The sequence below is a fragment of the Staurois parvus genome, unplaced genomic scaffold, assembly GCF_062004578.1.
Source record: "Staurois parvus isolate SC_StPar_1 unplaced genomic scaffold, SC_StPar_1.0 ptg000099l, whole genome shotgun sequence".
NCBI classification, from domain to species: Eukaryota; Metazoa; Chordata; class Amphibia; order Anura; family Ranidae; genus Staurois; species Staurois parvus.
The window spans coordinates 6,254,710-6,376,605 of NW_028317895.1; the positions used below are offsets into that span (position 1 = coordinate 6,254,710).

Sequence of the window (121,896 nt, forward strand, 5' to 3'; positions counted from 1 at the left end):
GTGACATCCATGCCGATATGTCACTTAGTTGGTTAGTAATGCGAGAGGAGACTGAAGGGGTGAGGTGAGGGGTAGGAAGATAGATTTGTGTCATCAGCATAGAGATGGTACTTAAAGCCATGGGAGTTTATCAAGTGACCAAGGGAGGAGGTGTAGATGGAGAAGAGAAGGGGTCCAAGGACAGAACTTTGAGGGACCCCTACGGAAAGAGAGAGTGAAGAGGAGGAGGCAGCGTTATAGGTAACGCTGAAGGAGCGCTGCGAAATGTAGGAGGAGAACCAGGAGAGGGCAGTCTCTGAGGCCAAGAGTGGAGTTTTTTGAGGAGGAGGGGATGGTCAACCGTATTAAAAGCCGCAGAGAGGTCAAGTAGTAAGAGTACGGAGTAGTGGCCATTGGTTTTAGCTGTTAGTAGATCATTAGTGAGTTTTAGTAGGGCTGTTTCACTGCAGTGTAGTGAACGAAAGCCAGACTGTAAAGGGTCAAGAAAGTTGTTGTCGGTGGGAGCTCACGCGATTGTAGACTAAGTGTTCTAGGAGTTTCGAGGTAAATGGCAGCAGGGAGATGGGTCTTAAGTTGTTCAGGTTGGTGGGGTCCAGGTAGGGCTTTTTAAGTATGGGAGTGATGTGCACATGCTTTAGAGGGAAGGGGAAGGCACCAGTAGAGAGGGAAAGATTAAAGATGTGAGTGAGGGAGCATAGGATGGAAGAAAAGGTTGACCGTAGTAGTTGTGAGGGGACAGGATCCAGGGGGAAGGTGGTGAGACGGGCTTCTGAGAAAACCTTAGTGACCTCTTCGGTAGTGGCAAGGTCAAAAGAGGAAAGTGTTGAGGGAGGTTTAGTATAAGGTATGCCAAGTGGGATGGATGTCTGTGCAGTGGCGATGCCCCTACGAATTGCGTCAATCTTGTTTTTGAAATGATTTGCAATCTTGTGAGCAGTGAGTGAGGTACTGGGTGGGGGTGGAGGTGGAGAAAGTAGAGAGTTAAAAGTAGAGAAGAGACGACGAGGACTGGATGACAAGGTATTAATAAGAGTGACAAAGCAGGCTTGTTTGGCAGCATGAAGGGAGGACTTGTATGTTAAGAGAGCAGATTTATAGAGGGTGAATGCTTGTTGAGATTTGGTTTTACGCCACAATCGTTCCAGCGCATGACTGTCGTTTTAAGATTTTTGATGTCATCAGTCTGCCAAGGTTGTAACGGTCGGGGCCTGATGTTTCGTGTTGTTAGAGGAGCAAGTGAGTCTAATGTGGATGAACGCAAACTGTTGTAGACAGTAGTGGCCAGGTCAGGGCAGGACAGGGGAGAGATTCTGTCAGAGTTGGTCAGTTGCAGTGTGCAAAGGAGCAGGGTTCAAGTTGTGAAGGTTTCTGCTGGTAATTGTTTGCCGTTTTGAGGGATAGGTGTTTTGAAGACGAGGAGACTGTAAAGGTGATGAGATTGTGATCAGAGAAAGGAAAGTGGGTGTTTGTGAGGTTGTAGGGAGTGCAAAGACGGGAGAAAACCAGGACTAATGTATTCCCATCAGAGTGAGTGGAGGACTGAGTACATTGTGCTAATGTAAAAGATGAGGTTATGTTGAAGAGTTGGGATGTAGCCGGGTTGTTGACATTAATAGGGATGTTAAAATCTCAGAGAATGATAGTGGGTAGTTCAGAGGAGAGAAAGTAGGGTAGCCAGGTTGAGAAATTATCAAGAAAGCGGGACACCATTCCAGGAGGCCAATAGATCACTGCATTCCTCAGAGAAATGGGGAAAAAACTGCTGGATGCAGTGAGTCTCGAAAGAGAGGGAGGGTTAGGGAGGACTTGAAAGGTGCTGAGTGGGGATAGAAGCAAACAAACTCCGCCTCCTTTCCGACTGCTGGATCTGGGTGAGTGGGTCCAGAGAAGGCCTCCATAAGAAAGTGCTGCGGGAGAAGCGGAATCTGCTGCTTGAAGCCAGGTTTCTGTAATTGCTAGTAGGTCAAGAGAGCGGGAGACAAAAAGGTCATGGACATAGGTGAGCTTATTACAGACAGAGCGGGCATTCCAGAGCACACATGAAAAAGGCAGGGTGGTTTTTGGGAGCACGGGAACCGATATTAAATTGAGGGGATTGCTGCTATTCCTGGAAGAAAGAGGATGCCTGGTGTGGGGGTGAGATGGTAGAGGACCAGGGTTTGGGGAGATATCCCCAGAGGTTAGAAGGGTGAGGAAGGTAACATTATTATATTATTATTATTATACAGTATTTATATAGCGCCACAAAGTTTGCTCAGCACTGTACAATATAGTGGGGGACAGTACATGAGACATTACAGTTACAAAACAATACACGAGGGGATCGAGGGCCCTGCTCTTTCGAACTTACAATCTAGGAGGGAGGGGATAGTGGTACAGGAGGAAGTGGTTGTGGGGGGATGGAATGGTAGGAGGAGTGGAGGAGATCGGCTGTTAGGTGAGGGTGGGGTAGGCTTCCCTGAAGAGATGGGTTTTCAGGGTGCGTCTAAAGGTGAGGAGGGTAGGTGACAGTCTGATCGATTGGGGTAGTGGGTTCCAGAGGAGGGGGAAAGTCCTGGAGAAGTCCTGTAGTCGGGCATGGGAGGAGGAGACCAGGGAGCTAGAAAGTAGGAGGTCTTGTGAGGAGCAAAGAGTATGGGTTGGGTGGTATTTGGGTATCAGGTCGGTGAGGTAGTTTGGGGCAGTGTTATGAATAGCTTTGTACGTCAATGTTAGAAGTTTGAATTTTATGCATTGGGCAATGCGGAGCAGTTGGTAAGGTGGATGAGTCTGGCTGCTGAGTTCAGGATAGACTGAAGCGGGGATAGTCTGTGATGAGGTAGGCCGGTGAGGAGGGAGTTGCAGTAGTCGAGTCGTGAGATAATAAGGGAGTGAAAGAGTTGTTTAGTTGTGTCTGGGGTTAGGAACGTACGTATTTTGGAGATGTTGCGGAGATGGCGCCTGCATGAGTTTGCCAACGATTAGACATGGGGTTGGAAGGACAGATTTGAGTCTAGAGTGACACCTAGGACTTTGGCCTGCGGGGTTTGACTGATGGTGGCGTTATTGGTCGTGATGGAGAGGGTGGGGGGCGCGGGCTGGGAGGAAAACTAGGAGCTCAGTTTTGGAAAGGTTTAATTTGAGGAAGTGGAGTGACATCCAGTCTGATATGTTGTTCAGTAGGCAGGTGATTCGGGCGGAGACTGAAGGGGTGAGGCGACGGGTAGAGAGGTAGATTTGCTTGTCATCGGCATAGAGGTGGTAGTTGAAGCCGTGGGAGTGTATCAGTTGGCCGAAGCAGGAGGTGTAGATGGAGAAGAGAAGGGGCCCAAGGACAGAGCCTTGGGGGACCCCAACAGAGAGGGGGAGGTGGCAGTGTTATAGGTAACACTGAAGGAGCGCTGGGATAGATAGGAAGAGAGCCAGGAGAGAGCGGAGTCTCTGATGCCAAGGGAGTATAGTTTGAGGAGGGGGTGATAAACTGTGTCGAAGGCTGCGGAGAGGTCGAGGAGTAGGAGGAATGAGTAGTGGCCATTAGCTTTGGCGGTTAGCAGGTCGTTGGTGATTTTGAGTAGGTCGGTTTCAGTGGAGTGTAGGGGACGGAAGCCAGACTGTAGGGGATCAAGGAGGATGTTGTCATTGAGGTGGGAGCTTAGGCAATTATAGACTAAGCGCTCGAGGAGTTTGGATGTAAATGGCAGCAGGGAGATGGGTCTAAAGTTGTTCAGGTCGGTGGGGTCCAGGGAGGGTTTTTGACTATGGGAGTGATGTGCGCATGCTTTAGGGGGGAGGGGAATGTGCCAGTAGCGGGATGTACATGAGTGCACATGCCTTCCAGTCCTGGTGTTTGGGTCAGCAGGAGAGTGAAGTATCAGCAGAAGGTGATGAGCAGTAGTAGGGAGATGGTAGCAGTGAGGGTGAGATGTACAAGTTTTGGGGTAGAGCAGAGGGGTAAAGAAGTGAGATTTTGGGAATGCAGGAAAGAAATATGAAAAGGAGGAGTAGAGGGGACATATTAAAAGGTACACTGAGTGGGACTCAGACTTATAAGAGATGTTTCCCAGGGTGTTTTCTTGCAGTCTGTTCAGCATGCAGTAGCGTTTCTTGTTGTATCTTCCTGCTGCTTGAGTTATCCTGCTTTAGTTCAACAGCTGTGTTTAACTGCCTCTTAGCACTCCAATGCAGCACTCACGCAAAAGCAGCACCCCATCTGTGACTGTCCCCCCCGATCTGTAATTTCCCCCCATGAGCTGATCTAAATTTATAGAGAGATGGTCAAATGAGCACTCATCTCCACCCCAATTAGAAACTGATAAGGATCACATGAATAGGGGGGAATGTTTCTCAAACACAGACCAGACACAGGCTACAGTCATAAAAAAAGGGTACAACTAGAGGTGAGAACTAATCAACAGACAAAAATTTATATACACTATTTGTTCTGAAATTAACAGGAGTCTATGCATTGTTGTAGTTAAGAGTGGAGAGGAGATAGCAGCATTACCTGTGAAAAGCAGAGAAGGCATGAATTAGATTGCTGTGTTTAACTGCGTCTTAGCACTCCATCAACGCAGCACTCACACAAAAGCAGCACCCCATCTGTGACTGTCCCCCCGATCTGTGACCTAGAATTGTTGCATGAAAGAGTTTGATGAGCACCCTGTTTAATAATACATCAATACAAATGCTTCAATGACCAAACATCAGCTGATATGAAAGTGTTTTCCAAAGCATTTTTGTTTAGATCTAAACAAGCTCTTTGTACCATTCTAACTGCAAAGCATCTAAGAATTACTCTAACACATCATGCACAGAATTGTTTCAAAAGACCACTGAATAACAAATATTTTCCAATTTCATAAATAATTGAATATATTTTCATGTATTAATGTACAAAAAAGCTTAATTTTTATAGAGTAAAGCAACTCTGTCACTACCAAAAAAGCGGAAAAAAATAGATATATATTTATATCTCCTCCGTAGGAAATGCTTATACACTCCTATTTTGCTATCTGTTCCTTGGATCTGCACTGTTCAAAAGCTCAGGCCTCCAGCAGAACCTTCTGCTCTGACATTAATGCTATTGCGGGATACTTGCATTTTTCACTGCAACTTCCAGTTCCATCCACCAACTTCTAAGTCACTGTTATGTCCTGGTGTAACATAGGGACATGGGCAGCACAGTACAGTAACAAAGTGGTTAGCACTCCCACCTAACAGCACTACGATCATTTGTTTGAATCCCAACCACGGTACTACCTGCTTGGAGTTTACCTGTTCTCCCTTTTGGCTGTGTGGGTTTCCTTTTGGTACTCCAGTTTCCTCCCCACACTCTAAAGACATGCTGGCAGGTTAACTGGCTCGTGTCTAAATTGGCCCAAGTAAATGTATGAATGTGAGTTAGATTGTACACTCCTTGGGGGCAGGGACTGATGTGAATGTACAATATATATGTAAAGCGCTGTGTAAATTGATGGTGCTATAGAAGTACCTGAAATAAAATAAATAGTGACGAAAAGTATCCAGCCAGGTATCCAACACACCTACGTCTTTACACTCTGTTTCATTTCAGTTACTGGGTAAGCAATCTGTTAATATGAACCAACGAGCCTAGTACTGCCAGGCGGAAGTGCTAACCATTTATTCACTGTGCTGCCGATCTGTTTTTTGTTGGTTTTGTTTTTTTAAACCCAGTGTGCATGAACCCTGAAAGATGCTTAAACAATATGCTTATCTCAACTTCAAAGGTCCTGTAAGAATTTTATTCCTGCCCATGAATTTATCTTTCCATATGCCACTTACCTTTTTTTTTTTTTTAGTGTTTTTTTTTTTTTTTTTCTTTTCCTATATGCAGGATAAACATACACATCCAGAATCCTTCCTTGTCCTTTTCTGCACACCCTTCTTCTACTACATGTCACAATTGTGAAAATAGGGGAGTTGTGGGAAGCAGACCACAGGAACTTGTTTTGAGTGAAGGTCTACTTTAAGGGACTCTGTCGTAATCCCAGATATTTTTTTTTAAAACTGCCTGAAAAAAAAATCCTTACTTCTCCAGTAGGTACTTACTCACTAAGGCTTGGTTCACACCTATATGTTTTTGGTGCTTTTTTGCAGAAACGCACTACAGTCCATTTAACACGGTTTCCAATGGGATACATTCACATCTATGCTTTTTTCAGCCGCTGCATTTTTGGAAAGGGTCATGAACTTTTTTAAATGCAAAACAGTGTGCTTCTGGTTCAATAGACTTCAATGTAGACGCTGTAGAAAAAGCATGTAGTGTGCTTTTGACTTGTTTTTAATCTGCCCAACAACAAATTTGCCAAATAAAGCATAAAAAAGGTGAGATAAATGCATGTGCAAAAACAACGTACCGCAAAAAGCATTGCAGAAACAGATTAAAAGCAAACTGCATAGGTGTGAACCAGACCTTAGATTTTGGCTCTATTTCGGAGCTTCAACCACCCAAAGAATTTTCACATCCAAACTTTTTGGGAATGTCAGATGTCTGCTATTCTTCTGCAACTGTGGTTTCATCTGCTAACCCCTACATCACTATGTCTTGAAGTAATGTAAGGGCCTCAGAGCACAGCAACAAACACAAGCATTATACAAAGGTTGCAATTAGTTTTTATGGGTTGGCAGGAGACATACACAACACCAAGAGATAAAGCAGCTTCACTGCTACATGCCATTTTTCTGAGCAGGTTTCTTGATAGTGACAACCCTAAAACAAACCTGTACAATGTGTCAGCATGGTTATGTTAGTCTTTGTTGAGCGAGAATGTGACAAGGTGACTATGCAGAAAGTTTGGTAAACAGTAATAGAGCATTGTTTAACAGGAAATTATGGCAGAGACACCAGATATTGATGAAAGCTACAGATTTAAAAAGACTTTTAATATATTTAAAATTGCATTAATATGTTAAACCTTATGAGAGTTAATGTATGTAAAGCCACATCTTTTTAGATTTGGATAGTGCAGGAATGGTGGTTAGAACCTGTCATATTTGTTTATCTGTAATCCTGCATCCTTAAATAGGTAGAGGTCTACCTGACCAACCTGGGAGAACTCAAAGATCACCAGACACAATGTTACCTCCTCACACCTGATTTAGACCTCTACTGTGTTACAATCACATGCATTGCAGGGCAGTTGTGGGTTTAAATCAGGTGATGAGGCAAAATAGTGCCTCCTAAATGAGCCCTTAGCTGCATTTGGCAGTGGCACCCTTTGGACTCATTCACACGTAAAGGTGTGTGTGCGTTTAAAACCCTGAGCTTGAGTTGCAATTTTACCACCCCAATCCCTATCCCCCCTAGCTACTGAAGTAGCAACCAAGTGTGTAAACCTCCCACAGTAAGAATTAACCCCCCTGTTGCTTTTGCTGGGTGCTACCATCTGCCCATCATGACCTAGTCAAGTAAATGGTGTCAATCTGCAATTGCCCTGCAACTCTATGGAGTTCTGTGGTGCTTTCGTAAAGTGGGCCAAACTCACTGGATATAATAGAAGTCTATGGCTAAGCTCTGGAAAGCTGCAGGTAAACTGCACTGTACCCGCGGTGTATGTAAATCCCAGCACATTAGTGTGAAAAAAAGACTTTTATACTATTATGCCTAGTGTATTGCTTCACACTGGCCTGAAGGTCTCTTCATTCCTGCTGCTGGTGTAAGCTGTGTACCGGGGTGGGCTCCCCAGGATACAGTGAAGTCATGAACGAGGAAAGCAACCCCAACACCAGCTTTTGCCACAACAGAATTTTACTTAGATGTGGCAAATGAACACAACCACAAATGCTGAGAACATACAATAAATTTACATACACCCAGCCCAAAGGCTGAGACCCTTGTACTGCACAGCACGGTGCCTCCTGATGGATGAAGGTAGAAAGTGAAGTAATTTACCTACTGGCGGGCACAACTAAACTGCCACACCTTACCTGTTATTACCCTAAAAGAGCAGGAATCAGTGTATGGGTTTATGGTATGGGCTAGCCTGCGGTGCAGCACAACAGCTTACACAAATCTACACTATTCCCTCTCCCATAACTGGTCCTGTAGCACGTGCCTGAGTATTCCTTCTGAGCAAAACGCCAGTCTGGCTTGAGTTTGCAGGATTTTATCAGCTCTCCAATGTGAAATGTCACTTTAAGTTGTGGAGTCCTTCCAATAATCAGTAACACTTGTGGCCTGACACAAACAGAGACACTAACTATAGGCCTGGACTCAGTCTCAAGGCGCCAACACTGAAATGAGGTGCGTGCACGATCTTACCGACCTGGGTCTGTTTTGTATCCGCTGGTGACTCTGAACAGAACAAATGTCTCTCCAACAAGCATGCGGTCTTGCCGTATATGTTGCTTAGTTCCTCTGCTCTCATCAGCCTTCCTGCCAGCAATCTCATCCGCATTCTTTGCAGCAATCTCTGGTTACTGAGGGACGCTTTCACACCTGTATGTCATCAGATTCTCAGCTCACTCGGCCCCTTATTCACCATGCTCCAAAACATGGCTTCTCTCTCTCCTTCCTGTTCTCTCCAACTCTGAGTGCAAAACCCACCTCTTCATGAATATACAAATATCTATGCAGTCTGAGGCTGTGTTAGAAAAACAGTGACATCTTGTGGCTAAACAGCAGAATGTCAGTCAAAACATTAATTTACTTCCACACAAATAGTGTTCAAACAATGAGAGCTGTTTCCCCATCTCACACTGGCACCACGCTGGAGACCGCTAGCCAGGATCACAGTTGGAATGCAATTTGTATCACCCCGCATGGGACAGGAGCCAGCAATACAGAGGAGTTATCGGCTTATGCAACTCATGTTCCCCATTACAGCTCCAACATTACAAGTAGTCCTTGCTATGGAAGATGGACCACTCATGTAAAAAGCGTCAAAAACATCTTTCTCAGTGCAAGGGGCTATCTCACCTATCACAAGTACAAGCTTCACACCAGGCTGCTTGTTAGAACTCCATTACTCTTGGTAATGACTTTGCTGACTACATACCCCAATGTGCCTTAACTGACCCATGCTATAGACCGGGGGTCAGCAACCAGTAGATTGTGGCCAGGTGTTTGGTAGATTGTGATCTGGGCTTGCTGACCTGGCATCCCAGGGCATCAAACCGAGTGCAATTCAGAGGGACCACTTGTAAAGTTGGAGCTGTAGTAGGGAGCAAGAGCTGCATAGGCCAATGGCTCCTCTGCAGTGCTGGTTCCTTCCCCATGCGGAGTGATACCAACTGCATTCCACCTCTTATCCTGACTAGCCATCTTCCGAGAGGTGCCCGCAATAAGAAAGAAGAGATCTTCATGTCAGTGTGAAGCAAAACACTAGGCATAATAGTATAAGCCTACAGTTTAGTTTACCCGCAGTTTTCCTGCAGGTAAACTAAACTTTACTTGAATAGGGCATGATTGGCAGGCATTAGCACCCACCAAAAACAGTGGGTTTAATTCCTACTGCAGCATGTGTACACCTTTTGCAATGCTGCTTCAGCAGCTAAAGGGGGTAGAGATTGGGGTGGTACAACTGCGACTCAACCACAGGGTTTTCCCACCAAACTTTGTGTGAATGAGTCCTAAGGGTGCTGCTCCCGCAGCTAAGGGCTTGTTCACAAGGAGGCAATATGTTGCCTCCCTATCACCCGATTTAAACCCATGAGTGCTGTGCACATGATTGTGACACCGTAGAGGTCTAAATCAAGTGTGAGGAGGCAACACTATGGCTGGGGATCTTTAACTTCTTCCATGTTGTTCAGGTAGATCTCTACCTCTTTAAGGTTGCCTACCTCTGCATTACAGGTTGTGAGGGTAGCAGAGATACAGTGACCAGGTGCACTGGGCATAGGCTTAGAATGTCCCTCCTAAATGCAACAGTCTACATTGAAGGTGTGCATTGACACAGGGACAAGAGAGTAAACTGGACAACGGTTTATTTTTCAACTGTGCACAGTGTAGGGCAGCTTTTCTCACCCTTTTCAACACAGAGGACCCCTAAAAATAACTTTCTGGTTTTAGGGAACCCATGCTAAAAATTACTATATCTACAACTCTTGATATGTTAGTGTGATGGTGATTGAAAATAATTACCCCCTTACAGATAGCTCAAAATATCAATGATGTCAGTGGACCCATATCTGAGAGGCAGAACTTGCTCAAGGAACCCCTAGCAACCTGTGGTGGAATCCTGGATGAGAAACCTTGGTGTAGGGCCATCTCTAAGGTCAGAGGTTCAGCTTAAGGTTGAGTATTCCCTGAAAACGGCCTCAAGCTTGTCGCGGGGCATTGATGGATGTGGCACAAATAAAGGTACCGCATGTGCGCCTAGCATAGCTTATAAGAACCTGAGGGGGTAGACCTCCTGGCATCAGTCCCTATCATGGCACGGTGCTACATCATGTGTCAATATCTCTTATCCCTGTCCACTATAAGCGGTCATGGACACCGCTACAACAGATGTATTTTACGGTGTATGGCCTATGTCCCAGTTCACATATATACTTATGGGATGCACTTTGAACCACATCTGATTTGCATGACGTGAACCAAAAGGCTTTTCTATGGGGCGAGTTCCTATACACTATAGTGCCAAAAGTATTGGGACGTCTGCCTTTACATGCACATGAACTTTAATGGCATCCCAAGCTTAGTCCGTAGGGTTTAAGTGTAGGTTCACACCTATGTATTTTCCACTGCGTTTTGTAGAAACTCACTACAGTCCATTTAACATGATTTTCAATGGGACAGGTTCACATGTCCAAGTTTTAACCCAGTGTGTTTTTTGGAAAGGGTCAGAGACTTTTTTTTTAAATGCAAAATGTTGCGTTTTTGGTTCTATAGACTTAAATGGAGATGCTGCAGAAAGGCATATAGTGTGTTTTTAATCTATCTAGCAACAAGGAAAAAAAGCATCAAATGTGTCAAACGCATATGCAAAATGCACTGCACAAACGGATCAAACACAAACTGCATAGGTGTGAACCTAGCCTAATATTGAATTAGCCCACCCTTTGCAGCTATAACAGCTTCAGCTCTTCTAGGAAAGCTGTCCACAAGCTTTAGGAATGTGTCTATGGAAATGTTTGACCATGCTTCCATAAGCGCATTTGTGAGGTCAGGCACTGATGTCAGACAAGAAGGCCTGGCTCACAGTCTCTGCTCTAATTCATAACAAAGAAGTTCTATCGGGTTGAGGTCAGGCCAGTCAAGTTCCTCCATCCCAAACTCGCTCATCCATGTCTTTATGGACCTTGCTTTGTGCACTGGTGTGCAGTCATGTTGGTTGGAACAGGAAGAGGCCATCCCCAAACTGTTCCCACAAAAGTTGCGACTATGAAATTGTCCAAAATATCTTGGTATGCTGACACCTTAAGAGTTTCCTTCACTGGAACTAAGGGGCCAAGCACAACCCCTGAAAAACAACCCCACACCATAATCTCTCAAACGTTACACTTGGCACAATGCAGTCAGTCAAGTACTGTTCTGGTAACCGCAAAACACGTCCATTGGATTGCCAGACAGAGAAGCACGACTCGTCACTCCAGAGAACATGTCTCCACTGCTCTAGAGTCCAGTGGTGGTGTGCGTTAGACCACTGCATCTGATGCTTTACATAGCACTTGGTGATGTACGGCTTGGATGCAGCTGCTCGCCCATGGAAACCCATTCCATGAAGCTCTCTATGCACTGTTGTGCTAATCTGAGGCCACACGAAGTTTGGAGGTCTTTAGCTACTGACTCTGCAGACAGTTGGCAACTTCAGTGCACTGTGTGCTTCAGCATGCGCTGACTTTGCTCTGTCTTTTTATGTGGCCTACCACTTTCCTGGCTGAGTTGCTGTTGTTCCTAGTTCATGGATGGACTTATTGCACAGGTGACAACCTATCATGGTACCATGCTTGAATTCACTGAGCTCCTGAGAGTGACCCATTCTTTCACAAATATTTGTAGAAGCAGTCTGCATGCCTAGGGTGCTTGATTTTATACACCTGTGGCCATGGAAGTGAATGGAACACCTGAATCCAATGATTTTTCAGGGTGTCCCAATACTTTTGGCAATATAGTGTATGTGTGGACTGGGCACAATGCAATTTCAAAGAGACCACTGCAATTTTCAGCTTGGTTCAGGTGTGATATCCAGTGTCATACACTTTAACAATTCTCACCGGAACTGTTGAACGAAGTCACACCGAGCAGAGCTTGAAATTGCCCTGCAAACAGGCCCCACGCCTATGTGAACACAGGCTATAGGACGGTTGTGTGTAGGAGCCCTCAGGGAATGAAGGGATGGATGGCAAAAAAACTAAAAGGGGCTTAAACCATACTCTATTGACTCTAGTCAGTTACTGGCAGCTAGACCTCAATTGCCCAACGGATAAAATTCAAAACACTAACAATAACGTATAAAGCCATTTATAACTCTGCCCCAAATTACATCACCAAACTTGTCTGCAAATATCACCCAAAACGTACTCTCCGCTCTTCACACAACCTACTACTCTCTAGCTCCCTTGTCTCCTCCTCCCATGCTCATCTCCAGGACTTTTCCAGAGCTTGCCCCATCCTCTGGAACTCTCTACCCCAATTTATCAGACTATCGCCTACTCTGCTCACTTTTAGGCGATCTCTGAAAACCTATCTCTTCAGGGAAGACTATCCTGCCCTCAGCTAATAATGGAATCTTCTACTCTTCCAACCAGTCCATCCCCCACAGTTACTACCTTTTGTACCACTAGCCCCTCCCTCCTAGATTGTAAACTCCAAGGAGCAGGGCCCTCCTATCCCTCTTGTATTGAACTGTATTGTTGCTGTATTGTCTCCCGTTATATTGTAAAGCGCTGAGCAAACTGTTGGCGCAATATAAATCCTGTATAATAATTTTTTTTTTTATTCTAGCAGTGGACTGTTGCTATCAGAGTAAGTAGAAACCTCCAATTCTAGGATCCACTTGTGGAGACAAAGGACACCTTAGGCTACCCCCATCTCTCTGTATAACCCAGGGGCGGACTGACAACTCATGGGGCCCCCAGGTAATAGGGGATCATGGGGCCCGTGTCCTTGCCCAAACTCAAAAAAGCCTATGAAAAAGGTACCAGGGGCATTGCATGGGGCCCCCTACTGACCCCGGGCCCTTGAGCAATGCCCGAGTTTCCAAATGGTCAGTCCGCCCCTGTAACCTGTTCACTACACAGGCTCTGTCCACAGTACAAGCAGCTCTGTCACTCTTCTCCCTGGACTAGAGCTTTTGAAATTTGAAAGAATTCCTCATTCCCGCCTAAAATCTGTTACCATCTGGAATGACGTCTGTCCGTCTGGCCACGCCTTTCTATTTCCAGTAGCGAATCAGGGGCCGCCCCCCGGAGTCTCCGCCCGTTTCAGGAAGCTCCACGGAAACCGAGGGCTCGGCTGTGCTGTACCGACACACCGACCGGGGTAGACGGGACCGGAACCTGGCTGGCCGGGGGATGAGAGCGGAACGGCGGGCTGTGAGGTGTCATAGAACGGGACGGCGGCTCGGGCACGGCTGGAGCGGGGGTGTGAGCGGTGGGCGTATCCTGGGCGGGGCTGTGAGGCTGCTCGGTGTCAGTTACATGTATTGTGTAGGGAAATAATAGTTCCTCCGCGGGCTGACACACAGCGGGCGGCCCCTCAGCCTCATCTCCAGTGACAGCTCGGATCCCCCTGGAGAGCACACAGCTCGTCACTGACATCACGGGCCCATGGAGCAGCTGCCCACCAACCTCCAAGTCCTGCTGCAGGCAGCCGAGTACGTGGAGAGGAGAGAGAGGGGTAAGCAGCAGCAGCCACAGCAGGGTTCCTGCACCCGGATCAGGCAATGGGCCTTCAGTGGGAGAGGCTGCCGTGGCCAATCAGGTTCTCCTTTTCATGCTCTGCTATGATAAAAGCAAGAACCCGATAGGTGGGAAAGCATTGCACAGGCCTGATGGCCTTATATGCACAGACAGTGCAGCCAGATCCCGAGCATTGATTGTTTATCCAATCAGGGCATCCTTTTCAAGCTCTTCAATCTCAAAAGCAAGAATCTGTTTGGTTGCAATGAATAGAGTAGGCCTGATGTGCACAAGCAGAGCATCCAGTATGGGCCTTGCTTGTTTCTATTGGCAGCAGTGAGCCATAGCAGAGCCCCAGACATTCTCCTGATTATTGTACTGCTGATCAGGAATTCTTCTTGCTCCATAGTAAAGGAAACCTCCTTATATAGCCTGGCCCTCATCATTCCCCCTAAGAGATCTGTGTGTCTACACTAAGATGCAGATTTTGTGTGGCACATATAAAGGGGACTTTTTTTTTTTTTTTTATCTGTGGAGAAAAGGAGTGATCAGCATTGGTGACAATGTCATAAAATGTAGGAAAATCTGTAGAGGGCTGATGAGCACTTGACAGGCTGCTATTTGTTTTACTGGCCTAGTGTGATCATCTGATTGTATTTCCTGTGCACAATCTATAGCACAGCGTTCCCCTGCATAACATATCCTTGTTTACGTCTGTTTTGGAGACCATCCCGTCACTCCTCCCTCTGACTTGTGGGACACCCTCCTCCGTCAGATTTCTTTGTGTGTTCTCTATCCGCCCTCCCTTTCATATACTCATCTCGTTCTCTTCTTCTGCGGTTGGTACTGCTAAGACACTGTGCATTATTTTTACCATTCCTGTCTGTCTTACTGCTAAGTCCCTTTATTGCTTAGAAGGTAAGTAAATGACATGGTAAGGAAATATATTCTGATTTTTAGTAGCCAACAAACTGTTGAATTTTCTTAAAGAAGAAATCCAGGCAAATGTTTTATTTTTCCATGCAGTGGAACTGTGCCCCACTCAGCGCAAGACCAGTGCCCTCATGCTAGCGGTCTTGTGAATGGGCTGTTTCTGACGTCATCACGCCCATAGACCAGCTCCAGACTTGAGGGCAGCAGGAACAGTCCATTGCTGGATGTGGGGGAGCACAGTTTTCCGGAAGATTGGAGGAATAGGTAAGTATAGCTTTACCCTGAGCCCCTAGGCAAAACAAGCACTTAGCCCATGCAATACGGGCACAGCCCCACTGCGTGGGAAAATAAATTTTTAATTGAAGATCTGCTTTAAAGTGGTTGTAAAGGTTAATTGTTTTTAAATCTAAAATAAACATTATATTTACCTGCTCAGTTAATGGTTTTGCACAGAGAATCCCCAATTCTCCTTTTTTTGGGTCCCCCGCTGGCGCTTGTGGCCACTCCCTCTTGCCAAGCTGCTTGTGCTAGGGGCACTCCTGCGTGCTCGCTCCCGAGCCAGCTCTGTGTGTCTATAGTACACACAGAGTGTGGCTCAGTCCTGCCCCTGCTCCTTTCTCATTTGCTCCCACTGCTGTGTCCCAACCAATGAGGAGAGAGAGACTCAGGAGGGCTGAGGCTCCTGTGCACATTGCTGGATCAAGATCGGGCTCAAGTGAATATTAGGGGGGCTGCACACAGTTTTTTTACCTTCATGCATAGAATACATGAACGTAATAAACCTTTACTCTTTACAACCACTTACTGGTATCATGTTGCTGCGGCTCAGGGCCCATTCACATCATATGCACTGGGCAGCCCTAACACATAGACAAGGCAAATTGCCTTATGTTCTATTGTGCTGTGTTGGTGCATCCTGAAAAAAAAAAGTAGGATCTACTGCATTTTTGCACTAGATTTCAATGCATTCATAAAGTTCTATGAAATGTAATTTTGTGACATTTTAATAATTAACAAAAAAAAACCCAACATCGTAGCATTGCTCCTACATAGTGCAGACCAATAGGATTGCCTTTTAAAGTGCATATTGTGCTGTGTGAATGGTCCCTGATATCACAGTTCTTAATGTGGACATTTTCCTAAATTTCACATCAACATGCATGTCTGCACGCTGATATGAAATCGCACTACATTTTCCTGTTAAATTTTATTTTGTTTTTTTCTTTTGCTTATCCACTGGTTCCCCTGAAGGCAGTGATGACATGGCCGCTGACTACATAGATGCCCCTGGAAAGGGAGCATCATTATTGCCTTCGATGAAGTGTGTGATATCATGCTCTTTATCTCTTGCATGCACTGTATCACAGACATTTTCATAATGATAGCGTGGGAACAGGGACTGAGGCAGGACAACAATGGGTAAATATGGGGAAAAAAAGTCACAAGGATATAGGTATGTAACATTGATTACTCCCCCCCCCCCCCCCCCTATTCATTTTCAACAGGCTTATAGAATAGGGGAAGGGAAGTGGGGTCAGTGGGCAAAAGGCTACAAGGAAAGTCACATGTAGTTTTTTGGAAAACTGGCTTGCATTTACATGGCATTCACTGTGGCTTGTTCATAGATCTGTAGTCTGGGCATTTGTCCCTGAATACATAGGGCCCTAAACATGGGTACCACTCGGTTTGGTGTTCAGCCCCATCCAACTGCAGCCTGCAACAGACTTTGACAGTATGCACTGGAGCTGGATGCTGCACCTGCCCCTCCTGGGCACATTAAAACACTGGGAGGGATGCACAGCAGCAAGGGTCCTAAAACCAAAATTCAGGCTATACACACAGATAAACTGCATATTTGAGGGTAGTCCTGAGATTTATACAGCTTTGCCACACTGACCATCCCTGTCTGGCAGGGCAGATCGTCCCTCCCCCAGGTTGTGATTGGGCAGTGAAAGGAAACAGACTGATGAGATCCTCTCTTATCTCTTTATTCTGCTCTCTTCTATCAGCATGTCTCCTGTTAGCAGGTGAGCACACTGCAGCAACAGATTGATGCCTTGGGTTGTTTCTTCTTCTCGCAGTCTGAGCTCTGTTTGTACAGGGACTGCTGGAGGCTGATGCCAGGTAAAATTCAGATACATACCCTGCTTGCATTAAAAGAATACATTTAGGGCCTGTTCATGCCACTGGCTGTGCTGGAATGCAGCCGCAATAGTAGAGCCAATGTGCTCATCTCAGCACATCACACTGTATCATTTTTTTGTTTTTTTAAAGCAAATTTTATTGAAATGTAACAAGTGAGTATTAAACCAAATATGTAATATATCGCAGCTTCCCAATCGATAGATGTGGTGACTGCATTCGGAAGGCCTAAAAAATAAAACTAATGCAGCCATCACATCTAAAATTTGGTAAGCTGCAATGTAATAAATATTTCCTTATGGATTTAATACCATTTCAAGTTGTATTGGCTGCAGCGGTGGATTGTGGTACAAAAAAAATACTGCATGCCAAACTGGTAGGAGACAAAGCATTCTGCCCAGCGCAGTGCCAGCACACCTGGTATGAATGGGCCCATAGTGATGTATAAAGTGGAACTAAAGTCTGCAGGTACTCACGTCTTATTGGCGTTTTCCAGGTGAAGGTCTTTGGCCATCCTCATTGACCATCAGGGGTCAAGACCAGCTCCTTTGCATGTACTCTGGAGTAATTTACCCCAGCAAACATGCACCGTTCTGGAAATGTACACTAAGCTAAGCAGGCACGGTTCAGTGTACATTCAATCGAAGATTGCAGACAGACACATTAGTTTATTTTATTGCAGAACGGACATAGCGGGGTTTATTTACTAAAGCTGGAGAGTCCAAAATCAGACTCCCTTCTGCATAGAAACCAATCAGCTTCTAACCTCAACTTGTTCAATGAAGCTTTGGCAATGAAACCTGGAAGCTGATTGGTTTCTATGCAGAAGGGAGTCTGATTTTGGACTCTCCAGCTTTAGTAAATAAACCCCAGCATGTCTGATCATAATGTTTTTAAATGTAAGTTTAGTTCCACTTTAAAGGATACGTTCACCCATAGTAATATGTTACACCCATATTCAGGATGTAACATGTTACTAAAGCAGCAGCCTCACAAGCCCCCCATTCCCCCATTATGACAGTGGGCAGGGGATCCTCTCCCCGCACCCGCTGGCACAATTTAAAAATAGCACAGCTATGTGAGGCTCCACTCACACAGCCACATCATTTATTCACAGCAATCTGTGAATGAATTACTGTAAGTATCGTCTGCCATCGTGGCAGATGGCTTGTATTTCTCAATGAACTATGCGCGTGCTGGTGAACACTCTCGTAGTTCATTGGACTTCAGTAGCTGTCTCTATGAACAAGAGGTATGGGCAGAGAGCTGTACGAAGATTCTACAGAAGCCTGACATTGCACCTAAGATCTGCTGATAAGGTGAACTTATCCTTTAATGGTTACAAAGCTGCATTCATTGTGTTGTTCTGCCTGGAGCTCAGATTGAAAGTGATCAGCTGCTAGGGAAAAAAAAGGTTTAATATGCCCAGTCTGTATAGGAAAGGACGTATACCTATTGCTTTCTACACTGAGTTTATCACTGTGTTGCAGAGATAAACCTGCTGCAGTATGGTTCCATCTACTGTCCCTATGTCATTACAGGACACAGTATTGATGAAGGGACAACCCCACAAGTGTGTCGGATGCTGATTTTTCAGCCACTTTGGCTTTGCAGCAGACCTAATATTGGTAACAGAACAAGTCTTTTCATGACTGGGCTTTTTTTTAAGCTTTTGTAGTTCTAGCAACAGAGATAAGCTGGGTATACGCCATGTAGAATTGTGTTTTTTTTGTTTTGTTTTTTTACCAGGTGGTTGAACGAATAAAACTCACAGATCCATGCAAGCAATGTGGATGCAAGGATCTGACCTGCTGCACTATTGTATTCTGACATCAATGAAGGGGAGTATAGGTGGTTGACGGGTTGTTCTTACAAGTGAACCTGTCACTTGCTCTGAATAGGCAAAGTAACAGATTCTCTTGAATAATTTTCTTTTGCCAAAAAAGGAAAAAAATCTATTCTGTACTGTCAACACAAGATGGTACTACTGTCATGGACTTGATTACTGGAAACAATTTTGCTCTAGTCGCGTTTCTTTTTTTATGTATTCTAGTATACCGTAAAATGTTCCTTTTTAGTCAGATTTTGAGCATCGGAGACTTTTATTTTTAAACACTTGCTGTACATGATGCCTAGTTTCCACAACACTTGAAAACTATATATTTAATTTATCCCTGATTATGTAAAAATGACTGTAACAAGGCTTTCTTTTTCTTGCAGAAGCTGAACATGGATATGCCTCCATATTGCCTTGCAATACTGCCACTCCTGGGAGAAGAAAACGACAGAGAACAAACAGCAATCCAGACAGCATTAGGTGAGCATCCCCAGAAATGGCACGTTGTGCAGCTTGTATAATCAGGCACTGAGTGATAGAGCACCACAGGCTCTCGTATTCTAAATTTCTATGTCTGTCCTGAGCCAGTAGTAAATAGGGAAAATTTAGGATGCAGTCCTTCATTTTGCAGCACAAGGCAAAAGCCTCTGTAGATGTTTGTGTACTAATTTAGTGTTAGTGACCATTTCCAGTTTCTCCATTTTGTATCGTCGATTAAAGGATAAATCACCTTTCGTTACATGGTACACCCATATTCAGGGTGTAACATGTTTTGATCAGACCATCCCCCGATCCCTGCTTTGACAGCTAGCGGGGGATCTTCTTCCCCCTTGCTAGCTGTCAAATTAAAAAAAAGTGGATGTGTGGGACTGCCCCCACACAGCCGCGTCACTCATTCACAGTTATCTGTGAATGAGAGACTAGGTCTCAACAGCCTTAGTGGCTGTCAGCTTGTAGTCCTTAATGAACTACCATGGCGCTGTGGTAGTTCATTCATTCTTCCTGTCCGTATATTTGCTTGCTCGTACATCCCGTACAAGCAAGCAGATATTTATTTCAGGTACTTATATAGCACCATCAATTTACGCAGCGCTTTATATATTTTTATTTATATATATATATATATATATATTTGTGTGTGTGTGTGTGTGTGTATATATATATATATATATATATATATGTATATGTGTGTGTGTGTGTGTGTATGTGTATATATATATATATATATATGTGTGTGTGTATATATGTGTGTGTGTATATATATATGTGTGTGTATATATATATATATATATATATATATATGTTGTACATTCACATCAGTCCCTAACCCTCAAGGGGCGCACAATCTAAGGTCCCTAACTCACATTCATACATACACATATTAGGGCCAATTTAGACAGGATCCAATTAACCTACCAGCATGTCTTTGGAGTGTGGGAGGAAACCGGAGGACCCGTAGGAAACCCATGCAGGCACAGGGAGAACATACAAACTCCAGGCAGGTGATACCATGGTTGGATATACTGATAGATCTGCAGGAGACCTGCATGGCTTTAGCAATCTGCTGATCGTTGGTGGAATGAGTTAAAGGCTCCTGCAGACAAAAATAAATGCACCTTTTTTTTTTTTTACCTTCAAAAAAAAAGTGCATTTATTTTTTACTAAAAGGTGAGCTTATCCTTTAAAGGACAAAGGAATTCATAAAGTTTGTTTATGCTGCCACCATTAGGAGGATTAGATAGTAGATAACAGAAAAGTTTTAAGCCAGCCCCAGTATAACCCCTCCTTTACCCAGCATGCTCAGTTTTTTCTAGTGTCCAGGAAGATAATGTCTGTTGCCTGCTCTGCTGAGAAAAGTTTTTTTTGTTTTTTTTCAATCATGTTTCCTCTACAACCTGTTTGAGCTGGTTTACATATGCAGTTATTTGATTTAGCAATTGCTCAACCATAGCTTTAGAATCTGTACCCAGACCCTGCTGGATTGGTTGACTGTAGGGTTTGGCTGCACTAGGGCACTAGGTTCTGCATTGTTGCCCCTTCCAGTGCCGCAGGGCACTTTCTGGGTCCAAAGATATGGCACAATCTCTGAAGACTCACTTTGGACATTGAGTCTATCCAGAAATGTAACCTTTGGGCGCAGGGCTCTGCTTTGCGAGCTTTTGCAGATTTTTGTGTACTGTGTAGGTTAGCTGCAGGACACTTTTTGGGTCTTGAGCTGTTACACAGGCCTATGTGTGACCCTGTCTCTGAAGACTCGCTTAGCTTGACAAGAATTACTCACTGAAGCGTCAGAAGCTACCTCGCTGTTTACATCCATGAGCACCTTTTTAAATCCCCATTGCCACAGATTTTACCTTGGTAAGAGTTAAGGTTGAAGGATAGATCACTAATGTTATCTGCTGGCTGGAGTGCTGCACCCTCCATGCTCCTTTTTTTTTTTTTTTTTTTTTTCCCCACATTAATCCTAGAGGAAGCACCACCTTGATGCTGCTCCTGAAGCACCACATGGATCTCCAGTATGATTCCACTGGCATCTACATTGACTTGGTCACTTCTGGTTGCCTGAAAATCAGCACCAGTTCCCTTTTATTTGTGAGTACTTGAGGCCTTGCCCCATCTTTGACCTAGTTTCTTATGGCCATGTGGCACAACATGTATTCTCCGAGACTAACAGAAGAAAGTCCTGCTTTCATGGATGACCTCAGACTAAGGGTGTGGCTCTGGGGGCATTTACCCTGTTTACCTAGATGGAACCCGAGACCCCTGTTATAAGGCTGTCATCTGTAGCATCTACTTCAGCTCTGTTGGGCGGAGCTGAGACTTCCCCTATGCTTTCAGGGACCCTTTATATCTATTATGGACGACTTCATGCTCTCTGGTGCTATTACCTACACAGTCTCTCTGTCCCTCCAGACCCCATAAATAATTTCAGACCTGCAGTTCCTGTTATCGTCTCTGATACCGCCTATATTGGGAGAGGCTGTTTTGGGGTTCACAGCAGTCTCCTGCTGTTTACTCATAGGGCTGCTTCTGACTTTAATAATGCAGTGCATATCGCTGTTGTATCTGAGATGTCAACCTGTTGTTTCAGACCTTGGGTCTTTTATAGCTCCAAAGACTTTAAGGCATTACTTTATGTGAAGTGTAAATGCCCTGAAGGGTCCTCGGCCCCACCTGGGAATGGGCCAGAACAGTTCTCCTTTAAGAAGGGATTTACAAGTTGGTGGTCGGTGCATTCAGGTGATGCACTAGTGAGATACCATTAAAGGGTCAAAGGTATACTCTCCTTTCTGGACTTAACTGACAGGAAATTGAATTTCCTTCTTGGATCCCAGCTTGAATTAACTGGTTTGGCCCTCCGTCCTGTGTTGACAGTAACTTTGATTGGTAGAACCAAATCAGAATGGTTAGAAATCCTTAGAGGGGATCCCTCCACCACTGGGTAGGCCTATGTTATGTAAAGCAGTTGGAGTGTCTGGAGCCTTGTGCTTTAGTTGTAAGCCTCTGAACTTCTGTCTCGCATAGAACTGATGTCTGTGCAAATGCACAGGGCACTCTGGCTATGTATGTGGGACACTGATCACTGCCATCTAAAGAACAACTCGGTTAACCCTTTGTCAAGAGCAGGTCCTAAGAGGCAACATCTTCCTCACTGTCATTAGCAATGCCATGGTGGTGCTCAAATGTACTTTTACCTGAGCACAGGAGATCTGCGAAGGGTTCAGAGGAAGCCCAGCCTTGTCCCTCCTCTGCTTTAGCAGTAAGTACTCGGACCTTCTGAGCTACGCTCAGGCTATAGGGTCTGATGCCAGATGTAAACTAAGGCTAATTTCACACTAGCTTTGTTAGCAGGTGTTAGACAGTCATTTGGGAACGCTCCTCAAACGCCTATGAAAATTCTACACATGGCAGCACACAGTGCCATTCACACTGAAGCGTTAGCATCGCATCGTGGCAAAATTGATGCCTCATGTCGAGTCGGGAGGAGTTGAGCCTCCCATTCAAGACTATGGTGACGCTCCTCAAACGCCTGGAAGGCTTAATTCTTCTGTTAAGCCTTCTACATTAGAGTGCGCCCCCACTTCTACTAGTGGGAGGTTGTTTGTACATCTGGATGCGTCCATGATGTATTTGGTTGCTCAAGATACCCCTTTTAGTGCACACGCTAACTTTTTGGATACAGCATCTTATTCAGCTCCACCTCACCATGTCTCTTATGCTGCTGCACATGACTGTATCTACCCAGGTTTCCTTGGGTTGCTGGGATCCCTCGTTCCTGTTCTAGTGGGTACTTTCCCTAAGGAGTTATCCCCTACAAAGACTCTCATTTCCCTGTTGACAAGAATTCTGCATTCTTGGATAATGTTGATCCACTCATAGTACTGTGCACAGCTCAGCATTTCTCTCACCCAGAGAGGGAACATCCAAATCACAGAGTCAGCCTGTACCAGTTTAGTGCTTTTTCTTGGTATCCCCACTACAGACCTTATGTATGTAGTCTTCCTTGTGGAGGGTTCGCTTTTTGGAATCTTGCAGCCAGAATTATTTTGAAGAAAACTTTGACCAGATTGGAGCCTTACAGTTGCCTAGTGTCGCTGACAAAGGCTACATCTTGTAGGTCATTGGATGTTTCTTTAACTAATTGGCAAATTTCCTCTTTCCAGTTTGGGGGTGTGTTGGGTACTGAAAGTTTGCCCTCCCAACATTGTTTGTTTGTCCTGCTCTTGACTCTTTGTCTTTACCTTTGGAATTTTCACTGTGACAGGGCAAGTGACCTGGTTCCTATGCTGTTCTTAACCTCATGGGCTTCCTTAGAGACACTATATTGCTTTCTGGCTTTTTTTAGCTTGAAGTTTTTACATTTTGGAGAAAGAGGTTTGTGCATCTAGGTGCACCCCATGTTTTACATGGCCTTATGTTCCCCTGGATTGTCAGCAGACAGCTTATGCTGGAAACCGGTTGGGATAGTGCACTCTTTGAAGCTTTTATAAGAGCTGATCATCTGCAGTTGGGCCCATTTACTGTGGCTGATCCACAGTCTTTAGTGGAATCCTCTAAAGATCCCTTTCTCAGTCCTGCTCATCATCAGGTAAATGTTTAGCTGTTTGGATAAGGTTTCTGCACCTCGTTCCACGGCTGTGGGCACTTTATTGGATTGAGGTGGGTCATATAAGTCATAGTTCCATGTTCTGGATCAGGTAGGTGGGTTCTTCAGGGATTTCCTGTCAGGCAGAGTGACACTACCAACTGTTTTAGTAGATGGGTTGCCCATCTTCCTTGTCTCCAATCAAGACCCATTGTTGGGGTTCCTCCTTGAACCCTATCTTCCCTTATTCAGTCTAGCTTACTTCAGGAGCGGTACTTTTTGCAGTTGTCTCCAATTTCTAGGATTCTTTGGTTATCCCCATGAGATATTATACTGGATGTTGTCTACTTTATATATTGCCTAGGGCAGTGGTCGGCAAGCCGCGGCTCGCGAGCCACATGCGGCTCTTTACAAACTTAAATGCGGCTCTTCTGTGTGCCGGGCGCCCGCTCCCCTCCCCTCCCTCCTCTCGGGCGGCTGCCCTAAAAGTCAGGACTCTGCAGCTGTCAGGATGTAGGCGGGGCAGCCAGGATGTAGGCGGGGCAGCGTGACTAACTCCTCTCCTCTCACAGTCCGCTCTGAAGACCAGAACGGCGCGGGAACACAGCGAGAGGAACGCGCGGAGCAAAGGTAAGTGAATTGATACAATATGGGGGATGTATTACTATATGGGGGATGTATTACTATGGGGGATTAATTACTATGTGGGGGATGAATTACTATGTGGGGGATGAATTACTATGTGGGGGATGAATTACTATGTGGGGGATGAATTACTATGTGGGGGATGAATTACTATGGGGGATGAATTACTATGGGGGATGAATTACTATGGGGGATGAATTACTATATGGGGGATGAATTACTATATGGGGGATGAACTACTATATGGGGGATGAATTACTATATGGAGGATGAATTACTATAGGGGGGATGAATTACTATAGGGGGGATGTATTACTATAGGGGGGATGTATTACTATAGGGGGGATGTATTACTATAGGGGGGATGTATTACTATAGGGGGGATGAATTACTATGGGGGATGAATTACTATATGGGGGATGAATTACTATATGGGGGATGAATTACTATATGGGGGATGAATTACTATATGGGGGATGTATTTTCAGTTTTAAAAATGTGGCTCTCAAAATAAATTTCAATCGTGGTTTTGGCGAGATTTGGCTCAGTTGAAAAAAAAAGGTTGCCCACCACTGGCTAGGGAGATTGGGTGTCTGGTCAGCCATCTTTATTCCTTCTGTAAACTTTCCTTCTTTGGATTCTGGGGTCAGAAGGCTTGGACCTTCTTTCACTCATAGATCAGCTGGTCTTACTTGTGGACCTGTGTTTTTGTCCAGCATCCCCTGTAAGGATCTGATTTTGATGCAGGAAAATTTTCTAGAGTTATAGTTTTATGATCTTATGATGCTCCACTTGGTGGTTGTTTTTGAACACATCTGTTGCTAGTGCAGGCTTAGTGTCACCTTCAGTGTAGTCATTCCCTTTTGGTTGTGATCCTCCCTTCCAGCTCTGAACATCAGGCTGATCCTCCGTGATCTTCCCTTGACCTTTGGAAAATCTTTTTCTCCTGGAGAATTCACCCCTTCTGGTTCAGATTCAAGCATTGGTACTTCGGCTTGTCCTCTGTTGCAGACCGTTTCTGATTCCATGTTGGATACATCCGTGTATAAAACAAAAACAATAGTGAAGTGCTCCTAATTACAAATACTAAGATGCAGTGTTCAGTGATCAATCAAAAAAATAAAAAATTTCCAGAAAAACAATTTCTTCAGTGCATAATGCATGTAATAAAATTCAACGCGTATTTATTTCAGGTACTTTTATAGCGCCGTCAATTTACGCAGCGCTTTACATACATATATTGTACATTCACATCAGTCCCTAACCCTCAAGGAGTGTATAATCTAAGGTCCCTAACTCACATTCATACATACACATACTAGGGCCAATTTAGACAGGAGCCAATTAACCTACCATATTATAGAAATCCTCACTGCATGTGTCAAAGCCAGTATTTTAAATACAAAAAAATATATATCTAAAAGTCTGTCAATTAAAATTGATATGTACAGAGTTTCAGAAAAAATCCCACAATGTGTATATAAAACACCTTCGCCATGCCTCACAATCTTCTTAGAAATAAACTCCATCACTGTGTGTAAATGGCTATACTCGCACCTTAAGAGTGGGACCTTTCTGCATTACACAGAGGCCAAAACTGTATTTGGGTTATATCCCACCTCCCTTCCTGAGTGTTCTATTAAGGCTTTAAGGGCATCGAAGTCCTCGCGTGTAGGTCGTTTTTCTTGTAGACTCAAAAGCTCATAATAGACGAAAAAAAAACCTCAATATTGAAGAAGAAATCTTTTAACTTTATTATGCTAAAAAAATGTGTACACCCACAGCATATCTCTTTAAAAACAGCTCTCACAGAAGTACACATGGATTAGCAAACCAGTAATCCATAATGGCATCAGAGCTCTGTCTACCATGATGGCATCATAAGCTCCTCCCCTACCAGACTTTAATTCATGTATTTTTTTTCTCTGCAGGTCTGTTCACAATGAGCTAGAGAAACATAGGTGAGTAACTACGTAATACTAAGCTTCTATAAACTCACGTTATCAAAGGGCTTTGTAGACCTGTGTCTATAGGTGCTACCTTTTGAGGTGCTAGCTCAAGGAGCCCCTTCTCCCAGTTTTAAAGAGAATAAGCATTGTTTTTTTTGGGTGCAGGCTTTATGGCTGTCATCCCAATCCCTGCTTCAGTATCAATTATGTCTTTGACCTAGAATAGGGCACCACTGGTAAAATGGTTGTGCCAGGTCAGTGAGGATGAAAGCTGTGGAGCCTGCACTTCTACAATGCCAAACAGCAAAGGCCGCTTTATTTTCAGGTTTACTTTTAATTCTCTTTTCTAAGCTGACCCTAGTAGCTTTAAGGCTTTCTTAAAGGACGGCTGTATATTTGTCCTTAACCACTTCCCCACCGCCCTATAGGAGATAAACTGCAGCAGGGATGTGCAAAATCACGTATATATACGCGATTTTGCATTTCCGGGTAGGGAGTGCACATGAACTACCCGTGGCTGTCAATCACCGGGTCGCGGCCGGTGATTACCTGCCGGCGCCCGGTGATTACCAAGGATCTCCGACGGGGAGGAGGGCTGCTTTGTTTACCAACAGTCCTCCTCCCTGTCGGCTCAGGCACACTGCTCTGGATGGCTGTGCACATCAGTCATCCAGAGCAGTGTCCGTGCAGTGAAGCACCAACACACCGCCCCCCAGTAAAACACGGTTAACCCTTTGATTATCCCTCATGTTAACCCATTCTTGCCCAGTGCTATTAGTACATTGTCAGTGCTTTTTATTAGCACTGATCACTGTATTGGTGTTATTGGGGATGTCAGTGACACCAAGTCCGTTCCCCCCAGTGTCAGAATGCCTGCCTCAGTCCTGCTATAAGTCGCTGATCGCCACCATTATTACTAAAAAAAAAAAAAAATTCCAGTATCTATACCGCCATTTGTAAATGCTATAACTTTCACGTAAACCAATTTAATTTACACTTATTGAGATTTTTTTTTTTTTTTTTTTAGTAAAGACCTGTAGCAGAATACATTTTGGCCTAAATTTATGATGAAATTTATGTTTTTAAATGTTATTACTTGACATTTAATAGCAAAAAGTCAAAAATATTGTTTTTTTCTCAAAATTGGTGGTCTTTTTTTGTGCGCTATAAGAGAAAAAAAAAAAACGCACAGGCGATCAAATACCACTGAAAGAAAACTCAATTTGTGGGAAAAAAAGGACGTAAATTTTGTCCGGGTGCAGCGTTGCATGACTGCGCAATTGTCAGTTAAAGTAACAAAGCGCCATAACGTAAAAAACTGGCCTGGTCAGGAAGGGGGGTAAATCCTCAGGAGGGCAAGTGGTTACATAAATTCCCACATGTCTTCCCCTCCCCCTTTCCCAGTACATCCCACTATGGAAAATCTGTACTCAAAGCAACTGCTGGAGGCTGCCATGAGTACAGTTTTCTCATAAGAATGAATGCAGCTATGGTACATGTGTGCAGTACAAAGTGGCTGTTTTTGGGAGAAAGGCCATGCAGCTCTGGGTGGGGCCCACAGTGAAGATCAGGGAAGTATTTTCCTTAGTGAGATGCACTTAGGGGGTGGGGTAAATTTATTTAAGGGCAATTGTACAAAATACAGTTTTACTATAAGGTATACTCCATATACTGCACACTCCGTGCAGCCATTCAGAATTCTTGGTGTGTGTCTATGTCCGTCCTGAAAATGTCAGATTTAGCTACAGCATGATTGTGACACATCTTTATCCTCTTATGGTTTTCTGATTGCAGGAGAGCACAGCTACGGAGATGCTTGGAACAACTGAAGCAACAAGTTCCTCTGAGTGTGGACACATCACGACACACAACACTCAGCCTCTTGCACAGAGCCAGACAGCACATCAAAGTGAGTCCATGCAACAGTGGTTTTCTGTGCCCAAGTAACATTAACAGATATCTGTACAAAGGTCACAGTGAATTAAGAGAACTAAACCCGAGAATACAGATTTATTATACTGCAGCTTTCCAATTTTTAGATGTGACTGCTGCATTAGTCTTCATTTTTTAAGCTAAGAACATTTATGGCTTGTACAGAAAACTAGAGCTCTTGCCAGAAATACAATTTTGTTGTCACTTCCTGTGAGCTAAACTGAACCAAAAGAAAAAAAATATCTGATCCTTCTTCTGTAAACTAGTGTTCTCCCTTTCCCCCATGTCATGGAGATGGTCAAAGGCAGGCATATATAGCAACCATGGCTTCTTCTATAGATACAGTGGAGAAGTGATTGTAGCCACCAGGGATGGGAAATGTGTTACTTGCAGGATTACCAGCTGAACATAAGGAATAAAAGGACTGAAAACTAATTTCATCCACCACAACTAAAGGCTGATAAGTTGCAAAATTTCAAAATTTTACATTTATATTTTTTTGTTTAGATACAAATTCAAGGTGCAATCATACATCATAATTTAAAGGTGTTCCAAAGGTGTTCCAATATGGCCCCCACGCCAGAAGTGACGTCACCGCGCACCCGGAACTACCTCCTCGTGTACCGACGCGTTGTGTCACGTGACTTCCTCAGGGTCCTCGTATTGGAACACCTTTGGATACCCATGGAGTACACCTCTAACATGAGGTGATACGAAGCTGTATACAAGAAGGAATTACATCTTTCTTTGTCTATCTATGATCCGGGGAGAGTATTACTGTACTGCATGGAGGCTTGGAATGAGGAGCGTTCATTTCCTTGAGGGGAGCCTGTGAGGAATCTGCCCTTATCAGGATTGGTATGATCCTTTGAGCGAGCTGACCCTGTAGGGTCGAGTTAATGAGGTGAGGGGCCACTCAGGTCACTGGAGGATTGATCACGGATTATACACAGTCACTTGCATGACAATTGAATGGAAGCACTTTCATCAGATTATATATAGTGTATATATATGCACTGTGTGTGGACTGCTTTTGAGGTTTATATTATTTTTGAGAGTCACTGTTGCATTTTTTGTGAATCACTGTTGGAGTATTTATCACTTGCACTTGCTATATTCCTTTAGTGGGAAGTCACGTGTTGCACAATTTTTGTGTGTTATCCCCTTCTTTGAGTGTTTTTTTAAGGGGATTGAGTGTGTCACTACACTGTTTATTATTTTTATATATATTGTATATTTATTTAGCGCTACACTTTTTTGTATTAATTTAGTCACTTCACCTAATAGGTAATAAGGTTAGTGTCAGCGGCTTCTAGGGTCAGGGCTCTATTTCAAGCGCAGGAGGATTTTTCTTTATTTCTTGGTGTATTAGACTTTGAGTCTGTTTTCATGTGCCTACCTCCTGCTCTGATCTGGTCCACTAAAAAAAAAATGGATGAGGATCTGTCCTCTTCCGTTTAGGCTGATTGAAAGGTACATGCATTCCTATGGACAGGTGGGTGTAAACAGACTTGTGTCTGTTTACACCCGCCTACTTCTGGGTCCGATGTGGTCTGTTAAAAACAATGGACGGGAACCGTCCTCTTCCATTTAGGCGGATCAGCTCGGAGGGTAGTCGGATGTAAATGGACAGTAGAGTCTGTTTACACCTTGCTGCCCATTGAGCAAGGTGGGCTTTGTCCATGTCCACTCTGCATAAACTGAACGGACATGGATGTGTCATCCACTCACTCTGCTCTGATCAACAGGTGATCTGATCCCCTGCTAATTGGAACGGAATCCATTCTGTGTGAAAGAGGCCTAAATGAGATTCACATGTTCGCTCCTAATAAATAAATATATTTATATTTAATTGTAACCAATTTAAATACTAAATGAAGAATGTTAAAGACCACTCCACCTCTGGGAAAAGAAAATCCTCCCTTGCAGTGGGGGCTGCCCCTGCATTTCAAGAGTCTAAATGCTTGTTTACATCTTGGGGCAGGGAAAAGCACTTTTCCATACCTGATCCTCTGCTCCTGCAGCAGCTGGAGCTCTGCTATGCTCCACCAGTGAACTGTTCCTTGGCACCCTCATGTCCAGTGCAGGACTAATGGGCCCTGCATCCGTTTTTATGAGATGTAGCAGATAGTGTGGAGACCGATTTTGTAGCATGGAACATCGGGTAAGTTTAAAATGCTTTTCTTGTCCTAGACCTAAACAAGCATTTGACTTGTGCAACGTGGGAGGGCAGCCCCACTGCAAGGGAAGATTTTTACTTTCCTGGAGTTCAGCTGTAAAGAAAAGAAATTACTTTATTTGTAATTCAATATCATGTCCTGGGTAATTTTGTTGATTTTTTTTTATTGCTGACTGGGAGAAATGGCAGCAAGTACAGCATTTGTGCCTTTTTTTTTTTTTTTAAGAACTGGGTGGTAGTTCTCCAACCGTCTGGGTTCTACCCCCACATTGCCAGTAGATCCCCAGTCCTTTTACTGAGGTTTTACTGATGTGAGATACTATCAGGCCCAGTTCCCAGCTGAGATTTTTTTATTTAGGTTTAGGTATACTTTTCATATTTGGTTTATGGAGATGTGAGACTTCAATTCTGTCATTTTGTTTTAAGAATTCCACAGTTTTTATTTGAAATGGTAAATGCAAAAATTCATAATTCTTGAATATTATTTTTACATGTTCTTCTGTGCATTTTGATTACAGGAATCTGAATGTTTGCATTTATTACTATAAATCCACCTTTCTCAACCAGGGTGCCTTGAAGTTTCTTCAGGGGCGCCTTGGCAAAATGTCTAAAAATTGCCAAAACTTGTATACAAGCCAGCGGGTGCCTTCTAGTTACACAAAGCCACAGGTTTTCATTGCATACCATTACGACCTTCTAGCCGCCGGCATCCTGACAACCAATGACATCAATTGATAAGGAGGATATCAGCTGCCTGCACAGCATCCTTGTTTGACCCTCCCCTGCCCCTCTCCATCAGCGCCGGGGTCACATTAGCTGAGTGATGGAGGAAAACTGAGGGAGAAGAGAAACATTGGAATATTAGTCAGTACCAGGGTGTAAAAGTGTATTTGCTTTGGAAGAATAAATCACCTCTAATGTTGGGTGTCTTATGTGTGTGGATGTTGCTGCGTTATACAAAACTATTAGAATAGTTGTTCACATTTTAGAATGGGGTGCCTTATGACTTTCCATAATTTTAAAGGGTGCCCTGGGCATGCCCATAATTTTAAAGGGTGCCTTGACTGAAAAAAGTTTGAGAAACCCTGCTGTAAATAATGCTGATAGCCGATAGATCCGGTGCATTGCCATACATTGTGACAATGCACAAGCGTGAATCAGTTTCAGCTTCCAAAAAAAACAACTTTTTAACAAAGTAGTTAATCAATTGGTGTTTTGCTTACTTGTTTGATACTCTTTTGCTGCCTTCTAATAATAGGTAACTTCCTTTGTCCATAGCTAAACATGCTGAATGGAGAGTTGAGAAGGTGGAATACAGTTCCAGACAGGAAATGTTATTCTGATAAATAGTTTTTATTAGTTTACAGTGATAACAGTGAACAGCTATACACTTTTACTGGGTTCATATAAGCACTCAGCACACATAATATAAAGGATTGTTCACATCGATCACAGATGAATGTAACCTCTAACCATTATCTAGTTTCCTATAACATAGAGTGCCCATAGGTTCTGTACGGACAAAGACATGTTCCATAATAGCTAACCCAATTGTTCACAATGAAACACAGTAAAAGAGAGAAAAGAGGAAGAAGAAAGAGAAAAATAAAAAAGGAAGAAAACCTGTTCTGTCAAAAGGTGAACCCGTCTGCTTCGTCCTCCCACAAGATCCTTTAGAAGAACTATTTATTGTTCACCAGAGATGTACTGTAACCAGGGGTGACATGTTTTTTCAAATAAACACATCTTTAATTATCAGCCATTTTATGACTGATAATTGGAACTTTTGTTCTTGATCATGAATGTGACCAAAGGGAAGCATGGTTATATTAACCAATCGGAGAAACATTCTGGTCACAAATCTGTATGGAAACAGCTGCAAGAAGAAATGGTGGTTATGCCCTCCTAACTAGGGAGACCTAACTAGAGGGCATGAACAATTGCAAGGTCAGGAGGGTATTAAGCAGTGCTGCATCATTATTTGTGTAGTGAGATTCCCAAGTATTGTAAGGATTACCATTATAAACAAAAATCCCTTTTTTATTGCATCATTTTTCTTTTGTAGAAGTTGGAGGATCAGGAGCTAAAAGCAAAGCATCTTAAGGAAAAACTGAGATCAGAACAGCAGAGGCTCCGCCAGAGATTAAAACAACTTCTACCCTCCAATGGCACTGAACGAATCCGAGCTGATAGCCTAGACTCCTCTGCCTTATCATCTGAGAGATCAGATTCTGATCAAGGTAAGTACTGACAAAAAAGGGTAGGGATGGTCCAACTCTGTGGTGTACCACACAAGTAACTTACAGCATTCTTCTTTTTTTGTTTGCAGAGGATTTGGAGGTTGATGTGGAAGGAATAATCCTGAATGGTAATGAAGGAGACCTCTTTGTGTCTTTCAGTGCTGGCATGGAGCACAGTTACTCCACTCCTGCTCATGCCTGGTTATGACAGCAGCAAGCATGCAAAGACTTCTACAGCAGTAACAAGTTTTAGCTAGCAATCTCGGTAGCAGAAACACTTGTATTTTCTCTCCAAGAAGTGAGGGTGCAATGGTTGCATTAACTACCCTATTGTACAGGGGAACCCAGTGTTTTCATAGCAGCTATTTTTAAATCGTGGACTTCTGCTACTGTCTTTATATGTTTATTTTAGACTCTTGGTAAGTACTTTTAAATGGTGGGGTATACGCCAGTAATGCTATGGTCACTGGATACTTTCTGTTCAGCTACACCATTTAGTTACATGGATAAGTTTCAGGTCATTAGTTAAAGTATATATTACGAGCTGTGGGGCTGGACAGCTTTCTTAGAGAAAGATGTTTAGATACATGACCCTGACTGGACTATCTGGCCCAGAAGACTTGCGGTCAATGCTGGAAGATGACCTTGAGCATTAAGTAACCAGCAACTGGTGCTACTGTGATTACCTAACTTATTGTACAAAATCAGTGCTAGGAAATCTTTTTCCACCTCTCTGTGCACTGGTTGCACTCCTGGATGCGTGTAAAGAAGCACTTAATTATGTGTGCACTTGAAGAAGCACTATTAAAACATCTTTATTTTTGATCCTCAATCTGATCACTTGGATGATGCAGGACACCTGAAGATTTTGTCAATGCCATTCTTGCATTCTCACACCAAATAAACTTGCATAACCCTCTGCAAAAAAAAAAAGATAAAACTTTATAAATCATCAATTTTTGCATTGTATTTTTAAGCCTGTGGGAGGGGTTTCGGTGTTTACAGAATGGATTTTAAATTGCGAAACCTTTTCAATGTTACCTGTGCTTGCTGAAGAAAGCAAGCATCTTGCTCAGGCCTGGACTAGCTGTTTTATTAAGACACTTGGAGGATAATGAACTGTCCTCATTCCTAACAGGGACTGAACAATCTTTATACCAGGTGCAGCCTACTTACATTCCGGAGCTCAGCTGACATTTTTAATATACAAGTGTCGGCACTGAGCAAAGAGATCTGCTTCTCTAAATAAGCTTTTTATATTGTAACCTCTATTTTAGTAAATGTGTTTTGTTCTGTAAAATTGCTTTTGTCTTATTTCTATACACTGGGTGTTATGTCGTATTTTTCATGTTCATCTAGTCTTGACCTTCCTAATATTCCAGTGGGCCAAAGTAACTGCATTGTAGCTAATGGAAAAAAAAAAAAAAAAGCAGAAGCTCTGACATGGACATAAGCCTGTTTATGGGCCAGTTCACACCACTTACAGTCCAGTGTATTGTTTTTTTGTTTTTGTTTTTTTCTACATCAAAAACATATTGACAGTAGGTTACATGGTTTCCAATGGCATAGTTCACATCAGTGCAGTCAGTTCCACTGAACTGTACTGTACTGGAACCAGGGCTGTGGATAAGGGGGTATCACCAGTCCTGCTGTACGGGCCCAGGCCAGCAGGGGGTCCCAGGCAGCTCGGCGAATCAGATGTGCACAGGGAGGGTGAATGGCAAGATGGGGGGCAGTTGCTGGAGCCGATCACCTGTATGGCTTTCTCTACAGCAGCTGAAAGCTGGCTTCCTCTCTTCTCCCTCTTGCTGGCTTTAAGCTGCTGCAGCGAGAGCCGTACAGGATCAGTTCCAGTAATTGCCCCCCCCCCCTCCCCCCAGCATACCCATCACCCTCCCTGTGCACCATACATTTCCCCCTGCTTCCCAGGCCCCTCCTGTGTGCCCCAAATCCCCAGAGTGCTGTTGGCTTCCCTCTCTTTTCCACTGGCAGCTGCAAGCACACAATATGTCACATTTACCAGCCCCTTCCTTTCCTGAATGAATACAGTGAGTGATACATATCGGTCACTCGCTGTGTTCATTCCCAACTCCAGCATAATAAACTGTGCATCAAAAACGCGACAAACGCATCCGGACTGCATTTCTATGGTGTGAACTGGCCTTAAAAATCCTAAAATGTTCTGTTCTGCACCCTCTGGAATCACTGGATGATTTTCTCTTACACGGAGGCAGTTATCACACCACCCATCTAGACTATTATCTGTACACAGTATATTAATACACTGCTCAAAAAACTTATAAAGGAACACTTTGAAACACATCAGATCTCAATGGGGAAAAATCTCATGCTGGATATCTATACTGATATGGACTGGGTAATGTGTTAGGAATGTAAAGATGCCCCATCCTTTGATGGAAATGAAAAATGATCAACTTACAGAGGACTGAATTCAAAGATACCTTGAAAATCAAAGTGAAAAAAATTATGCAGCAGGCGAGTCAATTTTACTGAACTTTCATTGCAGCAACTCAAAATAGTACTCAGTAGTTTGTATAGCCCCCACGTGCTAGTATGCATGTCTGACAACATGCTCCTAATGAGACGACGGAGGGTGTCCTGGGGTATTTCCTTCCAGATCTGGACCAAGGCATCACTAAGCAGTCTGAGGTGCAACCTGGTGGCAGCAGATGGACCGAAACATGATATCCCAGAGGTGTTCTATTGGATTTAGGTCAGGCGAGCGTGGGGGCCATTCAATGGTATCAATATCTTCATCCACCAGGAACGGCCTGCATACTCTCGCCACATGAGGCCGGGCATTGTCGTGCACCAGGAGAAACCCAGGACCCACTGCACTAGCGTAGGGTCTGACAATGGGTCCCAATACCTAATGGCAGTCAGGGTGCTATTGTCTCTCCTGTAGAGGTCTGTTCATCCCTCCATGGATATGCCTCCCCAGACCATCACTGGCCCACCATCAAAACAGTCACGCTGAACGATGTTACAGGCAGCATAATGTTTTCCACGGATTCTCCAGACCCTGTCACATGTGCTCAGGGTAAACCTGTTCTCATCTGTGAAAAGGGGAAACGAACTCTCCTGCGCTCTGAGACCCAGGTGGGTGGCGAATGGATGGAACCAGAACTGGAAAGTTTGACCACCAGTGCATATAGGGTTGTGCAGCTCCAAACAAGGCTGGGGAAGCCCGAAGCGCACCAACCTTGCACATTACCTCAGTAACCAAAATTTATTAAACACAAAATGATACAAACGGCGAAATAAGTCAGCCATGTAAGTCCTCAGAGGAACTTGAAAGGTAGGAAGCCTGCGCGAGTCCCATCATAGAGGTAGACACTCAGCGTACAGCTGACGCGCTTCAAAGGGCATCCCTTCTTCATCAGAGCTAACTGAACTAGGAGTGCTCACTCCCATATATACCCAAGAACTGAAGTTTGGCCCTCCCCTCTGGGTTGGGCAGTCTCAGGCTGGGAGGAGGGGCCAAGGTGTCATCAGAATAAATAAACAATATATTTGTGATGCCATCATAGAAGTATAATACATTATAAAATTCAATTTAGATTAAAATACATTAAATTACACGTTAAAAATAATAATGAATACATTGCATGAGAAAGAAAAACAGAAATTTGAAATAATTAAATTATTAATGAACGGTGTTTAAAATGGGCAATTCATCTGGAGAGCTAGGTATAATTTAATAAATGATATATATACAGTTGCAAGAAAAAGTATGTGAACCCCTTGGGATTACGTGGAGTTTTGCATGAATTGGGCATAAAATGTGCTCTGAACGTCATTTAAGTCACAACAATAGAAGAACACAGTCTGCTGAACATAATACTACACAAACATTAGATGTTGCCATGGTTTAATTGCACATAACATGTAAACATTCACAGTGCAGGGAGGAAAAAGTATGTGAGGCCCTAGCTTAATGACTTCTCCAGGAGCTAATTGGAGCCAGGAGTGAGCCAACCTTGACTCCAATCAGTGTGATGATATTGGATGTGTTGCTGACAGCTGTCCTGCCCTTAAAAAACACACACCTGTTTTGGGTTTACTGGTTTCAAGAAGCACTGTCTGATGTGAACCATGCCTCGCAGAAACGAGCTCTCAGAAGACCTACGATCAAGAATTGTTGACATGCATGAAGCTGGAAAGGGTTACAAAAGTATCTCCAAAAGCCTTGATATTCATGTGTCCATGGTAAGACAGACTGTCTACAAATGGAGAAAGTTTAGCACTGTTGCTACTCTCCCTAGGCGTGGTCATCCTGTAAAAATGACTGCAAGAGCACAGCGCAGAATGCTGCATGAGGTAAAGAAGAATCCCAGAGTGTCAGCTAAAGACCTACAGAAATCTCTGGCACATGCTAACATTTTTGTTGACACATCTACAATAAGGAAAACATTAAACAAGAATGGAGTACATGGGAGGACACCACGGAGGAAGCCATTGCTGTCCAAAAAGAATATTGCAGCACGTTTGAAGTTTGCAAAAGAGCACCTGGATGTTCTACAGCACTACTGGCAAAATATACTGTGGACAGATGAAACCAAGATTGAGTTGTTTGGGGAGAACACACAACACTATGTGTGGAGAAAAAAAGGCACAGCACACCAACATCAAAACCTCATCCCCACTGTAAAACATGGCATAGGGAACATCATGGTTTGGGGCTGCTTTGCTGCCACAGGGCCTGGACAGATTGTTGTCATTGATGGGAAAATGAATTCCAGAGTTTATCAAGACATTGTGCAGGAAAACGTACAACCATCTGTCCGCCAACTGAAGCTCCGCAGAGGATGGGTGATGCAACAGGACAATGACCCAAAGCATACAAGTAATTCAACAAAACAATGGCTGTAACAGCACAGAATACGCCTTCTGGAGTGGCCCAGTCAGAGTCCTGACCTCAACCCGATTGAAATGCTGTGGCATGACCATAAAAGAGCGATTCACACCAGACATCCCAAGAATATTGCTACACTGAAACAGTTTTGTGAAGAGGAGTGGTCCAAAATTACTCCAGATCGTTGTGCAGGTCTGATCTGCAACTACAGGAAACGTTTGGTTGAGGTTATTGCTGCCAAAGGAGGGTCAACCAGTTATTAAGTCCAGAGGTTCACATACTTTTTCCTCCCTGCACTGTGAATGTTTACATGTTATGTGCAATTAAACCATGGCAACATCTAATGTTTGTGTAGTATTATGTTCAGCAGACTGTGTTCTTCTATTGTGACTTAGATGACGTTCAGAGCACATTTTATGCCCAATTCATGCAAAACTCCACGTAATCCCAAGGGGTTCACATACTTTTTCTTGCAACTGTATATATAGGTCAATGAATAAATATAATCGTCAATGAATAAATATAATTAAATATATACTCTCAGAGTAAACTTGTTTTGATCCAAATGGTGAAGGCAACTACAAGATTTGTCTAGTTTTTCGCTACCTGTCCTTTGCTCACCTTCTGTACACTTTATCCCTTGCGTAGATGCCCTGCTCCATCGTGAGCCTTCTGCCTCATGACCAAGGTCTCTGTATGCTCATGTAGGGGCTACCAGATGGCTCTCACTTAAGAAAGTCCGAAAGGTTGCCGGTTTAGTATGGCAGACCAGTAGAGGACAGTGACACATCCAGTCCAAGTAAGTCCCACTTGATACCACAGGAGCTCTTGCAAATGTAAGAGTTCACCTCTCCCGAGCGTTCACAGTGTGAAGTAGGGTGTGGACCTCATGCCAGAACAGCTTGTCTGCAAGATTTATTTCTGAGGCCTCTACAGGGACAGGAACTTTGATAGCCAGCAGATCTCAAACTTATTCAGAAAAGCAGTATGGGACTTACTGGCAGAATTCAGTAGCCATTTTAGGTAGTCCAAAGCGGGATGCAGTGATCAAGACACAGCCCTCCCAGCAACAACAAGGCAGCAAGATCAGTTCTCCCTAACTAGGGAGTTTCCTGGCACATCTCAGTCACATAACGCTGCACCCAGCCTCGCCAGAGTCAGAAAGGAGCCAATCATTCTCTGCGCCAGAGCAAAAGTAATGTTGCTTTGAGTTCAGCATGGTCCAACCGTTTATTAAGGCCTTGGAGTGGGAAGACCCATAACCTCCTCCCAAGAAATGTAAACTTACAGTATTTTCCTTTTATTAAACACAGCCAGCCTTCTTTTTCCTGAAAGGAACGATTAGACATCTGTTCCAAGTGGGATGGCAAAGGGTGGACCTGAAGTCTTCCGCACCTAATCGTTTACAGAAGTTGTTTCCTTTGGCAGAGGAGGATTCTGCCAATCTGCCAGCTGTGGATATGGTGGTAACCAGGCTAGCCAGAAATGTCACCCTTCCAAAGGCAGATTCTGCCTCATTCTGCAATTTTTTTAAGTAAGCTTATAGACGTGGGTCTACATAAGTCCTATCTGGTAGTAGGGGGTGCCTGTAAACCAGAAACCTCAGTGGCAAGCGTTATGAGGGTCTGGACTGAGAATCTAGAAGCTGCCATCAATTAAGATCTGCCAAAAATAGTTTGAGTTCTATTGATGTCATCAGATGTTCTTTCAACGCTATCCTTTCACTTCCTGCTGAGTCTACTAGACAGGAAGTGAAGGGAAATCTTCCCAATGAGACACAGGAGATAAAATTAAAATTACAGCAGCTCCCTACTTAACTAGTTGCCGACCGCAGATAGCCGAATGACGGCTTCACTGCGGCCGGCCAGTTCTGGGTGGACGTCATATGACGTCCCTCCAGAACGCGCTCTCCTGCGCGCCCCAGGGGGCGCGCACCCGGCGATCTCCGTGATCGCTGTGTCCTACGGACACAGCTGATCACGAGATGTGGTAAAAGGCCGATCATACCGGCCTTTTACCACGTGATCAGCGGTGTCCAATGACACGCTGATCACAGGGAAATGCAAGTGCCAGTTCTCGGCTGCACTTTCCTCACACTGTCAGATCGTGAGGAAAGTACTGCCGAGAACCGGCAGTTGTCAGAGCGAGGATCGGCACCGATCATCAGGCCACTGATGATCAGTGCCCTGATGATCGGTGCCCAGCAGTGCCACCCACAAGTTCCGCCCACCTGTTCCCAGCAGTGCGCCCACTAGCTCCGCCCACCTGTGCCCAGCAGTGCACCCACCTGTGCCCAGCAGTGCACCCACCTGTTCCCAGCAGTGCGCCCACTAGCTCCGCCCACCTGTGCCCAGCAGTGCACCCACCTGTGCCACTCTGCCGTGTCACACACCTGTGCCCAGAAGTGCCACCTACCTGTGCCCAGCAGTGCCACCCACCTGTGCCCACCCACCTGTGCCCACCAGTGCCACCCACCTGTGCCCACCAGTGCCACCCACCTGTGCCCACCCACCACTGCTGCCCACCAGTGCCACCCACCAGTGCAGCCCAGCAGTGCTGCCAGTCAGTGCCACCAGTCAGTGCCCAGCGGTTGTGCCAGTCAGTGCTGCCAGTCAGTGCCCAGCAGTGATGCCAGTCAGTGCCATCTATCAGTACCCATCATCAGTGTCACCTATCAGTGCCGCCTATCAGTGCATATTAGTGCAGCCTATCCGTGACACCTCATTAGTGCTGCCTATCAGTGCCGCCTATCCGTGCCACCTCATTAGTACTGCCTATCAGTGCCCTTTAGTGCTGCCTATCAGTGCCCATCAGTGCCGCCTATCAGTGCCCATCAGTGCTGCCTCATCAACGCACATCAGTGAAGGAGAAAAAATACCTGTTTGAAAAATTTTATAATAGAAACAAAGAAACTTTTTTTTTTCTTCAAATTTTTTGAATTTTTTAAATTTATAGCGCAAAAAGTAAAGCGCCCAGTGGCGATTAAATACCACCAAAAGAAAGCTCTATTTGTGAGAAAAAAATGATCAAAATTTCATATGGGTACAATGTTGCATGACCGCGCAATTGTCAATCAAAGTGCGGCAGCGCTGAAAGCTGAAAATTGGCCTGGTAAGGAAGGGGGTATAAGTGCCTGGTAGGCAAGTGGTTAAGGACTCATTTTACACTTGTAGCACTCTGAAGTGTGGTGGATTGCTTTTCAGAGCTCTTTTTACAGGCGATAGGGAGGTGTTGTCTCCTTATGGCCTGTTTTAACCCCTAAAAGGCCTGCATCACCAAGCTGCACCTATGTACATTACACACTGCAGCAGCTTTGCCCTATTAACTTGAACGGGTCACATTAAGTGGATTCTACTGGTAATTACCCTATGCCTTTGAAAAGCATTGTGCAGTGAATTTCTTTACAGCGGATGGTAGAGCAGTGGCTGCCAGACATTCGGGAGGTGATACTGCCACCTCCTAAAACCCCCTTTTTTGCCACCAAAATGGAGATCGTGTATGTAAATATTGCACCACAAGCCAAGTGATTGGCTCAGAATTGCAGCATGGACCCATTTACTTAAATAGGTTGCACTTGGCGGCTCAACTACCTGTTTTTACCTTCTGTGGCAGCCCGTGTGCGTGAAGCCATAAAGTATCCAGTTATCAATCATGTTAAAATATCAAAGAAAAAAACGAGTGCTAGATCTATGTGACAGGAGCAGCTAGCATGAAAGGTAATCACCTCAAAAACCTTCTATACCACAGAAATATCATACACCATGCAGTGCTTGAATATATCAAAATTATCCTGAGTGATGACTATTATAGTATCGTATATAGTACGAATATCTGTGTAACGTCTCTGTTTAGCCAAGATGATTAATATAATAAACAGGTATTACACAGTAATACAGATAGGTGATAAATTGTGACAGTCTATCTAATATTTAAAATATTGGATGGTGACTTTGGTGGTAGATATAGCTGTAGAATGCACTAACCAGATAGCGCTTATTATTGCGCATATAATTGATGATATTAGGTCATCTATGGTTGGACATCCAGTATTCGGATCGGTTGATGAGCACCTCCAGGAATTGTAGTATATCAGCCAGTGTATCCAAGTAAAATGATGCGATCTGAATCCACCAGGGGGAACCAGTGGTCAAGATGTCATCAAGGATCCAAAGCTCAAAAACACAGATGTGTGTAGTATAGATGGAATCCCCCAGAGGGCGCCAGTAGTTAGCTTGTCATCAAAAGGGCTCCTTAAAAGGTGGGCTTATAGAGGAAAGAGCCCAAGCACAAAAGATTCCATAGTGCAACACACCTTTATTGAAATGTGTAAAAAAATTAAGTAATGGCACTTACACTTTAAATTGCCTAATTGGCACCTGGCCAGATAAGGAATCCACGTGGTAGGGTCACTGAGAACAACTTCCTGACATGTTTCGTGCGATGGCACGTTATCAAAGGACATATAAGTTATCAATCATGGGCTGGGACAAATGGGCCCGCTCACTTATCCAGGATCCCAAATGACACAGTGGCCCAGGGCCAAGAGCTTTATTTGCTCCTCCAGTGATTCACTTCAGTAGATATTAGGCAATTTTATAATCCATGAAAGGCAAAACTAAAGGAAACCATCCATAAAACAAACATTCTGATCAGCTACATAGTGATGTCTGTATTATCTTATAAAATGTACAGCCATACTGTGCAGTAATGTAATGAAGGTAATTATCAAATGCCCTGAGCAGTTACCAGTATGCATTTAATCACATGGCAGGAGGTTAGTCACTACAGTTGAGTGAACTGGTACATAAAGTACAAATAACCAACATCCACGCAATAGGTCTTACAACAGCTACACCACCCATGCAGCCTAATATGGCGACAGACTGAAAATATATGTATACTAAGCCCGGCTAGAGGGTAAGCTACTGCCCTGAACAACTGGTCAAAAGCATATAGTAAGATTATATTTAAAAAGACAAAAAACACTATTCTCAAAATTTTAAAATGTAGAAGTGGAAAAAGAACATGCCCATTCTAAACAGCCCTGACAGGTACATGGTAGTTCTTGTTTGAAATGATTTATACTATGGAGGATGGCAAGTCCATTTTTCTATTTAAAGATGAACTTTAAACAAAATATATTAATATCATATATTGATTTGTGGTATTTATATAGCGTCAACAGTTTACGCAGCGCTTTACATATATATTGTGCATTCACATGAATCCTTGCCTGCCAAGACAGCGTACAATCTAAGGTCCTTAACTGATGTATAAACCATCTTGGAGCTATAGAAAATACCAACTGAGGACTATTTATTTGTCAAATCCCCAATACTATTGTTACCTTTGACCACTGCTATGTCTAAAGCTCTATTCACCAAATATCACAATCAGGAATATCAATATAATGTGTAGTCCTTGGGCACCTCAAACGTCCATCTTAATTGTTACTTTCTATAGCTCTTATGTGATTAGGACGTGGTGCCCCTATGTATAAGGCTTTCCAACAGTCCTTATCCCAGGAATTAACAAAATGCAGAGATGCGTGGACCATAGACTTGCCAACTCTAGATAATGTTGACTGTTTGTTGGGCCTCGTGGAACCTTTGGCTTCCAAAAGAGTAACTAGATCATTACTTGGTGTATTGCTATATTATGCCATAAAGGATATTGTTCTCTGGAGTTTCCTACATCACCAATGATAAGTAGGTGGAAAACCTTGGTTCATTTTGCTCTCCCTTTGTAAGGGGCTGTCCCTCAAAATTTAAGAAAGTCTGGTCTCTGTGGCTGAAGAACTCTGATACCTCAACTTCACCTGAGGTAGTTATAGGAAATAAGTGGGGCAGCCATACTAATTCCCTCTGTCATATGTTTACTCCATGCTTGCTATGCTATCCTCTATTGTTGAGTTGTTATATATTTAATTTGATTTCATAGTCTTACTTTTTTATTATTCTTGAGCTAAAGCTGACAAATAAGTTGTTCGGCCTAAACTCCAGGGGCTAGGGGAGGTAGGAGTGGGGGAAGGAGCCCAGCCAGGGCAAACAGGAGGAAATACCAGAGGCTCCGCAGAACCAACCACCCTAGGAAGTACCCATGCCCCACTCGACTTGCGGGGAGGGAAGAGGAAATCTTCTTAAGGATTCAGCTGAGCATGTGGGTAAGGCTCTGCTGGCTGTTGGCCAGGGTAACATTGTAACGTTCCTGATGACGTCATACGACAAAACATGTAGAGTTGGGCTTGATAGCGCTACACGTGTCATTTAAAGTGCCATACATATGGTTTTTATGTAAGTGCAATTTTAGATGTTTTTTACCTAATAAATATGGTGTTACGCTATGGAAGTTTCCCTTTGATGTTTTTATGGTGGTGGAGAAGTACTGCGGAGGTTCTGGAGGAGTTTTGTCGCAAAACAATTGATCTAGAGGTGTTTCCACTATGGAGTCTATCATCAGCGTATAGAGGTGTCAAGACCACACAGACAACCAACTTTCCTGCAGGAGAGCGCTGCAACATCTCAAGCAATATTTGACCTACCATTCCAGGTGGTCAATTATCTGTGGTGAGTGGGGCTCTGGAGGGGGAAGCACTAAGCACAAAGAATTACTATGGATAAGAAGAATTACTACTGTATCACTTAATATTCACACCAGATGCGGATGGGGGTTTCTTTGGGGGGTTTTTAGGAACTTTAATTTTTTTTTTTTTTACTTTTATAAGTTTGCACAATTATTGGGACTTTAATATATATATTGTTTTATACAATTTCACTGTATACACAGTTTCATGGCATTGTATATGTGCTATTTTTAGCACCATTGCCATTTTAGCACCTTGTATTTACTTATTGGTTTATTTTGGGAGAGGCAGCCCAGCAATTTATGTTTGCAGGGTAACATTGGCTGCAAGCCCTTATCCCTATGACTACGTGCATCGCATGAAACGCATCAGCGGGGCTGCAGCAACAGGACATCTAACCACCGCAGGTGGACACCTTGGAATTTATGGTCAGTAACTTTTGGAATTCTTTTTTTTTTTTTTTGTTATGTACTATACACCCACCATCCTTGAATAAAGGTACCTTAAGCAGTATCACGCTATGTGGTCTCTTATTGGGCACTCTGTGTGAGTGCTATCATTCGCAGTGCCCATCTGGAGGAATCATGACCCTGGTGTTGATACCTGGTAGCGGTTTCTGGTGACCTTGTTTCTGTGGAACCTGGATGGTGATCCGTGGGTAACCCGATCCGAGATCTGATGACCGATCTATGGCCTGGTGACGCAGGATTAAATATTGCGTAACTTAAACGCACATCTGGTGAGTGCGTTTTTCACCCATTTGTGTGGTTTGCACCAATTATCACTCCCAGATCAGGATGTCCACTCACCTGGAATTGTGATCTCTATATGATTCACATCATCACATTGAACTACTTTAAATATTCAATGATCACCTTCAGAGTGACATCACGTATTCGCATAAGTTTGAAATAGCATATATTGTGTGTAATAATCGTGTATTATCATTTAGCGCTGCACCATTTTATTTGGATATACATGTATTATTGGAGGTTTTTCTTGGTTACCTTTTTCGGTGTATCAGCAGCTTATTAACATTGTTGTGTGTGTGTATATATATATATATATATATATATATATATATATACACACACACTTTCATTTTTGTTTTAAGGTAGCGCTCACTAAATACCCTTTACTACATTGTGCCATGGACTCCAGTGCCTGGTTATACAAGTCCCTGTGAGATGCTTAACTTGCTGGCTGACCACATCCAGGATGGGGCTGTTGCAGTCAACCTGGCACATAGCTAAAGGCCTGCGTACGCTGGTTGGCCAGACTGGGGTGACACTGGATATAGATTATCCAGCTCATTGCCCAGCCCCAGGAAGTAAAGAGCGAGCTAGGGGACCTGGTCCTTACTCTTGAAACCCTAGGCAGAAATAACTGGCTTGCCAGTAGCAGAGATGGTTTATACAAGCTGGGACTGCCCTAAGGCAAGCCTGTGTTCTTTTTCTTCCTAGCATCCCACTTTTGTAGGCAACACTAAAAAAAAAAAAACCCTATAGTCAAGAATCTGAAGACTAGTGTCTGTCAATGAATGTAAGACAAATACCCATTTTACACACTGGCTTTCAGACACTTCCCATAGGCACCTGTGAAGCCACTGGACCTCACCACAAGATGTGGGGAAAACCGATTCCAAATCTCAAAAATGTTCCAGTAATATGCAGGTGCACATTCTCACTTGCTTTGGGATCCTCTGCTTTCCCACAAGAAGGTTCAGTAATATCACCCTTGCCTAGGTGAGTGTGCCAGAAGTTGGGGTCTAATGGCAAGTATTGTGTATATATTTCTTATGCTTTATTCCTCTTTTTTGTTATTGTTTTTATATCTGGAGTTTGTAAGGTCTTAATGGGGCCGTAAGACTTTAATGGAGAATAAATAAATCAGAACTCAAAGCAACAACCTGACATTGCCTCTATTAAGGTTTAAACATCCCCTGTCATTAACCTCCATTTTTTTCTTTGCTTTGCAGAGTGAGGAAACTATTTCCCCCCTGCACATAAGAAATGGAGGGGAACAATTGACACTGGTAGACAGCAATAAAAACCATTGTCTGAGGTTCTAACCCTCCCCCCCCCCCCCCCCCAAAAAAAAAAAAAAAAAAAAAATTGTTGGTGTGCCCATTGGATATTTCTCATCACTTGCTGTCCCCTAAGTGCATGCACCAGAATGTACCGTCTGTGCATGCAGCAGTAACAAGTGTACAGTGGCTCTAACCCTTTCTATCAAATGAAAACGAGATGTAGTGTTAAAGCAACCTCAAAAGGGAATCTATGACTTTTCCTTAAAAAAGGCAAAAGTGGCAGTGTTTTCGCATATGCCCACCTCCCCAGCAAGTTGTACTCACCAGTCTGGGCTCCCTCACCTCCTTTCTGCTACAGGTCTATCCTGAGTAGGTTTATTGTCAGAGACTACCTGGGTGGAAGACATTTTCCCTTTCCAATGTTATGGCGGTCAGGCCTGGCTGCTCAGGTCCATGTACTGTCAAATGGGAATGGAATACTCTCCATTTCCAGTGGCCTTGGTTCATTACAACAGTGACACAAGAGCTCCGACAGAACAGGGAAGTGGTGAGGGAGCATGAGGGAGCACAATTTGGCATGTATAACATGATGGGTGGGACTGGGCTACGCAAAGTGATAATGATTATATATATATGTAAAAGCACTGCATACATTGATGGCGCTATAAGTACCTGAAATAAATAATTAGACTGCGAACACGTTTGCTGCATTTAGTAAGCAGCTAGACTTGTGCCTAGATATCGAAAGCTGATGCATTGTCTGGTAGCACTTCACAAATCCTCTTCCTATCACTACTCACAAACTAGAATCTTCAGGTCCCACAAGATGTCTGCGGTTTTTCTTAGCCAATGTGCATCTCTAATTCTTATACTACATTACCAGATGCCAAATTGCTATTCTTCTGTTTATGTCCCACTGCAGTATAAAATTCCCCACCAACCCCAACTAATCACTGATAGCATTTTACAAGTCTGAAATAGCCAATAGAATCACTTGAAAGTGGTGTCTATTTTTAAGGATTAGTAATTGTCATACAATGTAAGTCTATGAACGGACAGTCTGGGAAGATGGTTAGCTAATGAATAGAAGCAGAGTATGTCTGCATGAAATCCTTCCGACTTGGGCAAATAGAAATCCCCATGTGTGAGGTTAAAGGATAAGGGGAGTTCTCCATAGTCAGTATTTAGCCACTTGCCTACTGGGCACTTTACCCACCTTCTTGACTAGGCCAATTTTCAGCAGTGTCACACTTTGAATGACAATTGCGCAGTCATGCAACACTGTACCCATATTACATTTTTATAATTTTGTTTTCCACACAAATAGAGCTTTTTTTGGTGGTATTTAATCACCGCTGGGTGTTTTTTTTTTTGCTAAACAAATGAAAAAAAAGACTTAGAAACTAAAAAATTTTTTTTTTTTTTCAAAATTTTATTATAAAATGTTGCAAACAGGTAATTATTCTCCTTCACTGATAAGCACTGATAAGGCTGCACTGATAGGCAGCAATGACTGGCGGTACTGATGGGCACAGATTGGCAGCATTGATGGGCACACTTTCACACTTGCTGGTTATCAGCAGTACTTTCCTGAAGCTATGACAGCATGAGGAACCAGCTGATAACCAGCAAATGTGTTTACATGGTGATCAGCTGTAATTGGACACAGCTAATCACGTGGGTAAAAGGCTGCTGTTATGTGATCAGCTGTGTCCAAAGGACACAGCGATCAGAGAGAGCGCCGGGTGCGCAATTCTAGGGGCATGGTTCTGAGAAGATGTCATACAACGCCCTCCCAGAACTGGGCGACTGCACTGTAGCCGTCATTCCGCTATAGTGAGGTCAGGAAGTGGTTAAAAATAGCACGTCCATATGGGGATCCTCTCACACAGCCGCATCATTCACAGTGCTCTGTAAATTAATAAACTAGATAGCCATAGCAACTGTGGGCTTGTAGTTCTCAAACTACCATGGCACTGTGGAGCACTGTGGCAGTTCAATGAATAGTCCTGTCAGTTTATCTACTTGCCCGTACATCCCGTATGGCAAGCAAATATACTAAACCGGTCTGCAGGAGACCTGCATGGCACCAGCGATCTGCTGATCACTGCTGCAATGCTTTACAGGCTCCTGCAGCCAAAAATAATAAAATGCACATTTTTTTTTACCTGCAAAAAAAACAAACAAAAACAATGCGTTTTTTTAGTAGCATGACAGAAAGCAAAAGATATACCTAGAATAAAAGACAACCAACTTACTTCTCAGATCATTCTTTAATCATAACTTAAAGCTTAGAAAAGTGTAATTTCTTATTTTTTTGCATTACATTCAAGTATATCTTTCCTTCTTTTAAAAATTACAGCACAATACATATATAGAATTGACTTTTAGAAATAGTTGAATTTGGTTCAGATGACCTTTGAACCCAGCATGGACCTGCTGTGCAGAGATTGGGGATCTAGAATGGCAGCTGGGGCATGCTTAGACATATTGCTGTTTCTTGCTTGTAGCTGCCTTGCTGGCCAAATCTTTGGCTCTCTCCTTTGCAGCAAGTGCTGCCTCCTTTGCTTTTTCTGTTGCCCCTTTTGCAGTTCCCACTAGTGTTCTGGAAGGTGCATCACCTGAAATAGAAAACAAACTGTTTAGGCACTGACATTGTCACCAACATAACCTATTGGAATCACAGCTGCACTGCACACCATTATTACAATCTATTCAAGCTGGACATTTCACTTCAGCCAAGCAGAATAATACATAAAAGAGAGCTGTTCAATTTGTGAAAGGATTTGTATTTCTGTCCATCCTGTCCTGATATTTTACACGGCTTTGCCGCACAGCTTAGTCTGGCAGGGTACCGGATTTTTCCTCAGCTGTGGCCAAGCAACACTTAGAGGTCTGGTCCTGCTTTGTACAGTGGAGAAGCAGCAGTCTGATAGCGCAGAGAGAAGTTTTTCTCCCCATCAGAATGTCCCGTTAGAACACAAGTACTACAGCACAACTGACAGGCTTTTTGTGCTGTCCTTCCCCTATCTTATTCTGGAAAATACACTGCTTGCCATAAATCATTTAATGTAATGTTAATGAATACATTGTTACATAACAATGTGCCTTTTGTATCTGCTCGCAAGTCAGCTTTAACAAATTAATTACAATAAACTTGTACATGAGAGCATAATTCTGTGTACAACTAGCTATATCCAATAGATTATTTCCAGCTGCCATAATATGTTGCTAAAAATGTATTTATAGCCAAAATGGTATTGTTTTAAAGGTTTTGGGTATAGTGTAAAAAGGGTCAGAGAGTCCCTTTCAAGGTTTGAGGAAAGAACAAACAGAGGGCGCACAGGCCTAGTGCATTACCATAAAAAATGTTTAATAAGAAATAAAGTATGTGTTGTATTCACAAACAATAAAGTCAAAGCACATCATAAAAGAACAGCTGGGTCAACACCGCGCTGAGTAACAGTCCGCAATAGGGAGTGTAGACATCCAATAGGCTGACGCGTTTCAAGGGCTTGCCTCTTCCTCAGAGCCCTGAAACTCCTGTTATCTCTTTCTGGAATTCCTCAGAGGGCTCTGAGGAAGAGGCAAGTCCTCGAAACACGTCAGCCTATTGGATGTCTACACTCCCTATTGCGGACTGTTACTCAGCATGGTGTTGACCCAGCTGTTCTTTTATGACATGCCTTGACTTTGTCGTTTGTGAGTACAACACCTACTTTATTTCTTATTAAACATTTTTTATGGTAATGCACTAGGCCTGTGCGCCCTCTGTTTGTTCTTTCCTCATTCAGTATATTTGGATTTCCCCGGTCTATTTGAGGGCAGCAAGATGTGCATGTTCCAGGACATTCTAAATGTTGTTGTAGCCTGCATCGATTCCATCCCCAAGTGCAGGAGCATTTGTGTTTGCTGGTTCCCTTTCAAGGTTTGCATGACTGTGTTCTGATAGGTATAATCACTCTTCAGTTTTTTTCCTGGTGATCACTGTCACAGAGACAGGAAGCAATGGAAAATCTAACATTTTTTGAGTTGTCACCAGAACAAGAGATGAGGAAAAAAACCTTCCAATAGGAAAATCTGTCCCAGTGACAACTCTAAGAGGGGAATGCACCTGCCTTTAGAGAGATTCCATATCAATCCATGTTTTGTCTCTGCAACAGGAAGTAAAAGGAAATCTCTAAACATTTTTTTTTTTTAAAGGTTCGGGCTATACAATTTAAATTAGGGCTGGAATTACACATTAAAAACAAATACAACACACTGTCTAACCCGGCCTCTTTCAAACTTTACTCCCAGAGGAACCCATGAAATAAATTTTCAGGTCTCAGGAAACCCCTGCTAAAACCAACTAATTGGTGGCAAGTGGGAAGAATGCCCTCTTACAGTAGCAGACAGAATGTCATTCTTACAGACAGATAAAAATCTGATGTCATACCACTGAGCCAAAACTATGTAGACACTATTGAATGGCAGTCCAATTAGCCACAGCTTAAGGACCCCTGACAACCTCTGGGTACCCCCCTAGGGTACCATGGAACCTTGGTTGAGAATGGCTCGTCTAACCCTTCACACTCAAGGGGAAGCCTGTTTTCCAGGCTTGTTACATTTCCACAAACAGAAGCGAATACAAACTAAAGAAAGGAAGATTCAGCTGTCTTAGAAGGCAAGTATAATCTCATACTACTCCATAACCTATTTGCAGAGGCATTTAAAGTCAACACCATATACTCTCTAGTTAATAAAATTGAAATATTTGAGAAAGCGAAAAGGTGTACAGCCCTGGACAAAAGTTTTGAGAGTGACATATTAATTTACCTGCAAGGAAACGCATGCAAGCATCATTGCTCTGCACAAAAAGGGATTCAAAAGGCAAGACTATTGCTGCTACTAAGATTGCACCTAAATCAACCATTTATCAGATCAAGAATTTTAGGAAGTGGAGGTTTAATTGTAGAAGGCTTCAGGGCACCCATGAAAGTCCAGCAGGCACCAAGACCATCTCCTAAAGTTGGTTCAGCAAGGGTCGGGGCACCACCAGTGTAAAGCTTGCTCAGGAATGGCAGGTGTGAGTACATCTGCACACACAGTAAGGTGAAGACTTTTGGAGGATGGCCTGGTGTCAAGGACAGCAAATAAGCCATCAGGGAAAGACATATAATCTGCAAAAGGTAAGGGATTGGACTGCTGAGGACTGGAGTAAAAGTGATTTTCTCTGATGAATCCCTCTTCCAATTGTTTGGGGCATCTGGTAAAAACCTTGTCCAGAGAAGAAAAGGTGAGCACTACATCAGTCCTGTGTCATGCCAACAGTAAAGCATCCTGAGGCCATTCATGAGTGTGATTGCTTCTCAGCCAAGAACAATTTTGCCTAAGAACACAGCCATGAATAAAGAACGGTACAAAAACATCCTCCGGAAGCAACTTCTTGACAAACAATGCCTTTTCCAGCATGATGGAGCACCTTGCCATAATGAAAAGTGATAACTAAGGGATTTGGGGAACAAAAAACATCAAAATGTTGGGTCCATGGCCAGAAAACTCCCCAGACCCCAATCCCATTGAGAAGAGGTGGGTGAAAAAAAAAAAAAAAAAAAAAACACCGCACAAATTCTGACACACTCCAAGCACTGATTATGCAAGAATGGACTGCCATCACTCAGGATGTGGCCCAGAATTAATTGCAGAGGTCTTGAAAAAGGATAAACACTGCAAATATTGATGCTTTGCGTAAACTTAACTGCTTCCTGCCCGCTGCAATGTACTGCAGATGGGCGGTAGCTGAAGGCAAAGTAACCCGTACGTCTTCGCTCTGCTCTTCCAGGTTTAGAGCGCGCATGCACACGCCCCCCCTGCTGTCCATCGCTGGAGGAGCTGTATGTCAGCAGGTCTCGGCCAGTGATTTTGGCCGGGACTCTACTGATCTCCTACAGCGAATGGAGATGCACAGCTGTGCCTGTATTTACAAATACAGGCACAGGATCTAGCTGGTTCTTCTCTTTGGAACCATTTTGTTCCAGAGAGAGAAGACAGACCTCACGTGTGAGTAAAAGCAGCACACTGCACCCACACACATTAGAGACATTTTAACCCCTTGATTGCCACAATTAACCCTTTGATTGCCCCCTGCCATTAGTACAGTGTCAGTGTACAGCATTTTTCACTGATCACTGTATTAGTGCCACTAGCGATGTCAGAAAGCGTCCCTCCCAGCTAGGGTCAACTGGCGTTACATTGCCCGCACACTATAGGTTGCTGATCACCGTCATTACTAGTATAGTGTTTGTACGGATCAATATATTGATCACGAACAAAAAACACTATACCAGTGCCACTTAGTATTAATGTCCCCAAAAACACAGTGTTAGCAGGATCATCCCCGTTCGCTGCATGCACTGGCGTTTAGCCCCCCCGTTTCCTCCCACCCCTAACAAGAAGTGCAGCGTCAGTATAATTTATGATCACTGTCACCTGTAATACATTGCACATAAAACCACAGTGTTCGCAGAATCCGGCCTGATCTCTGCCAGCATTAGCAGGTGAATTTTATTGGTAGTGGTTCAATCAGTCCCTGACACCCAGGTGATCTTTGTTCCCATAAGTCGCACTAGGTATCTAAAAATTTAGAGCCCAAAATGTCCAACGAAAAAGGTACACTAGTGAAAAGGCCCTACAGGATTCTGAGCATGTCAGGGAAGGGAAAGGGAAGACTCCCTGGCACAATCTGCCTCGGAATATGAACCTGTAGACAGCAGAGGCACCCTGACAGGTAGCTCGGATGACGGAGAAGAGGTCCCTGTTAAGATCAGACGTACCCGACCCCATTAAGCTGCTGCATATGACACAAGTCATGCAATCCTAGCACTTCAGGGTGCCAGTACTAGTGCCGCACTACCTTCTGGTGAACCAGCGAGCACCAGTGGCCTAGTATATCCTAGTCTTTTTTCTATTAGCACTGCAGTATCACTTGGTGACATGGCGAGTCCCATAAGTGCAGTACAAGTATTGTCCCGTAGCAACCAAGAATTCACACACAGGCCCGTAGACCCCCTAGTATCCTTCTGGACATGCTTGCAAATCCTGATTGGCAGCCCACAGATTCTGAAGCACCCATACTTCCCCCCCCATTCACTGCCCAACCCGGAATTCAGGTGGAAACAGCAAAATGAAATACTTGATTTTTTGGAGCCGTTTTTCACAGAAGATTTGTACAATTTGATCATGGACCAAAAATGAGACGAAAATGCACTTCACGCATTTCAGTGATAACACACTGTAATCCTCGGGTGACCCTGAACATGGCAGGCTCTACAAAATTCGACCCCTCAAACCACCTCATGAGAAATTTGCAGATGTGTATACACCCCCAGCAAAACATCTGCATGGAAACAGTACATCCACAGTAAGCGTGCCAGATATGGGGTCAAATTGTTTAAGTTCTGTGAGAGGGCCACAGGCTATACGTACAAATTTAGGGTTTATGAGGAAAGAGACAGCGCAGTAGAGCCCCCACCTCCCTCAACTACACGGGAAGCAGTGGCAAGATAGTTTGGGACTTGGTGTCGTCTTTGTTCCATAAAGGTTACCACTTATATGCAGACAATCTCTAAAACAAGCATGCCACTGTTTAGACATCTTTACAATTGGCTCATGTGGCACCATGCGACCTAATCACCGGGGCTTCCCCAAACAGCTTGTAAATACCAAACTTAGAAAGGGGAAGAAAGCCTGCTTGAGGAATGATGAATTGCTCGCAGTGAAGTGGAAGGACAAACAGGATATTTTCATCCTGTCTTCCATTTACGTAGACGTGACTGTCCAAATTAACACAGAATCTGGTGTTGTTGAGAAACCCGTGTCCACAACTATAACATGGGAGGGGTGGACTTCAATGACCAAATGATAAATCCGTAACTAGTTTCCCGGAAAGTTTAACACTGGTACAAAAAGGTGTCTATTTATTTCAATTGTCTATATATATATATATTGCTTTTGTAATTTACCAAAGCAACTGGACGAAGTGGATCCTTTCTAAAATTTTAGGACAAGATCATCACAGCCCTTTTGTATCCAGAAAGTGCTGTGGCCCAATCCTCAAATCCAGATGCAGTTAGTCGGCTGCATGAGAGCCATTTTCCAGATGTTCTCTCTGGTACCCCAACCCAAAGAAGATGTGTCTATACCAAGCACAGAATAAGACGCGGCACCCGCTTTTTTTGTCCCTCCTGTCCTGGCCAACCTGGTCTCTGCCTCAAGGACTGCTTTCGTCGCTACCATACACTAGTGGAGTATTAGTATAGGGTACAGCACGGCACATATTCACCATTTTCACAAAGGGTCTCAAAAAATGTTCAAGTGTCAGGAAACTGTCCATCACATTTTTGTTACAAAAAAAAGGTTTAATAAAAATATAAAAGTTAAAACAAAAAAGGTTTGTTACTTTGTTTTATTGTTAACCGTTTGCTTTACAGGAACACCATTCACTTTTTGGTTTATTGAGTTCATGTTTTATTGTTACTTTGTTTTACTGTTAACCATTGTTTGCTTTGCAGGAACACCATTCAGCTGCAGCACCAAACTGTTTATTCAGACAGCAACAGGGTCTTGCTCTCAGAATATACATAAGTAGGTGTATGCAGTACTGTTGGATGAGATTTTTCATCCACAGTTAAAAAAAAAAGGGAGCATATAATATTTGTTGGCACACTTCACGTGTGCCCACCATTAGAAGTGGGTGGATGCAGGGAGGTATATTCTAATAGTGGGCATACCACACACACTTTTTCTGGCAGAGATATTTCAATAAAAAAGTAGTTTTATTGAGTTACTGTTTTATTGTGAACCATTGCTGTTTTCTTTGCAGGAATGTCATTCAACTGCAGCACCGACTTGTTTATTCTGATAGCAACAGGGTCTTGCTCTCAGAATATACATAAGTAGGTGTCTGCAGTGCTGTTGGATGAGATTTTTCATCCAGTTAAAAAAAAGGGAGTATATATTTGTTGGCACACTTCAGGTGTGCCCACCATTAGAAGTGGGTGGATGCAGAGAGGTATGTTCTAATGGTGACCATACCATACACTTTTTCTGGCAGAGATTTCTTTTTTTTTTTTTTATGCAGCCTGTGGGCTGGAAAAAAAAAAATATATATATATAGCATATACACCCAACAAGGACAAGTGATGTACTGGTACATCACTGGACTGAGTGGTTATACCAGGATGATGCCTGCAGCTATCTTTTCATGTGACAACACTGAAGAAATGACACTTTGCTACAATGTAAATTAGTGAATGTACAGCTTGTATAACAGTGTAAATTTACTGTCCCCTCAAAATAACTCACAGCCATTAATGTCTAACCACTGGCAACAAAAGTGAGTACACCCCTAAGTGAAAATGTCCAAATTGGGCCCAATTAGCCATTTTCCTCCCTGATGTCATGTGACTCGTTAGTGTTACAAGGTCTCAGGTGTGAATGGGGAGTAGGTGTGTTAAATTTGGTGTTATCGCTCTCACTCTGGAAGTTCAACATGGCACCTCATGACAAAGAACTCTGAGGATCTGAAAAGAAGATTGCCAAGACCCTGAAACTGAGCTGCAGCACAGTGGCCAAGACCATACAGCGGTTTAACAGGACAGGTTAAAAACAAAAAAAAAAAATTCCAGTAACTATAATCGCCATTTGTAAACGCTATAACTTTCACGTGAATCATTTACACGTAATGGGATTTTGTTTAGCAAAGACATGTAGCAGAATAAATTTTGGCATAAATTTATGACGAAATTTGATGTTTTACAATTTTTTTTACTGGACAGGTTTAAAAGCAAAAATGTTTTTTTTCTCAAAATTGTCTTTTTTTTTATTAATAGAGCAAAAAATAAAAAAATGCACAGACAATCAAATACTACCAAAAGAAAGCTCAATTCGTGGGGGAAAAAAAAAAGAAGACGTAAATTTCATTCGGGTGCATAGTTGCATGACCGCGCAATTGTCAGTTAAAGCAACACAAAAAATGGCCTGGTCAGGAAAGGGGGGGGGGGGGGGGTGTTAAATCCTCAGGAGGGCAAGTGGTTAACCACCTCTGGCCATTGTGCGCAATCCTCCGGAAACAGTGGAACACCGATCGTCGTACAGGACCTCTCTGCGAGGTCCCGATCATGTGATCACTGATTGGCCAATCAGTGATCACATGCAGAGTAGTAAGCAAGATGTCACCTCTGACATAATTGCTTACTACATATGAAATCTGTGAATGATCACAGAGGTCACATGGTACAAGGCTATTTACAACAGCCTTGTACCATGTGACAAGCTGTGACCAATCACAGCTCACTCAGTAGTTCTCAATGGCTGCTAGAATGCAGCCAGAGAAAAGGAGAAATTATTGCTTTTATAGCCTTTATGGGTGTAAAAGCAAGCAGTGTAAAAGAAAAAAAAAAAAAAAATCTTCATCACCCCCCACAAATAGTACAGTGTCACCATGGTGACACTGTACTGCTAGGGTGACAGTATGTAAAAAAATATATAAAAAAATTAAAAATGTAAAAAAAAAAAAAAAGTTTAAAAATGATAATTTTTGGTTATAAATTTACTTGGTTTTTTTTTTTTTTACTAAAAAAGATTAAAAAAACGGAATAAAAATTTTGGCCAAGATTTATGATGAAATATTTGCAAAATTTTATAAGAAACACTTTTTTTCAAAATTTTTGGACTTTCATTTACATAGCAAAAAAAAAACCAAAAAAAAAAAAAAAAACCTCACAGTGGTAAATAAATACCACCAAAATAAAGCTTTATCTGTCTCAAAAAAAATGCTAAAAAAATTCACATGGGTACAGTGTTGCATGACCGCGCAATTGCCAAAGTGTGATAGCACTGAAAGCTGAAAATTGACCTTGACAGGAAGAGGGTAAAAGTGTCTGGACTTGAAGTGGTTAAACAACAATGAATTTCAGGTAAATAAAAATTCCCAAACATTCAATACAATATCATTCCCAAAGACCCCAGATATCAAAACTATGCAATATAGACAAGTATTAAAAAAACCCAAAAAGCACCTCTTCATAAGCGCTTTTTTTTTTTAATCGCCTGCACTTTCCCATTTTTGGGGGGCTCAAAGACCTCTTGTTGCTAGAATGTAGGAAATTTCAAAAATGTGCCATAATCGTTAGGAAAAAAAAAATATATATTAATTATAGGTACCATCTTTACTGGTGAAGTGATCTGTGTATAAAAGCTTGAGCATATGTGTACTTTGGGGCACTGTGTCTGAACAGAATAATGTTTGAACATGGGATTCAGAAAAAACATATAGATTATTAATACACTTTTAGAGATGCAGACCTGCAGGGAAATGGCTGCTTCCTAGCAAAGAGACTGGAATGCTGAAATCCAAGTGCAAAAATGTAATTATATGCAGGTATGTCTAGCAGCAATCACAAGTTACTCATCATTTAACTTGGAGTAGTCAAACAAAGAAAAATTATACAGGATTCAATTTCCGCTGTTAAAGAATGCAGATCATTCAGTAAATATTAGGCAACGTTTTATATATGGACAAGACTAGTTATTATAGCCTTTACCTTCCATGTGACCTTGCTCTTGTCACACTTCCCATCTCATGACTAAGACATTACTAAGGGAACACAGAGCGGCTGTTCCTGTTTACAAAGTCAGAATATATAGGAACTGGAATATCCACTCACCTTGCATTTTTGTCAAGATGAATTCAAAGCCCTTGATTGCCTTGGTCACATTACGTTTGAACCGAGCCAGACCAAACTCCTGATTTACAGAAAGGGAAAAAAAAAAAAAAAGGGGATCAGGTTACCTTTAAGTCATATCTGAATAACATATGCATGTGTTGTGTTGAGAACGAATAACATACATATGTAAAATACACATTTCACCTATTTACCCATGTGGTGGATGCAGGACTCCCATCTAAACACAGTGGCAATGCATGCTACAAAAGAACCAGTGAAACTTTCCCCAACAAAACAGCAGCAGCATAATACGGTCTCTCTATTCAGTTTAAACAATTCTAATAAACTGATCTGATGCTTATGACAATATTACTAATGGCACCACCTTAATTTGGGTGAAACCCCTTAAAAGCGAGGGAAAAAAAAAACCCCAAAAAAACAAAAAAAAAACAAAAAGAACACACAAGTGCTGTTAAAAGCAGTAGTAAAAACTGAACCTTAAAAAAAACACCACCCAAAAGCAAAAAAAAAGCAAACAAAAACCCCCCAAAAAAACACACATTATGAGAGACTTGAAACAAAGCTCTGTCACCGCCTGAATGGCCGATGACGCCACTCACGTTACCAGCTGCCAAACAAGCGAATATCTTCTAAAAGGTTCACGTTTAGGAGATATTAATTTAACCTACAGGTAAGCTTTATTATTAGACTACCTGTAGGTAAAAAATAAAATAAGGATTTTTACTACCACTTTAGCTTCTTTTAACTAGAAATAAAATTATAAATCCAACTGGCAAGTCATTATTACTTGTCTCATATACAGGCTTTGCCGGTTTCTTTCTAATGCAACACAGCGACTGCTTTATGGTTTCTTTTTGTCAGCTAGTTTTTCCACCTGCATTCTTGAAAATAATGGAGTCCAGGTGACTTAGTCACCCATACATATGAAGTGTTTTTTTCAGGCAGATTATGCAGAGATTTCATGTCTGGTTTCCACACTCAAATGTTCTCCCAAGATTAAAGTAGCACTGGCACTGTTTGCCAATGCTGTTCAACTCTTCCACCTTGCCTCACTATAAAGAAACAAATGACACATGGGCAAGCAGTCACATTTTATATTTTTCAACTTAAGTTTGTAGAGCCAGGTGGCACTGGCATGGCCACCCACAGCTCAAACTTCACCCAATTCAGCCAAAATTCAGATACTGTATGGCCAGCTTTAAACTCTGCTTGGAAAAACTGAAACAATATGTCCTGTAATATAGCCATCAGCAAGAGTGGCAATTGCATGCGTCAGGGCCATAAATAAAGTACAAACAGCTAAACAATAAAAAGTAGTATACCATTTTACTGTTTCACTTGAAAAAAACATATTTATCATTCTGTTTAACAAGCCTTGTTATTTTCACAAGTCTGCCAAATTAGATTAATTTACTACTTTCGAATTCAGCTTTAATTGCTCAATGGACTTCACCCTCCAAACTGGTCAATTAACAAGCTGAATTGTGTCATGTGCATAAACCACAGCACAGAACAGATTTACAAATCTTCGGCAAGTAAACTGGAGGTATGGCAACAACATCAGGAGGTGTGCTAGTTGTGACCAGCAGCACAACCAGGACTTTGCATTACTTGGACAGTGGAATGTTCATCTACTACTACTTTGTTACTTCTTTGTAAGTTATAAATGCATTATGTATTATCGTCTTGAAGTAAAAAAAAAAAAATTCTTGCACATATCTTGCAGTTTGCTGTTTGTTTGAAAAGCAAATGTTGGGTGCATAGCTCAACACATTCATTTTTCTTGTCCTTGAAAAACCACTTCATGAACATATTGTATAGATAAACAAAATGAAGAGGGCATACTTCACACACATTCCTGAAAGAGGAAAAAACCTTTTTGCATAATAAAACTCTTGTAAGCATTCTATACCACTTGTCAAAGTAAAGAATTAGATTTTAAACCTATTCGGAATATAAAGGGGAATTCAGTAAAGAATTTGCTCTACTTTTCTGATGGTATGGCCCTTTAAAAAGACCTGTGCCTGATTCAAAATATCATGCTGCTAGTTGCAGTAGCTTTTCTGAAACATGCAAAAGATTCAGGTATTTCTTAATAGAGCCAAATTTACAACGTGGCACAATTACTTTTCCAAATTTAAAGAAAAAAAAAGTGTTATATATATATATATATATATATATATCTCTTTACCTCCAGTTCGTAGATAACATTGGGAGGTAATTAATACTAACTCTAAGTTGGCGTACAGAAACAGGGAACTTAAGGTAAAGTGCCTGTCTCTGTACGTTGTGTAGTGGGCACCATATTTGTCACCACTCCCCACCTGTCACTGGTTGTTACATTGCGACATTAGTTCCACATAAGATTCACTCTCCTTGTGATGGGACTTACAGGCAGTGGGTATATTCTACAAATAATAGCAGGCTGTCTATTGGCTACAGATCTATCTATTGCCAATCAAAAGGAAGTGGACTTGACAGTGCAGCAAGTATTCTCATCAGACTTAGCCCACCGAGTTTCAAAAATCCTCATTTGCTGTCCTGTGTGTGATAGCTCCAGTGGCAGGGAGAGTGCTCTGCTGCACCAAGGATGGAGCAACTCTTCTCACCACATAATGCATATGAATCTGTTGCCTACACCATCATTTGTCAAGCGGGGGCACAATGGAAATCTAAAGAATGTCAGACACTCCTTTATAATTTCCTCTAATACTGTTTAAACCTCTATTAACCACTTACTGAATGACGGCTTCACTGAGGCCAGCCAATTCTGGGAGGGCGTCATATGACTCACCTGCGCGCCCCCAACGATCTCCGTGATCGCTGTGTCCTACAGACACCGCTGATCACGGGATGTGGTAAAAGGCCAATCACAACGGCCTTTTACCACGTAATCAGCCGTGTCCAATAACACACTGATCACCAGGAAATGCAATTGCCGGTTATCGGCTGCACTTTCCTCACGGTGTCACAGCATGAGGAAAGTACTACTGAGAACCGGCTGTTGTCAGAGGAGGGATAGGCACTGATGATCAGTGCCCTGATGATCGGTGCTCACAAGTGCAACCCACCAGTGTCACCTATCAGTGCAGCCTCATCAATGCACATCAGTGAAGGAGAAAAATTACCTATTATAAATAGAAAGAAAAACTTTTTTCTATTTTTTTGTTTATAGCGCAAAAAAAATAAACACCCAGTGGCGAGTAAATACCACCAAAAGAAAGCTCTATTAGTGTGAAAAAAAAAAATGATAAAAATTTCATATGGGTACAATGTTGCATGACCATGCAATTGTCAAAGTGCGAAAGCGCTGAAAGCTGAAAATTGGCCTGGTAAGGAAGGGAGTATAAGTGCCCAGTAGGCAAGTGGTTAAGAAATAAACATGTACCAAACAAAACAAGGATGCCAAATGTCCATGGCACAAAGAATAAAGCTTTTATTATTTTTCCACTTTCACATTGGCTAAAGAATTTGTAAACAAGGACTTTTCGGTCTTATAGCAGTAAAAGCTTACCTGTATGGGTCTGCTAAAACCAAACACACTTGACGACACCCAAGCCTCTCTTTTAATCTTGGTCCAGCTTTTGTTCTCTGGATTTTCACAGTATGTGCAGCGTTCCTCCACAGACTGTAAATGAATACAAATATATTCTTTTCAAATGAAGCGCTCTTAAAACACACTAGTCCAAGCAGTGGGAATGACTACACGACCAAAATTTAAACCCTATCCTTGCTTACCATGACTGTGCTGTGGTTTATGTTCCAGGTATAGGTTGTTAAGGTTTTCTTGTGAAGGTCGATTATGGAGTCTTCTAAAATGTACACAGCATGGGCCACATTAGCTGGGAGGAAGCACTCTGCCCATCGTGGCAGGCGGTTGGTCTTAGTCAAAAGCCTCCTGGTTATAAGCTTCTGGTCACTGGTTACCTCGCGGTACAGAATGTCTTCAGTCAGGACATGTTTGCTTTAGGCCCAGCATGAAAAAAAAAAAAAAAAAAAAAAAAAAAAAGACACAAGACTGTTATCTGTAGGCACAGCATACAGAGAATGTATATTTTTACAAACTAAATATTCATGCGGCTTTAAAGAAATAAAATTAGGGCTGTATCAATATTTTTTTTTTTGTCAAATAGGTGAGTACAAGTACTGGTACTTGTGCTCAAGTACTCACCAATACAGATACCTTTGCAGTGCGATTTGAGCTCATACAAAATAAATGGGCTCAAATTGCATGTGATTTGAACATAAATGTGGTGCTTATCCGAATCACATGTGGTTTCCCTCTGGGTGTGGTGCAATTTACAGTGCTATTTGAGCCATACAAAATGAATGGCGCAAATCTCACTGAAACTGCATGCGATTCAGACAGGAATTGCATCGTATTCCTGTTTGAATCACATTTGAGTCTTTGGAGTACGATTTGAGCCCATTCATTTTGTATGGGCTCAAATTGCACCGCAATGGTATCAGTTTCAGGTATCGGAGCATTTGCACAAGTACTCACTCAGATGCTTAGTATCGGCATTGATACGGTATTGGTGCAGCCTTAAAGTACATGTAAAAGATTTTATAAAATATATACCGAAAAAGGTAAAAAAGTTCAACAAAAGCAATTACAGCTTCCCCTTTAAAAATAACAGGGTAACTGCTTTCCCACTTTACATACATTTTCATATACTTCTCATAAGAGGGTATTTATTGCATATCAAATCACAGGTTTGAGTGAGGTAACAAAACATTATCTGTGCAGCCCCATCCGGGCTGCCTAGCTGTGCCTCCTATTCGTGCCCATCAGTGCAGCCTCATCAAAAGCACATCAGTGAAAGGGGGAGAAAAAAATACTTATTTGCAAAATTTTAAACAGAACCTAAAGAAGACTTATTGTTTGGCGTGAGCAATTCCAATTGCCCGATGCCCCGGACATGCAGTTCCAGGCACCCGATTTAAAAAGCTGGCTCCCAATTTTTTTAGCTGTCCCCTAGATTCAAAGCAGATTTGTCAGGCCCTGCTGTGTAATATCTCTCTCTCTCTCTATATATATATATATCTCTATCTATCTATCTATCTATCTATATATATATATATATATCTCTCTCTATCTATCTATCATACACACACAGAAACCTAAATTTAACAACGGGAACATTCTGTACATGGTATTGTGAAATGATGAACTGTATGTTGTTACTGTGGAAGAAGAAAGAAAGGAAAGGGAAAGGGAAAGAATGGGAAAAAAAAGAAAAAAAGAAAGAAGGAAAAAGGGAAGAAGGGTGGGGGAGAGATTGGAAATACTGGGTGTAGAAGACCAGAGCTTCCCTTTTCACTTTCAGCTTATAGAAAATAGTTCACATAATGGAAAGGCTTCCCATAGCTGAACTTACCTGTATGGGTTTGGGTAGCGCTGCCAAAAAGCAGTGAATACTTGGTCCCAGGAGCTCTTCAGCAAATTCAAGCCCAGGAAATACTTCACCATTGTTCCCAAAAGAATCACTGCATCAAACTAGACGGACTCAGGAAACCATCGGAGGACGGCAGTGATGGGATGTACAGGTCACCTGGAGAAACCGCCTGGATCCAGCGTGAAGTCGGAATCAGTCAGTCCTAGTGAAGGGACTGCAATGAAAATATAAAAACACACCTATGCGAGTTATTTCTAGATACTTTATAAATCAGACACATTCCTCTCTGCAGCTCAAGATAAAACAGCTAGCACAGCATGATACACACAACACCTAAAAGTGGAACCTCACTCTCTCAATCAGCATTGACTATTTGTAAGCCTCATGCTGCTAGCATTAGTAAAACAGATAGGGGGAGCATATCATATTTACTTGTTTTAAACTTTTTTTTACATTTCTACTGTTACTTCCCTAGGCAAATGAGGTCATACATCCCAGAAGTCTTCAGGAGGAAAACAGAGGATGGGGGGGTTCAGTTAAGCACACCCTCCTGCCTGCATGCCTGAGCTAAGGCAGATGGATTACAGGAAGTAAATTCTAATTATTTGCCCTTATTCAAGATGACCACGGCCAGTAATGCTGGGGAGGGGGTTCAAAGTGATTTCTCAGCAAAATATAGCACGGACCCGGATGAATGGGGGAAGGGGGGGGGGGGGTTGCTTAGCATATTAAAAATGATTTGAATAGCATTTTCCCTCTGTGTTGCTCAGATGCAGTGTAGTTCCACTTTAAGCGGTATTGAACCCAAAAGCAAACATTTATTATATTGCGGCTTACCAATTCTTAGGTGTGATGGCTGCATTGGCTTTCTATTTCATGTGTTATTTTCATCTGGTGATCCAGCCAGTAAGTCTGTTTTTTTCAACAGAACAAGCTGTTCTATGGATGTAGCAGTTAAGGGATGTGACAAACCATTTACCACTGACAGAGGCGCTTACAATGATCAGATTTATGTAAAACCTTTATCCCAAAAGAAAAGAAAACGGTTGCTGTAGCTGGTTGTGTAACTGCAGTGTGAGCTGGTGTTTGGCTTCAATTTGTATTGAAGTGTATTTAAAGTGGAACTTTAGTCAAAAAATGAAGTCCTGCTAGATGATTTCAGGCTGGTCCCTTTTGAGGTATAGACATGCTTAGTTGCTCTCTACTTTTAGGCACTGTATCTACACAGCCTAAAGATCTGCTACAGCCTAAAGATTAACTGCTGCTCTGAGCTTCAGCAAAATGGCAGCCTCCAGCAAGAAGGAGGAATAATGCTGGAGGCAATTTACAGCACACACTAATTTTGGTAGCATAATTATTAATGTGGAATGCATGTTCCTTGATAAAAAAACATTATTTTTAATCAAGTTGTTATGGGTAAAGTTGCACTTTAAATCTGCTGGTATATTTAACACTCCCCTCCCTCCAGACCGACAATGCTGCTGTCCAAAAGGTATCTCTGTTGCTCCTTCATTCCCAGTGGAGGCACTAAAATACTGGAGGTGTGTTACTGTCCAGATCACCAGGTGAAGCAGTCTAAAAAAGAAAACTAATGCAGTCACCACATCTAATGATTGGTAAGCTGCAAAATAATACATTTTAGTGTTTAGTACTGCTTTAGTAAGCCTCTCCATCTGGGATGCATTTTCAGATAACAGCATATTCCTCTAAAGCAGGGTTTCTCAGCCATGTTTCCATGGAACCCTAGGGTTCCTTGAGCAATTTCTGCATCACAGATAAGTTCCCACTGACATCATTGATCTTTTTAGCTATCTGTAAGGGGTAATTCTTTCCAATGACCACCTGCCCTCCAGAAGATTTAGCCCCCTCCATGACCAGGTCATTTTTTGCTACATGGCGCTGCTGACAATTGCGCAGTCATGCGCAACACTACAACATAAATGAAATTTATGTCATCTTTGTTAAGTGCTATAAAACAATAAAAGACAGAATTTTGAAAAACAAAAAAAACAAAACACAAACAATTTTTATATTATCTAGAAAACACATCCCCCCCCCCAAAAAAAACAAACAAATTTCATAAACGTAGGCCAATGTGTATTCTGCTACATACTTTTGGTAAAAAAAAAATCCCAATAAGTGTATATTGATTGGTTTGCACAAGGTGTGTAGCATCTACAAACTATGGTTTATATACTGGATTTTTTATTTTTTTTTTAAATACTAGTAATGGCGGTGATTAGCAACTTATAACGAGACTGCGATATTGCAGCGGAAAGTCTGACACGAACATTTAGTGGGAACCAGTGACACTATTACAGTGGTCAGTGCTAACAAAAAAAAAAAAAAATCCACTGTCACTGTGGTATTGACACAGGCTGCGAAGGGGTTAACTAGCTGCCGACCGCAGATAGCCGAATGACGGCTGCACTGCGGCCGGCCAGTTCTGAGTGGACGTCATATGACATCCTCCCAGAACGCGCTCTCCTGCGCGCCCCAGGGGGCGCGCACCTGGCGATCTCCGTGATCGCTGTGTCCTACGGACACAGCTGATCACGTGATGTGGTAAAAGGCCAATCACAGCGGCCTTTTACCACGTGATCAGCGGTGGCCAATGACACGCTGATCAGAGGGAAATGCAAGTGCCGGTTCTCGGCTGCACTTTCCTCACACTGTCAGATCGTGAGGAAAGTACTGCCGAGAACCGGCAGTTGTCAGAGCGGGGATCGGCACCGATCATCAGGGCACTGATGATCAGTGCCCTGATGATCGGTGCCCAGCAGTGCCACCCGGAAGTCCCGCCCACCTGTGCCCAGCAGTGCGCCCACTAGCTCCGCCCACCCGTGCCCAGCAGTGCACCCACTCGTGCCCAGCAGTGCACCCCCCTGTGCCACTCTGCAGTGCCACCCACCTGTGCCCAGAAGTGCCACCCACCTGTGCCCAGAAGTGCCACCCACCTGTGCCCAGAAGTGCCACCCACCTGTGCCCACCCACCTGTGCCCACCCACCTGTGCCGCCAGTCAGTGCCGCCAGTCAGTGCCCAGGGGTGGTGCCAGTCAGTGCCGTCTATCAGTACCCATAATCAGTGTCACCTATCAGTGCTGCATATTAGTGCCGTCTATCCGTGCCACCTCATTAGTACTGCCTATCAGTGCCCTTTAGTGCTGCCTATCAGTGCCCATCAGTGCCGCCTATCAGTGCCCATCAGTGCTGCCTCATCAACGCACATCAGTGAAGGAGAAAAAATACCTGTTTGAAAAATTTTATAAAAAGAAACAAAGAAACTTTTTTTTTTTTTCAAATTTTTTTGCACTTTTTTTATTTATAGCGCAAAAAGTAAAGCGCCCAGTGGCGATTAAATACCACCAAAAGGAAGCTCTATTTGTGAGAAAAAAATGATCAAAATTTCATATGGGTACAATGTTGCATGACCACGCAATTGTCAAAGTGCGGCAGCGCTGAAAGCTGAAAATTGGCCTGGTAAAGAAGGGGGTATAAGTGCCTGGTAGGCAAGTGGTTAAACATCTAGGGTGATCAAAGTGTTAACCATGTGCCTAACCAATGTCTATGTACAACGTGTGGTGTTTTTACTAGGCAATGTGCTGGATTTTATTCCCCGATTGCCAGGGGGGGGAAACCAGCAGTCCGCCACTAACAGGACACAGCTCTGTCTTGTTTACTTGGGCAGAGCTGTGTCCTGTCACTTGCCAATCAACGGGTGCCGGCGCTCATCCATTGGCAAGCACCCGCTGATCGGCTTCTGCTGTGCCTAATCATAACAGAAGCGGCATGCTGGAGGTGTGCACTCACTCCATTACACCAGGAAGTGCAAAATCATGAGCATATATACAAATGATCTTGCACAGAATGACTGCCCTGCAGCAGTACATCTGCTATAGGGCGGTCAGGAAGTGGCTAATGTATCATGAGTTGTAGATAGTCATTTTTAGAAGGGGTTCCCCGACACTGGAAAGTTATTTCAAGGGGTTCCTCTGTATTGAAAAGGTTAAAGAAAGGCTGCTCTAAAGTGTACATTGTAATTATTATGAATAGCAAATAGCAATACAATTTCTTTTTGAACACAGAGCAACTCTTCTCAAACAAAAGGATGGAATGTGTAGTAGTAGTTTATTTCGAACATGTAAAACATAAATAAAAGTAATCATACAGTAGTAGACACAAAGTAAACATAAAACTGTAAACAAAACAATTTGATTTACATATCTGAAAAAGGAGTTGAAAGAATCAAACAGCTAAAAGTGTCCTTTTATCTTGCAGTGGTAAATGACCACTGCACAGTTCTCTGGCATTCTCAGAGGAGACAGTTCTCCTCTGAATGCCTGTTCATGAAGCAGTGTAGATCACTTCTCCGAATGAGGAGAGAACTGATCAACAAACGTTTTGAACGCTAAAAAACGGCTGCGGTTACTGTAATTTCGTGAGATTACAGTAAGATCAAACAAACACACACTTTACTAAGAAGCAGTAAATTAGTGCTGCTTAGTTTGCGGCTCTCAGAGGAGACCGCTCAGTACCTCACTATGCTGCACAAGCACACACAGAGTTTCTAACTTGCTCTACCCCATCATTGTGAAAGGCAGGGGGGCTTTTCCACTGTCTTGGGAGCTCTGATTGAGGAAGAAGGAAGTCAATCTTCCTCTGCAGTTCTCACTCTTCTCTCTCCAATTCTCCACCGGCTGGAGAATCTTGGAGGGAGAATTTTCACACAGATCGCCAGTGAAGGGCTGACATCGCTCCTTCGTACACTGGCCATTTCTGTTTGTGACAGATTGTGTGCAGATGATCAGCGGAGAACACATCTGTTTCATAAACCACAAATGATCTGAGATCAGCAACGAACCTCAGGATCACTGCTGATCTCAGTTTCATAAAAAGACACCTTATTCAAAGTGTTACTAAACCCAGGACCCTGCATTCACTATATCTGGTCTCCCAGAGTACACGGAACATGGAAATGCAATCGTTTTAATAAATATAAACTGTTGAATACCTTTCCTCACCAGCAGTTAGAGACGGCTTGTGATTTCTATCAGTATCCAGCAGAGCACTGGTTAAAGCTTGTAGGAGGAGATTTCTTTCTGCTGTAGGAGGATGCAGAACCTCTGACCTCTGTCTGGGCAGTGCTGATTGGCCCTGTGCTGATCACATGCACTCTCCCAAGATTAAAAAACAACCACTCTAGCACTATTATTATTATTCAGGATTTATATAGCGCATAAGTTCGCTCAGTGCTTTACAATACAGCAACAATACAAGAGGGTTAGAAGGCCCAAACTGAGCATGTGCAGAGTGACTCCACACAATGCGTCTTATCAGGAAAAGAGGGAGACACTGGAAGAAGGGTAGGATCAAACATCCTTTTTATACAATGCAGAAGATTAACCCCTTAGGTTCATTAGTACTTATAACAAGCATGCTTTACTGCATATACAGACTGATTTTACTGTTGTGGATTTCGTAACACTTGAATAATAAGAAATGATCTAGCTTCCCATCAGTAATGTAATAGACCTCCTACAGGAAAGTCCAATGAAAAGGGTTGTAGTCACTTATCCAATCAGAACTCAAAACACAACATTCTGGATCCTTCAGTAGTAAAGCAGCAATGTTTGTGTACACTGGGCATGAAGGGAGCCAGGACAGTGCTGGTGGGGGCACATATCTGCTCAGAACACTGATCAATCTCTTAGATGGTAAGGGCCCTCGGAATCCTCCTGCATTCATTTGTATTGTGATTGTACCGTCTGCCCTCATGTTGTACAGCACTGCGTAAACTGTTGGCGCTATATAAATCCTGTATAATTATAATAATCAGTAAAGAGATTTCTCATATTTCTAATGTTATGGGAACACAGATCAGGTCCATCATCACTACCAGTCTATTGTCCCTTCCACCCTCAGAGCCCAGGGATAGGAGCAGCTGGAGGACAATCATCACCCCAATAGGATTTATTTCCACACGTTGCAGGGGAGATGGGAGAGTCCATGGTGAACCCCATACACACATTGTGATAGGAAACCAGGAGCTACAAGGTAGCCCTAGCACACAAAGGCCCACTATCCTCAGCAGCGGCTATGGCAGGTTCTATGTACCCCCTGACCCTGCCCTTGAACAGTGACAGCTGCTAATGAAGAACGTCCAGCCTGCTTAATGACTGACTGAACATGTGCTTCCTATGCTGTACAATGAGACGTGTCCCTGTAGGAACAGCACGGTGCATGCAGACTCACCCCACCTCCATGCAAGGAGTCAGCTCTTTCCAGCCGCCATGAGGATGCTACAGGACACCCCTGACTTCCGGCAGCGCGTGCAACTTCCCAGTGCACGTGACAGGCCCTTGGCTGTCATTTCCGGAGTCACGTTCAGGATTCCCCAACCCCTCTTTGGCTGTGACTCAGGGCAAAGGCGGGGCTAGACGGAAGGGGCGGTGATAGATGGTGTAGGGTGTGGCTTAGGCTTATGTCGGGATAGGCGTGTTCCAGACTAAGGAGGGCGGGCGATAGACAGCCTAGTGAGATGATGCAGTGGATGTGGCTACGGCTACTGGGCGGGGTCAGCGTAGAACAGTGACAGACCAAAGCTGGCCGGGGAGAGTGAGAGGACAACGGAGAACATGGCAGAGACTAACGGGTGAGCAATGCCTGGAGGAGGAGGAGGAGGAGGAGGGCCTGTGTGTGCGGGTGACAGATCGGATGCCATGTGAGCTGTCACCTTCCTCTATGGCCGGGCCTGGCAGGTGATGACTATGTGTGTACGCTTTGTCTGACAGGTGACGTTGCCGCTGCTGGCTCATCATCGTCTCATCCCGGCCAGTGCTAGGAGCCGTACAGCACCATGAGCGGCCAGAGGGTGGACTGCAAGGTGGTGATGCTGGGCAAGGAGTCTGTGGGCAAGACCAGCCTGGTGGAGAGATACGTCCATCACCGCTTCCTGCAGGGGCCCTACCAGAATGTGAGTGATCGGATCCCGTTCTCCCGTCTATCCTCCTCTCCTGTCCTCCCGTCTATCCTCTTCTACTCTCCTGTCCTCCCGTCTATCCTCTTCTTCTCTCCTGTCCTCCCGTCTATCCTCTTCTTCTCTCCTGTCACCCCGTCTATCCTCCTCTCCTCCCGTCTATTCTCTTCTCCTCTTCTGTCACCCCGTCTATTCTCTTCTCTTCTGTCACCCCGTCTATTCTCTTCTCCTGACACCCCGTCTATTCTCTTCTCCTCTCCTGTCACACCGTCTATTCTCCTCTCCTGTCACCCCGTCTATCCTCTTCTCCTCTCCTGTCATCCCGTCTATTCTCCTCTCCTGTCACCCCGTCTATTCTCTTCTCCTCTCCTGTCACACCGTCTATTCTCCTCTCCTGTCACCCCGTCTATCCTCCTCTCCTGTCACCCCGTCTATTCCCCTCTCCTGTCACCCCGTCTATTCTCTTCTCCTCTCCTGTCACCCCGTCTATTCTCTTCTCCTCTCCTGTCACCCCGTCTATTCTCTTCTCCTCTCCTGTCACACCGTCTATTCTCTTCTCCTCTCCTGTCACACCGTCTATTCTCCTCTCCTGTCACCCCGTCTATCCTCTTCTCCTCTCCTGTCACCCCGTCTATTCTCCTCTCCTGTCACACCGTCTATTCTCTTCTCCTCTCCTGTCACCCCGTCTATTCTCCTCTCCTGTCACCCCGTCTATCCTCCTCTCCTGTCACCCCGTCTATTCCCCTCTCCTGTCACCCCGTCTATTCTCTTCTCCTCTCCTGTCACCCCGTCTATTCTCTTCTCCTCTCCTGTCACCCCGTCTATTCTCTTCTCCTCTCCTGTCACCCCGTCTATTCTCTTCTCCTCTCCTGTCACCCCGTCTATTCTCTTCTCCTCTCCTGTCACACCATCTATTCCCCTCTCCTGTCCTCCCGTCTATCCTCCTCTCCTGTTCTCCCGTCTATCCTCCTCTCCTGTTCTCCCGTCTATCCTCCTCTCCTGTTCTCCCGTCTATCCTCCTCTCCTGTTCTCCCGTCTATCCTCTTCTCCTGTTCTCCCGTCTATCCTCCTCTCCTGTCCTCCCGTCTATCCTCCTCTCCTGTCCTCCCGTCTATCCTCCTCTCCTGTCCTCCCGTCTATCCTCCTCTCCTGTCCTCCCGTCTATCCTCTTCTCCTGATTTAGTGCATTATCGTTTAAAATATTGATTGAAAAAAACAAGGTAAGTATTATACTCACAATGGACATAAAAACACAGGCATATCACACCGAACAAGATAATGTATCCAATTCAGCATCTGAGTCCATGCAATGGAACCCTGGATGACCAACTGTCTAACGCGTTTCTAGGCCACAACCTCTTCCTCAGAGTTGGCTCGTGAAACGCGTTAGCGCCCTTTTTGTTTTTCTATTTTGCATTCAGTGAAGTTGGACCACCCCAGTCTGTTGAGGGCAGCAAGCAGTGCATGTTTCAGAACATCCTTACTGTTTCCACCAAGTTAATTCCCAGTGCATGAGAAAAGTGTTTTGCTGTGTTGGATTATCCTCTTGTCCTGTCCTGCCTTCCCGTCTATCCTCCTCTCCTGTCCTCCCATCTATCCTCCTCTCCTGTCCTCCCATCTGTCCTCCTCTCCTGTCCTCCCATCTGTCCTCCTCTCCTGTCCTCCCATCTGTCCTCCTCTCCTGTCCTCCCATCCGTCCTCCTCTCCTGTCCTCCCATCCGTCCTCCTCTCCTGTCCTTTCATCTGTCCTCCCATCCATCTTCCCATCTATCCTCCTCTCCTGTCCTCCCATCCATCCTCCTCTCCTGTCCTCCCATCCATCCTCCTCTGCTGTCCTCCCATAAATCCTCCTCTCCTGTCCTCCCATCCATTCTCCTCTCTCTCTCCACCTCTCCTCTCTTCTCTCTCTCCCCCTCTCGCTCTCTTCTCTCTCTTCCCCCCTCTCGCTCTCTTCTATCTCTCCCCCCTCTTGCTCTCTTCTCCCCCCTCTCTCGCTCTCCCCCCTCTCGCTCTCTTCTCTCTCTCTCCCCCCTCTCGCTCTCTTCTCTCTCTCCCCCCTCTCGCTCTCTTCTCTCTCTCCCCCCTCTCGCTCTCTTCTCTCTCTCCCCCCTCTCGCTCTCTTCTCTCTCTCCCCCCTCTCGCTCTCTTCTCTCTCTCCCCCTCTCTCGCTCTCTTCTCTCCCCCCACTCGCTCTCTTCTCTCTCTCCCCCCCTCTCGCTCTCTTCTCTCTCTCCCCCTCTCTCGCTCTCTTCTCTCTCCCCCCTCTCTCGCTCTCTTCTCTCTCCCCCCTCTCTCGCTCTCAAACATCTGTCTCTCTCCCCCTCTACCCCCACTCCCTCTCTCCTCTCCGACATCTTTCTTTCTTTCTCTCTCTCCCCCTCTCCGTCATCTCTCTCCCCCCTCTCCGTCATCTCTCTCTCCCCCCTCTCCGTCATCTCTCTCTGCCTCCTCTCCGTCATCTCTCTCTGCCTCCTCTCCGTCATCTCTCTCTCCCTCCTCTTCAACATCTCTCTCACTCTGTCTGTCTCTCCCAACATCTCTCTCTCCCTCCAACATCTCTCTTTCCGGACATCTCCCTCTCTCTCCTTCCCTCGCTCTCTCTCTCTCCCCCCTCTCCAACATCTCTCTTCTTCTCTCTCCCTCTCTCCTCCTCTCTCTCCCCCGACATCTCTCTCTCCTCTCTCTCTCTCCTTCTCTCTCCCCCTCTCTCCCCAACCTTTCTCTTCCTCCTTCTCCCTCTCCTCCCCCTCTTTGACATCTCTCTCTTCCTCTCTCCCCATCTCTCCTCTTTCTTTCTGTCTTTCTTTCTCCTTTCTTTCTTTCTTTCTCTCTCTCCTCTCTCTTCCCCCTCTCCTCTCACTTCTCTTTCTCTGCTCCCTCCCTCTCTCCTCTTTGACATCTCTCTCTCTCCCTCTCCGACACCTCTCTATCTCCTCTTTGACATATCTCTCTTTCTCTCTCTCCACTTTCCGACATCTCTCTCTCTCCCCTCTTTATCCTCTTTTATTTCTCTCTCTCCAACATTTTTTCCCTTTCTCACTCCAACATCTCTCTCCCCCCAACATATCCTTCTCTCCTCTTCAATATCTATCTTTCTCTCTCCTCTCCAACATCTCTCTCCCCCCGACATCTCTCTCTCTTCAACATCTGTCTCCCCCCCACCCCCCCTCACTCTCCTCGCCGACATCTCTCTTTCTCTCTCTCTTTCCGACCTCTCTCTCATTCTGACCTCTCTCTCCCCGACATCTCTCCCTCTCCCCCCAACAGCTCTCTCTCTCTTCCATCTCTCTCTCCTACTCCCCCTCTCTCCGACATCTCTCTCCCCGACATCTGTCTCTCTCTCCCCGACATCTGTCTCTCTCTCCCCCCGACATCTGTCTCTCTCCCCCCGACATCTGTCTCTCTCCCCCCGACATCTGTCTCTCTCCCCCCGACATCTGTCTCTCTCTCCCCGACATCTGTCTCTCTCCCGACATCTCTCTCTCTCCCCCCCAACATATCTCCCCCGGCACCTCTCTCTCTCGCTGTCTCTCTCTCCCCTCTTTACCCCCCCCCTCCTCTCCAACATCTTTCTCTCTCTCTCTCTCTCTGTCTCTCCAACATATCTCTCTCCTTCCTCTCCCCCCTCTGACATCTCTCTCCCCCTCTGACATCTCTCTCCCCCTCTCCGACATCTCTCTCCCCCCTCCAACAGCTCTCTCTCTCCACCTCTCCGACATCTCTCTCTTTCTCTCTCCCACATCTCTCTCGTTCTCTCTCCCCCCTCTCCAACATCTCTCCTCTTCTCTTTGACATATCTCTCTCTCTTCTGTGACACATCTCTCTCTCTCCTCTTTGGTATCTATTGCTCTCCTCCCTCTCTCTCTCTCCTCTCCAACATCTCTCTCTTTCCTACCTCTCCGACATCTCTCTCTCCCTCCCTCTCTCTCTTCTCCGACATCTCTTGCTCTCCCCTCTCCAACATCTCTCCCCTCTATCCTCTCTCTCCTTCTCCCCACTCTCTCTCCTCTCCGACATCTCTCTCTCCCTCCCTCTATTCTTCGACATCTCTTGCTCTTCCCTCTCCAACATCTCTCCCCTCTTTCTCTCCTCTCCAACATCTCTCTCCTCTCCCCCATCTCCCTCCCCCCGACATCTCTCTCCTCCATCTCTCCCCCCCCCCCCCAACATCTCTCTCTCTTTCTCCCCCAACATATCTCTTTCTCTCCCCCGAAATCTCTCTCTTCATCTCTCTCTCTCCCTCTCTATCCCTCTTTCCCCTCTGACATCTCTCTCTCCTCTCTGACCTCTCTCTCTCCGACATATCTCTCTCTCCTCTGCGACATCTCTCTCCTCTGCGACATCTCTCTCCTCTGCGACATCTCTCTCCTCTGCGACATCTCTCTCCTCTGCGACATCTCTCTCCTCTGCGACATCTCTCTCTCCTCTGCGACATCTCTCTCTCCTCTGCGACATCTCTCTCTCCTCTCCGACATCTCTCTCTCCTCTATCTCTCCGACATCTCTCTCTCCTCTCTACTCTCCGACATCTCTCTCTGTCCCCTCTCCATCTTTCTCTCTCCCCCGACATTGCTGCCTTTCCCCCCGATATCGCTCTCTCTCTCCCCGACATCGCTCTCTCTCTGCGACATTGCTCTCCCTCCCCCCCGACATTGCTCTCTCTCCCCCCCGACATCTCTCTCTCCCCCCGACATCGCTCTCTCTCCCCCGACATCGCTCTCTCTCCCCCCGACATCGCTCTCTCTCCCCCCGACATCGCTCTCTCTCCCCCCGACATCGCTCTCTCTCCCCCGACATCGCTCTCTCTCTCCCCCCGACATCGCTCTCTCCCCCGACATCGCTCTCTCCCCCGACATCGCTCTCTCTCCCCCCGACATCGCTCTCTCCCCCCCCGACATCGCTCTCTCTCCCCCCGACATCGCTCTCCCCCCCCCCTGACATCGCTCTCCCTCCCCCCTGACATCGCTCTCCCCCCCCCCTGACATCGCTCTCCCTCCCCCCTGACATCGCTCTCCCTCCCCCCTGACATCGCTCTCCCTCCCCCCTGACATCGCTCTCCCTCCCCCCTGACATCGCTCTCCCTCCCCCTGACATCGCTCTCCCTCCCCCTGACATCGCTCTCTCTCCCCCCCGACATCGCTTTCTCCCCCCCCGACATCGCTCTCTCTCCCCCCGACATCGCTCTCTCTCCCCCCGACATCGCTCTCTCTCCCCCCGACATCGCTCTGTCTCCCCCGACATCGCTCTCTCTCCCCCCGACATCTCTCCCTCTTCCACCTACATCTCTCTCCCCAGACATCTTTATCTCTCTCTTTCCCCCCACAATTCTCTCTCCCCCTCAACATTTCTCTCTCTTCAACATCCCTCTCCCTCCCTATCTACCCCTTCTCCCTCTCTCTCTCTCCTCTCCAACATCTCTCTCTCTCCGACCTCTCTCTCTCTCAGACCCGACATCTATCTCTCTCCCTGACATCTCTCTCTCCTCCTCACTGACATCTCCCCTCTCCTCTCCCTCATCCACATCCCTCTCTCTCTCTCTCTCTTTCTCCCTCTATGACATCTCCCTCTCTCTTTCCAACATCTCTCTCCCTCTCTGATATCCCCATCCCTCTCTGACAGCCCCTTCTCTCTCTCTCTCCGACATCTCCATCTCCGACATCCCCCTCCCCCTCTCTCCTCTCCTCCCCGACATTCCCCTCTCCTTCTTCCTCTCCGATATCCTTCTCCCCCTTTCTGGCATTCTCCTCTCCCTCTCTTACATACCCCTCTCCGACATTCTTCTCTCCATCTCCAACATCTCCCTCTCAGATATCCCCCTCTCTTTCTCCGACATCCCCCTTCCCGTCCGACATTCTCCTCTCCCTCTTCCTCTTCGACATCCTTCTCCCCCTCTCCGACATTCTCCTCTCCTTCTCCGACATTCTTTTCTCCCTCTCCTCTCCGACAGCTCTCTCTCCTCTCTGACATCTCTCTCTCCCCTCACTGACATCGCCCCTCTCCCTCTCTCTCCCTCTCCTCTCTGACATCCCATCCCTCTCTCTCCTCTCCAACATCCCATCCCTCTCTCTCTCTCTGACATTCCATCCCTCTCTCTCTCCGACATTCTCCTGTCCCTTTCTGATATCATCCTCCTCCCTCTCCGACATCTCCCTCTCCGACATCCCCCTCTCTGACATTCTCCTCTCCCTCTTCCTCTCCGACATTCTCCTCTCCCTCGCCTACATTCTCCTCTCCCTCTCCTATATACCCCTCTCCGACATTCTCCTCTCCATCTCCAACATATCCCTCTCCCTCCTCTCAGAAATCCCCCTCCCCCTGTCCTACATCCTTCTCCCCCTCTCCGACATCCTTCTCTCCCTCTCTGACATTCTCCTCTCCATCTACGACATTCTCTTCTCCCTCTCCTCTCCGACATCTTTCTCCTCTCTGACAGCTCTCTCTCCCCCTCACTGACATCTCCCCTTTCCGACATCCCATCCCTCTCTGACATCCCATGCTCCTCTTTCTCCCTCTTCGTCATCCCATCCCTCTCTCTCCAATATCCTCCTCTCCCTCTCCGACGTTCTCTTCTTCCTCTCCTCTGACATCTCTCTCTCCTCTCTTTCTCCCCCTCACCGACATCTTCCCTCTCTCTCCCTCTCCTCTCCGACATCCCTATCTCTCCCTCTCCGACATTCTCCTTTCCCTGTCAGACATCCTCCTCTCCCTCTCCGATATACCCCTCTCCGACATCCTCCTCTCCCTCTCCGACATTCTCCTCTCCGTCTCCAACTTCCTCATCTCCAACATGTCTCTCACCTCTCCATCTCTCTCTCTCCTCTCCGTCATCTCACCTTTCCCTCTCCTCTCAGCCATCCCATCCCCCTTTCTCCCTCTCCCAACATCCCATCCCTCTCTCTCCGACATTCTCCTCTCCCTCCGACATTCTCCTCTCCCTCTCTGACATCCTCATCTCCAACATGTCTCTCTCTCTCCTCTCCGATATCTCTCTCTCTTCCTCTCTTTCCCTCACCGACATCTCACCTTTCCGTCTCCTCTCTGACATCTTTCTCCCTCTCCCTCTCTGACATTCTCCTCTCCCTCTCCGACATCCTCCTCTCCCTCTCCTCTCCGACATCTCTCTTCCTCTCTTACCCTCACCGACATCTCACCTTTCCCTCTCCTCTCTGACATCCCATCCCTCTCTGTCCCTCTCCTCTCTGACATCCCATCCCTCTCTATCCCTCTCTTCTCCGACATCCCATCCCTCTCTCTCCCTCTCCTCTCCGACATCCCATCCCTCTCTTTCCGATATCCTCCTCTCCCTCTCTGACATCCCCCTCTCCGACATTCTCCTCTCCCTCTCCGACATTCTCTTCTCCCTCTCCGACATTCTCTTCTCCAGCTCCTCTGACATCTCTCTCTTTCGCCTCTTTCTCCCCCTCACCAACTTCTTCCCTCTCCGACATCCCTCTCTTTCCCTCTTCAACATCTCATCCCTCTCTCTCCCTCTCTGACATTCTCCTCTCCTTCTCCAACATCCTCCTCTCCCTCTCCGACATACCCCTCTCCGACTTTCTCCTCTCCGTCTCCAACATCCTCACCTCTGACATCTCTCTCTCTCTCTCCCCTGTCCGACATCTCTCTCTCTTCCTCTCTCTACCTTACCAACATCTCTCCTCTCCCTCTCCGACATCCCCATCCCTCTCTCTCTCTCCGGCATTTCTCTCTCTCTTTCCAACATCTCTCTCCCTCTCTCCGTCATCCCCATCCCTCTCTCTCCCTCTCTGACATTCTCCTCTCCTTCTCCAACATCCTCCTCTCCCTCTCCGACATACCCCTCTCCGACTTTCTCCTCTCCGTCTCCAACATCCTCACCTCTGACATCTCTCTCTCTCTCCCCTGTCCGACATCTCTCTCTCTTCCTCTCTCTACCTTACCAACATCTCTCCTCTCCCTCTCCGACATCCCCATCCCTCTCTCTCTCTCCGGCATTTCTCTCTCTCTTTCCAACATCTCTCTCCCTCTCTCCGTCATCCCCATCCCTCTCTCTCCCTCTCCGACATCTCTCTCCCTCTCTCCGACATTCCCCTCTCCCACATTATCCTCTCTCTCTCCGACATCCCCCTAGCCGACATTCTCCTCTCCCTCTCCAACATTCTCCTCAACCTCTCCTCCCCGACATTCTCCTCCACCTCTCCTCTCCGACATCCCCCTCTCCTCTCTGACATCCCCCCTCTCTCCTGTCCGGTCCTCTCCGACATCTCCCTCTCCCCTCCTCTGTGACATTCCTGACATGCCCCCTCTACTGTCCTGTCCTCTCCTTTGGGGGGGGGGGTTGGGGAATACAGCACTAAACATATTAGTTACCTTTAATGGTGTGGCTAATGGGGTTAACAGAATGTGATGTGTTGTGCGACAATAATAGTCCTAATTCTGTGAAGGGCAGAAGGGGCAAGCAGCGCAAGTTCTTTACACTCACAGTGACTGCTGTTACCTCCTGTCAAATGCCCTCTGAAAAGTGATCCACCTTGGGGTTAATAAGGCTACATTCACATTTGAGCTGAGCATCTTTTGAACATTTCACTATTAAACATTTTTTTTTTGTCACTTTTTAGCCATTGGAAAACTAGTTACTAGGCAAGAAAAAAATCATAAATATTGTGCAGGGAGGAGTGGTCGAGTAAAAAATCCAGGGTATAGACACGAGAAGTTCCCCTCCCACGAGGCAAGTCCTTCCACTCCTGGGACAAATACTTTGCTAAAGCGCTGTGTATCAAACAATTGCCAAAAAAATTTTGTTTTTATCAGTACCTTCATCCTTTGTTGTTCCTCAGTGCTGCTGATCTTCTGCAGCCTCCTTGCAGCTTTTTCCTGTCTTACAAGCATGTACTCCAATGATGGCTGAAGTTCATTTTTCAGGATGGGTTTCTTGATTGCGATAACAGCGGCGCATACCTTCATAATGTGTGTTGAAATGGCCACTTGTAAAAAAAGCCTGTGTGTTAGAGTGATAATACAGGAGCACATTGAGGAGACAGAGTCACAGTGTTGTCCTCCAATAAGAGGACGTGCCTGTGCAGGACCTTCTTAGCAGGATCATCAAGTTTCAATATTGAAAGCTGCAGATTTAAGAACAGTGAAAATTACTTTTGTAACCTCTCCTTATAAAATGCTAGTTGCTTGGCTTTCGTGCTGTTTCATGGACTTTAATATGTTCAGAGCCTCTACCATGTAGTAAGTATGTAGACATGGAGTCCTAAGTTCACTTTCTAATGTGCATACTTGTTCCAAGTTAGTAACTATGACATCAGGGTGACCAGTAATCTTAGGAGGAGGTCAGCAATGTCAGTCCCCAATTTGTCTTTTTGTGCAGGATTCTGTTAAAAATGAATCCTAGGCAATTAATAAATCAAAAACACCAACTAATGTACTGACAGAGCAGGGGGATAACCTCGGCAGAAAGAGCAGGGGTGACTTCATCAGCAGGCTGTTGCTGATTCATCCACTAATCAGGAAGCTAGGGATGTGTTTTTACCTAGTGCTGAGGCTGCAATGGAGGTAGAAGACCTGTCTGCATGGCAGGGATATCTGGTCTCTGACAGGAACCGGCTTCTGTTAAAAGGCCATTCAGCATTCAATTAGCTCTTGCAGCCAATGGCTGCAGTGCTGATCTATGTATTCTGGCGGAGTGGGGAACACGGGGAGTGTCAGAATGCAAGAGAAAAGCAGAAGAGATCCCTGCATAAACATTGCTTGTGTTGATGCATGGAAGTGTGTAATGCAATGCTGAACACAATAATCAAAAGCAAATCCTATACACAGGTAGTCACGCACACAATTACACAGGTACATTTAACCAGCATTTACACCATTACTTATACTAAGCATGTGCAAGACCCACTACCGGATGAACACCTGCCCTGGCACATCATAGCATTCACTCAGCACTACAAGAAACAACAGAATATGTCTGCAATATTCTTGCACTGTCAAAACCTCCACTTTTAATATCACACGACACACAGGAGGATAAATCTTATAGTCATCACAATCTGCATAATAAAACACACCAATAATAATGTGATCATTACAGCATGAAATAGACACATCTTTGGACAGCGTCACAGCATAGAATTAATACATCTATGGGAAGACGGGAAGGAACAGACCCCATTGGAACCATAATGCAGAGCAAGTCACGGAGAAGCCGTAAACGCGACCAATCGATGAGCCCATATAGCCTTGGCAAGAGTCCCAGCGTCAAAGCATCCTCTTTCACATGGGAAGGCTGCCCACCTTGACCACGCTCAAGCTTCCTGTTTTTAAGCCCTTTTTCTGGCAGCTTTCCCGAATTGGGTGGGCACCACGCCCACTCTAGGAGGAGCTAGCAGAAAGGTTCCCTGAGGATAACAGAGTCACGCCCAGCCACTATACTGAACAAACAATGGTATCTAAGAATATCACACTTTTGCTTCAGATCAGCTTCTTATCTACCCTAAACTTAAAGATTTCTAACTTCTCAAACAAGTAGACATCTTTAATTGCACAAACAAGTTCTTATTAAATTTAAGAAGTCTAATGCAACATTTCTAGATTTCACAAACACATTCAATCCCATATACACTTCTTATCTGCTTTAAGAAGTCTAATGTCTTGTGATTTGATGGTGATTTGATGGTGACTCTGTACTTTTAGCCTAGAGAAATGGCATCTGGGCAGCGATGCTTTATTGTAAAAATTACCCAAGAAACCCAAGGGCCCAAGGTCAACACATTTCATAGGCATTACATTCCACCCCTTGGCATTGGTCCATTGTTTTCCGGGGTCTGCCGGCACCGAGCTCAAATACCAGCCCAGCTTCCATGTTTTTATTAAAGCCAATAAACAACCCACAATAATAAGAGCCCACTTAAGTAAGGTTGCAACCAGCCCACTGAATATTACTCCCAATCCCAAGGTCCAATCAAAATCCTTAAAGAAGTCTGAGATACTTCCTGCTATATCCCAGGTGGTGTCATTAATAGGCTTGAGATGGGACTGAACCTCCTCCAACCTTTCAACTTCATAGAAGATTTGTCCAGTCTCATCCTCTATAAAAGAACAACAGGCATCTCATACCACATGGCAAACACCACCTTTGGCCGCCAGGAGATAGTCCAGAGCCATCCGGTTCTGAAGTACCACCAGGCGCATTTGTTCTTGTTCAGCATATACTGCAGAAATAGCCTCACCTGTGGCATTGAAAGCTTCTTCTAGTACATTAAGCAAATAATATTTTTTTGTGTATAAATCCCCCACACCTATCTGGGGAAAGACTGATTTCCAAAACTTTTCAGCTCCCGTGGTTCTGACGTTTTGGTACTTGCCCCGGGAGCGTTTTTTCCAAGGGGAGACACGGGAATACCAAGACAGCCCTCTTGGGTATTTGGGCAGTGTGTCCACCCTATAGATGGATGGAACCACAAAGCCCAAAACACAGGTGTCCTGTTGCTCACATGGGGAAGTCTTGTAAGCCCGATCTCCACACAACCAGTATAAATTTCTTGCAGGGAGAGGGGCTATGGATGCCTTGCAATGGCTAGGATCATAATTCTAGGTATAGTCCATACGTTTTGTACCAATCCGTGCTGGCATACGCATAGTTTGTATGTTTCCCCTACCTTTATCTAATCTATCCCTTCCCCTGGAGTGATCTAATGGGGGAGCAAGAGCTGAGCTCACTTTTCCCTTATCTGCATTCTCAAACCACCAATAGCACAAGCAAGCATCCTCCTCATCTTTCAGTCCCGGGGGGTGCCCACTGTTTCTTAACCCCTCATAGTCCTAACACGGGACACATTGCTGCTGCAAAAGCACATTACAGTGATGATGTCGACCAATAGTACTCAATGTCACTGTAATGGGCATAGTTTTATCAGTTTTAGGGAGGCCACCTGACCCCAGGTATAATGTGACTATTGCCTGTTCTTCTTGGAGAGTTCCCAGGAGGTGAAGTGGGGGAGCAGAACGAGTCTGATCCACCATCCACCACTCTATGGTAAAATATTCTTTTATTGCTTTGATCAGTTTAGGCATGGCCAAAGACATCCCCAGGTAAGGCATACCTATCTGGTGACTCCGAGGGGCATGTGCACACATCCAGCATGGTTTGCAGTGGTCCTCAGCCAATTACACCATCTGCATTGATTGAACCAATGAGTTGTGTGCTTCCCACTGGCTGGGGTTTCTTGGTGGCAACATAGGCCCACAGTGCCTGCTCCGCTGGATTAACACATCTACTGCCCATGATTGTTCTATTACGGTAGCATTAGTACAAAAATACAATCCTTCATTTTCTTTTACTTCAAATGTGTATATTGCTTAACCTTCTAGAGTAGTGTCCATTGTCCAATAAAATGTCCCTGCATCTGCTGCCTCCCAGCAATGGTGGACGGTCTCTATTGTCCATAAGACCTCTCCATAGCCTCCTGATGGCTGTGAATAACAACACACCAGGGGGTGAGAGTGCTTGGCTTGAATAAGAAGCACATCTTTCTGGAACAGGTGCTAGATATCGCTCCTTCCTTATTAAGCACCAGAAGTGCCAATGTAGTTCCTGTAGCAGTTCCTTCAAGAGTCTTAATGTCCAACCTGACTTGTCCTCCGACTGAGGGTTTTGATGATTTTCGGTCTGGAGCATTAAACAAACTCTTTGGTCTCCTCTCCGCTTGCCTCCGTTGTAAACATAGGGATGTCAGGGATCTTACTATCATCTGCTTCCACTTGCAGCCTTGGATTCCTGGATAACAGGATCACCACCAGATTTACCCATAGTAGGTACATGGCTGTCTCCTGAACTTTCCCAACGGAGTGGCGTATGCACAGGCTTCACAATAGCACGTTACAGGATGGTCCTCATTTCCTATGGAAGAAATGATTCTTGTGAATATCAGGTAAAGTTTTTATCTTAACACTAACTCCAAGGGTTCACTTCACTACTTTAACTTATTTATATTATCTTATCTTATTGTTCCTAAAGAGGGAAAAAAAAAACTTTGTTGTGTTAACGTCTTTCATCCTAAAAGGGAAAAAAAAAAACACGCAAGGTACCTTATCACTCTTATAAATGGTATTGTCTTACAGCCGCTCACCTTGCTAACTCCTGCAAGACTCTTCCTGGAGTTTTCTAGGTCCCATAAAGCTGCCATAAGGCTGCAAGGTGGAAAGAGCCTTTACCACCCCACAGTTAGTGTACTGTTAGTATTTACTCCCTAAGAAAGCATTTTCCAGATGGCACATGCCGCCACTTGTCTTCTCCATCCACTAAAATAATCGGTACTGTCATCACCGGAGGCTATGATTTCAGCCTGCAACAGGGGACCATTTTCCTGGCACCACCATACCTTGGCGCCAACTCTCAGGATTCCTTTACCTGTAACAGGTGCCAGAGCCGATGTAGGAGGTGGCTTCTTCACCCCTTTGTCACCTGTAGATAGGTCTGAAAGCATGTGACCTGTACAATCACGGTTTAGCATTCTTTGTAGCAGGGTCAAACCACTAGCCAGTAGTTTGTCATTAAGTTGTTTAACTGCTAGGGGAAGTGAGTCATCTAAGCACGCAACTCTCCTCCTAGTTTCCTTAGTTGTTGTTTAATTAGGCCAACCATGCGTTCCACAAGGCCTGAGGCCTGTGGGTAATATGGGATATGGTATACCCACTGAATATCATTTTCCTCAGCATATTGTTTAACTTTGTTCTCTGTAAAATGCGTACCATTATCAGATTGTACTTGCTGAGGTGATCCATACATAGCTGCTACTCTCTCCAGAGTAACAATGGTGTTATCCTGATTTGCCCTGCGACAGGGTTGTGCCACTGTCAGTCCTGAAAAGGTGTCTAAAGTAACACAAATGTATTGGCAATTTTTGCTACAGAGCAGGGGCCCTGCATAATCTATTTTCCATATCTGCGCAGGCCCTTTTCCTCATAGCAATTTACCATAGGGCTGGAGACAAGATCTTTTCCTGTGCTGTTGACAAACAGGGCATTTGGCAATCACATTTTTAATTATGTCAATGGTGAGTCCCAACCCTTTTTGCTGCGCCCACCTGTAAGTGGCTTTTCTCCCAGGTGTCCGCATTTCCCATGGGCCCAAGCAGTCAGTCCTTCCACCGCATCCATGTCCAGGGGGGCAGCCACTTTGGCCCTTTGGTCAGCTATAGAATTAAACAGATATTCTAATGAGTCAGTCCCACAATGGGTATCTACATGATGCACCGTGATGGTGCCTTGGTATGCTAAGTCCCAAATCTGCTGCCACAATTCCTTTCCTCACACTTCTTTAGAGTGAATCATAAAATCCTTAGCAGCCCACATGGGCATCCATATAGCCAGACCACGAGTCTGCATACAGGTGACATTGACCAGGCATTTTTTTTACAAGGGCTAAATACACTGCATACAATTCTGCATATTGGCTGCTTTTACCTTTTCCTTCTTCCTGCAAGAATTGTTAACAGGGCCATAGGCCACAGCTTTCCATTGGCGCTCTGCTCCTTTATATTTAGCAGAGCCATCAGTGAACAAAGCATGTTGCTGCTCTTCCGCTGTAAGTTCACTGAAAGGCTTACCCCATTTCACAGGTGATTCCACTTGCTGTTGTGGATTATCTAAAGGGGTTGCTAGTGCTACCTGTTCATGGAGAGTAGAGACACCTGCAGACCCTTTTTTAGCCCTATCTTGTATCTACCATTTCCATTTAATGACACTGGCCTCTTTGGCATGGCCAATCTTGTGAGACTTTGGGGAACTCATTGCACACTGCATTATTGGGATTTCTGGTCTCAAAATCACAGCAAGATTTAATGTCAACTGTTCTGTGTCTATCAGTGCCCAATAGCAAGCTAGCAGCTGTTTCTCAAATGCAGTATATCATTCTCCTGCTTCTAGCAATTTATGGGTCCAAAATCCCAAAGGGACCTGCTTCCTGTCCTGTTTCTGCCATAAGCTCCAGCTAGCCCACTTATCCTGCACTGACACTTGCAATTCTACATCCCCAGAGCGTAAGGGCCATAAGTCCAGGGCTTGCTGGACTATCTGGATGTTTCAAAAGCCAACTATTGTTCCCTCCCCCAATCAAATTCCTTCTTTTTAAAGGTAACCTGATATCAGGGAGCTAAAACCTGGCCCAAATGAGGAATGTGCTGTCTCCAAAATCCAAAGAGCCCAATTTATCTTTGTGCTTCAGTTTTATTTTGCGGCTCTTTAAAATCTAGTATTTTCTGTCTAGCTTTAGGGGAATTTCTCTGTTTCCACAGTGCCATTGAATACCCAGAAACTTCACTGTTTATGAGGGACCTTGTATCTTATCTCAGTTAATCTCCCACCCTTTTTGTTTCATATGATCAACTATCATGGCTAGAGTGTGTGCTACACCCTGCTCATCTGAGCCTTGAATGAGAATGTCATCCATGTAATGTTGTATTTTTTGAACTGAAGGGAGGGTTAGCTCCGCCAGATGTTCTGCCACCAGCTGGTAGCAGATGGTGGGAGAATGTACATAGCCTTGGGGTACCCTGGTAAAGGTAAACTGTCAGCCAGTCCAGGTAAAACTGAATTGTTCCTGGCCCTCTTCAGCTATAGGAATGGTGAAAAAGGCCTGAGCCAGATCTAAGGCCCAATACCAAACACTTGAGCGTCTTTGTATGTTTTCCATAATTGTGACCACATCAGGGACTGCTGCTGTCAATGGTGGGGTCACCTTGTTGAGTGCTCGGCAGTCCACGGTCATGCCATAAGTACCGTCCGGTTTACGCAATGGCCAAATAGCTGAATTCCAAGCAGAGGTAATTGTCTTTATAACTCCTGCTTTGAGGAGGACATCAATTGTTTGAGTAATCTCCTGATGTCCCTCATGTATGCAATACTGTTTTATATACATCTTTTGTGTTGCGGGGGACAATACTACTGTTTGTATCTGTAATGTACCTACCAATATTCCCCTAGCCTCCCCTAATATAACTTCAGTTTTGTGAACTCCAAATGCATAAGTGCCATCTGTTAAATGCAAGGTCATACCTGTCAGGATGTACTTCTTACAAGGGTTTTTTTCCTATCTGTAATTCTACCTCAGTACTAACTGCTTTTAACTCTTTACCTCCTAGTCCTGTGACTACTGCTGGGATTCCCTTGTGCTTTATAGGGTCTCCATAATCAATGTGGCCTTCTCTCCCGTATACACAAGTGCCCTGTCTGAATATTACCCTTCCGCCAGCGGATAGTTAATTCCACATGGGGGCGAGTTTCAGTATTAAAAACAAAATAAATTGGGGAATTTACTGAATTTACTTGCTGAATACTTGGGACATGTGGGGCTTGGCCATTATCCTATTTGGGAAGAGCGTCTAGCTGCCCACTAGCCTCAGCTTCTTTCAACAGCCTGTCAAGTAAATTAAAGTTAATGGCATTCTCTTAAATGGTCTTCTCAATTATTTTGTGATGGTGTTGCAAGATCTCCTCCCTGTTAGCATCAGAGCCTGAGCAGGCCAGAACATCCAAGGCAGCATCCAGCCTTTTCCCCAAGATTTCAAGTTTATGTTCTAATCCTTCCAACTGCTAAGGAGTTACAACTGCAATGGGTACTGGGGGGGTCGAGGGAGTACACTGCCCGCTGTGGCTTTAGGGAGTGACAAATCCAGAGCAGGAGAAGGCAGTGGGGCTGAGGGAAAAGTGGGATAAAGGAGATCTGCAACCCGTGTCCCCAAAAGATGGCAGTTAAATGGGGACAAATCCATGGGTGGGGCTGATGGGAACACAAGGTCTGGTTTCTGTCTCATATTATTCACCTTTTTCTTATGCAATCCCTTCTTTTTATATAGAGCTTAAAGTTTTTCTGTGTCCATGCCTTCTATCTGTTCTCTAGGTACACCATTCTTTATTAGTGCAGAGAACAGCTCACCACGGCGTGGCATGGGGTTCCCTTCACTACGTCTCGGGGCTGATAAGCTTGTGGTCTGAAAAATTGAGGGTGCCGTGGAACACGCAGTTCCCCTTTTTCAGACCATTCCCCCAACTCTCCTAACTGTAGCAAGGATTCAGCAACCACTCTAAATGGCTGACTTGTCATATTTATCAGCAGGGTCAGCACAACCTTTTTGTAAGGAGCGGGGGCATTTTAATCATTGACTTCCGTACTTGAGGGGTTAACGGGCATAACATTAAATCTTGAAATCGACCAAACTCTATAGCTAGTCTAGCAGTCTCATATTTCATCCTCCTAACGGCATCAGATAAGCTGTGCCAGGGCTTATCATTAACAGGCCAGTCAATTTGTGTAGGGAAGAGGTGCCAAAGACCCCTCTGTATTATGCTTAAAAGGCTTTCTACCTGATCTGCCTGTTCCGGATCCTCTCTAATTGCATGCTGCACAACTGATTCTGGAGTTATTAAAGTAAATTTAAGGGAGTCTACTCTGTCTAACAGGACACCAGCTGCCCCTCCCTCATATAAACTGACAGCCCAGGCTTCCAGGGACTCCCCTGATCTCTCTTTAAAAGTTTCAATCAGGTGTTGTAATTCTTGGTGACTGTAATCTTCAGTCACATTTTCATGTCTAATGAGGACAAAATCCTGATTACAAACAGCTTTACGGCGCTGGGGCTTGCAGTCCAGTCTTCAAACTGGTTAGATATGTCATCAATAATGCTCTCATCAGGCCATGTTAATGAAGGTTCCCAATTTTTTGATACTTCTGCTAAGAAAGCTCTAATTCTCTTGGGATCTATCTCATAGGACTTATGGGGTCTTCGAGATTGTGCTGCAAGCACGGCACATTTCTCAGCTGCATTTAGATACTTTGTCACTTGCTCCTCTAGCTGACAATAGACTGCATCCTGTTGCCGATAAGCCGTGAGCAACAGCCACCCTTTTTCTCCCATTACTCTACCAGGATTCTTGCTAGATGACGGGACAGCTTTCATAGCTTCCAAAAGTGTGGAAAGTTCTTTTAAATCTAGTGAAATGTCCAGTAAACTAGTAAATACTGTTGTATGCCCCTATTCTCTACCCAATTCCCAAAATTTTGTGCCATACCAACCTGGCATGTTAGGAGTTGGCACAAAGAAAGAACACTTGCAAACCTGTTTCTTAAACATCTTGTCTAATGCTACGTATTTCTATACAATGTATACACACTTAAACTTTTTCCTAATTTGAGACACACCCTCTGCTTTCTGAACAAAATCGAAAGTAAAACACCCTTGGCAGGACGCCCAGACTTAAATGTCAAATTCGAAAGTAACCACTCCTTTGGCACAACATCCAGACATTAACCTAACTTCAAACTGAAATTAACCCTTTCTAAAAACGTTTTAGATTACGTAATATATATATATATATATATATATAATCTCAATAACATTTTATTTTTATTTCTTACATATACATTACAGCTTTATCACATTTTGGGACTTTAATACCACAAAATGTTACTATAAAAATTGCCGCCTACGCCAAATGTAATGCAATGCTGGTCACAGTAACCAAACGCAAGTCATATACACAGGTAGCCACACACACAATTACACAGGTATGTTTAACCAACATTTACACCATTAATTGTTCTAAGCATGTGCAACACCCACTACCGGATGAACACCTGCCCTGTCACATCATAGCATTCACTTGGTACTCCAAGAAATAACAGAATCCGACTGCAATATTCTTGCACTGTCAAAACCTCCACTTTTATTATCACACGACACACAGGAGGATATATCTTATAGTCATCACATTTTGCATAATAACACACACCAATAATAATGTGAGCATTACAGCATGAAATAGACCTCTTTTGACAGCGTCACAGCATAGATTTAATACATTACCAAATCTATGGGAAGACAGGAAGAAACAGACCCCATTGGAACCATTATGCACAGGGGGTCGTGGAGAAGCCATAAACGTGATCAATCAATGAGCCCATATAGCCTTGGCAAGAGTCCCAGCGTCAGAGCATCCTATTTCGCATAGGAAGGCTGCCCACCTTGACCACGCTCAAGCTTCCCGCTTTAATCCTTTTTTCTGGTAGCTTTCTCGAAGTGGGTGGGCACCACGCCCACTCTAGGAGGAGCTAGCAGAAAGGTTCTATAAGGATAACAGAGTCACGCCCAGCCAATATATTGAACAAAAAACGTTATCTAAGAATATCACACTTTTGCTTCAGATCAGCTTATTATCTACCCTACACTTAAAGATTTCTAACTTCTCAAACAAGTAGACATCTTTAATTGCACAAACAAGTTCTTATCTAATTTAAGCAGTCTAATGCAACATTTCTAGATGTCACAAACACATTCAATCCCACAAACACTTATCTGCTTTAAGCAGTCTAATGTCTTGTGATTTGATGGTGACTCTGTTCCTTTAGTCTAGAGAAATGACATCAATGTCATTTCTCATGCTCCAGGCATCTGAGCAACGATGCTTTATTGCTAAAATTACCCAAGAAACAAAGGGTCCAAGGCTAACACATTTCATAGGCATTACAGATGTGTAATTTTATTTATTTATTTTTTCTTTTTCATTCAACCTACTAGTTGAATGAAGAAAAAAAACTCAGTTTGTATACCAGGGGTCTCCAAACTTTCCAAGCAAGAGGCCAGTTTACTGACCTTCAGGCTTTAGGAGGGCTGGACTGTGGCTAGTGGGAGTAGAAAATGTCCTGGCATCAGTGCCCCATCATTGGTTTTAATGGGAGGAATAGTGTCCCATTGTTGATATCAATGAGGTGAATAGTGCCCTATTGATGGTGTCCGTAGGAGGAATGGTGCCCCATCATTGGTGTCAGTTAGTGGAACAGTGCTGCAAGGGCCAGATAAAGGCAAGAAAAGGGCCACATCCAGCCTCTGGGCTGCAGTTTTGAGATTGCTGGTGTATACCCTGCCTAAAGCGGAACTTCACTCTTTCAGTCAACATGGAATATTTTCAATCCTTATGCTGCTAGTATTAGTAAATGGATAAGAAGGTATATCATATCTATTTTTTAATTTACATTTCTTCAGTTCTTTCCTGGTTTTCAGACCTGGGCAAATACTGTCATACATCCCAGGAGTCTTCAGGAGGAGAGGAGAGGTTTTCTCAGCTAAGCACACCATTCTGCCTGCATACCTGAGCTAAGGACAGAAGGATTCCAGGAAGTAAATGATACATGAATCATCTGCCTTTTTTCAAGATGACCATGACCAGAAGTGCAAGTGGGGGTGTTTTTTCAAATTGATTTCTCAGCAAAATAAAGCACGGGGATATGGATGAATGGGGGAGTTTGCTTTGAATATTACAAATGAACTAAATAGTGTTTTTGGTTTGTGGTGCTCACACACAGTGTTGTTCCGCTTTAAGTGTGACTGCTCAGAATTACAGATCATTTGACAGAAAACTTGTATGTATTTCAGCTTTATTGTATATTTTACTGCTTGCCTGGAGTTCATCTATAAGGTAAATCCGTAATGGGAAAACAAAGGATATCATCGTTTATTTCTCCTTTTGAAAATGCATTCTGATCTTCTTTCCTCACTGCAAATATACAGATAATGACTTCTGATATTTTTGAGCTTCATGGTGGAAAATCTACAGTTTAAAAAGTATCCTTCCTGCCACTATCACTTTATCTCTGTAGCTGTCAGGTATATTGATCAGTATAGTATATGTTCACAGTTCTCTGAACGTTCTGGACTCTTCTTTCTGCTAAAAGTCTCTGTATACAGGGTGTTTGGTAATTTGTGTAATATCATAATTACATTGTATTCAGCTGAGAATTGTCATTATTATTAAATATTGTCATATAAAATGTTTTGTAAAATCAGTTCTTACAATGTGGCATTGGATATCACTACAGAAATTCACAATTTTTTTTGTATTTTCACCTTCTTACACTTGTTTCACATCTGATCTGGAAACAATGGAGTTGCTGCTAGCAGGAACAAAACATTTGCTTATTACATTGTACTTTTAACCATTTTAACCATGGACTATTTTTGCTTTGTTTTAGACTATTGGTGCTGCCTTTGTTGCCAAACCCATGAATGTAGGAGGACGTAATGTGACACTAGGAATATGGGTATGTGGTAATGCTGTTATTAGTTGTGGAATATCATTACAGTTTTACTGTTCAATTGGTAAAGCCATAGGAGTTTTTTTTACTTTTCTCCCATGCAAGCTCCTTCAGTTGGCCACTGCACTGCTTATCTGGGCTGTCAGATAAGCAGGCAACAGCCAAATGAAGGTAATCACATGGCAGGCTGACAACATTGCTCCTGATTGTGAGGTTTAGCCTGGGTTCACATATGTGCAGTGAGGTATATCGTATGTGATTCGCACAGGAACCGCACTGCATTCCTGTGCAAATCACATGCGATTTGTGTGCGGTGCGATTGGAGCCATACATTTTGTATGGCTTTAATCGCACCGCACCCAAAACGTGCAGGACCCTTTTTTGGGTAAGCACAAGAATCGGATTGCATAGGTATTCACACCCATGCGATACGATTCTGCACATCGCACCGCATTTTGCGGACCGCTTTCAGGGTGTTGCTAACTTAACATACACACCCGCAGCGGTTTGCATGAACGAGGTGCGATTCTGATGCAGTGCGTAATTCGCACTGAAAACGCAGTATCAGTGTGAACCAGATCTTAGTGTTGACAACCTGCAACAGGAAGTGTTGGTCCTGGCAGTATCTCCAGGTAAGAAACTTTGCAACAGATTCAGAAAAATAATTTGCTTGAAGTAAATTTGTGTTCAAATCAGACGCACCAAAGTATTTACATATTCTGAACAAATAGTAAAACAAGCCATGATTCACCTCTGCAGCTCTAGGCATTGTTGAGCAATTCATTTTCAAATTTCACAACAGAGTAACATAAGGACCAGTTCCCACCATGATAGCACAGGAACATGGCATGTGTTCCTGTATGATTCCCCTGTGGTGTCCACAAATGCACTGCATTTGGGATGCCGGTAACAATACGTTGGCATCTGCATGCAAGGGCGGCACGTGTAAGATCAGAATCTTGGCAGCCTGCCAGCCCTCTGAGACAAGCACGCATTTTCAAGCTGTTAGAACTGACATTTAAAGTGGTAGAAAACTCCCATTCGACACTTGTACCTACAGGTAGGCTTATAATAAAGATTACCTCTAGGTACAAGGAATATCTCCTACATGTGCACCGTTTAGGAGATATTCAGTGTCTCTGCAGCCAATGACGTCTCTGGCGCATGCGCTCTGAAGGAATGGCATATCCGTGCTGTTCCTACAGAGCTCTGTGCCATGGCCAAGACTCCCATGTGCATGCAGAGGAATGATGTCATATTGGCTTGACCATTAAAGCGGCCAGAGGCCGTGAAGAAGAAAGCCCTGTCAGCAGTGACAGCATGCCACTGGAGGGCTTCATTTCAAGGTAAGTCTTTCATAATTCGCTTATTAGCACATTACCTGGCAGGGAGAAGATTTTTTTTTTTTTTTTTAAGTAAAGTTTAAAACCACTTTAAGTCTGTGTTGTGATCCTTTTTTGATCTTTAAAATTAAGAATGCGACATTAAAGGTAGCTAGAGAGATTAGCGAGGGCTTATCTGAAAGCTTTTTTTTTCTGCTGATCAATAATATGTAAGTTGTTTTTTGTCCAAAACTACCAACAACTTTTTACTTCTAGTTTTGGCATGCGTAAAGTCTGTGTCAATTGGCTCTTTCACATTAGAACTGCTTCTCTCTTCATGCATGTCAGTGCAGAAGCAGCTTGAAGCAGGTTCAATGCTTCGATCAAGGGAGCTTGGAGATGGAGGATGCATTTATGTTCTTGCTTGGAGAGAAGTCAAGCTCACCTTTAAGTTAACTGTGAAACATCTCAAACTGATGCCAATTGCAAGGAGAATGCACCTGAAAGCAAGTTGCATTTTCCCATTGACCTGAAGCCCTAAATATGTTGAAGGGTCTCACTTGTATGGTGCACTGTAAATGCTGCCAGCCTGTGTGATCCCACATATGCACAGTGAATACCGTGTTTGTCTGAGCCATCCTTTCTAAAAATGTAAGAACATATGGACTTTGGGTCTGTATCTGTCTGATGGAAAAGAGCAAGAGCTTTGCAAATTAATCTAATTAAGCCCCCGGTCACATCGGGTGTGACTTGACATGCGATTTTCATGCCCTGCGACTTGCAAATCATATTCCAAGTCACACCCTATTGTCCGCTATTAGAGCGGTCATATCGGTGCGGTTCTGACTTGGTCGGAGCCGCACCGATTTCTAAAGTAATGCATGCACTACTTTTGTTGCGATTTGCATAGACATCTGTGTCAGATGTCTTGCAAATCGCAACAAAATCGGCAGGTCATCCGATTTTGAAATTGTGCGACTTCACCAAGTCGCACGATTTCAAAATCAGCTTTGATGTGACCAGGGTGTAACAAATGAATTGTTACGATTTGTCATATTAATCAGCTGAGCAATGAGTCTGTAGCATTATATTGTAAAGTGCTGAGCAAACTGTTGGCGCTATATAAATCCTGTATAATAATAATAATAGCATTATACAGCTGACAGGTAACCAGTAAACAATTTCTAATGGTAGCCTGTGGTTCAGATCTAAGATCTGCAGTTGAATTGATCATCTGCTGGTTTTTTGCTTCAGAAAACTCTGTAAAAATGCTCTGTAGCACAACAAACACCTAGCTTCTGCTTTGTAGTTGAAAGGGGAAATCCAGTAATACGACCCATGACATCAGTGCTCTGAATTATCTTGGAAAAGGCAAAGCTGATCCAAAGTAAAAAGTCACTGCATAGAGATCTATTGATTGGTAGTAACTGTGAGAAATAGATCACCATATCTTCTGCAACAGGTATACGTTTGCCGATATGCATCTAACAAGCATGCACAATTTCATTCAGAATTTTTGCCTCTATCTTACATATTTCTAATAGCATAAGTCTGCATTAATCTGATCTTAAAGCATCTTTGTTTCTAAAATAAGTGCGTAAAATATGCAAAATAGATCTTTGCAAATGCATGGCTAAACTCTAGGACCCAGTGGTGTATTTAGGTTTTGTGCTGCCCTAGGCAACACAAAAATCTTCTACCCTCATGGACACTGACCAACACCCCCCCCTCCTTCCCCCTCCGCAGAGAGAGCCTGACATTGACCAACAACACCCCTGCCCCCCACCTGTGAGAGCCTTCCATCATCCCTCTGGTGATAGAAAAAAGACACCCGTCTTCACAGCTCCGGACACCATCAAGCAACCCGCAGCTTCTTTCGGATCCCACCTGGTTCCCATGGTGTGCATGTCCCTTCTTTCATCCCTCCTTCTGAGGGGAGGTGCTGCCCCCCTGAAAAATGCCGCCCTAGGCAAGTGCCTTGTTTGCCTTGTGGTAAATACACCCCTGCTAGGACCCCCAATCAGACTTTCCGACCCACACTGACAACTATGTATTCTTGTCTTAATCTTCCTAATATGTCACAAAGTCTCTTTCACACATTGGGATCCCTTTTACTACCTGTGAAATTCAGCTCCCTATAAAACAACTCAAAAGGTTAATTCACCTTTTCAGAAAAATTAAAAAGTGGAACTCCACCCCCCCCCCCCCCCCAGTCCCTGTTGTACATACCTTCAGGGATGCTGTGCTGTCAGTGCCCACACAGCCGGTCCAGCAGTTCTGGGTTTTGAGGTCCCCACTCTTTTTTTTATGTACAGTGCTTCCAAGACAGACTAGAGCAATTCATTATGTAGGTGCTGACCAATCAAAATTGCTCTGGTCTGTCCCGGAAGTACTGCTGGGAGAAGAGTGGGGATTTTAAATCCCTGGACCGTTTGACACTGGCAACTCTTCATCCCCAGAGGTCAGTACAGATGGGACTGGAATGGGGGGGTGGCTAGGGTGCATAGTGTTCACTTTTTCTGAAAAGGTGAGCTAACACTTTAAGCCTAACTGGGACCCAATGACTATATAGCTAATTATTAAAATAAAATACTTTTGATCTCTTGTCTTCTGTTGGCTAATGCATTTAATGCCCCACTAAAAGAACGATCCTTTTCTCCTGATAGTCTAACTGCCATGATCTGTATGATCCCAAGACTGAACACCAATTCAACCCATTGGTTAATGCATAGACCTACAGTATATCACTTAAATATGGATGTCAAAATATTCACCAAGACCTTCGCGATCAGACTTCATACAGAGATTGATCATTTGATTCATAAAGACCAAGTCATACCTACAAGACAAGCCAGTGACAATGTACAGTGGATATAAAAAGTCTACACACCCGTTAAAATGTCACTTCTGAACTTTTTTGCACCTTTAATGTAACCTATAAACTGTACAACTCAAATGAACAACAAACTGAAATCTTTTAGGTGGAGGGAAGTAAAAATAAAAAACTAAAATAATATGGTTGCATAAGTGTGCACACCCTTACACTAATACTCTGTTGAAGCACCTTTTGACTGTATTACAGCATTCAGTCTTTTTGGGTATGAGTCTATTGGCATGGCACATCTTGACTTGGCAATATTTGCTCACTCTTCCTTGCAAAAACACTCCAAATCTATCAGATTGCGAGGGCATCTCCTGTGCACAACACTCTTCAGATCACCCCATAGAGTTTTGATTGGATTCAGGTCTGAGCTCTGGCTGGGCCATTCCAGAAAACATTAATCTTCCTTGGGTGAAGCCATTCCTTTGTTGATTTGGATATTTGCTTTGGGTTGTTGTCATTCTAAAAGATGAAGTTCCTCTTCATGTACAGCTTTCTAGCAGAAACCTGAAGGTTTTGTGCCAATATTTACTGGTATTTGGAACTGTTCATAATTCCCTCTACCTTGACTAAGGCCCCAGTTCCAGCTGAAGAAAAACAGTCCCAAAGCATGATGCTGCCACCACCATGCTTCACTGTGGGTATGGTGTTTTTCTGGTAATGTGCAGTGTTGTTTTTGCGCCAAACATATCTTTTGGCATTATGGCCAAAAAGTTCAACCTTGGTTTCATCAGACCATAACACATTTTCCCACATGATCTTGGGAGACTTCAGATGTGTTTTTGCACAATTTAGCCGGGCTTGGATGTTTTTCTTTGTAAGAAAAGGCTTCAGTATTGCCACTCTACCCCATAGCCCAGACATATGAAGAATACAGGAGATTGTTGTCACATGTACCACACAGCCAGTACTTGCCAGATATTCCTGCAGCTCCTTTAATGTTGCTGTAGGCCTCTTGGAAGCCTCCCAGACCAGTTTTATTCTTGTCTTTTCATCAATTTTGTCCAGCTCTTGGTAATGTCACTGTTGCGCCATATTTTCTCCACTTGATGATGACTGTTTTTACTGTGTTCCATGGTATACCTAATGCCTTGGAAATTCTTTTGTACCCTTCTCCTGACTGATACCTTTTAACAATGACATCCCTCTGATGCTTTGGAAGCTTTCTGCGGACCATGGCTTTTGCTGTAGGATGCGACTAAGAAAATGTCAGGAAAGACCTACTAGAACAGCTGAACTTTATTTGGGGTTAATCAGAGGCACTTTAAATGATGGCAGGTGTGTACTGACTCCTATTTAATATAGTTTTGAATATGATTGCTTCATTCTGAACACAGCTACATCCCCAGTTATAAGGGGGTGTGCACACTTATGCAACCACATTATTTTAGTTTTTCATGTGTACACCCCCCCCCCCCCAAAAAAAAAAAAAGGATTTCAGTTTGTTTTTCAATTGAGTTGTACAGTTTATAGGTCACATTAAAGGTGGAAAAAGTTCTGAAATTATTTTCTTTGTCTTTTTTTATATTGCAGAAACCTGACATTTTAACGGGTGTGTAGACTTTTTATATCCACTGTACATAAACCTGCCTTCTTGATCCATGCAGCCAAGACTAGGCAACGTCAGTCTATGGTGAAAGTCAGTGTAGCACAATCAAACATACATAAACCTTTCATTTCTTTCACTGTCCCAGTGAAAATAAACCACATATGAAACAAAAGTGTCTTTTCCATTTTCAATATCCACACTCAGTCCTCTTCAGAGATTTGAAAGTGAAACCATTCTGTGAAGACTTTATCAGCTCAGTGTGAACTGCCAAGTGCAGCCCACCATCTATAGATGGACACACACCAAACCACATGATATATCACCTAAATCAGCTTCAGCTCCTCCAGCACCACCTCTCCCCTCCGCCTTTCACAGAATTCACTCCAAACAATTATGAACACAAATGCCACTAAACAATAAAATGCCGCATAAATTAATACCTTAAAAATAACCAAATCCTTTTTTTTTTTTTTAAATATATGCACTAACACTAAAATAGTTAATACTTTTAGTCCACAGCTCTTTTTTTTAAATATATTTGCCCATCTTCTACAATTCAGACATGCAAATATACGTGGGGAGTGGCAGAAATCCCTAAATTAACATTTTCATGGTAACCACAGCAATCCATATAATATTTGATTGTATGACACTGTTTAAGGCTAGGTTCACACTATTGCAAGTGCTTACGGGTGTGGGAATTACAGCTGCTCTTTATAAATGCCATTCATTCCTAATGGAACCCCCACGCATCTAAAAATACAGGGCAGGTGCGGGAACCGCAGGGTCGCTGCTTTTTAAAAATGCTCCAGGAACCTTTTTCCTGCGTTTTCAAATGAACGGGCTGCCGTGTCTGCGCAAACGCGGCCCACAAGCCCAGAATAGTGTGAACCTAGCAAAATGGTGTATTAAGCGCTTTAATCAAGTTGGAATGACTTTCACTGTATTTCAATAAGGTTGATTTTAAATATGGCTGCTTTTATTTCATTTTTGTATTTATTTTGTTTTTGGGTTTAATCAGTTGGGTGTATCTTTAGCGCAGAGTGGGGATTTAACAGAAATGCAGTCTACGTTTCTCTGTTTTGATATATGGGAGGCCCTTGACTCTGTGACATGGCCATATTTTTTTTATGTCTTAGCGGAATGGGAGTTTGGACCCATATTCTGCAGATTGGTAGCAGCCTTACTGCTCTCCCTCTGCCTATCTGCATTACTCTGGCTTTAAATCTGCTTCCTATCTGATCCAAAGAGGAACATCACAGGAGTGCCCTTTGCCTTTCCTCTTTTTCACTCTTGCTCTTGAGCTGCTATCAATCCTAATACTAAGCAACCCATTATAAACTAATGCCTAGTACATACAATCAGATAATCGGGCGACTTCTCGTTTCTTCAGGTTTTTCTGTTTTGTTTTGTTTTTTTGCAGGCTAGTCTCATATTGAAAATTAAGAGGTTACTAAAAGTTCCAAAAATTCTTGTACGACAGAATACAATTTTGGAAGTGATGTAATCTATTGTATTGTAATGTATTATTTTATTTCTGAACATACGTGGTCTTTGTCTTTCGAATTTTTTGGTTTTTTTTGGACGAATACTATACTGATTAAATAGAAATTGTTTGCGCTGTGATTGTACAAGAACAATTTTCATGCTTGTTTCTTCAAATATTGTCGCATGAACTGTCATGTTTGGATTATCTTATGCTCCCTCCGAAAGCATTTTTTTCTCATTTGATTTTCTGATCGTGTGTATGGGCATAAGTCTTTTTTGCAGATGATGCCCCACTTAACGCTATGCCTATAACCACAGTACCCAACCTACTTGAAACTTTGTTAAACTCTCTGGAGACTTGGACTACTAAGTATCTTTCAAAACTTTCTGGAGGTTTGGGGGTCCCAAAAATAGCAAAATATTATTTGGCTCCCAGTTGGCACAACTAATTAAATATTGCACAACAACTGAGATACAAGTTTGGATAGATGTAGAATCCTTGGATATCAACCCCCTTTAGCTTAAAAATCTCTTGTGGCTCCTACCACACACTAGTCCTAATTTTATCTAACCCAGTCACTGCCTATTAATTACAACTGTGGGATAACCTAAAATTCCCTGGTAGTCTTTTGTAACCCCACTTACCCCTACATTTCTTCTTGTATACCCCTTTCTTTGTCCTGGGTTAATCCCTGTGGGCTTTCAACAATTAGCCAAGTACAGGTATAGACCATCTCCATAAATTAAAAGGTAATATGAGCGTAAACTTTTTGATACTTTTTAGGAAGAATACTCCTTGCCTCGTCAAAAAATATTTTGTTACTTTTCAAGTAAAACATTATATAATGCAAATGACTTGGCCATAATGTGAACATCCATAATTCTGTTACATCTTTTGAAACCATATGTCTAAAATACCCATGTTCTGGTGGCTTGTCTTTTTTAGACCTTTTTGCACAATACAGGATTTTTACTGCCGCCCATTTACTGTATATTACAAAATGGACAGAGGAAGTGAAAGAAATCCTAGGAACCATGGTACTGGAAACAAATTTGGCAAACCATTAGTCATGTTCCAGCAATGTCGACACATTTGAGAGAGACTGTAAGCTACTTTCAAAATGGTATCTCCTCCCATTCTGCATATCTGAATTTATGCCCAAAGCCTCTCTTACATGTTTCAGGGGATGTGATGAATATTTCACTTTACATCATATATAGTGAACATGTCCCATCATGCTTAAAGGAGAGTATAAATTTCCATTTTCTAACAACAGCATTGTAACAGAATAAAATTTGTTGAACATAATTATGCAAAAAAAATGAATATTTGCCTTCCAACAATATTGAATTTGTGGTCTCCCATTGTGCAACGGTTCAGTCTATTGGCCATTCTTTTCACTGTAGCATAATTTGGTGTCATGGGCAGTGGTAGTTCAGAGCATCAAATGTCTTCTTTCCTGGGAATACTTTTCAGCGTCTATTTTAGTAACCGTCTCTTTAATGTTACAATTACGATTTAAACTGGCCTAATGCTAGTAGATTTTTGTTAAAAATATTTTGTTTTCGGAAAGTTCATTTGATTTTCTAATCATTAGTGGGGTCAAATTGATGTTCATTTTCAACCGCTATGACTAACAGGATTGAAAATTTTTTGCAAAAAAAGTATTTCTAACAGTGTATGTGGCTTTCATTCGGGAAAGTCCATTCATTCCAAAAACTGAATGTTAACAGCAAACAAAACTCTGTTCACACTAATGCGATTTTCAGATGCGACTTGAGTCGCACAGAATTGCATTACAAGGGAAATCGCATTATTTTTTTCAATGGTGCCCGTTCACATCAACGCAACTCGGCACAGTGCAATTTTGGAAAAGGTTCCTGTACTACTTTGGAGCGATTCCAGCGCAATTTAGGCCACATGGAATATGCTAACCACATCATATCAAAAGCGTCTTGCAGCAATGTGAACCTAGCATTATAAACAACATTTGTCTAGCCATCAAATGTATTGAAAATTTTTTACAAATGTTTTCATTGTTTAATGGAATGATTGTTTGAAAATCTGCTACTGTTTGGCCAGCTTTATACAGACAGATTTGCTATATAAAATATCTGAAATTTTGCAGCAATAAGTAAATATTTATTACAGTTGAATAAGGCGATTCATTCCTGCTTTGATAGGACATTCCTGCTGGTCTTTATATAGAGATTAAAGTAAATTTTTCCCTTCAGGATACAGCAGGCTCAGAGCGCTATGAAGCCATGAGTCGTATCTATTACCGGGGGGCCAGAGCTGCAATTGTTTGTTATGGTAAGTTATTTATTTTTTTCCTCTTATTTCTTTTTTTTTCGATTTTATCTTTGCTTTTAGTTAAGTAGGCCACACACTGATTGCTTGCAGGCTGAAAGGTAAAAAAAAAACCAATTACTCCATCGATGCTACATAGCGCAGGTAGATTAACCTTTCACTAGTGACTTTTGTACTTTAAAGTGGTAGTATAGTCTGATTTATAAAAAAAAAAAAATCTTTTCCCTCCAAGACAAAGTCATACAGTGGGGATCGAACGTTTGGGCACCCCAGCTAAAAATTTGTATTAATGTGCATAAAGAAGCCAAGGAAAGATGGAAAAATCTCCAAAAGGCATCAAATTACAGATTAGACATTCTTATAATATGTCAACAAAAGTTAGATTTTATTTCCATCATTTACACTTTCAAAATAACTGAAAACAAAAAAATGGTGTCTGCAAAAGTTTGGGCACCCTGCAGAATTTATAGCATGCACTGCCCCCTTTGCCAAGCTGAGACCTGCCAGTGTCATGGATTGTTCTCAATCATCGTCTGGGAAGACCAGGTGATGTCAATCTCAAAGGTTTTAAATGCCCAGACTCATCTGACCTTGCCCCAACAATCAGCACCATGGGTTCTTCTAAGCAGTTGTCTAGAAAACTGAAACTGAAAATAGTTGACGCTCACAAAGCTGGAGAAGGCTATAAGAAGATAGCAAAGCGTTTTCAGATGTCAATATCCTCTGTTCGGAATGTAATTAAGAAATGGCAGTCATCAGGAACAGTGGAAGTTAAAGCAAGATCTGGAACACCAAGAAAAATATCAGACAGAACAGCTCGCAGGATTGTGAGAAAAACAATTCAAAACCCACGTTTGACTGCACGATCCCTCCAGAAAGATCTGGCAGACACTGGAGTTGTGGTACACTATTCCACTATAAAGAGATACTTGTACAAATATGGTCTTCATGGAAGAGTCATCAGAAGAAAACCTCTTCTACGTCCTCACCACAAAAATCATTGTTTGAACTTTGCAAATGAACATATAGACAAGCCTGATGCATTTTGGAAACAAGTTCTGTGGACCGATGAGGTTAAAATTGAACTTTTTGGCCGGAATGAGCAAAGGTACGTTTGGAGAAGAAGGGGCACAGAATTGAATGAAAAGAACCTCTGTCCAACTGTTAAGCATGGGGTTGGATCAGTCATGCTTTGGGGTTGTGTTGCAGCCAGTGGCACAGGGAACATCTCACAAGTAGAAGGAAAAATGGATTCAATAGAATTTCAGCACATTTTGGATGGTAACTTGATGCCATCTGTGAAAAAGCTGAAGTTAAAGAGAGGATGGCTTCTACAAATGGATAATGATCCTAAACACACCTAGAAATCCACGGGGGATTACATCAAGAGGCGTAAACTGAAGGTTTTGCCATGGCCTTCACAATCTCCTGACCTCAACATAATTGAAAATCTATGGATAGACCTTAAAAGAGCAGTGCGTGACAGACAGCCCAGAAATCTCAAAGAACTGGAAGACTTTTGTAAGGAAGAATGGGCAAAGATACCTCAAACAAGAATTGAAAGACTCTTGGCTGGCTACAAAAAGCGTTTACAAGCTGTGATACTTGCCAAAGGGGGCAGTACAAGATATTAACTCTGCAGGGTGCCCAAACTTTTGCAGACGCCATTTTTTTGTTTTCTGTTATTTTGAAAGTGTAAATGATGGAAATAAAATCTAACTTTTGGTGACATATTATAAGAATGTCTAATCTGTAATTTGATGCATTTTGCAGATTTTTCCATCTTTCCTTGGCTTCTTTATGCACATTAATACAAATTTTTAGCTGGGGTGCCCAAACTTTCGATCCCCACTGTAATTATGAAACCCTTACCCAAAAACGAAGCCCTCCAGTGGTGTGCTGTCACCGCTGCCAGGGCTTCCATCTTCACCCGGTCTTCCTTCCAGGTTGATGGGCTGCGGTCACTTGAATGGCCAAGCTGCGATGACATCACTCACGTGCATGCACATGGGAACCATGACAGCAGCACAGCACTCTGAAGGGACGGCATACTCAGTATGCCATCCTTTCAGGGTACAGTGTGCATGCCCCGGTGATGTCACTGGCTGCAGAGCTATAGAAAATCTCCTAAATGTTGCATGTTTTGGAGATATCCCTTGTACTACAGGTAAGCTTTATAATAAGCTTTCCTGTATGTATAAATTATAAAAAATTAGTTTACTACCACTTTAACAGCTGGCATCACTGGCTGTCAAAATACCTGAACAGTGGCTGCCTCTGATTGGCTGCAGTCCCTTTTCGGACAGAGTTGCTTTTTTGTTTTTGTTTTTTTTGCCTGGCTCCTTTGATGAATTGATGAATGGAGGGAGGTGGATGACAGCCACCCAGTGAAAGAATTTTGTCTGGTTCCTCAGAAAGCAGCCCAAATCCATACAGTGTATGGCCTGCATTCGTTTAGTGATCATTAATCTTTAGCTTTGTGCATATTGCACTGCAAATACTTTTCAACAAACACATCTGAATAGAACATGTGCATTTAAAATTGTGACTTCTTTAACAATAGGGAATAATGATCTCTAAACTGACCCAGGGAAATACCTCTGTGTGCATGTACACCACCTGACCTCATAACAAAGGTCCCTTTACCTGCTTTGCGTGCTCTGCCATCATAATTAGCATTGAAAGACATCAAACTCAAGGACCAGCAGCATCCAGATAACTTTATAGATTGGGAGTGTTACAGCATTTTAGCAAATTAAAATGTAACTCTAAAATGTATTTTTTTAGGTTTGGCTAGAATGAGGTTAGAGCCTCTGATATCCTCATGTATCAAGAACAGGAATCGAGGGGAAATCTGCCTATGGGGAAACCGACAACAGTATCCTGATATAGGCCCTGACACCTCCCGATCTAAAAACAAATTACCATTCTTTACCTGGATTGTTATAGATCATTATTTACGTGAAAACATGATTTCTTGAGCCTTTTAATGTGAGATAATTCACCTATTTTTGCATATGTTTTAAGAAAAAAACCAATATACAATAACTCCTGGACAGGTGACTTGGCAAAAAAGAGGGTTTTTTTTTAATTGGATTACATACATCGCAATATTGTGAATTTTGACACACTATATAAATATGCACATTGAGTAAACAGCTTATATTTAGAATTTACAAGACTTTTTTTGGTTGTTTTAATGTGACACCTACTTTTTGTAAAGTTCATTTAACAGAAACCAGCCAATATTTGGCCGTGTGTACGGCAGCCAGTCCGACAGAAGGGGCATTATCGAAAAAGGTCTTCTGGTCAGCGCTCTCAGCCAGTGGCTGAGCGAGCTGACCGGTGTGTCCTGGTGTGGGGCAGTCCCCCTGCCTGAACACAAAAGCACAGCGGGGAAAATGGCTGTACTAACATTGCTGGTGTTAGTACAGCAATCTTTTTTTTTTTTTTTTTTTTTTTTTTCCTTCAGCCTGCTGGGTTGAATGGAAAAAAACTGACAGTGTGTACAGGGCATGTTTGGAGTTTGTAAGGACATTGAAAACATACTAATCATCAGTTTTCCATTTGTCACAGATCTCACAGACTGCAGTAGTTTTGAAAGAGTGAAGTTTTGGGTAAATGAACTGCAGAATTTTGAAGAGGTTTGTAATCGTAAACACTGCTAAGTATAATAAAAAGCTGACCCTGTGGTCCTAATAGTTGGCTTCTTTCTGTTACCAGAATTGTCGGATTTATATTTGTGGCACAAAGGTCGACCTAATCGAAAATGACAAGAATAGACGGCAAGTTGATTTCCATGATGTTCAAGATTACGCAGATGGTGAGATTATAACATTTGGCAAGTCCTGATCCTTGCCATAGCTATACTAGCACAAGCTTTTCTGTTTGATTTGATATACATGAAACATCTTTGTTAGAATACTACACATTCGGTAAGATGTAATAAAACCCAGAATTTTTACCAGTTACTTGTATACCCCAGTAGGTAAAAGTGTATCTACACAAAAACAAATATTTAATACATTTCAGCTTATCAATTCTTACATGTGGTGGCTGCATCATTTTTTTTCCTTTATTTTCATCTGGTGATCCAGTCAGTAAAACATCTCATATTTTAGGGTGGCTCCATTGCTCCTCCATAGAGTGGAACCACCGTAGCTCCCTAGCGGTCTGATTATGTCAGTATTTCTGTGCTCAAAGCGGTTCTTTTTTTGCATGGAAATATGTATTTTTTATTGTAGGCCCAAAGGGATGCTTTTTGGATGCCATAGACATTTCTCAGACATTTCCAGACTGACAGAACGGTAAAAATGCAGGCAGGGCACAGGACAAAGCACTAGGGACAAAATGTATGTGAAATGGTTTGATACAGTAATGTTTTACTATGTGATTTTAGTGTATTTAGTGAATGTCACTTTTTCACATTTTTAAATTTCCCGCCGTTCCGTCCCCGTACGTCCTGACGTTGCAGGGAACGGAACCCTAAGACAAGAAGTAGATTACTGACTGAATCCCCAGGTGAAAATAAAGGGGGAAAAAAAACAAAACAAATGCAGCCACCAACATCTAGAGACTGGTAAACTGTATATGATTTTTGTTTCGGGGGTTTAGATATACTTTAAAAAGAAAGATAATAGATATGTGTAAAATGATAGCAAAACTATGCAAAGCAGTGAATACACATTCTGAACTATGCATACTAGATGAGTGATTCCCGAACTTAGTCCTCAAGTATCCCCAGCCGGCCATGTTTTGCATTTTCCCTTCTATAAAATCGCAGTCATGAATACAAAACCACTGACATTGATTTAAATCACCTGAGCAAGGTGGAGAAAATCCTGAAAACGTGACCTGTTGAGCGGACCTGAGGACTGAGGTTGGGAACCTGTACTAGACCATTCACTGATATGTTATGGAGCAGGTATTGGCTTTGCAAAGTGTTTGAAAAGTTTCAATGATGGAAAACATGTACTTGTTTACACCCTTGTGAACAAGGCCGTGTTCTATCTAGTACAAAATCACACTTTGTAAAACATTTAGACACATTTTGGGTTATCTTTGATAACATGCATGTCAGTGGTGCTTGATAAACACTGATATTTGTAAAGACTGATCTAAAAACCAAAAACAAAATTTAGGTTTACCTGTCCCCTGCTTTCTGCGAAACCTAAACATAGCACCCGCCACAGGTCCCTGTCTAGGCCCAACAGGTCACCTGATTCCTTGCTACTTCCTGCCTAATACCACGTCCAGGAACCAGAAACATGACCTAGAGAAGGCCAATCGGTGCCCCTGCTTTTCACTTTTCTTTTATTTATTCAGCCTATATTGTGATCTATGTACCCTTGGCCATAGTATAGAGTGAAAAACAATATCTACACATGTTGACACTTAAAGTGTTACTAAACCCAAACAGTAAAATCAGTCTGTATATGCAGTAAAGCATGCTTGTTATACTCACTGTGGATCCTAAGGGGTTAATCCTCCACAATGTGTAAAAAGGATGTTTGATCCTGTCTTCTCTGCTCCTCCCCTTCTTCTACTGTCCCCAATCCATCTGCTAATAGTACAAAGTTCTAGGAGTCACTTTGCACATGCTCAGTTTAATGTGTATTGCTAAATATTTTATTTTATTTTGGGAGGTTGCATGTGATCAACACAGTGCCAGTCAGCATTGTCCAGATAGAGGGTCTGGGGTCATGCAGCCTCATAGGACAGTCAGAAGAGAATGAAAACTCCTCCTAGAAGCTTTAATCAGTGCTCCCCTGGACACTGATAGAAGTCACAAGACTGCTATATACTGCTGATAAGAAAAAGTATTTAGTATTATACTTACTACAATAATTGCATTTCCATGTAGTGTGTACTATGGGAGACCAGATATAGTGAATGCAGGGTCATGAGTTTAGTAACAATTTGAAATAAATAAATAAATTTAAAAAAAAAATCTGCAAAACAACAGCAGTGACTGCATGTGCAAGGTTAAATAAAACCTCTTAAACATTTCTGGATGTTGCTTTTTCTCATGCTGCAGTAGTTCTAATAATATTTTCTCTCTCTGCAGAGATTAAAGCCCACCTTTGTGAGACATCTAGTAAAACAGGACACAGTGTAGGTAAGGACATGTTCTTTAATTCAATACGTGTATCACTTTGCTTTCATCAACACTTTATCTATGACACTTTAACAGCTTGCCTACAAGGGACTTATACCCCCTTCCTGTCCAGGCCAATTTCCAGCTTTCAGCGCTGTCACACTTTGAATGACAATTGCGCGGTCATGCAACACTGTACCCATATGAAAGTTTTATCATTTTTTTGTGACAGATAGAGCTTTCTTTTGGTGGTATTTATTCACCTCTGTTTTTTTTTATTTTTTCTTAAGCCAAAAACCGCTGAAAATTTTGAAAAAAAATGTTTTTTCTTAGTTTTTGATGTAAAATTTTGTAAATAAGTGATTTTTCTCCTTCACTGATGTGCACTAATGAGGCCGTGATGGGCACTGATAGGCTGCACTGATAGGTGGCACTGATGAGGAGGCACTGGTAGGTGGCACTGATGGGCATTGACAGGCATCACTGATGGGCACTGTAAGGCAGCACTGATATATGGCACTGATAGGCGGCACTGACTGACACTTATAGGAGGCACTGATGCATACTGATAGGCGGCACTGATTGGCATTGATGGGTGACACTGAAAGGTAGCTCAGATGGGCACTGATGTGGCATTGATGTGCACTGGTAGGCACTGATATGTGGCACTGGCACGTGGCACTGTTCAGCACTGGCAGCTGGCACTGATGGACACTGACAGGTGGCACTTCTGGGACCACACTGATCATCAGGGCACACTGATCATCAGTGCCCTGATGATCAGTGTACATGTCCCCTCCGCGGAATGCCGATTACCGGCTCTCCTCCTGTCCTCTCGAGCTGTCAGCATGACCAATAACCGGCATTTCCCTGTCTACATGTGATCAGCTGTGATTGGACACAGCTGAGCACATGACCGAGCCGACATCTTCGGCTCTTTTCGTAGATCGGTGATCCGCTGTGTGCGAGGGACACAGCGCACTCCCTGAGCTGCGTATGTGCAGTGAGAATGGGAGGACGTCACATGACGTCCTCCCAGAACGAGAGAACCACCTTGCACCCATCATTGGACTATATGGTGGGCGGGAGGTGGTTAAATTGCAAGGTTAGGTTCAAAGAAATTTTTTTAAAGGTGAATTAACACCCTAAACCCCCCCCCCCCCCTCCCTGAAATCCCCACTGTACTTACCTCTGTGTGTGATGAGCTGTCAGTGTAGCAGTCCATGGATTTGGAATCTTCTTTCTTCTCCCCTGTTTTTCTGTAGGGCTTCTGGGACAGATCAGAGTGATTCTGATTGGTCGGCACAGAAAATTTCTCTGCTCCGTCCCAGCAGCCCTGCAGAACAAAAGGAGAGAAGAGCAGGGATTTCAAATCCCCGGACCAGTACACCAGCTGACCAGTACACTGACAGCTCATCACCCATGATATGTGCAGTGGGGAGGTGGGGGGGGGGGGGGAGGATGGGGAGTGTGTAGGGTATTAATTCACTTTTTTGAAAAAGAGAAGTAACCCTTAAAAGGAATAGTTCACTTATTTTAGACTTCCATGAATTACTTCTCAGCATTTTGTGCCCAGTGTTTTTTTTTGTTTTTTTTCCTTGTGTTTTTTTTTTTTTTTTTACACTATCCACAGTGACATTGAGTGAATTCCTGTTAGTGACCAGTGTACGTGCTTTGTCTGAGTGGATGGAGCACCAAACGAAAAAAGAATCTGATCGATGGCACAGCTGTTTGCAAATAGTTTCCTGTATGTGCAAGCCTTCTCATGTTTTTTAAAATAATTTTCATTGCATTGGTTTTTTTCTTGGCTAGAAATTACTTCAAGTCCCCAAACAATTTTATACTGTCTGAAAGCAGAATTAAAATGGTGCTAGTTGCAATTTTTTACTTCACAGTTATATTTTCAGGAAAAAGTACACTAAAATTAATTTTAATGTAAACAAACACAATATTATACCCAATTGTTTGGTAAAATATAAAAGATGAGGTTTCATTGAGTGCATAGATATAGAACATCTATAACATATATAACGTCAAGCTGTAAAATTGCTTGTGCCTGTGAGACTGAGAAACTATAGTGCCCAAAATTCTCCATAGGCGACACTTTAAAAGTCTTTTACAGATTATCAGTTTAGAGTTAACTGTGAATTATGGCTCTAGAATTATTGCTTTCACCCCATGCTTTGCAGCAATACTTCACATGTGTGGCACAGTTAATGTAGACATACACATGCTCACTCTACGCTGCCCATTTGGAGTTTGTACTTTAACCACTTCAGCCCCCAACCAATTCTGACATTACTCTCCTACATGTAAAAAAAAAAAAATTGCTAGAAAACTTGGAACCCCCAAAGAGCAAGGATTGTGGGTGTTACAGTTTTTTAAGTCACACAGTATTTGCGCTACAGTTTTTCAAAAGCAATTTTTTGGGAAAAAATACACTTTTTAATAAATAATGAGTACATAGATACCCAACATGTTATGCTTTAAAATTGCGCAAGCTTGTGAAATGGTGACAAACTATGGTATATTAACCGCCTCCCGCCCACCATAGAAGGAAATGACGGGCACAAGGCTGTTCTCTCATTCCGGGAGGATGTTATATGATGTCCTCCCACCCCAACAGCGCGTGTGCGCCCCCGTGGGCACGCATTGCGGCGATTGGCGGTGCGCTGTGTCCCTGGGACATAGCAGATCACCGGTCAACGAAAAGAGCCGATGACGTCGGCTCTGTCATGTGATCAGCTGTGTCCGATCACAGCTGATCGCATGTAAATAAGGAAATGCCGGTTGACACGCTGACAGCTCGAGAGGAGAGCCAGTAATCGGCATTCCTCAGAGGGGACATGTACACTGCTCATCTGGGCACTGATGATCAGTGTGCCCTAATGATCAGTGTAGCCCCATTAGTGCCACCTGTCAGTGTCCATCAATGCTACGTGCCAGTGCCCATCAATGCCACATATCAGTGCCTACCAGTGCACATCAATGCCACATATCAGTGCCCATCTGAGCTGACTTTCAGTGCAACCTATCAGTGCCAGTCAGTGCCGCCTATCAGTACTGCCAATCACTGCCACCTATCAGTGCCGCCTATCTGCGCGCATCAGTGCCGTAAGTGCCGCTTAACAGTGTCACCTAGCAGTGCCAGTCAGTGCCACCAAACAGTGCCGGTTAGTGCCAATCAGTACTGCCTATCAGTGCCATATATGAGTGCTGCCTTTCAATGCCCATCAGTGATCCCTGTCAATGCCCATCAGTGCCACCTACAAGTGCCGCCTATCAGTGCCCATCACTGCAGCCTCATCAGTGGAGAAAAATTATTTACAAAATTTTATAACAGAAACTAAGAAAAAACATTTTTTTTTTCAAAATGTTCAGTTGTTTTTGGTTTGTTTAGCAAAAAAATAAAAAAACCCAGAGGTGATTAAATACCACCAAAAGAAAGCTCTATCTGTCTAAGAAAAAAAAATGATAAAAATTTCATATAAGTACAATGTTGCATGAGCGCGCAATTGTCATTCAAAGTGCAACAGTGCTGAAAGCTGAAAATTGGCCTGGGCAGGAAGGGGGTATAAGTACCCGGTAGGCAAGTGGTTCAATTATCCATAGGTTACGCTTTAAAAGCTTTTACAAGTTACCAGCTTAGCCCTGGTTCACATATATCCGAGTTGGATGCATTTTGAACCACATCTGATTCACATGACATGTGGACCAAACCGATTTTCTATGGAGTTGGTTCACATATGTACAGGCCGGCCACAGTGCATTTTCAGTCGGGATCAAGTGCGATTTCAGTTGTCATACACTTTAGAAATTTGCACCTGAACCACTAAACAAAACCAACTTCTTTAAAAAGCACACTGAAACTGGCCGTGCACATATGTGAACCCAGTCTTAGAGTCCCACAGAAGGTCCGGTACTAGAGCTGAAGCATTGACAGGTCCTCTTCATGGAGAGATCTGGGATCTATTAAACTTCAGATCTCTCCCCTCCCCTTCAAAACATCAGATAAAACCCAGATCAGTTTCAGCTAAGCTTTCATAAGCCAGTAATGGCTTCTTTATATCCTGGTGAAACCGGAAGTGACAAAATAGCTATCACTTCTGGTTTCTTAGACTATATAGATAGATGATCGGGGTTGTTCCAGTCCTCTTCCATCTCTATGGTCAGCAGAACCGCTAGCTTCAGTCACGGGTTCCCCAGTGGGATAGTGAAGCCTAGGAAGAATTCTTGGTAGAAGGTGGGGGACCCCCTTCCACCATCTGTAAAAGAAATCCAGCAGCTAATTAGCCACTAGGATCGCTTCTACATAAAAGAGCATCGCTGGCTTAAAAACAAAAGACACCAGAATGATGGCTGTAGTTGCAGGCATCATCCTGGTATAACCTGGCAATGTACGGGTACAGCACCAAGGCTGAAGTGGTTAAAGTTTTTTTTTTTTTTTTTTGTTCTGTTTATATTGTGTAGAGTTTTTTTTTCTTTAAGTTTATTACTATCACAAGGGGTCTAAAAAGCCCCCTTTGTGATAGCATTGGGCAGATGACAGATCCACCTAAAGGAGACATTAGGGATCTGCCTTCAGGACTCTATAAAAGTGATCTCTAGAGCCCGCACAGCCCCTTTGGGCTAGTAGAGACTAGTAAGACTAGTTAGGCTTTGGCTGGAATTCTACTTTAATAAATATTTGTATATTTTAAAGTGATTTTTGCAAAATGGTAAACGTATGCAAAACATATTCAAAACTATAAATGAGCGACTAAGCTATAAATCTGGAGGTTGACTTCACACCTATGGCTTCTGGTAACTTCAATTGCATTGCTGTGTCCGGGCTACGATAAAGAGATTATAGGTATACATTTTGTTGTAAAGCTGTGCAGCTTCACAATACATTGCTACACATAGCGTTAGATGAAAGTAACATAAAAAAAAAAAGTTTAAAAAAAACAAAATGAAGCACTGCAATGTGGTATAACAATGTATGCCCACTGATGTGAACAGACCTTTAGTTTAGTGTGTGTGTGTGTTTTAAAAAAGTTCCCACCAAGCTGTTATGCATATATGCCTGTAGGGAATTGCTATTCTTTGCTTAGAGTGCTCTCACTCCATGGTCCCACCACAGTGACCGAGCGGTCATGAACCACTGCTGGTCATTGATTATGGTCAGGAGTTTCCAATCATGTGACTCCTCTGACAGCCAATCTCAGCAGTTATGTGGCATTTGGAACCTTTTAAAGGGCTGCGGGGCAACAAGGTTCAAATCAACATGCATAAATTGCACCAAACAGGTGCAGGTACCAGTTTTTAGTCCTCCGCAGTGCATTGTGATAGGTTACCATGCAACGAACTTGTGTTAGCAAGGTGTTTTCCATGTTGTGTGTGTATGTATGTATATATATATATGTGTATGTATGTATATATATATGTGTATGTATATGTATATATATATATATATATAGTTGTGTTCAAAATAATAGCAGTCAGACATCACTAACCTGATCAATCACTGTTTTTGGTAGAAATGATATTTCTACATGGCAAATAATTTACTAGCAGATGTAGTAGAGTAATAGAAATCCAACAGACCCAACAGTCATGACACGCATGCTGCTGATTCTGTGTAATTGAATCACTAATTGAAAGGGGCATGTTCAAAATAATAGCAGTGTGGAGTTCTATTAGTGAGGTCATTCATTCTTTGAAAAACAGGTGGCAATTATTGCCCTTATTTAAGGAAGGAAGGCAGCAAATGTACATACTGGTTACAGTGCATTTCTCTCTGAAATTCTGAGGAAAATGGGTCGTTCCAGACATTGTTCAACAGCGTACCTTGATTAAAAAGTTGATTGGAGAGGGGAAAACATATAAAGAAACACAGAAAATGATAGGCTGCTCAGCTAAAATGATCGCAAATGCTTTAAAATGGAAACCAAAACCTGAAAGACGTGGAAGAAAGCGAAAAACTACCATTCGAATGGATAGAAGAATAGCCAAAATGGCAAGGACTCAGCCAACAATCAGCTCCAGGAAGATCAAAGAAGGTCTAAAGTTACCTGTGAGTACTGTTACAATTAGAAGACGCCTATGTGAAGCCAAGCTATCTGCAAGAAGCCCCCGCAAAGTCCCACTGTTGAAAAAAAGACATGTGCTGAAGAGGTTACAATTTGCCAAAGAGCACATTGACTAGCCTAAAGAGAAATGGCGCAACATTTTGTGGACTGATGAAAGTAAGATTGTTCTTTTTCGGTCTAGTGGCCGGAGACAGTTTGTCAGACGACCCCCAAACACTGAATTCAAGCCACAGTACACTGTGAAGACAGTGAAGCATGGTTGCGCAAGCATCATGATGTGGGGATGTTTCTCATACTATGGTGTTGGGCCTATTTATCGCATACCAGGGATCATGGATCAGTTTGAATACATCAGAATACTTGAAGAGGTCATGCTCCCTTATGCTGAAGAGGAAATGCCCTTGAAATGGGTGTTCCAACAAGATAACGACCCCAAACACACCAGTAATTGTGCAACATCTTGGTTCCAGACCAACAAGACTGATGTTATGGAGTGGCCAGCCCAATCCCCGGATCTTAATCCAATAGAAAACTTGTGGGGTGACATCAAAAATGCAGTTTCTGAGGCAAAACCAAGAAATAGAGAAGAACTATGGAATGTAGTCCAATTATCCTGGGCTGGAATACCTGTTCACAGGTGCCAGAAGTTGGTTGACTTCATGCAACATAGATGTACAGCAGTTCTTAGAAACAGTGCTTATACAACCAAATATTAATTAAGTGATTCAAAGGAAAGCAAAATCTTCAAACATTTTTCAGTTTATATAGTGAATGTTTGAGTTTGTAAAGAAAAATACAAACACTGCTATTTTTTTGAACAGTCTAATATTCACTTTTCTTAAATTTTTTTAAAGGAACAACACAAATTTGATATATTTTTCTTCATGTATCAATTTGGAATAGAATGTGTAGTGTTCCCAATGCATTTGTGTGTATGGAAATAAAAGCTATTAGAAGGATTTTGAGCTTTATTCACTTTTTGCAACACACTGCTATTATTTTGAACACAACTGTGTGTGTGTGTGTATATATATATATATTTTTTTTTTTTTTATTTTACTTGTTTTCACTACTACTAAACAGGGAAAAGGTGGGGGGTTTAGTGGAATCTGAACAGCAGAGTGGCAAGTCTTAACAGCAGAAGGGAGGGTTGACTTACTTTTGGAATTAATTGCTACAATTAGTGAATTGTCAGCTGCTGACCATAGCTGTTCATTTAATTAGGGCTGTCAGGAAGACAACTCAGATATATGCTTGACCATGAGCTTATAGCAGAGAGTAAGGCATGCTCACCTGACCAACTGGAATCTGTCCTATGCCACCATATGCCATACGTCCGTGGCAGTGAAAAGGGCTTAAAGGTACTCAAGAAGTGGACTTTTCCTTTTAACTTTACTAGATAACAAAAAGTATCTCTTAGGCAGTGGGTTATACATTTGAAATGATTGAGGATGTAGTAGCTGTTTTGGATTTGTTCCTCCCACTCCCTCATCTGGTCACTTAGCTTCACAAAATATCCAGATAAACCTGTTCAGACCATGTGAGGGGGACAAAGCTCACAGGGGTTGGCACTTCCTGGTATGTGAAGGAAATGCTTATCTGCTATGATGGAGTAGTTAAACTAATATGGTACATTCAAATTTTGCATTGTAAGGGCACGATGGACTAAGCATTGTTGATAGAACTGCTTTTCTGGTTCCTCAGTTTATAAGACTTTTAGGACATACTGCATTGTTGGAAGGGAAAATGTCTTACAGTTTTTTTTAAAACGATTTCAAGTTAACCTGTTTTGTTAGGAATTTGGGGGGCTTTTATGCTGACCCTCAGGCTTCCATAACCTGTAACAAGTACACAGCCCAAGGAAGTCTGGCGCACTCCCTCTGACTCAAAGTCTAGAAACTATAAAGTGTCAATATGATGGCAGGATATTTTCTACTTCTGCTGGCCACACTCTGTACTCCAGCCCTCTAAAGTCTGAAGGACAGTAAACTTGCAGACCCCTGGTTTATATGCTTCCCTACAGTTCAGGTTTAGTTACCATAGACATGACCATCCATATTGTATAGTAAAGGAGATGTACAGTGGTTGCATTGCTGGACAGCAGTTTTGTATTAGCAATTATTCTGCATTATAACCCTTGGCGCTAGGAGGTCAAGATGGTAAGGTTTAGTCCAAAAGGGGAGGAAAAAAAACTACAAAAATACAATGTATGTTGCCATTCAGCAATTGTTATTTTGTATCTGCTGCCTTTTTGCATCCCATGCATTTTAGGACAGGCGCACTATAGTTCATTTGTATAGACAGTTAGTAAAAAGCTTTGGAATTGCTCTTCTCTTATAAATGTATTCTTTGTGTATATAAACCAGATGAATTGTTTCAGAAGGTGGCTGAAGACTTTGTGAACTACGGCGATTTTCAAGTTCAAACAGGTAGGTTAAACAGGGAAGTATTTCACATATAAATTGCCTCTAAGGCAGATGGAATATTACATCTTAGTAGACAAATCAAGACTTTAGTGAAGGTCCTGGAGCAGTTATCATAATCCTGGGTCAGTGTTTCTCAACCTTTTTTCAGTCAAGGCACCCTTTAGAATTGTGTACAATATTGGGGTACAACTGTTTGAGGGCTCTTTCACACCAGGAGGCATGTTCCTGTGTGTCATGTTTTTGATTGGGTTGCTCTATGCATGTGAAACACGCAAAAAGTTGCCAACGTGATTTTTAGAATCGCAGTGCACCGAAACACATGGTACTGTGGTACCATGGCTTTTAGCAGGAACGAACGAACACACACGATGTGTGGGGATGCCACCTGGTGTGAACAAGCCCTAAGAAGTAGTTTGTGAGACAGAGTTCAGTGGTCTGTAGGTTGTAAATACCTTTCCCTGAATTGGCTCCTGCTCTAGCACAAATCCCCCCAGCACAAATTCTTTTCCTACTCCCCCTTCTATATACCTCCTCATAGCACGTTTCATCCCACGCACACGTTTGTTACCCCTTCCAAAGCTTACAGGTTGTAGCTGGGTACAGGAATAATATAGTGACAGCAGAAGAGGAGGAGAGGGAGTGTGGGCTGTGCTTCCCCCCCCCAAGCTTTTCAACCTCCTGTCTGTATACAGGAGATGACACAGAATGCTCTCAGACTGAGATTGTGCATTGTTTGATTACCACCCCCAATCACAATTTCAGAAGCTGTATGGGGAAGTAATAGCAGAAGGTAATCCTAGTTCTGTACAGGTTGATATGAGAGTGTTCTGTGTCATCTCTTGTATACAGACAGGAGGGAGAGGGCACAGGCCACTCCTCCTCCCGGCTCTCTTCTCTCTGTCTGTCGGCAACCCAGAAAGCTGTGCAGGTGCCCGATGTGCCCTTAGCAACTGATGACGTCTGCAGTTGGTAGGATGTGGTGAGGCAGCTTTAATGTCAGACTGAAAAAGCACCAAATTGCCATCGTTGTTTAAAAAAAAAAAAGAAAAAAAAAAGGCTGTGAAAAATATTTCATGTAACTGCCTGCCTTAGTTAATCCCTTATACCACGGTACCCCGGTTGAGAAACACTGTCCAAGGTTCTCTACAAACAAGGTAACGATGCATCAATCAGCATAATAACCCAACAGCTCCCATGTTTTTATTCTTGCACATTTAAAGCTCAGGTGAACCTACAATTTAGATCGGGCAAGTACATTCCAACTGCATCAAAACAAAAAAGGTGTTCAATATGATAACAGTTTGTTTTCATTCTAAAGCAGCCACAGCATAAGTAGAAAAGCCTGTCCCATGCCCGCATCTGCAGACTCGGAGCCTTGCTCTTTGTAGGAAAGCAGCGGTCTCATTGCAGAGGGCTGATTCACCCCCTACTGAATCAGACAGATAAATTATGCAGTTACTGACCGGAGGCTCTGACTCAGTAGATGGTGTGTGTTGGGTTTCTGTAAAGAGATCACTGCTTCCCCACAGAAAGCAAGGGTCCAACTCGGCAGCTGTTGGCAGGGATCAGGCTTTTATACTTGGGCTGAGGCTGCTGTTTTAAGAAAAATCTGTTAAACTGTAAGACTTTGCACACTTTTTGTTTTGATACACCTGAAATGTATTTTGCTTGTTTAAACTTAAAGCGTAACTAAAGGCAACCTTCTCTCTAAAAGCCCCGGTCGTTCGCCGCCATCTTCTCCCTTGGTGTGGGTCTTCGGGCATCTCCATTGGCTGGCATGGGATGACGTAACTAGTGTGCATGTATATAGGTCAGTCATCCCGGCACACAGGGACCGTGCTGGCGATGTACCTTTTACATGCTGCAGAAGACTGGTAGGCGTATTTTATTGCAGAAGAGACGAGGCACTTCTCTTCTGTGATAACATGCCTGCTCGGAGGCTTTAGTAAAATGACTTTAAATTGTGTTTCAAGGTTCAATTGGGCTTTAATTTAAACTAGACCTGTTATCTTGTAAACCATTTTAACAATCTTCCCCCTGCACAGAGCCTAAAGGAGTGGACTTGACACAAAAGAGAGATGTTGCTTCATATGCCTGCTGCCATCACTAGAGGAAATATGCCTGTGGCCTGAACATCATCCTTCTCTTGGACTGTATGTGCTACATTGATTTTGTTTTTTCTCCTTTCAAGCTATGACAAGGACCTATGCTCATTGGTTTGAAGATATAATGCCTGTTTTTGGGGAATTGTCACATTCCCAAAGATGTCCCCTATAGTCTATGTATGCACAATATGTGATATAGCATAAAAGTGACCGCAAGCACGAAGGATCTACTGAAATGAACATGGATGTGGTTCCCTGCCTTTGTTCCACTGTAAAATCTTTTTCTCATTATCGGGTTATGAAGGATTAAAAAAGCGGTTCGTATACTTAATCCCAAAAGAAAGGCTTGGTATTTAAACACGTATTTTTGCAAAGGATGCTTTTCCTAATCGGAGAGAAAATAAACTAGTTATAAAGCCCTTCAGTTCAGTGGGAGACCTTCCATTACACACATTATCAGCTTGCACATTTCTGTACATAAATGAAGTATGCCTAAAATGTTGTGACTACTAAACTGCAGCATTCACCAGTGACTTGAACACTAGCTACGCTACAGTAGCACAAAATAGATGTTTTTAAACTTGTAAACCTGCTGAGCTGCCCCAGCTATGACATCTCATTTTTACAGTTCTATGTGAAGAAGGTATTTTTAAACAATGTAATGTTATTGTTGATTTATTTTATTCAGAAATAAAATCAACTTATTATGACTTTTTTTTTAGTGTGGTCTTCAAAATTAAAGTTTTTTTATTTTCAATTCCACTGGTTAAAAGGCTAACTCCAGCTTTTACAAAAATATAATAAATGTACTTAATTGTGCAGGAAAAAAAATTTATTTTATTTTTTTTGCAAACAAGCCTGCAAAGCATTGCAACCAAAATCACTGGATCTCAGGTGCAATGCCAGGTTCCTGAAAACTCTTCCTTAAAGCAGAACTACACTTCATATGAGTTCCACAAACTAAAAACCTTGTTTAATTCATTTTTAATATTCAAAGCAAACTCTACCATCCATCCATGTCTCCATGCTTTATTTTGCTGAGAAAATTACCCCCATAGCATTTTTGGGAGCTGCCATCTTGAGTAAGGGCAGATGATTTGTGCAGCAGTTACTTCCTAGAATCAATCTACCCTTAGTTCAGGCAATAGGCTGTGCTTATCGTACAAAGCCCTCTGCCCCCCCTTCCCAAAGATACCTGGGAGGTATGGATATCATTTACCTAGGCATGGAAACCAGGAAGTAACTGTAACTTCCCATCTATATACTAATGCTAGCAGCATAAGGATTACAAATAGCCAATATTGATTGAGCGAGTGAAGATCTGCTTTAAGCTCCCTGTCTGTATCAAGATACGGGCTTTCAGTTGGAGAGCTGGAGGAAGTATCAATGGACTATGAGTGGTGGTATGGGGTTCCCATTTGCACCATGTTACGCTGTAAATACGGTCGTAATATGGTGCAAAAGGTGGAGTTAGCCTTTAAAACAAAATGTTAGAAAACAAACAGTAATTGAACAGAACAGTTTTTTGTTTTATTTAAATTGTGTACTTATACAAAGCCACTGGTCTCAATTTGACAGCCATGCATGAGCATTTCCCCAAACAAACACTGTCTGTATTCATGGACACGTGACATGTTTGGTATCTATTTACTCAGCATAACATCATCATTTATACATAACAAAAATAATGAGGTATGGATTTTTTTTTTTTGTATTAAAATTCAAGTGTATTTTTTTTCCCAAAAAAATTGCGTTTGCAACCCGCTTCGCACATACCGTGTGACATAAAAAAATTGCAAAGCCCACAAATTTATTCTCTAGGGCCTTTGCTTTAAAAAATATATAATGGTTTGGAGTTCTAAACTAATTTTCTAGCAAAAAACAGATTGTTACAGGTAAACAAAGTGCCATAACTGGCCTAGAGCTCAAGCGGTTAAAGCACCTAACGTTTCAACATGTGTTTTTGATGCTTCTGTGATACTTTTTTGAGGCTTGGCAAATGGTGTGTATTTTCAATTTGTTTTAAAGGGGCCCAGTAGAACCCCAGCTCATTAGTAACCCTGTGCAGCAGATCTCCAGCTCATTAGTACCCTTGTGCAGCAGGTCCCCTGCTTAGTACCCCAGCTTTACTGATCCCCTGCTCATGGTAACCCCCAGCTCTGTTGATCCCCCACTCAGTGCGAACCCCTAGCTTTGCTGATCTCTCATTCAGTGGTAACTCACTCACCTTCCGGTATAGCATTCCTATGTTGCACACCACGTGTGCCATCAGCTAGTTGCTCTGCTCCAGTCCAGACCCCACCCACCTTCCTGCTGCTCACCAGATTTGACGTCTGCAATATACACTCCCAGAACATATACACATGAATCAGAAGTGACTGCTGATGATGTCTTTCCAGTTTGCTTGTAGGTTTCCCAGTGCATCCTGGAATATCTCATACCTGCAATACATACAAAGCAAAGCTAAAGCTGAATAAATGGCTGCAGGTACTGTCAATGAGCATTGTCATAGACTTCTATGGAGGCTTTGAAGCACCAAGAAAGTGACATGGAGTAGAATTTTTGAAGCAAAGGGAAATAGTCCACTTTATCCCTTGCTGCAGCATTAGTTTAAGTAAAAAATAATATTTCTTTATTGCAGCTCACCAATTCTTAGATGTGATGGCTGTGTTAGTTTCCCTTGCTTAGGCTCTTTCTTTCTTCTAATTTTCATCTGGTGATTCAGCCAGAAAGTCTGCTGTGTTTCAGAGGTTTAAGCTCTGCAGCATAATGTTGTTTTTCAAATCTGTTAATATATTTAAAATATCTGCCCCCCCCCCCAAAAACAAAAAACACAGTGGTGTCTCTAATACAGGAGTTGTTACTAACCAGATCACCAGGTAAAAACAGAAGGAGAAAAGCCTAATAAAAGAAATGTTGTCAGTGCCAGTAGTTTTTGTATTTTTTAATTAATTTTTAAAATTTTATTTTTCTTTTGCAATTTTTTTTTAGGAGCCCTGTTGGGGGCTTAAGTGAAATATCAAAAGTCTAAACAGACCCCTGATGTCCCACTTTAGACAGAGAAAGGGGCTGAGGACAGATTCCCCAGTCCATTTCTCTGCAGCCTCAGCTGCACTGAATAGTGAATGGATGGGAAGTGCTCTGTTCTAAGCCCCATCCTGTTTACACAGTTTACTATGCTTCAGTTGTGAATGAACACAGTGAGTGATCCGTACCGAGGGAGGCATTGGTGCTCAGTGGGGGGGACAAAGGGGGCAGTGGAGCTTGGTGGGGGGACAAGAGGGACACTGGTACTCAGTGGGGGGGGGGGGACAAAAGGGAACACTGGTGCTCAGTTGGGGGAGATGGGGGATTCTGGTGCTCAGTCAGGGAAGAAGAGGGTCCTGGTGCCCAGTGGGGGGGAAAAAGGGGCACTGGTGCTCAGTCAAGGGAGATGGAGGGTCCTGTTGCTCAGTAGCGGGAGGGCGGTTGAATGATCAGTTGGGGAAGATGGGGGTCCTGATGCTCAGTGGGGGAAGATGGAGGGCCCTGGGGCTTAGTGGGGGGGGGGTGTTCTGGTGCTTGGTAGGGACAGATTGGGGGCACTGGTGCTCAGTGGGGAGGAGATGGGGGGGGCTGGTGTTTAGTGGGGCAGATTGGGGGCACCTGGCTGCTTGATACCATCTGGAATCCTGTAGAAGAATGTAGTGTCCACTCTCTGTTCTTGTCTGCTAATCTTTCCCCAGATACAGTGACAAGCCAGGTCTGGGTTCCCTTGGAGGAATGCCAGTGCAGTGACAGCTGGGACAATCATTGCTGCCACTTGTCAGCAAAGAGCCAAAAACAAAAGAATACTTTCTCCACTCACATCTCTGCCAGGCTCTGCCTGATGACTCATCTGATGCAGAGCCCAGCAAAGGAAGCCAATGGTGGTAGTCTTGCTTTGCTGCCACTCTGTTTACTTGACTGAGCTGTCAATGCACCTGCATCCCCGGCATCCCTCCAGATGCGCCAGCCATAGAAGGAGTGATACTACTTGCCTCTCAGGGACAGCTGGGCCGAGGCCAATTGTGTACTGGGCTTTACACAACAGGTTAAACACAGCTACAAAGTAACAATACAAATCTAAAAAATTACTAATTTGCTAACTATACTAATAAAACATTTTAACTTACCTGTATATTCCATATCTTGGAGTATAGTACAGGAAACAAGCTGAGTATTCATAGAGCCTGGGTTGTAGGCTGGTACCTTCTGGTGATTGGACACTGGCAAGCTTTT

At 43.3% G+C, this 121,896-nt stretch overlaps 3 protein-coding genes across 5 annotated transcripts; 2 read left to right on the plus strand and 1 right to left on the minus strand.

Annotated features, from left to right (window-relative positions):
* The first annotated feature begins 13,367 nt into the window (after window positions 1–13,367).
* Window positions 13,368–34,025, plus strand: MXD3 (MAX dimerization protein 3). 2 transcript variants are annotated; one of them, XM_089671147.1, is made up of 6 exons: window positions 13,368–13,780; window positions 19,078–19,174; window positions 26,357–26,386; window positions 28,169–28,283; window positions 32,551–32,725; window positions 32,815–34,025. In XM_089671147.1, exons 1-6 carry the CDS (start codon window positions 13,711–13,713, stop codon window positions 32,931–32,933), a joined length of 606 nt encoding a protein of 201 aa, XP_089527273.1. In that variant the 5' UTR covers window positions 13,368–13,710; the 3' UTR covers window positions 32,934–34,025. The 2 variants fall into 2 exon arrangements, with proteins under 2 accessions (XP_089527273.1, XP_089527274.1); XM_089671148.1 differs by lacking the exon at window positions 13,368–13,780 and adding an exon at window positions 16,818–16,839.
* A 14,442-nt stretch (window positions 34,026–48,467) lies between these two features.
* PRELID1 (PRELI domain containing 1) lies at window positions 48,468–69,737 on the minus strand. Of its 2 annotated transcripts, none has more exons than XM_089671150.1 (6): window positions 69,599–69,737; window positions 63,324–63,555; window positions 61,681–61,906; window positions 61,457–61,570; window positions 57,922–58,000; window positions 48,468–48,834 (listed from the first exon to the last, which is right to left on the minus strand). In XM_089671150.1, exons 2-6 carry the CDS (start codon window positions 63,413–63,415, stop codon window positions 48,695–48,697), a joined length of 651 nt encoding a protein of 216 aa, XP_089527276.1. In that variant the 5' UTR covers window positions 63,416–63,555; window positions 69,599–69,737; the 3' UTR covers window positions 48,468–48,694. The 2 variants fall into 2 exon arrangements, with proteins under 2 accessions (XP_089527276.1, XP_089527275.1); XM_089671149.1 differs by having other exon boundaries at window positions 69,594–69,733.
* Window positions 69,738–69,838: 101 nt separating this feature from the next.
* Window positions 69,839–118,346, plus strand: RAB24 (RAB24, member RAS oncogene family). Its single transcript, XM_089671151.1, has 9 exons — window positions 69,839–69,993; window positions 70,133–70,314; window positions 91,324–91,392; window positions 100,862–100,940; window positions 104,514–104,581; window positions 104,661–104,760; window positions 107,005–107,055; window positions 115,472–115,534; window positions 117,577–118,346. The coding sequence occupies exons 2-9, from the start codon at window positions 70,198–70,200 to the stop codon at window positions 117,639–117,641; spliced, it is 612 nt and encodes a 203-aa protein (XP_089527277.1). The 5' UTR covers window positions 69,839–69,993; window positions 70,133–70,197; the 3' UTR covers window positions 117,642–118,346.
* Window positions 118,347–121,896: the final 3,550 nt, after the last annotated feature.

Coding starts and splice junctions, on each gene's coding strand:
- MXD3 (XM_089671147.1), top strand. CDS start 13,711: ATGGAGCAGCTGCCCACCAACCTCCAAGTCCTGCTGCAGGCAGCCGAG. Junction 28,284..32,550: donor GAGCCAGACAGCACATCAAA/GTGAGTCCATGC, acceptor TTTCTTTTGTAG/AAGTTGGAGGATCAGGAGCT. Junction 32,726..32,814: donor GAGATCAGATTCTGATCAAG/GTAAGTACTGAC, acceptor TTTTGTTTGCAG/AGGATTTGGAGGTTGATGTG.
- PRELID1 (XM_089671150.1), bottom strand. CDS start 63,415: ATGGTGAAGTATTTCCTGGGCTTGAATTTGCTGAAGAGCTCCTGGGAC. Junction 61,907..63,323: donor CGCTACCCAAACCCATACAG/GTAAGTTCAGCT, acceptor CTGGGCCTAAAG/CAAACATGTCCTGACTGAAG. Junction 61,571..61,680: donor TAAACCACAGCACAGTCATG/GTAAGCAAGGAT, acceptor ATTCATTTACAG/TCTGTGGAGGAACGCTGCAC.
- RAB24 (XM_089671151.1), top strand. CDS start 70,198: ATGAGCGGCCAGAGGGTGGACTGCAAGGTGGTGATGCTGGGCAAGGAG. Junction 104,761..107,004: donor TGTTCAAGATTACGCAGATG/GTGAGATTATAA, acceptor CTCTCTCTGCAG/AGATTAAAGCCCACCTTTGT. Junction 107,056..115,471: donor TAAAACAGGACACAGTGTAG/GTAAGGACATGT, acceptor TATATAAACCAG/ATGAATTGTTTCAGAAGGTG.